Below are 144,179 nucleotides of genomic sequence, written 5' to 3'. Positions count from 1 at the left end.
GGCTACGACCCACTTCAATACAAAAACTTGTTGGGTGATTTTCGCTTCATCCCGGATCCCCCTGTGTCGGGCTCAGACCCACTTCAACATAAAGCTTTCAATTGATCTCCCTCTGCCCGGCTCGGACCAACTTTATTAACTTTGCTACAAATGTTCTTTACTGTATCAACATCGAATACTTTCAATTGTGCGCAGGGTCTTGCTTGACCCGTCACAGGACCACTTCGATTCACAATTCTCTACAACTCTTTCACTTTTCAGCTGGATACCTTACAGAGACCTTCGATTGAGCACCCACGTGGTGCCGGACCACTCTGTCAAAGGTATTGTATCTTTGTTTCAAAGTTCAATCACTCATTAGCAATTCACCTTTACTTGCGTCTTTTATCAAACATATTTCAAACAATGTTTGTTCCAGTGCTCGCCATCCAATGTTCCCGTTTGCAACCTTGGCTTTGACACAGACCAATCTTGTATCGGTCTCCCCAACTCACCGGCTGTGTTGACTTCACTGACGCTGCTTTGTTCTTGGAGCCAAGGACAGTACCACAGCGGGTAATTCTCCCTGCCTTGATTCTTGACACAGGAGGGCCTTGGGTATCTCCGACACACAATGCAGGATTCTTCAGCCTGTTTTCCTGGTCTTATGCTTTCCAATCTTGAGGGCTCATGAAAGCAACGGTTCCTTGTCGACAAGGTCAAGGGAACTCCCCTCCTTGCAATACCCTTCTGTTTTGCCATTGTTCTCCTCTTGTTAAACTGCCATCTTGGAACTGCTGTTTCCTCGTGTGCTTTGCCTCGCTCAGAGTGTGCTCTCATGCTCCGCCTTTTATCCATGTGGGGAAGCTTAATGGAAGTCAGGTGTATGTGATGGTCAGTAATTGCCTGACCTTGCCTGACCATTGTAGTGTGGCACGTCAGGTATTCGGCTCGGGTGTTAGTCAGTCTTCTCTCATAGCGGGCTGTCCGTGAGAAAGTGTTTGTGTTGTAAAGGGGGGTGGGTGGTTGGAGTTTCTAAATATCCTACTTGGTAGGATGGGGTAAATGTGTTGTAAGGAAGGGGATACCAAGTCTCACAATCCGGTGTCCCAATCCCACTCTCCGAAGAGACCTCACCCAGATGATCCTCCCCCACTGGTCCACCCCCAGGAACTGGATCCAAAAGTGATGAGCGTGTCCTAGCCACCTGGATGACAGATCCCCGGGGACTAGTGGGCGAGACACCTTCTGGCTTCTCACAATGAGGAGTCGATAAGGAGAGTGGAGCCCCAGACTTACAAATAGAATGGTCAGCAAATGGGTTAATTTACTCATTTTAGGGCGTTTGTGAAGACCTAAAAATCACCAAAGTCTCAAGCAACACTGTGGACAGCCATTATCTCTGGGTGATGTCACAACAGCCATTCGAATTAGACGATTGTAGTTTAGAATTTAGCATAGGAACATTTTAGAATAAACATCAGCACTAGATATTCGCCAGTGACGACAGCAGTAAAAACATTTAGAACTTTTGTACATCTGAACTTCGGTGACGTACTGCAGTGGACTGTAAAGGACCTACAAAAATTGGTAAAACTAGAGGGCTGTATCTGAGGTGGGGTCTGAGAGCCCTAATGCAACCCAGCACACTGCCATGCATTAGAGTGCTGATGGCCTTGGGCAGGAAGAGATTGGGTACATGTAGTCTCCGATGGTATTGCAAGGCTAAGCAGGGTCCTGTCTGTGGACTGTGGAAAGGTGCAAAACGCTGAGTCGTGCTCCTGTAGAAGAACATACTCTGGGCTCAGGGAAACCCCACTCCACTTGGAATCAAGCACCACATTCAGGAGCATTAAGAAGTTGAAAATATATTCAGGAAAATGCCCTATATGAGACACATGTTTCGGCGACTCAATCGCCTTTTTCAATCAGGGCTAGTAGGTGAAAAATATAGATCAATTCTGTAATTTATTTCTGGTCCTGTCCATGGGGTAAATCCCGCCTCGCAAGAGTTGGTTCTTGTCACAAGCATCGGTGTCTGAAATGCGAACCTGTGGAATCTGCTTGTTTTGTGGTTTTTGTCTGCTTGAACTGAACAAGTGCAACAATATGCGCTTAATATGGGTAATACGCGGACAAAAACCGCAACAGGCAACCTGCAAAAATGATAAGCAACTTTGGGCAAAAAGAATCTCAAAGTTGCTTATAATAAGCAGACCTGGAGTGAAAGAACATAATCAGCCAGTGACAGAGCTGTTGGAGGTAGGGGTCTATCCGCGTGGCCACGCTGTATTTTCATTTTCATGCTGTATTTATGGCTCTAAGCATCTGTAGGTGGGCGGGGCTATCCTGTTTCCCTATAGGCCATTCGGAGTCTGGTCCCTGCCTGCAGCAGAATGTGGTTTATCATTTAACATTGTCCAGAAGGTGAATTGTAGAACCGCTGGATTCCAGTCATGGTGGAATGTGCTCCGAGGCCAGCTGTAGTTTGGGAGGGAAGGGCAGGCGAGCCCAGGGCTTAGGAAGCCATGCACTGCAAGGCACACTTGTTCACAGAGCAGGATTTCTTTTTCCCATGTGAACTTACGTCTGGCTGCTTGCAAGCTACTTTCATTTTCACACTATTATCTAGGACTGTGCATTAAAGGGAGTTTTCTTTGGATCTCAACCACTTTTTGGGAAAGAAGTTTGCAGAGGGCAAGGTTTAACACTTAGGCGAAAAGCCTGTAAATGAAACTGTTAAAAAGGCACACATGACTGACATGATATGATATATGTAGCACTGTGCTTAAACTTGCTGCATGTGGCTAGTAAAGTGCACATGAAATGTATGTGCTCTGTTACATGCGTAGAATGCATTTTAAAATGATGGAAACGCGATTCCCGTGGGGGTGATGACCACAAGTAAGCGGTGTTGTACAGGGGCGCAATGAAACCTACATTTTGGGGTGGGCTGAGTGGTGATGGGAGGGGCCACTTCAGAAAATAGGCAGGGTAAAATTGGAGGCTCTGCCCCCTCTGTTCTACCCCCCACCTCCCATGGTCTGTGATGGCGACTAACTATCAAATAGTATATTTTAAAGGGCAATATGCAGAGAGGCGATGGAAGTCTTTCTTGAAGTATCAGCTTTAAAGTTACTGTGTTTGTTTAAGTACATTTTTCTGAACAAACACAGTAAAATTGAACACCGCCAGTTTCGAGGAAAGGCTTCCCTCACCTCTCTGCCTAACAAAATGCAAGTGCGCACATCCAGGGGTGCACCTAGGCTAAAATGTAGGCTGGGGCTAACCCTTCAAATGTTGGGAGAGGCGCTAACTTCAGAGACGGTGGAGGAGTGACAAACATACTTGTGTAGGGCATCTAAATTCATTGTAATTAGACTATTCTAATTCAGCTTCAATGTTACAATCAGTTAACTCTCTCCTTTAAGTCTGAAAACACCCACTTCTTGCAGATCATGAAGGTCCTAAAAAAGTGTGAAAATAGCAATTGGTGTGCAATGAAAGACTCAATATCATAGCATAACAGGACGTAGCAGAGTGTGGGGCAGTACTCTGGAGACCCAAGCAACTTCAGTGGCTGGGAGCAACAGGGGAGAAAATGTAATGTTGGTTCTACTACAGACAGTGTGCTATACTAAAATCTCTGGTGCACTGACTGGATAGTGAGACTATGTCTGCCTGTCAAATCAAGTTATACGAACTGGCGGGGGGGCCAGTGCAGCTGTAGAGGAGGTCCCAGACGTGGCCTGCACCCATATCCCCTATTCCGAGGTACCAGGAACTACTCGCCAAGGTATGTGACGTATGAGGAACAGATGAACCAGCAGTGAGCTACACTGGGACTCTGCCCAGTGTACATCAGAAAAGCCATACCTGTTTAAGCGCCCATAACCAGACAACCATGGGCAGCACGATACCCGATCAGACAACCGTACCAGCAGCTGGCATGAAATGAGGAATACCTACAGACGGTCCACAAAGAAACCCAGAGAGCCTTGATGGACAGCAAGTGGTAATGACGCGAGGGCCCGTACAGACTTGTGGATGAACGACAACAACAACCGAAGATAACACACCAGTGTAAGCAGCTATGAAAATAGTTGTAATGAACACGGCAGAAGAGGCAATGTTGTAACGTAAGGAAACGCTGCAGTGAAACAAGATGGAAGTTTCCAACAAGCTAAAGCTTGTAAATAGGCTTGGAACGCAAGAAGCTAAGGAAACGATACTGCTTGCAATGCTTAGTAGAAGAATAGAGAGGCAAGCGCCAACCATATATCTACCTCAATAAAGCACAGTGTACACATGCGACTCCATTGTGTAAAAGCAGAAGTATGCCCAGGCGGTCTGAGGCCTAACAGGCCAGGTTTCATATCCCAGCTAAAGCCAGAAGGAAGAGCGGAATCGAAACTCAGCTAAGAAGCAGCTCATGCCTGGGAATTCGAGGTCAACCTAAGGAAGGGAGGAGAGTGGCAGCTCTGAGGAATCAAACTTCAGAGCATACCAGCCGTCCCGTGAAGGCCAAGATAAGGGGGCTCAGGCAGGTGGCGAGGCAGAAGGAGAATTAGATAGATTAAAATCTGGAAATTGAAGCAGATCCACGGTGAACAGACACGTGACCAGCCAGGCGCAAAAAATTACCAACGTCTGATGTCACCCAGAACCAAGGATGTCATAACTTCTCCAGATAAGAGGCTACAGTTTCGAGGCCATCCTCAACCAACTAATTGACACATAGCCCTAAAAGTACTGGTTGATGGAAAGGAGGCAGGGTGAATCCTGGGCCACTAGGCACCTGAGTGTCCAGTCTGCATGCTGCTAATTAAAGTGGAGATTTATGTCTAGGGGTGTAACTTGCCCAATCATAATGGGCCAACTAATCTAGGGTCCTATAGATACTAGAACCAATAGGACGTCGTACTCGCAGTGACGTCCATCACATGTGATATAGAGGGATGGGCATGGACGCCCACCAGATAAGAATTAACCAATCCGCATGCTCTGTTGACATATACAGATATAGCACCTACACTTAAGTTACCTTTTCCAACCAATCATATTGCATGATGAACTTGTAGAGTTAGACGTCAATGATGACGAGAATCCGCTATAAATATTGTTGTCTGAATGAAGATTTTGGGGGAGTTGAAGCGAGACAGGTGATCGCAACACTGCTGATTTCCATTTGTTTCCCCGTTTTCTGTACTTGTCATTAAACAGACTTCCCTTTGCCAAACTATTGAGTCCTCATTATTGAGTTGTGTTGGAGTAAGTGAATCCTGCATCCCCATTCCTCACATGGTGTAGCTATCTTGTTTTACAGGTACTTGAGGGTGAGCTCTGACCTATGGGCCCGTCAGAGGATTATCTGCCCCTCCAGTACACTTGGTAGCGTGAGGATGGTTTCGGCCATCTACTATTGATTATATAATTTCAAGACACCCATAGACCGATGGCACGAAGTAACTCTAGGCCTTCAGCAATATCACGAGTCCTTCCGCCATTCGGCTGAGTAGACTGAGAAGCTTCCCGTGAACAATGATAGTGTAAGTCCATAAAAAATCTGCAGTTGGTCTGAAGGACCCTTCTCATTCCCACGGGCAGCGGATCGGACGAAAAGACACAAGAGGCTGAAAGGAGGGGCGGCGATCCCGAGGTTCCAGAGAGGAAAAGATGCAAGCGGTGAGTAAAACAGTAAACTCAGTACTTTGGAAAATGTCTTGTAGGCATTAGAACAAGTGAGGGAAAGGGAAAGGTAACGGAGGGGTGGCGGAGAAAAAATTAAATATTCAGAAGCAGAGAAGAATATATATATATATATATATATATATATATATATATGTAGGGTTAATGACAAGAGTGTAAGAGAGAAAAAAGTGATTACCGGGATAGACACCCGAGAGAAAAAGTGATTACTGGGAGGGCACCCGAGAGAAAAAGAGGTTACCGGGATAGACAACCGAGAGAAAAAGTGATTACCGGGAGGGCACCCGAGAGAAAAAGAGGTTACTGGGGGGACACCCAAGCAAAAACGAAGGTTACCGGGGGGATAGCCAAGAGAAAACGAAGGATACCAGGAGGGACACTTGAGATTAAAAAGTAAGGATTCGCCTTGTTCCTGCGCTTTAATACAGTGGTCAGAAGAAACGTGAACTCAAAGCCCACATAATGGGGAATAATTAGGCTACGGTGACAATTAAAGACGGCACTAAGGAAGTTTTTTAAGCTCCATGATGGGGTATTAATTAGAAGGCAGGTATATGTATGTCCAGCTGGTGTCCGTCTAGTCTGTCGAATGTCTGTTTTATGTGTCCTGTTATATGTAGAAATGCAAAGAACTGTATGTTTTGATTGCTTAAAATGAAATTTGGGCTTTATGCGATTCTGTAACTAAGAGGGAATCGCCAATGGTTTGTTGGTCTTAAATCAATTGACGATATAGAATTTTGGCAGAAGGAATTGGATTGGAGCTTGCGTATTTGGTGCTCGCTCACATGGAATATTGTTGGTAACGAAATTGAACATGGAGGAGATTACCCCACTTGAACATCTGTATAAACAGCTACCCAAGCATGCACCTAAGCTTAAAAAGTACAGCACTGAGTAGGTTAAGGGTACCACCCACAAGATGTTTATGCCATGGCCACAGAATGGGTCTCTATCCAAAGCAGTTTTACAGCACATGACGACTTATTTACATGCCACATACTCTGGCAAAAAGTTAGAGAAACGCCTTGCTGTTCTGGAACTCTGGAAGATGTTCGAACAGACGAAGGAGGAAGAACCTCCTACAGACTGGATATTAAACGTATGCACGGAGGGGGGTGAGACGCCTACCACGCCTCCAGCCCCGCCTGAGACAGTCATCGAGGGAAGTAAGTTAGAGGGACTCTACCCACTAAGAGAATTTAAGGCAGCCACGGGGTACAGCAACCCCGCATATGAGTCACCCACGTACAGTAGTGACGAAAATAAAGGGAAGGAGCAGGAAAGTAATCTTGCCAAAACGCATGAGTCTTGGACGAAATCTATCCCTGTATTCTACCATATATTGTGCCAAGGGTTGCCTGAACCAGTGCAAAAACAGCTCAAGAAATTGGTATGAATAGAAGCCAAACCATGGGCCGAAATACAATTGACAATTGCACACTACTGTAGATTGTTGCAAGAAAAGAACCGAAAAAAGGAGGCAACTCATAAGGGTGAGGAGGCGAAGCTGGTGCAAAGGAAACTCTCAAAATATGCTCTCGAAGGAGCCATGCTGACAGGCCCAGCTGAACCAAGCGCACAACAAGCGACTAACCCATCGCAGAATAACCAGGGTAGCGCAGAATTTTACCCAAGGGGCAGGGGATTTAGAGAAAGAGGATGGCAGAGTAATCAGGGAGGGGTTCAAAGTAATGACTCTCAAAACGTGCAGATGCGCAGTCCAGCTGCGCCAAATGGACAGATGGGCCGACCACCGCCAGTGTGTTGGCTGTGTGGAATGACAGGACATGTGGCGCGCGTGTGCAGAAGCCAGGGCATGTGGCAAAATGGCCAAGGAATGGGAAATGGCATGACGAATCAGCATGCTATCCCGCAACAAGGCAGTGCACAGAGTCACACAGTGCAGCTGCTGGCGCCAGGGTTGCAGCAAGGCACGCAGCAAGGGGTTCAACCCTCAAACATGGGGAATTTGCCACAGGGGAAATCCCAGTAGGCACCGTCGCAAATGCCTCAGGGCATTATCTCCGGAGGAGGAGTCAACCCTGCAAATGGGGGAAATTCACAAGTATACAGTGGACCAAACCTATATATACACAATAGGACAGCACACGGGAAACTATGATGTGTTCTATCCTATCAGTGACACCAGACCCTAATAGGGAACCAAGGGTAAATGTCGTCATGGGGGGAAAGGATATTCCTTCTTAGTTGACACGGGTGCAACACGATCGTGCATACGAGAAGGAAAGTTTTCCTTGTCCGGTCAGGCCATAGATACTCAGAGTTTCACAGGAGCTCACAGTAGAGTTCCCTTTACGGACAATCTCCGAGTCTCTATAGGGGAGTGTGAGATGAATGTACCCTTATTATATTCATGCCAGACCCCAGTAAACATTTTGGGTCGGGACTTAATGACAAAGTTGAATATGACTTTTGTTTACGGAGGATGGCATAGTATGCTCCACTCCTGGAATACATTATTCAACTGTGTGCGAAGTAATCAGAGCATACTCCGGACGTATAACCACAAGAGCTATACCGTTAGAGCCAGACGTCTTCGCATATGAGGTGCGTGTGCTCATGGTGGGATTGCCAGGCCTCGCAGATAGAACTATGAGAACCCCTGATGAATTCTTATTCAGACCAAGAATACCTATGCATGAAGAAGGACAAATATTTCCCTTAATGATACAGACTGCCACAGTGCGAGGGAAGGTAGCACTAGTCGAAGGGTATGATGACAAAGACAGACAATGGTGCGCGATTATCGCCATCGAAGAAGGGTATCGAGTGACTGACGTCACTGATGATGATCTGTTTGAAGAACACCCTGACCTAGAAGAGACGAGGGTGGAAGTGAGTCTCATATTTTGGGTCAAAATGATCAGACGAGAGGTGCCACAAAGAATGATGTTAGCACTGATACATCCAGAATACTTTGATGATGACATGGCCCAAGTACCTGTCACAGTATGGACTACAGGGCCCTATGATGTAGGACTCCTGAAAGGGGCAGGAGAAGTGAAAATCAAACTGAAACCAGGAGCAATTTTACCAAGAGCGCGACAATATCCCATGTCCAGAGAAGCGGATGACGGGATCGCGAAAACAATTTCCGCCATGATGGAACAGGGCATCCTAGTGACGTCAGAATAACCCTGTAACACAGTGATTTATCCCGTCAAGAAATCAAAGGGAGAGTCTTGGCGTTTAATCCAAGATTTAAGAGCATTGAACGACATTGTTGAAGCCGAGTTCCCTCTAGTCCCTAATCCATCTACAATCTTATGCAAGATACCCACTGAGGCAAAATATTTCACCGTGATTGACTTGAAAAATGCGTTTTTCTCAATCCCATTGCACAGTGATTCGCAAGATCTGACGTTGTTCACTTTCAGACAAATGCGTCTGAAGAGCACGAGATTGCCACAGGGGTATTGTGAGTCTCCATCCATCTTCAGCAGAGTCCTGCAAATGGACCTGAGCAATATTGCGGTAGACAGTGTTGTTTTGCAGTATGTGGATGCCAATCTAATCTGCAGCACCACTGAAGAGCAATGCAGGCGCGACTCTATCCAGCTACTGACTATACTGGCTGAGAAGGGATATAAGGTTGACAAGGAAAAGTTGCAATACTGTCAACAAGAGGAGCTATACATATACCAGCTAATCTCACACAAGGGGAAAAAGGTAACGCCAGAAAGGGCTGAAGCTATCATGAACACGGCTAAGCCACTCACGATAAAGCAAATGCAAAGCTTCCTAGGCCTGTGCAACTATGTCAGGGCATGAGTCTTCGATTACAGCTCGTATACCAAGCCTTTGCTTCAGGCCCTAAAGAAGGCCCAGGCGACAAAAGAAAAGATCGAATGACTGAGGCAATGGAGAAGGGGTCTGCAGAACTCAAGAGGGCGATTTGCAAGGCCCCAGTTCTCAGGATTCCTAATTATGCCGAAGAATTCTACCTGTTTTCACATACGGATGGTAGTGTCATGACGGCAGTACTCGCTCAGCGAACTTCACTGGGGTATAAGCCCCTAGTGTATTACAGTGGGAGTCTGGACCCGGTTATGAGAGGCTACTACCCATGTGAGCAAAATGTAGCTGCCGCTGCGTTCGCCATAGAAAAGGCGGCATCCATTGTAATGGGATGCTCCATGACGTTATATGTCGAGCACTCATTATTCGCCATCTAGAAAAACCAAAGGGCACTCTGACTTCTCAGAGAGCATCCGCCCATGAGGTGATTATCTCTAACCCATCAATCAAGGTAGTTCGATGTAAAACAGTAAACCCTGCCACATTCATAGCAGAGCCAGTAAATGAGGGAGAACCTGTACACGACTGTGCAAACTATGAGGAATTCTATGATGAAATCCCCAGGGTAAAGGAAAATGCCCTCTCGGGTGGTGAGATCGTGTTCTTTGACCGTTTATCAAGAATCGATCAAGAGGATGGACAAAGATACACAGGCGTGGCTGTGGTAAAAAACACATAGCGAATGGAGAGTTTCAAGTACTCGTCAGTGCACGAATACCATCTCACTATTCAGCACAAGCTGCAGAACTATTGGTGTTGATACTCGCCATTGAGAATCATGCAGATCAGGAAGTAACGGTGTACAGTGACTCCGCCTATGTGACATCAACCGTGCACGCAGGATTAGCACGATGGAAAAGGAGGGGCTACCTACGAGCGGACGGTACGCCAGTGCAACATGCAGCCTTATTGGACAGGTTGATAAAGGCATTACAGCTCCCAGTGGGCATAGCGGTCGTGAAATGCGCCGCCCACACCAAAGGGACAGATTTCGTGTCACATGGAAACCATGAAGCGGATACGGAAGCCAAGCGCGTGGCATCTAAGAGTGAAACAATCATGGACGTGGAGGTGGCACGTACCCATGAGCGTATGATGGTAGCACGAGCCACACCGGAAGCCTATTTTATTTTTAGATGTTTTTATTGGCATTTATATTGGCATAGAACGGTTAGACATGGATGCATAACAACATCCAGTTTGTCACAGTGAGTTGCCCGGTGAACATGCAAAACAATAACAGAAAGAAAACGATAAACAAACAGTAACTTGACCGTCCCGCCTCCCGCCACTGCATGGGTACCTGCCGGCCCCTCTTCGGGCCCCGCTCCAGGCACCATCCGGTTGTCTCTTAAAGTCACAGAGTCAGAGTTGTTGTGGGTGTAGCTATTGGTTCTGCTTCGGGTCTGCAGTTCGTGGCCGGGGATGCACTCAAGGTGGCTTAAAGTCCGTCAGAAAGATCATGTCTCTCAGGAGAGCCTTCCAGGACTCCAGTGTTGCATTTGTGTCCTCTCCTCCCCGGTTGCTCCCTTCCTCCCAGGCTTTGGTTTCAGCTCTGGTCCATCGCTCCATTTCCCTGATCCACGGTTCGTATCTGGGGCCACCTGGGGATTTCCAGGCCATTGCTATCGTTCTCTTCGTTAGGATGCACGCCATGTCCATTAGTTTCACTATGTGCTTGATTTTACTCAATCTGGGGTATGTGCCCAATAGGCACTCCTTAGGCGTCCACTCGTACCTTTCCAGCCCAGCTCCCCTGCAAGTCCTTTCAACAGCGGAGCAGAGTTTCTTGGTTTTGGGGCAGTTCCAGAACATGTGGATTAGGTCTGCGTGCTCGCTGGTGCACCATGGACACGTTGGTGGAGTTTTTCTGCTGAATGTGGATACCCTTAGTGGGGTCATGTAGGTCCTATATAGGACGTTCAGCTGGATGAGCCTGAACCTGGCATTGCGGGACACTTCCTTCGGGTACATCAGGGCCCTGCCCCACTCGCTCTCCGTGATGTCAGTCTCCAGGTCCGCCTCCCACCTCTCCTTCAGGGGTGCGCTCCTCGGGTTGCGCCCGTCGTTCAGTTGGGCATACAGTCTCGACGTGGGCTTCCAGCCGTCGCTTAGATTATGCATCTCTTGCACAAGGGGGTGGGTTTCCGGTTCCTCTGGCCATGTGCTCCATGTCTTCTTAGCAACCTGTTTCACCCTCTGGTACCATAAGAATTGTCCAGCAGCCAGCCCTTCTTTCATCTGTAGTGAGTCGAATTCTCTGAAGCTTCCGTCCTCGTACATGTCCCCCCAGGTGTATAGGCCAAAATTCTCCCATTACCTCATTGCTGGCAGATCGGTGGGTGTCTTACAGACATCAGCAAGCATGGGGATTTCAGGCATGTATGGTTGGGCCAGGCCGAGCGATGTGCGTGCCTTATTCCAGACTCGTCTCCCCAGCTTCACCAACATGGGTGGGTCAGGGGGCCCAACCTGTGAGTTCCATACTACTTCTTTAGGGTGCATTGGGGCTACCAATGGGCGGATAAGGCCTGTCTCAGCTGTTGGTTCGTCGGATAACCACTTGACAACATGTGTCAGTTGCGCTGCGAGATAGTATTTTTGGAAGTCAGGCAGCTGGATTCCGCCCTCTTTATACGGGAGAGTGAGGGTGTGCAGCGAAAGCCTATGTCTGGCCGGGCCCCACAGGAAGTCTCTGAGGAGAGATTCCAATTTTCTGAAGAAGGGGGGGGGTATATAGTGCATTATGTTGGTGAAGTAGTACAGGAACCTTGGTAGTATTATCATCTTAGTGATGGCCGCTCTGCCCATCACAGAGAGTGGGAGTCGGGACCAAAATTTGGTGGATTTGCGTACCCCTCGCATTGCTGATTCCGTATTGCTTTCGTGTGTGGAGGCGGGCGTGTGCGTGATGGTGAGCCCAAGATAGCGGAACGCTACCGTCTGCCACTGAATCCCGATGTCTGGTAACTCTTCTGTTTCCTTCCCTTGAAGCCCGGCCAGGGGGAAGGAGCATGATTTCTGCCGGCTAAACTTGATCCCGGAGTATCTCGCGAAGTTGTCTAGGATGTCTAGAGCTGTGGGTGCATTCATTCGGGGGTTGCGCAGATAGAGGAGGACATCATCTGCGTACAGCGAGATGATGTTATCCGTCTCGCCCGTTCTGATCCCTGCGTCAAAAAGCTGTTTCCTGAAGTAGATCGCTACTGGTTCCAGTCCGAGGACATACAGCATTGGTGACAGTGGGCATCCCTGCCTTGTTCCTCTTTGGATGTCCCAGGATTCAGACACCACACCCCCTGTCTTTACCCTCGCCATTGGGGTGTTGTAGAGCACCTTGATCCATCGTATGAAGTGCTCGCCTAGTCCGAACTCCCTCAGAGTCTCAATCAGCCATTCCCAATATATTGAGTCGAACGCCTTTATGGCGTCCAGTGAGAGCACAGCCAGGTCTTCCTTGCTCTCTGCGGATTGTGCTATAACGTGCTGGAGTCTTCTCAGGTTGGCTGTGGTGTTGCGCCCCGGGACAAAGCCGTTCTGGTCCTCATGTATTATAGATCCGATCACCCTGGACAGCCTCTTAGCCAGTATGGTTGTGAGGATTTTGCTGTCGTAGTTCAGCATTGCCAGAGGGCGGTATGAGTCGCACTCATCGATGGGCTTGCCAGGTTTAAGCATTGGTATTATGAGCGTCTCTCTCATACTGCCGGGTAATATGCCAGTCTCATATGCCTCTGCGTATACACCGTGTAGCACCGGGGCTAAGATCTCCTCATAGGCTTTGTAAAATTCTGGTGTGAGGCCATCGGTTCCAGGAGTCTTGCACGTAGAAAGGGACCTAATTGCCTCCGAGATGTCCTCCTGCGTGATGGCTTCTCCCAGCATTTCTCGCTGTTCCGAGCTCAGTTTGGGGAGACCCACTTCGTCCAGGGTGTCACGAATGTCTTGTGTTGGGACCAGTTCACCATGAGAGTAGAGCTTGGCATAGAAGTTTGAGAAGACATTGTTAATTTCCTGTTGTGTCCTCTGGGTTGCTCCGTGTTCGTCCTTGATTTCCTTGAGGGCTTGTCTTGGTTGCTCTTTCCTGCACAGCCAGGCCAATATCCTGCCCGGTTTATCCGCCTCCCTGTGTGCCTTAGCGGTGCGTGTGGAGAAGTCGAATTTGGACAGCCTGTCCCAGGCTAGTCGGCATTCGTCTCTGATTTCTGCTAGCTTGGGTTCCCTCTCGCTGGGTGAGGTGTGGCTATTTTCCAATCGCCTAATCTCCTCTTCCTTATCCTCAAGCTCCCTTTTCAGTTGCTTCCTGATTCCACCTGCTTCTGCTATCACCTCGCCTCTGGTTACTACCTTCATTGCCTCCCAGAGCGTGCTCCATTTCTCGACTGACCCCTTGTTGATTCTTACGTATTCTTCCAGCTTTTCTCGTAGGCTGTCCTTGAAGGAAGGATCCGTCAGGGTCTCCGTGGGCATACGCCACATCGGAATGGGGGGTCTGGTGCCTTTCAGACTTAGTCGCATGAGTAGCGGGGAGTGGTCCGAGATCGACCTGCCTAGGTAATCCGCGGAGTGCACCCGTGGGGTGAGTTCACCGTTGATAAAGAAGTAATCTATCCTGGTATGGAGGCGGTGTGGAGATGAGAAGAATGAGTAGGATCTATCGGCCGGGTGAAGGTCTCTCCAGATGTCGACTAGGTCCAAGTTTTCAACTGCTTTGCGAAGTGTCCGTGAGACGGAGTTATTGGTGGTTTGTGGCGTCCTGGACCTGTCCATCTCTTCATTCATGACGCAGTTGAAGTCGCCCCCCCACAGGAAGGTGTCATCTCTGTGGTGGGCAATTCTAGTGCATAGTTGTTTCAAGTGGGAGGGGATCCCGTGCTGGGGGAAGTATGAGTTTACGATGCATATCTGTGTGTTCTCTATAGTGCCCCACACCACTACATATCTACCGTCCTTGTCTGCTTCGGTTCCCATTTGGTGGAATGGTGTGTCAGGGCTTATCCATGTATATACACCCCGTGCATATTTGGAGTAGGATGAGCCGCTGCCCTGCCCCCCCAGTAGTCTGCTAGTTTGTGTGTGGATTCTGCCAGGAGGTGTGTCTCCTGGAGCAGTGCAATCGATACCTTCTTGCGCCTCAGGTAGGAGTGGACGCGGTTCCTCCTTACATAGGATCCATCCCTCTGACGTTCCATGTGATTATGTTAAGTTGTGGTGCCATCGCTTGGATGCGGTTTCTGTCTTGGGTGGCTCCTTGTCTCTCCAGCGCTTGGTCTCGTGTTGCTGCGCGCCGTTACTTGCTCTAGTTCAGCTGGTCGACCCAATGTTTCTCTCGGTGTCAGGTGCGCATTCGTTACTTGGGTTGGTTCGGGTAGCGGGGCGGTCTTAACAATAACATATAAAGAATAACCATAACTGGTGCACCCAGCTCCTGCCGGTGAAATGCAGTGCTCGGGTGCTCTCGCGCTATCTGGCCCCATCAGGGTTTCCGGCGCGAGCAAGGTCGTGCTGGCAACGGGCCTGCACTGAACTTTCGGGGGCTGTCGTTGCGTGCTCATGTGCGGGAGGCCCAACCGGCCCATAATCATTTTGCGTTCTCGTATCATGCTGGTGTCCAGCGTGCTCGTTGTGTTGTTCTAGGTCGAGGTTCAGTATGCGGGTCAGGAGAGAGGGGCTCTGGCTCCAGGCTATCACGCTTTGCGAGCTGCGACGCTGCCCTCGGGGATGGGCTCTTCAGGGACCTCGGCCAGGTTGTTGTGTTCCATCCACATGGTGGCCGCATCAGGGGTTTCAAGGAATATCGCTCTTCCCTTGTAGATCACCTTTAGTCTGGATGGGTACAGTAACATGTACTTCAGGTTTAGTTGCCGCAGTCTGGCCTTGATTGGAACAAAGGAGTTCCTTGCCCTCTGCACCGATTGTGTATAGTCCGGGTAGATGGTGATTTTGGAGTTGTTTCTGTCAATCGCCCCGCCTTCCCTGGAGAATCGCAGGATCACTTCCCTATCTCGGAAGTTGAGAACTTTCGCTATGATGGGTCGGGGGTAGGAGCCTGGGGGGGGCTTCTTCTGGAGTGATCTGTGGGCTCTCTCTATGGCGAAGCCCTGTGACAGCTTCCCAGCCCCAATCTCTTGCTGGATTAGGGATTCGACATATGCGGTTGGGTCGGAAGTCTCTGTCCCTTCAGGGACGCCAAGGATCCTGATGTTATTTCGCCTGGCGCGTCCCTCCGCTTCCTCCGACCTTGCCTCCAGGATGCCCACCTTCCTCCTGAGATCTGCCACCTCGGCTTTAAGGTCTTTCGTGTCCTCCAAAGTGTCTCTCTGGGTGGATTCTATATTGGTGACCCGCTCTGTCAGGTTGCGAGCGTCTTGGCGGATGAGCTGGATATCGGCTTTCACCTCCCCTATCTTGGTGTCTATGAATTCCTTTAGGGCCGCTATTGCTTCAAGCACTTGGGTGTTTGCAGGGCTCTCCCCCTGAGTATCCTGCGGCGCCGCCTCTTTTGGGGTAGATTGAGCGGCTAGGTGGGCCTTGGTCGTGAGGAAGGGGTCCATTGTGGCCGATTTGGGCTTGCTCCTCAGGGTGGACATTGTGGTGCTGCTTACTAGGTTGTTGCGCCTCTTTGAGCTGGGTCGCTGCGTGGGCCCCGCCAGTTTGTTTCGCCAATGGCCCCACCTGCGGTGTTGTCGTGGTGAGGAGTGTTTGTGGTGTGCTGCTCTGGGTCTGGCGGACGCGCGCTGGCTCAAGGTCCCGGGCGGTCCGAGCTCGGTGGCGCCGGGGGCAGGGCCGTGTCCTGCTCGGTTTTGTGGGGCGTGATGGGGCCCCCAGGAGGGCCTCGCCCTGGGGTCTGTCCGCCTCTAGGATGCAGCGTCCCAGTGTGTCCGGGTGGACAGGGCGCTCAAAGTCTCCCCCACTGGTTGTTAGTGGTGGGGGGCACTTGGCGCCTGCAGCTCCAGTGTGCCAATCGGCCATGAGGCTTCAAGACGGGGGAGGCAGCGACCCAGGGGGGCCCGCGGCTCTGGCAGGTGGCCGCGGTTGTTGGTGCGCACTCTGCGCCGTCCAGGGACTCGTCTCACTGTGCCCGGGGGCCAGCGCGCATCTCGGGCCCCAGGTCTCGTCCGCTCCTCCGGTTGCCCTCCGCTGGAGGCTTCGTGGGGGGAGTCCCGCACTCCACCGCGCGGCCCGGGTGGGCTGGGTTGCTGGGGGCTGGCGGCGTTAGGATGTGGTTCGCGCCGGGGGCTCCAGGAGGTCCGCTTCTGGTCTCGCCTCCCCCAATCCGTCGGACTCCTCCAGGCGGCAGGAGAGGAAGTGGCTGCTGCCGGCGCTCCTCCTCAGCCACTCGGGTCACACCGGAAGCCTATAGCAATATGGGACAGACTCAGCTGATGGAGCTCCAAGGAGAGGCACCCCAGGAAGAGAAAAATCTATGGAAGCGTCGAGGGTGTTCTTTAAACCCCTCTGACAGGTTGTGGAGGCAAGACAGCACTGGTAAACCAGTAATGCCTGTCGCCCTACTGAAGATAGCACTGGAGCAATTACATTACCCTATCCATATGTCAAAAGCAAATCTCGCTGCAACGCTCGCAGAAGACTGGTTTATACCGATTTAGAGGAGCATGTTGCATTCTTTATGGTGTACTGCATAATCTGCCAACAGTTCACCGCTGGGCACACATTAAAAGTAGTAAGAAGAGTCATCCCCCGGCCCAATGAGCCTTTTCAGCACTTGTATATCGATAATGTCGACATGATTCAAGTATGTAACGGGTACAGGTACTTAATTGTAGTGGTGTGTCCATTCTCTAGATGGATAGAAGCAGGTCCCTGTACACACCCAGATTCAACCTGTGCTGCCAGGTTCCTGGTGAGGGAAGTGTTCCTTAGATGGGGGGTGTGCGAGGTAATGAGGTCAGATAACGGGGCTCACTTTGTCAATGCAGTATTTGAGCAGATCAGCTTGATGCTTGGTATAAAGCACAAGTTCTAGTCGGAATATAATCCTGAGGGAAATTGTATATGTGAGTGGCTCAATGGCTTGTTAAAAGAAAGAATAGCCAAGTTGAAACTCACTTTAAAAAAGGGATGGCTGCACTGTCTACCTCTGGCACTATATGCACTTCGGAACCAGCCAGGCTCCGACCATCATCTCACGCTGCACGAGATAGTCACTGGCAGAAGGCTGAGCACCCCCCTTAGCCCCTCGGATAGAGCTAGATGTGATGCCCAGCCAACTAGGGAGGTCCTGGGGTCCGAGATGCAGGATTACTTGAACTGCATGACATCAAGCCTTTCTGTCGTTTCAGACCAACTACAGCAACGGCGAAGAGGGTGCTGCACAGCACAAAACACAACAGGAGGTGCTGAAACAGACAAAGTTCCAGGTCTATGTGCGCCCCTCGTCTTCCCTGGTGATGCAGTACTGATCAAAAATCACACAAGGAAAAGGTGGGACGAGCCAAGATTTAATGGCCCTTTCATCGTGGAAGACTGCACTCCTTCGGCTGTCAAACTCCAGGCCAGGAGGGCATGGCTCTTCCTAAATGACATTAAACCGTATATCGGAGAGAGCCCTCCAGCTGCACCTCACCTCGAAAAAACCACAGACAACGGGGAAGAACCTCAGCACGTGCAGACAAGATCCATGACGAGGAAGAAGGACGCATGAGCAGCAAAATCACGGCAAAAAGAACTCCGTTTTAAAATTGTGGCTTTCACACTGAACATTTCCTCGGCGAAAAAGAGAAAGGTGATAAGGAACAATAATACGGACACTTTGTGCACCACAAGTGCAGGGTAAAGGAGAGAACTGCGCATCCAAAGCCACAACAACGTTGATAAAACGAACTACTGGACCAAGTCACACGCAAGCAGTACAAAGAATCAAGACTCTGATAGGCTACAAAGAAGACTTGTCTGAGAGCTTAACACAGTATCCTGAAGCAACCAATGTCAAGTCCTTGTGTACAGAACTTATGGTATCCCCCAGCAGAAATATCATAAGGGATGTACCATCCTACTTTCGGCTAATATTAGAAACATATCCATTGCTTGTAGGGAGAGACACCAGTATCCCAGACTTCATTCAAGATCCTGCTTATAAGAAAATAATCTGGCAACTACAGACTGTCCTCGCGGAGGCCTTCGACGAGGTGCCAGAGTACGGTGAATAAGGACACAGATGCTTCCATCACAAGTGATCCTCGATGAACTGACATACACGCTGTTCTTTCGCATCATAGGAGTGCCCAGGCCTCGTCGGGAGAACCACGGACACCCTAACATTCAGAGATCCAAGAAACAATGAATATCTAAACCAAATGTGGATCAAGCTAAACTACGTGGTTACAATCCACGCAGCAGGAAAGTGCAGAGACTGTTCACGTCAAAGGAAAGGGCAGTGATCCAGAACCCAGTAAAGCAGGACAAATGTCTCTATCACCCGAGGATAGCCGGCTGGCACATAACGTGCTATTCCGTTTTGTTACTGACTTTCCAGAAATGGTGGGGAGACCTGCCGATGTTGACGTCATCACCTTCATCAGAGATCCAGCCAATGTCGCACATATGGGCACACTCCTCCATGGAATCATGCTCCAGGTGGAGCTATCTAACTTCCAGCGAGAGTATCTAAGGAGATTCCAGTGAGACTTTCCGCCGTGGGACAGATCGAGGAGACAGAGAGACAGTGCTTTATCTTTCCGCCGTGGGACAGATCGAGGAGACAGAGAGACAGTGCTTTATCTTTCTGCCGAGGGACAGATCGAGAGAAGCAGAGACGAGAACCTCGCCACTTTGTTTTGTTCTTATTTTTATTCTTATTTTTATTTTTATGTTCATTTTCATTTTTATTTTCTTCGCATTGAACAGGTTCCAGCATGTCCTCAGGACCAAAGCAGATTTGAGGGGTGCACTGGGATCTTACCTATTGTAGATATGCATAATGAATGTGACTTACCAAAGATGTTAGCTTAACCCTTTTCCATAGTCCAGCAAGGGAGCCGTATTCCATAACCAGAGACTACCGTTGTCACCCGCAAGAGGGGGACACTTGGGAAGCACTCAACACTTTTTGAAAAGAAAGATTTCGAGAAAGACCGAGCGGAGTAAGTGAAAAGAAATAAACATTGACAATAGACTCATGTTCGAAATGGGGGCCCAGAACAGTAACTTGGTCCAACAGAGGGGCGCCCCCACTTCCCTGGAAGAAAATGCTGCAAATTGTTCTATCGAACGATAATGTGCATATGTTTAGTGATTATTATTGTTTTTCTATCATTGACCATCAGAACTGCATTCTTTATTGGTGCACGAAGCTCTCCAATTTCAGTGCACCCATCAGATAATGTACGCATAAATCCCACGAAAGCACCCAGACCCTACATAGTTATTTCATTCCAAAGAAAACCTGATGGTAAAGTAAACAAACTAAAATTAAATATAATTAGCAGTGATCCATACACATTTGAGGTAATAAATGAAGATGAAAGCTGGAGAAAGGGTCAGCCCGGAATGAATGAAAATGTAGCACTGACCACTGCACGCACCCATACATTGAATGCACACGAACAGGGGCAAGTGTCAATGGCTGCAGAACCTCGAACAAAAGCAACGGAAGGGGTAAGGCTGCCTACCGAACAACCAGTCCCAGAAAATAGTGGAAGCAACCAAGAAGAATCAAGTGAAAAACCAAAGAGAGAGAGAATAACAAAAGCCCTCAAAGGAACTGAAGTAGCCACAAGGGAATTCACAGGAAAAACGCAAATGCTGATAGATCATTTACTCCCGGTTATAATTAGGGCAAAGAAACTACACGAGGAACTGAAAAATAAAGCCATAGAGACTGTAAGAGCAGGCACACCAGTTCCAACGCAAGTAACAAGCACCAGGCCCACAACACAGCCACACGTTGGGTAAGAGGTGAGCCAATGGGTGGTTAAAGGAGATCTACGAAAGATTACAAAAGGAGAGGAAGAAAAACGCAAAACCTTCCCCTACCACAGCGATGCAGACACTGAAACCGGCTCCACCTAAGAGCATGTTGGAGTGGAAAAGCAGCACAGACGTATTCAAAGACATAGTCATAGCAAATTACAGAAGAACGCTGAGAATCAAGAGAAGCCCGCATGAAGACAACAATGAACTCAACGATTACCTGGACAGCACAGCACAACTAGGAAACAACATTTGGTACCATTGCATGAAGTAAGAAGGAAGAAGGCAATCGAAAGGAGAATGCTTCGTTTGTGCACTTCTACCATACAGTACGGGAAAATCTAAGATCTTTGTAGAAATAGAAATTGATGTCCCTACAGCACACTGCATGTCACACGTAGCAATGTGCAACACCAGAGGACAAAAATCGGAGAATCATGTTACACATTTATACCGTCGCATGATGAAAAAAATGGAACCTTAACAGAAGCCATAAGTATGTTGACAAACCTGAAGAACCAGATGACCGATGAAACTGAAGTGGACGATGATAGCTGGTTTGGAGCACTATTCTCATTGGTCCTGCAATGGATTGCAGATATATTCAAGGTTCTAGGAGCCCTACTAGTAATGATACTACTAGGATTCTGTGTTATCAAGATAATCATCACACAGTGCCAGAAAACTGCGAAGAGAGCCATTGGGATGAAAATTATGATCGATGCCGAACCAGGATGGAAGCCCAGAGACCTGACTGATGAAGAAATAAGAGACTTTGTGAAGGCTAGCGAATTTGCGCCAGAAGGAACAAAGTTCACATATCCCAAGAAACGAAGAAAGTATGAAGGAAAATGGATCAATTGCAGCCCAAATGGACAATGCCAGCTAATGACCTGGAACAAAGACGAACATGTAAAAACAGCAGGAAGCCTGAAAGGAGTGATAAAAATATGGTCTCCAAAAATACACACCTTCACACCATATTGCACAAACCCTGAAGATGAGGAACAAGATGCAGAAGAACCAAGCAAGACGAAACCAAAAGAGGAAGCAGAAGTGGTTGATGAACCGACCAGAGGGGGGAGTGTAGAGGAGGTCCCAGACATGGCCTGCGCCCCTATCCCCTATTCCGAGGACCCAGGAACGTACTCACCAAGGTATGTGACGTATGAGGAACAGATGAACCAGCAGAGAGCTGCACTGGGACTCTGCCCAGTGTACATCAGAAAAGCCATACCTGTTGAAGCGCCCATATCCTGACAACCATGGGCAGCGCGATACTTGATCAGACAACCGTACCAGCAGCTGGCAGGAAATGAGGAATACAGACGGTCCACGAAGAAACCCAGAGAGCCTTGATGGACAGCAAGTGGTAATGATGCGAGGGCCCGTACAGACTCGTGGATGAACGACAACAACAACCGAAGATAACACGACAGTGTAAGCAGCTATGAAAATAGATGTAATGAACACGGCAGAAGAGACAATGTTGTAACGTAAGGAAGCGCTGCAGTGAAACAAGATGGAAGTTTCCAACCAGCTAACGCTTGTAAATAGGCTTGGAACGCAAGAAGCTAAGGAAACGATACTGCTTGCAATGCTTAGTAGAAGAATAGAGCGGCAAGCGCCAACCACATATCTACCTCAATAAAGCATAGTGTACACGTGCAACTCCATTTTGTAAAAGCAGAAGTATGCCCACGCGGCCTGAGGCCTACCAGGCCAGGTTTCATATCCCAGCTAAAGCCAGAAGGAAGAGCGGAATTGAAACTCAGCTAAGAAGCAGCTCATGCCTGGGAATTCGAGGTCAACCTAAGGAAGGGAGGAGAGCGGCAGCTCTGAGGAATCAAACTTCAGAGCATACCAGCCGCCCCGTGAAGGCCGAGATAAGGGGGCCTAGGCAGGTGGCGAGGCAGAAGGAGAATTAGATGCAGAAGGAGAATTAGATACATTAAAAGCTGGAAATTGAAGCAGATCCACTGTGAACAGACACGTGACAAGCCAGGCGCAAAGAATTACCAACGTCTGATGTCACCCAGAACCAAGGATGCCATAACATCTCCAGATAAGAGGCTACAGTTCTCAACCAACTAATTGACACATAGCCCTAAAAGTACTGATTGGTGGAAAGAAGGCAGGGTGAATCCTGGGCCACTAGGCACCTGAGTGTCCAGTCTGCATGCTGCTAATTAAAGTGGAGATTTCTGTCTAGGGGTGTAACTTGCCCAATCATAATGGACCAACTAATCTAGGGTCCTATAGATACTAGAACCAATAGGACGTCGTACTCGCAGTGACGTCCATCACATGTGATATAGAGGGATGGGCATGGACGCCCACCAGATAAGAATTAACCAATCCGCATGCTCTGTTGCCATATACAGATATAGCACCTACACTTAAGTTACCTTTTCCAACCAATCATATTGCATGACGAACTTGTAGAGTTAGACGTCAATGATGACGAGAATTCGCTACAACTATTGTTGTCTGAATGAAGATTTTGGGGGGGTTGAAGCGAGACAGGTTATTGCAACACTGCTGATTTCCATTTGTTTCCCCGTTTTCTGTACTTGTCATTAAACTGACTTTCCTTTGCCAAACTATTGAGTCCTCATTATTGAGTTGTGTTGGAGTAAGTGAATCCTGCACCCCCATTCTTCACATGGTGCAGCTATCTTGTTTTACAGGTACTTGAGGGTGAGCTCTGACCTATGGGCCCGTCAGAGGATTATCCGCCCCTCCAGTACACAGCAATAATGCAATTCTATGTGAGAGTAATGGAGCCATTAGCAGAGGAGCACTAAGGTACACTAATTTGTCCCTACACTTGTTAAAACTGTCCTATTGTAAGGGTGTACACGTAATCACTTATAAGCACTCCAATTTTTGCAGTTGAAGTCAGTATGAGATTACATTATTTGGCCGGGATCACACACTTACGCTAAACAGTGAAGCAGGGATTTTAACCCATTTTGGGCGTCAAGACTTACAATAATACTGTCCTATAGAGTTTACTTGCAAAATCCACAAATTGCATAGTAAAGCATCATGACAACATGTAAACACTTATAGCAGCAGCATGTTGGGACAAATTAATATCAGTGTACCTTTATTTCCCACATCCTGAATGGAAAACTACAAGATGCAAAAGGCAAAATATCTATGTACCCACTTTATTTTCAGCGCTTTAAGACACACAATAAAAGAGGTGTAAAAAACTCACTTAGGTTTGGAGATTTGTCACAAACCTCCAGTGTGTTATGTGTGGTTTTTAGAAGATTCAACTAAGGACATCAAAGCAAACTACTTTTTAGCATATGAAGCTATTAGACGTTATGGGTATGAACACAAAGGCTATGCTGCTGATGACAAAGGTGTTGTCAAGTTCATCAGCCTGTGTGCCTCAGGGGGGTTGTGAGTCTGGGAAACCGGCAGTGCATGATCATCCAAGTCGAGCAGATAGTAGCTATGCCTCAGAAGAAACAAAATGCGTTCAGAAGCATGTTCCTTTTACCGTTAAGGGGCACTAAAGCCCCAGCCCACAACTAACATTTCGTTTCTCCTGGTGTTGTATGATATTCTGCATCGCCCACAGATGACAGGAATCGGCAGGGGCAGAGCTACAAAGATCATCACTGGCCAATCCCAGGAACAGTGCTGTTGGAAGGCGGGCTATCACGCTGTATTTTCATATTCTCATTTTAAGTTGTTTGTTGCGTGGCTCCGAAGATTGCCGAACACTGCCCCCCTCATGCAGCCATGGGGTTGCAGGATATCATACAACACGGCACTGAGCGTGTGAATAGCTGCGTATTTCAGCTAGAGTTCTAACGGCCTCAGGTACGGAGTACCTTCAGCTCTTGTCTTCTATGTCACGTATGAATCACGTGGTGGTGAAAGACGTAAGTTAACAAGTTAGCGTATAGGACGTACAGGCCTTTATCATAATGTGCAAGTCACATGATAAGGATAACCCGATTGCGTGGGTCCGTTTCTCAAATAAGAAGTATACCCTAACGTGTCGAAACTCGAAAGTGGGGGTGATATACAGGTATAACGTTGAGTGATAACGCAGGACATAATTTTGGATAAGTTACAGCACATAGTTGACGGGCCTGATTACCAGGGGATCTGTAAGGGGTGATCGGCAGGTTGGGTAAGGAGGACGGCCTCAGCCTATATTTCGTGGTGCGTGTTTGGGGCGCAACCGAATGGGTGCCCAAAGAGGGGATACCGAAGACTTGGCTTAAAGACGGTGCTTTGGTAACAAGTGTTTGAAATGATCCTGTGCCTAAAACCGGGTAGTGGAAAGTGTGGTGAAGATCCAGAGCAAAACGCCAATAGCAAAGGGTAGTGGGGTAGAAGAGCCACAAACTTTTAAAAAACTGGGCAGATAATGGTGGAGAAGTACAAGTGGACGGCAGAACGATTAAGGCAGGGTCGGGGAATTGGCTTTCATGGTGGTGCAGGCTGAAGTAAAAAGAAGGCAGAGATGGCAGCGAGATGGACAACTGGATGAAGGGGAGGGAGGGAGTTGACAGGTGTATGCGTCATCTGCTAGAAACATAACCAACCTTCCAGTTTGGGATGATCAAAAGTATTGACCCGCCTTCTGATGAAAGACCTGGCTACCGGCCAGTCTGTTTATCCTCCTGTTTCACCGACCTCTAACCAACCACAAACCGTGGAGGCGGGAGCAAAGTAACTCAGAGGAAGTGGTCTGGAAGTGGGCTGTCTGCTGTGCTATGAAAAGCTGTTTACCGACTTGGATCCTTGACACTGCCTTAACACTGCCTTACCTCTGCATGGACTATGAGCCACGCCCCTTTTCTGAAAAACTCTTAAATTGACCCGCGCTGCGCTCCGAGGAAGTGGTATGGAAGTGGTCTGGAAGTGGTCTGTCTGCTGTGCTGTGAAACGCTGTTTACCGACTTGGATCCTTGACACTGCCTTACCTCTGCATGGACTATGAGTATGGACCTTACAACTCTTGCAATATAATTTATAAACCTAAGAACGCATTATAGGCTCTAAAAATTTACTTCTTACTTGTTTTTTACTTAGGCCACGCCCCTTTTCTGAAAAACTCTTAAATTGACCCGCGCGCGCGCTCCGAGGAAGTGGTCTGAAAGTGGGCTGTCTGCTGTCCGCTGCTCGCAGCACAGCAGCTCACACCGAACGCATCCTATTTCATATCGGGCCACAGCGGGTTTAGAAAGCAAGCCGTTTTTGGAGTTCTGTAATACCAAGAGGTATATTTATATCTAGATGTATATCTAAATCACTTGAGTAAAAGACTCTCATAATATTATCTGGTTCAAGGTGGAGTTCACGTTGACTTTCCTAATGGGAAGAGCGTTTTAGGAAGGCTTTTTGTAAATGTATAGAATTAATTGGTGCTCTTCACTGTCAAACTCTGGGTACTTTTTGTGTGTGCATGTGTAGCACGTGAATGCAGCCAAATATATGAGTTTGTGTGTGCATGTGTAGCACGTGAATGCAGACAAATATATGAATTTACGTTGCCTTTCCTATTGAGAAGAGCGTTTTAGGAAGGCCTACGTAAACACATTGATTTGGTGGTGCTTCTCACTGTTAAATTCGGGGTATTTTTTGTGTGTGCATGAGCATGGTAGGAACCCGAAGTGGCAAGTTACATACCCCATGTGAGGCTGCTAAAAAAAATTGGAAAAAAAATATATATTCTAATTGCGCGTGGAACTTTTGTTTTCCCCAACATTGATAGCGTATTAGGAGTAAACCAGTATTCCTTGAGGATGGATGTACAAGACTCCAAGGATCCTAAGGGGGTAGGGGCCTCAGAAAAATGGGAATTGAGTGGTATTGATTTTCCCCCACTCCCAATTGCCTTGGAATCCTCAGTAAAGGATCCCTGTGAGTCACTAAAGCAGGCCGACCTGCCCGAGGAGCACAAGCAAAAAAGCTTTCTAAGTGTTCAAGACACACTAATAAGACCCTCAACTCTAAATTTGGATGACACCTTGCCCCCCACCCCGCAGTTGGACACGTCTTTATTAGCCTCGGTAGTATCTGCGGAGTTGGATCGAAGGGTAAGATTATCCACAGGGCCGTCAACACCCATAAGGGCATGGGGCGGGGGGCTCGACAATGTGCACTTCCACAAATCCAGTTTGGGCAGAATGGAGGAGCACCCCCTAGCGTCCATATTTCAACCTCTCATAGAGGACATAAGAGAAGTGAGGGATATGTTTGGAAGCGGAACCCGGGGAGATTCTAGGCCTGATCTTCATAAATGCTCCAGTCCAACAATTCCTATCGCGCCTCAAAATCATAACTTTGAGGAAACAGCCCATATCCTTGCAGCTGAAGAGTCTAATACCGAAGATATTGTCCATCCGTTAGAATCCTTTCCGGTCCTAACCAGGATCCTCAATCTCCTGGTTAAGGGGCATGAAAGGGCACATGGAGAGATTCAGGAATTACCAATCATGATGGTAGAATGCTTGGAAAAAGTAAGTAGGGTGGAAGGGTTTGTGCATGCTCTGAATATATACAAAAAAGATATCCTACCACAACCAGATAAGGAAACCAAGGTGGGGCATAATATAGGATGCCAAACGAGGGACGATGTCATACAGAATAAGCATCATAATAAAAATGCACAAGAGAGCTCCACTAAAGAATTAAAGGAACTTAAAAAGTTCATTATGATCAACTCGGAGAAAATAAAAAATGTGGCAAACCATAGAGAAATGGAGCATGAAATTAGAGACAGTAAAGAAACTAATGTATCAGAATTAAGTACTGTAAGTAAACCCGACAACCCATCTATTCTATTGAGGGTCTTAGAAGAGGAGGTCACGGAGAAGCAGACATTGATACAAACAGAAGGCTTAGATCCCAATCAGGGAGAAGATCAACCCTTTGTACATGTTATTTCACGTAGAGAAAAGAAAATGAGGGCAAGAGCTATTAAAAGAAGAGCTAAGAGTGAAAGGATTGCCAACTCAGGATCATCAAAGAAATCACAAAATCAACCCTCCTTAAAAATAAAAAATACGAACATGAACATTAAAGATATTTGCAGTTTATCAGGTGAGGGTGGTACATTAGATTTTACCCAACTTAATGAAGAAAGTAAGTTGGCATTGGATGTAAAGGAAGACTCGGGTAGACACGATCTGGGAAAAGTGGGCACTCCCACACTGACAGTAGAAACTGTATGTAAGGTCCATGATGCTGAATATGGAGAAGCCCAAAACACCCTATCTGAAGCCATGAACAATAAGGGGAAAATTGCTACTACTAAACATAAAAATAAAAAAAACAGAAACTAGAAAAAAAAAAGAAAATCCCAAAAAGTCGAATGATATTGGAGCAGAAGGGTGTAAAGCAGTAAGGAGTATCCAACAGTTTTTCAGCACAAAAACAAGGAAAAAACGTTATAGAAAAAGTGCAGGAGACAGAAATGGATAAGATATCACATACGGATGCCTTTAAGGGTTTGAACCCCCTCACTAATCCAACTGAGCAAGAGGGAACTGGAAGCGTGGGAGGGATTGAAATTAAGGAAGCCAGTGAGAATGATTCAACTGTTATTCCCAGTGAAGATATAAATATACTGGTACAGGAAGCACTTCTCAAAATCCTTCAACAATCATCCAAGTTTGCTCTAACCCTCCCTGCGCCAATAGCCCATTTAGAGCATAAATCCTTGGGGGAAGCACCAAGGAGGTACCCTCCTGAAATTGTCACACAAAGTAATGAAGACTATAGTCTACAGGGACTAAATGATCGACCGCATGAAGATGGGTCTAATAATGACATGTCAAATCTAAAACATGAATATCTTTCCACTGAAGCCGCGGTCAGTAACACTGAGACAAGTATGGAAGGTAGAGGGGAAGGACCACTGATTAATCGAATACAACAGGTGGACAAGGAATTTGACGAAGGTATCAGAGAAAAATTTGAACTATGGAATTTAGAGAAGGCCCATGAAAAAGGAAGGGACATCAATCCGGGGCGGGATGTAAAGTTTGAGACCTGTGGTGGGAGGGAGTGGGAATCAGATAAGCAAACTAAGCTTGATGAGCAAGATCTTAGGTATCAAGATGCTGGGCAAGAGAACTGGAGAGAATGGAGGGAACCGAAATATGTGGATGACCCTAGTGTCATATTGAATTTTGTATTAACAATAGGAGGTCCCCCCTCCCTAAATCGAGTCAGAATCCTCTCATTGTTTAACGAAATCCCTCGCCTCACATTGATCTCCTCTGGGGATATTAAGCTTATAGACTATATCCATCCGATGAAATACGATTGTGTCAGGATTGTGTTCCATTCGACAGCAACTTACGAACTTGTACTCGCAGAAGGAGTGGCTTTGCAAAGATTTCGTTACGATATCGTAAATTTTAGCCTAGGTTCGGGAACACAACAGGGTGGGGACTGGACAGGTTATTCGGGCAAGTCAGAAGGGAATAACCAAACAAATGGAGGTTACAACATAAACATTGAGAAAAAGCTCAAAGACATGAATGAGCTTAGAACACTGGCACAATCCCTGAGAGAATCCATAGCCAAGATTAAAGGTCTGAAAGACTCCAACTAGAGTATCGCGAAGCTAAATTTCCTATGATGGAACTCTAGGGGGTCCCGTCCTTTAACTTACTCCGTAAACACCTGTTCAGAGCTTGTGAAATATTCCTTTCTGTGCATTCAAGAAACCTGGGCAACTACCGCTATATTCCTAGATGGCTTTACAATTTTTCAGGAGCCTGCTACGAAAAAAACTAAGGGGAGACCGGCGGGGGGACTGATCATTGCTATCAAGAAAAATACTAATTTTGAAACAATCAAGAATTTTAGTATAAATAATGGGTGTATAGCCTCACTCATAAATGTGGGTTGGAAGAGTGCACGAATTTAGCTTCTAATCATAAATATATATTGGCAACCAGAGCGTGATTTAAAGCAGTTTATTGAATCTATTGATTCAGTAATTCAGGAATGTCAGGACTTAGATAAGGATTTGTACATTGTTATGTGTGGGGATTTTAACTCTGAAATTTGTGTGGAAGAAGAACAATATGTAGGAAGGGTTGGTCGTACTAGAATGGAGCAGGGGGACTCACGTAAGCACCTTCAGGGGCAGCAATGGGCACAATTTATAGGTGGCTGGGGGCTTCAGTGTGCAAATAATCTGCTGGAAAATTCTACGGATAAATCTACCTGGTCAAATGGCAAATGGAGCTCTACTATTGACTATATTTTTGTGTGTACGAAGATTTTTCAAAACATACAGGAGTTTAAATTAATGGGCGTATCTGAGAGTGACCACAAAATGCTGAGAATGGTATTACTAATTGAGGTGGACAGGGTGGACGTACTTGGCTATGACATTCCACTGTCTTTAAATGCCCAACAGAATCGAATTGTATGGCATAAACCAAACATCAATAGAGTTAATTTGTTTTTTCAAGAAGATTTTGACAATAGCACGTACACTCAAAAAAATTCCATAATTCCTTTGGGGGCTATATAGAATCCACAGTAATTGGCAAAGCGGGACTAAACAAAAAAAAAATATATACAAATAGGAAAGAACCCCACAAGCACGTATTCTCTGAGGAAATGAAAACACTTAAGAACAAACGTAATCGAGAAATACATAGATTCCTTTCTTGTCATAAAAACTCACTAAAAGTGCTGAATAATAGTGAATTCTCCCAGTTAAAAATAGATGGAAGAAGAAAGCGAGGTGTCTACGTGCAAAATTATATCAGGGAGACGCCGAAGACATGTTGGTATCTCTTCGTGATGCTAACACACATCGATTCTGGGCATTAGTAAATAAGGGAGGGACTACGCTAATGAAAGCTCAATCCGTTTGTGTAAATTCTGAAAAATGGGAAGGACATTTTGGCACGCTATATTCTACTCCAGGGGTGGCTTGGAATCCCTCACTTCAAATGGTAAATGTCATTTGGGATATTCCATTTGATGTGAAAGATATTGAATGTATCATCGTTGAAAGCTCCTCTTCGAGGGCCCCTGGTCGAAATTTGCTCTGTAATAGTGTGATGAAGGGAAACGTAAATACATGGGCAAAAATGTTATTCCTCTTATTTAAAGACATTCTGTTTACAAAGACTATCCCCTCAAGTTGGAGAATGTCGTATATTGTACCCATCTATAAAAAAGGGGATAGGTCACTTCCATCAAGCTGCAGACCCATTGCTCTGCTAGATGTTGACTCCAAAATTTTTGCAAGTCTCATACTTGTTCATATTCGGAGTTGGATGGACAAGTGTGGGATTTTGTCCCCCAATCAGTTTGGATTTAGAAAAAATGTAGGCACAGACCTAGGTGGTCTTCTAATTAACATCTTACAAAATGCAGCGTGGACCCCAGGAAATCCACCTAATTATATAGCCTCAATTGATCTCACTGCTGCTTTTGATCTAGTGGATAGAACAATTTTGCGGTCCAAACTTGAAAATGTAGGTATGCCAACACCCCTGCTATCTATATTGTATAATATGCATGAAGATTCTAGACTTAAGGTGAAACTTAATGTGGAGGGAGTCCTATCTCAAGAGATAAGGGTCAAAAATGGCCTAAGGCAAGGATGTATTTACTACACCAACCATTTTTAATTTGTATTTCTCGGATATGGGGCAGAGTTTTAAAAATCTTTTAGTTAACTCACCAAAGACTGAGGGTACCAAGATTGTATGGACTGCCTATGCAGACGATGTGACCCTGTACGACCATACTCCCATTGGACTCCAGCGTCTCCTATCAGCTTTCAAAGATTACATCTTTGCAAACGCGTTAAAAATAAACCACTCAAAATCAGTTATAGTCCGTCTTTCTCATAAGAAAAAACAAACTAGCTTCTCATGGTTTCTAAACCATGAGAAACTTCCTACCAGTACAGCAATCAGATACCTTGGGTATCCCATATTCGGGGACAAAAAAAAGGAGAATTTTCGTAACCTCCTGAATGCGAAGGTCGGCACAATGACTGCACAAGTGAGAAAAATGGACTCGAAATATGGTAAATTTTCGTTAATGCCATGTATTCGCCTGTATAAAAATTGAATTGTGGTCCAATTTAGTTATGGCCTAGAATTAGCTCCATTATGGTGCAGATCAGAGGTGGCACTATATGAAGCCAAAATTGTAAGATCAATGATGAAGTGTCTGCCTAAATGTGTACCCTTGGCGGCAATTCGGTATGAACTTGGCCTGCACTCATTAAGGAGCGTTTTAGAATGGCGAAGATTGTCCCTTTACAGGAAAATGATCACCAGCAACAAATCTACACTGTATGATATTATGGGGAAGGGCATCCAGAGTGGTGCCCCCACTTCTAAATATCTGAGAGATATGATGGAGGAAACTAATGCTGTATTGGACCTATTGGGTGTTCCTAGAGATATGTTAATTCGGAACCCAATGAAAGTAAAAAATTACTGTCACATGCGGACTGGAATCTTACAGTATATGAGGTCAGAAAAACCTGCCTATACAACCACATTGTAAATGACAGCAAAAGCGGGGGAAACTGCATCATATCTAATCAAATTTCCGGATCGAGAATGGAGACAATACTTTATGAGATTTCGATTTAATGTTTTGGGAACGGGAGAAATACATGATATTAGAAATGGTGAAGTTAGGGGTTATTCGCTCTGTAAGTTTTGTAAACATAAGGATTACTGTGAGACACTAATGCACTTGTTGACCCAATGTGACGGATTAAGAAAGGAACGTATCAGCTACTTCAGTTGCCATGTACCCAATACTGAATGCGTGGACTTGGAGCTTTTGTGGCAAGATATGTTGCACGGGAAAAGAGTAAAGTTACAGATTGCAATAATAAGATTTCTAAAACCGTGCTGCAATCTATGATATTCTTTTAATTACCAGATGAAATAATGCTATATAACGTACTTGCAACGCACTGGTACCATATTAATGAATGTGCTGAGTTTAAAAATCCTGTCAAACAATACGAAATAGTTTTATATAAAGTCTGGCAATGCATTTGAATTGTATTAACCCCTAAATGTAACATACTGGGTGTGTTATGGAAATGATAATCGTCACCCGTATGTATTGTTGGTAAGGAAATTGCTGTGTTTGGATGAGTGTTTTTATATGTATTTTATTGGATTGTACTGCAAACCGAAACTTAACATTATTTTTAGCCATACGGCCTCTTAGAATTTTAAGATCCGAGTTTTTAGGGATTTTATGAAATTTTGTACGTAATTGTTATATGAAATTTATATGGAAATCTTGAGACTTCTTTGTTAGTATTGTTGTGCTTGTCTATGTTTCTATGTTTCTTTATATGTTCAAAGGAAAAGTTAAGAGAAAATAAGAATGTTCCTGTTGTTTTGTAAAAGTTACTTTGTAACTATAAATAAAAAAAATAAAAAAAGTAACTGCATCCATAAGTCACCCGCAGCTTCAGTTTGTTACATTGCGAATCGTTGTCTGTATGCCCATGTTATACAATTGTTCAAGTGTGCACGTTTTTATAGAAGATTATATTTTCTTCAAGGTGCAGAAATATTTAGTTGTTTTCATGTATAAACCACTCAAATCCATGGGCGGCATCAAGGCGCTGTTACAACTAGTTACACATACGAACAAGCCAACACATACGAACAAGCCAACATAGGAGAACAAAAGTACAGTAATCCCCAAGTCAAAAAGGAAGATCTTCCTGGAATCATTCTTGAGTCATCAGCTGACTCCATCCTAGAGTCGTCCATGGCTAGTTCAGGGAGATCATCCGAAACCATCCTGAAGTATATGTATAGGCCGAAATATTCAAATGAGATGACTCTAGATTTATCACAGAAACTACTCCAAGAGGAGTTCTGATTACTTTGTGATGATCTTGTATTACTCCAGGGTGACTTCATGACAACTTCAGGAAGGGTTTGAAATTGTGAACGATTATTACACACAATTTCAGGAGGATGTTGCTTTCAAACGATTTAGGAAAAGGGTTTTGATTCCTTGTGTGTAAGATGGGTGGTATTACTATAGGGTTAGACTTATGAATAGTGTACTGGAAAACATGGAATTTGCAGCCGTTACTTGCCTTCTTTGCTAGAGCACTCAAATGTCATTAACTAAGGTTTGCTGATTTAGTATACAAAACTACAAATCCACCCCACAATGTCACAAACCAACCTCTAAACTCCCTCATTTCATATCGCACCTCTAGCTAACATGGCATCACACCCAATAAACTCCCACAAATCACTGCACTAAAATAAACACTTTCAGTGACCTAAACAGAATCCGTTAAAGGTCTACCTGCATGACAAGATTGCTGATCACTTCACCCAATATCACTATGAGCAGCTAGCAACTAGTTCGACCATTCACCACACCCAAGAAAACATTAGCTGACACCCCCCTTCCCTCCCAACAGAAATCCAATAGCACAAAAACATGTACCATTTACAAGTTGGCACCAACCTACAAATTCACCAGATCAACTATAATAGTTCTACACACAGGAGCACTTGCATCTTCAGTTCACAGAGCAGCATGTGCACTACAATTACATTGTAGATTAGTAGCAGGAGCTGACATAGCAACCAAACTCAGTTGTGGGGATGTTACAATTCCATTGTTTTTTTTAAAAAAACGTAATCTGAAAGATTGCGCAGGTGTGTGGTAACATGAAGGTGTCACTTCATTGTCCAAACAGGCATGACTGTCATACTGTAACAAGAACACACTGTTAAGGAGACGGGGTGATAGAGTTCAGCTTGTCAAATTAGATCTGTCCGACAAAACATTTGTAGCAGGAAATTAACTTTATAGTCCAATATTTGGCAGTTGCTGCACAGCTACATCGCCAGTAACTGCAACATTACACAGACATTTGCAGATTTAATGCTGTGTCTATCAATTGTCCAGGTGAAGTAAGAGGCAGGTTCTGAGGAAGGAATGCAGGAGGAATGAAGAACACTAGCCATCCCTGCCAAAAGACTTCGGTTTTCCAGCTTTTGTGAACAGCCATGAATACATTTTGGAATAGTCCGTTTTCAGCCATCAGCTTTTACAATATAATTCTCTTTCACTGCACCTTCTTTTTCCAGATTCCACCAGTAGCTGCTTTTTCTCCTCTACCTTTCTTTTTAAAGCCTCAATTGTAGCTTTTCGTTATTTCATCAAATGTTTCCTGTGTTTTAATACTGTTTCTTGGCTGCAGGTATGAAAAAGGCAAGTTGAAACTTCATAATGCGACTACCAATACAACAAACATTTTGCCTGAGCTGTACACTGGGGTGACTCCCCTTAAGCGCGATCCTATCTGCCCCCTTGGGGTTTTGCTTATTCTTGCTCTCCTTGGCGCTTTCCCTCTCTCCCCATGCAGCTACCCACAACTCAGTATAGCGGCACACATAAAAGTGTGTATGGGTACATACCCTTGAGAGAGTGCTGTGACCACTATAATTTATAAATAGCGGCGAGCTGCGTCATCAATTCCACATGCTATACTTATAAAGACCTTGAATGAATAGGACAAAAAACGGATTGGTATTTGCGAATCGCGCTCTACCTCGGACATCCTAGATTGGTTCCCCAACCTGTGGACTAAACTTTCAGGATTGCATCTAAGGTAAAAAATAAAATCTAAAGAAAGTTTAGGAATTTCGATTTGGGGAACCGATCCAGGATGTCCAAAAACCACTAAAGACTTTTAGCACAACGCGCCAGCCATCGACAGGTCTCTCGGGACTCAACCCTTTATCATCAAGTACCATCAGAAACTTCCAAACCTGGTCACCATACCAAGTGTTCAATTTCAAGGCCTTGAAGACGGCTAAGGTCGAAACACGTGTCGCCTGACTTTATGGGAATACATTCACCTACAGATGACCAGATATTGTTTTACTTTCATTCTAAAAGACTGCATACCTAACATTAAGGAGGTAGAGCGCAATTTGCCAATACCAATCCATTCTCTGTCCTAGCTGCACACATACTCTGACCTGGACTACGGTCCCCAAGGGCATTCAACCCATAGCACTCTATACTTTAGAGAGTTATTCTAGAGGAGGGAGTTGCTGTAAATGAGGTGGGCATTGTGCAGCATTCATCTGTATGTGTGAAAAAAGGGAACGACTCTGCATAGGGACGTCAGATGTACCCTCCTCCCCCAAACATCAAATAGATGAACAAAAAAAAAATTGCTTACCTAACTACAAAAGCATGACTGCCTTGAAATCCTTTTCTTCACGTATTTCTCTTCTACTTTCATCGATACCCTCTATCAGCAATTTACAATGAACTTCACCAGGAATTGCAAAGGCTCAAATTCCCCATCCTTTCAAACGCAGAGAATTGTCGGAATCAAAAAGAGTGCCATGATTTGAGTTGTCTAAAAGAAGAAATAAAAAAAGTAAATTTAGTATGCAGTAAATATTGTGAACCAGGTCTGTACTCAAAACCATTAATTTATAGTGGGCTTGCTATGGATGTTCCTGCCTGATGTGTCAAGATTCATGAGTCATTGGTGCTTGGTTAACTTCCTCCAAGACTTCCACCCATTGTGGCTTTGACTATTTGCATCTGTTTGCAAATTAGAGGTGGGTTTTCCGGAGAGGCAATACGTCCTTAACTGCAGAGCTCTTGTACCTAGAATGCTGCAGTCCTTTTGTGTGTGTCTTTTAAAAGACAAGCACCCGTTTCAGTTTCTTAAATGTACATATCAACCATAGAGAGCCCCAGCTTGCAGACAGCAACATGTACAGGAAATAGGAGGGTATGCAGGGACAGAACCCATTACCAAAGTTATCTTTACTGGGGGAACAAAAAGTCAATATTACACCTTAGCAGGAAGGCCTTTGCTAATATGAGCCAGGCACTATCCTCCAGAAGAGTCAGATTTTTCCTCCCACCTAAACCCCACCCCCCGGCCCCTGGGGGGCAGAAATTATTTTACTCAAAAGGGGGCTGGAAGGGGTCAGCATAGAAAGGCTTGATGACCACTGCCTTAAGGGAATAAAGTGACCTCCCGCTTTCAAATAGCAAAGCAATTAACAGCACTCTTTCATGCCCAGGTCAGAAAACTCCCGCTACCGCACCAGTCCTCTGATACACAAGGCTGCTTAAAAATCCAGACAAGCATGAAAATAGCTCAACATCATCTAATGAGAATGAACTGGTCCCATCATTAGAGAAGAAGAAAAAACATAAAAAGCATTCACCCCAGATCATAATAAACAATGATCAAAAAAGATATTTTCAAAATGAATGACATGGATCACTATCCCTAGCAAGCATTCAATAAGGTTTACAGGCAAACTATCTTCAATTAACTGCTGAGGTCAAGTGATTGGAAAAAAAACAAACGGCATTGAAGGGGCAATAAAATCCCTCCGGGAACCTCATCAACCTATATAGAGAATTTGACACAAGTATAACTAGAACATGCAGTAATACCGAGTCCCTGAAACTTACATTTGTAGATATTAAATCATGTAGCGATTTCCCCAATCCCCAAAGTGTTGAACAAACTAAATGTAGATTGAGTAGAGCAGGAGTCATCAGGGGGGGGCATGGGGGGGGGATTAGAACACAGTCCCCTGCACATAAAGGCTGGCACAACTAGCCCTACTGTGAACCAAAAAGGCAATGGAAAACGGGGGTAAACAAGCCATCGGTGTGTTCTTTAAAATAAAAAAAGCTCTACCTCATGGGTATAGCATCCGTAACTTCCAGCAGTGAAAAAATATTCAAAAGCATTACAATATAAAATGAGTCTTTGAATGCCGGACAGTTTGCTTTTTATGGGGGGTAGCTTTACAGAACCTCTTTAGGGGTGCTTTGACCTTGAACTTCACAGAGTACCTGCCATGTACACTTTACATTATACAAATCTCAACAATATTCCTGAGCTTGAAAGGGGGTGGGGGGGCGTTGAGACTCTCCTTTAATGCAAATTCAGTTGCAGGACATGCCACTTTTTTTTGTTGGCTGGTGGTCAATGGCTTAAGTGAAAGCAATGATCAGGTTGCAAGCATTAAGAGAAATAAATAGATGGGGGGGGTGGAACCTGTCCACTGTTGGTTAGAAGAGTCTTTTCTCTCCCTTCTTCATGAGAGTTTGGATGGCCAATATTTGCAACCATTCTCTGTGCGTAGAATCACAACAACAAATCTAAGCCCAAAGCACCCTGTGCCACCAGAAGGAGGAATCGAAGAACTCATTCATCAGGGCATTACAACCATCCCCAGCCTGAAACTACACCTGGCAGTGTGTGCAGCACACCCCGTACCACACAGTGGCTCAAACAGTCTGCCACACACTTCAAAACATATCCAGCCTTCATGCTAGCCAAACAAAACTTTGCCACTTGGCATACTGCTTCAGAATTAAGCAATATTAAAAATGCTGCGAAAGTCACACACGCTTCCCACAAGCCACACATCAACAGTCCCCACACAAGAGAAATCTATGCCGGCGGGTATCTGTGCACTGGCATGCAGCTGTCTGGGTAACTTATTGAAAATTACAAGCATTGTGCCCTCTATATACAATAGACCAGGGGTCTCCAACCTTTATGTTGGCGTGAGCTACTTTCAGTAGAGGGCCAACAGCAAGAGCTACTTGCAGGCTATATCAGGGGTTGGGGTTGTTCATAAACATTGGAACTTGTACTTTTTTAGCTGTAATTTTCCCTTTATAAATATAAGGAATAACATATCCCTTCACGATTATGTTAAGAAATCTAATTATTGCATTCTTATTTATTAGAAGTTCTCATAAAAAGACTTTCACAATGTAGGAAAATGATTGGGACATTCAGTGTGAAGGTTGACACTGCATGCCATCCAACAGTGCTCTGTAGTCTGGTGTATAACCTGATACAGCAACTCTAATGGAGTCACTAAGATGCTCATCGGTCAGGCGTGTTCGAAATTTCAATTTGATGAAGTTCATATCTGAAAATGCAGATTCAGAGATAGGTGGAACCAAACAGAGAAGTCACTTTTAATGCTGCTGTGCAAATGTTACTGTACTCCTTGTAATCAACAAGGCTCCAGAAATTGATGTGAGATTGTCTGCTTTTCAACTGAATGTCCCCGTGCAGGCTGACAATCTCCAGTTCCATAGCAAAACTGTTCAGCGTAAAACAGCTCACTCATTTGTACTGTAAGTTCAAACATTGACTTCCATGAAGGGGTTTGCGACGAACATCACACATGGTTCAATCCTTTCGAAATCCCTGAACCGGTCACTGAACTCTTCCTTAAACCTGCTCAGGAGACTGCTGTATTTGTCTATGTTCAGGAGTTCAGGACTAGCTGTATGCTCTGTCAGCATTTGCATTACAGAAGGGAAATGATGCATTTTCCTTTTCTCCACTTGTTCACTGAAAAGGTTAAGTTTGGACTTAAACGTCTTTACTGCACTTATGTCAGCAATGGTTTTACCATTTACTTGTAGTTCACAGTTCAGGGTATTTCCTTTCTCAGTGACATCTGCCAGAAATGCCAAATCAAGTAGCCAAGAAATGCCGCATAATTGGCCGATGTCTTCATTTCTTGATCTCATGAAGTCTATGATTTCTGGCAAAAGTGAAAGAAAGCGACGTAGTATTTCCCCCCTGCTAAGCCATCAGATTTCCATGTGTAGCAACAGATCACCATGTGCGGCAGATTTGGCCTTTGCACAAATTTAATTCATAATCGCACAACAGGGGCCATTACGTCATCAAACCCCATCACTTTGGCACAAATTGCCTGCTCGTGGATGATGCAGTGGCAGTGCAATAATGGGGGGAAATCAGGGTCTGCTTTACAGCACGCAACAAAAACAGAATGACGCCCTGGTGCACCATCAGTTGTTATTGCCACCAACTTGTTCAATGGAATTTTTGTTTTGACAAAATAATTCTTGACCTCATTGTAGATATCAACACCTCTGGTTGTGGATTTCAGAGGCAACAAGGTCAAGAGTTCCTCTTTGCTGGTGAAGTCTTCAAACACCATTCGAGCAAACAGTGTCAGCTGATCAGTATCACTTGCATCAACTGATTCATCACACTGAATGGAGAAAAAAAAAATTGCATATGCTCAAATCTTTTTCCAATTGCCCCATCACATTGGCTGATAGTGCAGATACCCTCCTTGCCATTGCGTTTGCACCTAACTGCACATCTGAAATGGCAGACATAATTTCAGGGCAGTTTTTAAACACAAGAGCCATCGCACCTTTCACAGCTGCACCATTTGTAAAAGTGCATTCGTGTTTTGCCAAATAATGTGCAACTTCGAAGGATGCCTCTGTTGCAGCATTTGCTTTCTTTGCTGGTTGGGTAAAAAATGATTGTTGCATCTGCAGGGCAGGTTTTAGTTCAGCTACTTTTTGGGATCGCAGACGGCTTCCTTTATGAAAGTTCTTTTCATAATTTGTATGCATTGACCCAAAAAACCTCTCGACATTACTCTTTCCCACTGCAAATAAAACACACACTTCCCTTTTACGCTTGCGAAAAAGAAATCGGTCTCCCACTCTTGATGAAAATTATACGTCTTCTGCCTTTTGTTGGATGATCCGCCTACTTCTGGATCCATGATTTCAACAAGTGTCGTTTTGTTTGTACGTTTCCTTTGGGACTGCACGTGCAATGTAATCTGAGGGGGATTTCAATGTGTTATTATGGTTTTAAAAATAATTGAGCACACAAAATTGTGCTTAGTCAAAAAATAAAAACCAATGCCATTTTAGCACATTCGCAATTCCGAAAAATATTAACTTTGTGGCAAGCACCTATGCCAAGTCAGTCATTTATAAAGATGTTATATGCTTGACAAACTGCTTAATCACATATAAATGCTTCTGTTGTGCTGACAGCAGTTATTAGGAAATTAAACTGTGGGTTCATGGGTGTCAACCTTTGATATTCACTACAGGGGCAGAAATCCCCCCAACCTCTGCTCTGAATATAAGCCCGTGACCAGCCCAAACCATGCCCTGGCCAAACACATTTTATAGGAATTGCAAAAGTCATACGATTAACAAGCAGTTGTTTAATATTTAACATCTCAGCAACAGTCTCTCAACCTGCTGAGCTACCCTGGTAACCTTCTACTGTAGAGCGCGTCTATGGATCCCTTAATGTACTCAAAATCGCTGTATTACCAACTGTATTTTGGGTGCACGCCAGCCAGGAAAGTGATTTAAAGTGGAACTGATGCAGCGTGGAGTTTGGAAAGAAGCAGCATGAAAGAAGTTGCCCCATTTTAAAACTTCTATTTTGAACATTTCCTTTGAGTGGAGTTCAAATGCTAACTCCACCCCCACACTGGCCCTTGTGGGATTCCCCCTTTCCATTTTTCCCCATTTCCACTGCTGAGTGGAATAGTGTCCTGCACATCTCATTCACGTTCCAGTGGCCTACTGCACACCAAACGCGAGATGCTCTTCAGAGGGTGATCCACCAAAAGAAGATCCTGTGACCAACAAGGCAGCAGCTACTGATAGTAATGGCAGGGCTCTGGCGAGGCAGTCATGAGGGAGCTTGCCCGCCAGAGCCCTGCCTTCTAAAAATAGCTTGCATGACTGAAAATGAGCCCAGCGTCGAAACGGAGGCACGCAGCTATCATGCTCAATGTCTCCGCTTCACCCTGGGTTTACTTCCAGTCATATGAGTTACTATTAGAAACGGCAGGGCTCTGGCAAGGAAGTCCCGAGGGGGCTAGCTCGCCAGAGCCCTGTCACCTAAATGTAGCTCACATGATTGCAAATGGGCCCAGGGTGAAGTGGAGACATTAAGCAGCACAGCTGAATGTCTCCATTTCACCCCAGGCTTGGTTCTGCCGAGTTGCCCGACCCTCTGACAGCAACACGCAACAGCTGTGCGCACAGGGGCTGCAGTGGCTCGGCAGAAAAAGACAAAATAAATGATTAACTTCCACCATACACCCGACCCAATTTACCTCAGCAAGACACGTTTTCCTGGAATGCCACTGTCAGCTCGCTCCTGCAATCCAAGCCCCAGCCACCTCCAAAACAAGATCCAAAAATGATGTAAGGCGCCATGGTGCTTTTTAAAGAAAAAAGCCCGGGCAAACTGAGTAGCACAAAGAAACCACTGTGTCCAATAGGACCACAGCTCTCAGCAAGGAACGTGCTCTGGCCAATCACATGGTGCAATCTATATGCTATAGAGAATTGCAGGCCTGTGATTGGTCAGAGCACTTCCTGGCATCATTCTTTTTTTTCCTGAAACTCAAGCGTGAGCTACTTCAAAGGCTCTGGCGAGCTATTCGTAGCTCGCGATCGACTGTTGGGAGACCACTGCAATAGACATTCTCACAGGGGCTATGGGACACTGCAATGTTCTTAAGCAGACGACAGAGTCAAATCTTGAATATCGCTGGGTCCGTGCAACTCTTTCCTTCACAGTAAAGCACTGCAATGATTTTGATCATACCCACTGAAGGTGCGGTCATGTGTACGAGTTGCATATGCACCTTACCAGACACATAGCAACGTCGCACACAAGGGCACAGCAAGCACGTGGATAATGGACCACTTTAAAGCAACTAGGGATGTTGCAAAGGTTTAATACATTAAGCTTCTGCCATTTAAGCCCACATGTGCACTGTCCCCTAGGGACCAGGGAGGATAAGTGCTCATCCAAACTAGCAATCAAAATGTATGTTAACATATAGCGGTGCCAGCAAGATAGCAATTAGGTTTTTTGGCCTTTAAAAAAAAAACATTCTTGATAACAAGATAGTCACTATTCAGGCTCTACAGGCAGTGGTCTAAACTTTTTTGACCCCCGAGCCATCCATAAGAAAAAGGTACCTGGCTTGAGCCCCTCTATACACATGGACTCCAAAATGTTTATCTGGTGTAGAATGGTTCCAAATGGAGGTGTGGGTGCCAAACATTCTTTCAAATCATTGCTTGCAATAACTAATTAGAGGGCCAATATTTGTAAACGCAGCATTCAGAATGTTTTGCTACAGGGGACTTTGACTAAAAGTAGTTGGATATTTATTGCATACTGTAACGTAGGACATACTCAAGTACAACAACTTCATTACTATCAATGCAATCACGTGCAAGTTGGACAGTGGCATACTGGAGAACTAGTGTGAAGGGTGGGCCTGCCTTTCAGCAGCCAGCCATCACTATTGGGTTACATTTTTGCAACAGACAACCACAGTTTCTTCCAGCTTTGACCGATATTTAGTGCTGCAAGTGTTGAAAATCCAATCTTGCAAAGGTACGAGGTGCTGAAAGGTAACAGTACATTGCCTGTGCATTTGGATAGAGTAGGAAACTGCATTTTGCCAAAATCCACCCAAGGACAATTTTTTGAATTGGCTCTCCAGTAGGCAGCCACTTTGAAGTTCCATTAGTTCCTCCTGGAGGTGTATTGGGAGGTGGGCGGGCCCCTACGCCTGCTAGGAAAGGCTGAACCACACAGTCATTGATGGTACAATAGTCCTCTGGAAAGTACTCTTGAGAGTGGTTATGAGATGGTTTCCCATTAGTTCAGCAACACATGAAAAGATCATACTCCGCCTCCTCAAGAGCATCTGCTAATAATGGAAACTCATTCGGAATGCAGACATTAACCCTCCTCCTCCTCAAAAGCTCCAACTTCTTCTTGAATGCTGACATGTTTGCGTTCATAGCCATTGATGTGGTTTCTTTTCTGTGCCATGCAGGGAGTGGTCTAGAAAATGTAGCTTTTCAAAGAGGTCGTCATAGTAAGCTAACAGTACAAGCCAGTGTGAATCACACAGAGGCTCTTCTGTCTGGTCTAAACCCAGGAGAAAGCGTCTCACTTTGTTCCCCGAGTTCCTAAACACAATTTTAAACCTTTCCCCCTGGAGAGCAACCTGACCTCCGTGTGAAACAAAGCATCTTCTGCTCCCATTTCTGCACATAATGTGGCAAACAGGCAGGCTCTTGTGCAGAATGCACAATCTTTACAACAGAAGTCAGCACCTCTGAGAGTCCATTGCCCATATTGCGCACAGGCAAAGTTTCCCAGGGATCACGCAGTGTGTCCACAATATATGTGGAGCTATTACCAACACTTGCTTTTAACCCACTTTGCTGGATTGGTTTTACCTGGGGAGTGTATGAGCCTTATGCACAATCTTTACAACAGAAGTCAGCACCTCTGAGAGTCCATTGCCCATATTGCGCACAGGCAAAGTTTCCCAGGGATCACGCAGTGTGTCCACAATATATGTGGAGCTATTACCAACACTTGCTTTTAACCCACTTTGCTGGATTGGTTTTACCTGGGGAGTGTATGAGCCTTTCTCACTCATGTATTTTGATGTGCGTTTCATTCTTGTGTTCTTTGATTATGGAGCCTAAACTCCAGAAGCATCTTTTCATTTTTGTGTCACAGCACCCTCAGTGCAGTGACACAGGGAAGGAAGCCTTTCAGGATGTCCCAAGGTCTAAATACCTTTTCTGGGATAAACTACCGTTCCCCAGAGTAAATAAAGTTAAATTGACTTTGCTAGTCTTTAAATTCCTAGACCCAGTACACACTGCCTTCCAATAGAGTACTGGAGGGGTAACCTAGTACTCCTCTGTCTAGAAACTCATGTAGCAGTCAAATGCTACCCTTTCCTATCGAAATGACTGGCGGCAGTGGTTTTACAACAAACTACCATGATTTTTCCTGTCCACGACCGGCAGCTAAAAATCGCGGGAGCCATGTTTTTCAAGATGGCGTTTGAGCCTCCTTTGTTTAAACAGGTCTCGGTCTTCTTTTTTCGCCGTTTCTTTTGGACAGGTCCTTCTAGAATGTGTCTCTGCTCGCCAAACCAGTTTTGGTCCCTTTGTTCCTACGCCTTTGGCAGGCTTCAGGACTGAAGACCGCCTCTGGCGCCTGAGTGTCTGGGGTGGGCAGGAAGTGAGGGAGGTGCCCGAAACTCCCTGTGCTTAGTCTCCTAGGAGACCCAAATGCACTCCGGCGTGATTGGCTGGCTGACTGTCTGGCAAGGACAGCCAACCCGCTGGGCGAGTGACAGGAATGAACAGGAGAGAACTGAATAAAAGGAGAGTCTCTTGGCTTGGAAGGCAGAGTCGACCACTGGAACAAAAGAAGCAAAGACGAGCTGGAAGAGGACGGCTGCTGCAACTCCTGGACCATTTGTTTGCCCGGTGAAGCCCTGCTGCAGGTCCAAAACACCCAGTTCAGCTCGACAGAGAAACAAACCCCTTCAAGGACGACTTCTTCCTTTGAGTTGGTAGGACCAATCAACTCGTAAGCCACCTGGATACTATTCTCGGAGCTGGTTAGGATTAACCAGGGAGAAAGACACCAGCTTGTGTGCTTGAAGGAAAGCTACTGGAACTGAAGATTTGCCAAGTCTGCCAGCTTTGTGACCAGTCGCCGTGCAGTGCAGGAGTCCCCAGACATCCTCCCTCTTGTGCCCACGACTGAGGCTCAGGAACAGCAAGATCTGCAGGAAATGCCAGGGACAGAAGTCTTCAGTTGCATCTTTCTTCATTGGAAGGTACTGTGAAAACTCGAGAGAACTTACCTCTCATTGCAAAAGTGCATATAACGTTGGCAACTTTCAGGCCCGATCATCTTGTGACCCAGCATACTTTCTTCCACAAACTACTTCTGAGAACTTTGGCGAAGACTTTACCGTTTAATAACCAGAACCGTTTTATCCTATACAAGACATTAGCCCATTGACTTTGGCCTAACCTATTGTATTGAATTTACTCCTCTTGTGAACTATGTGCCAGGTTTCAGAATCACTGCGATATTCGTTGGATTAACTTATGCCTTTTTACTCCTACTTTACTGCTATTTTGCCCTTACTTCAGGGGAGCTCAACTGCTTAAGAAATCAGTACTGTAGTATATATGTGTGATATAACTTGCCTCCTTTTAGTGAATGCTTTATAAAGGATTGTGTAATAAATTAATAAGTGTTACCGAGAGTGTCTATTTGAATACTTGTGATTGTAGACCTCGGTGTAACAGCCCTTCCAGCTCACATTCCCTCTTGAGATAAGCCCGACTGCTCAGTCCGGCTACCAAAAACTGTAGTACAGACTTATACCAAAGTTTGGTTTTGCTTACACCTATAGTCCTAATTGTATGTGGTGGTCCCAGAGGGTACTGCATGCAATTCTGCCTAACACTGGACTAAGCCACAGATTGGCGGCGAAAACCATACCTGGCTGCACAGGGCCAATATAAACCTTCAGCACTTCTACTCAACCAATGTTACACAGGGAAAATAAATCCTTACTTGCCTGCATGACTGGGTCAAGTGCTTCACTGGATTTTTCTTGCTGGGACACAGGTGGTTAGGTTGACACACCGACACTTGGAGCAATGTTGCTGCAATAAAAACAGTCAAGGATACATGTCTACCGGCGACTCCAAAATGAGCAGGGGTTAATGTTAGGGAGAATTCTCCAGAATGGCTAATTTCCTTTCTTGATGAGTCCCTCAGCAGCTTTGCTGGATTTCTAGGATTTATTTTTTCACCTGGTAAGAGTGTGAGCCTTTTTTCCCCACTCTTACATGGGTTTTTGCTGTGTGTTGTACATTTTTTGCTCATGGACTATGGAGTCTCACCTACTCCATAGGCATCATCTTTTTACTGCGTGTCACACAGCACCTTTAGTGCAGTGACACAGGGTTGTCTTTTTAGACTTCCCACTTATTTTCTGGGACTGAGTACTGTCTCCCAGAACATGTAAAGTTGCCATTGACTTTACTTGTCTTTTTAAATTTACAGACCCAGTAAAACCTATCTTCCAATAGGGTACTGGAAGGGTTAATAGTTATCCCTTTATGTCTGTTTCTCATGGAACAATATTTCGTTTGCCGTTCTTGGCTGGTGGCAGTGGTAGCCAACATTTTTATCCTACCGCGAGCTATGAAAACAGCCTTGGTACAGTTAGAGGCTATGGTGGTAGCCTCAAACCTAAACCCGCTGGACCCCATTGATTTTTATTTGGTTCCGGTCGGGTTTATTTGCCATTTCTTTTTGTAAAGGTCTTTCTCTGCGCGCCAAACCAGGTTTGGTTCCTTTGTTTGCCGTCCTTCGGCGGGCTTCTGCACAGAAGCCCTCCTTAGGCGCCCGAGTGTCTGGGTGGACAGGATGTGAGGGATGGGTTTGAGGGCTCCCTGCACAGGGTCTCCTTGAAGACCCAAGTCGCACTCTTGCTTGATTGGCTAGGTGACTGTCCTGCCAGGACATCCACCCTGCTGTGTGATTGACAGCCAGGCTGTGTTAATCAGGGAAAACTGCTTAAAAGCAGGTCTATGGGATTGGAAGGCAGAGTCGCCACTGGAACGAGAGAACGAACGAGGAGCTGAAGGAAGATGACTGCTGCAACTACTGGACATCCCGGTGAAGCTCTGCTGCAGGTCAGAATCGGCCAAAACTCTGACAACAGAGAAGATCTGCAAGGAATCCTCTTCCCTGGAACTTGGTGGGACCAACCAGCTTGCCAAACACCAAATGCCGGCCTCCCTCTCCTGTTCGAATTTGCTGTGCATCGCTGCAGTGAACCGGATAGCCAAGAGGAACGGAACCTGTTTGGGTTTTAAGGAGCGCACCTTTTATTCGATGCTTTGCTCTGCTGCTGGCTTCTTCCCTGGGCAGTGCAGGACCCTCCAGTCTTCCTCCTTGTCACCATGACAGTCACTTCAGGAACCATGAGCCTGCAGGAAGTGCCAGGAACAACTGTCTCAGCTACAGCATTCTTCTTCATTTAAGGTACTGTTCAAATCTGGTTGTGGGTTCCGACGTGTTTGAAATCTTTCGCCTCTCCGAAGGCTTGTCCTTCTCTACTCTTTTGAATAACTTTTCCTCCGACCCAACTTCGTTTTGAACTCTTGGCAAAGACTTAACCGCAAACTACTCTGAACTGTGTGATACTCTGCAAAGACTCTGAACCATTAACATTGGCCCAGGCCTATTGACTTGAACCCTAGTTGTAGTAAGCCTTTTCTAGATTGCCATGCCTATCACTTGTTGGTGTTGTTGATTTTGAATAACCTTGTCTTTCCTCCCCTTTTAAATTGCTGGAGTGCCATTTTGCTGACACCATTTTTGAGCTTAACTTGTCCAGAATTGATTGGGTGTTGTAGTGTATTAAGATTGTGATTTTCTGCTGCTTTATAACAGTGAACTGTTTTATAACTGATGGTGTAAATCAATGCATATTATTTTACTCAGAAACCTTGAATCAGTGTTGGTTTGAACCATAGTAATTGCTGTCCTTCGTGTAACTTCTGATACTGCTCACTTTACTCTTGAGATAAGTCTGGCTGCTCAGCCATCGCTACCACTTTTCTGTGTAGTACAGGCTTGTACCAAAGGTGAAATTGTACTTACACGTAGTCTTAATTTTGTGTGGTGTTCCCAAAGGGTACTGCATATGATTCTGCCTAACACTTAAAACCAGCTCTTGGGTGTTAGGCATCAACTAGTAAGCAGGACGTAACACTGGGAAACCAGGAGAGAGTACACAGTGCACTGTAAATGCAACTCCCACATGAAACGTGAACTTTCAGTACCGCCCCCAAACTGAACATAAGGAACAGCCTCAAAAATTGGTTTGAAATCCCTGATTGTGACTCCTACTACACCTTTAAAATTACCCCACCATCACCCACAGCAAAATGCAGTAGTTTTTAAAAAAAGACATTCTTACTGTCGGCAAGTCCTAATACAGATGTCAGGATTTTTCATGGTGCCATTGCTGCTGGGGACTTTGCTGTCCAAGATGGGATGATTGAACCAATTTGTGTTCCCGCAATTGAAAAAGTAAAATAAAAAAAATGATAGATGTACCAGATTGACCATACCAATATTTGCGCACTACATTCTGCCAGTTGGCACACATCCTCCCCCGCACACAAAAGGGACCTAGAGTGCAGGGTCCAACCAGGAAATCTCCAAAGTTCGCAATAGGCCAGTCCACCCCAGCTGGCAGAGAGAGCAGCCAGAACACATACCTGAAAACGTGACTTGTACTCAGTCACAGAGACTGTAGAGCGATAATAATAGAGCGAGCGAGAGAAAGAGCATCAGCTTGTTATATTTTACCCTTAACAGTTGAGAAGTCCAGCCTGCTGGCATTCCAATCATTCATCTACATATCTTACATAGAATACGACATAGCCATGTAGCTTATACTGCAGTTAGGTGACAGCGCTGGCGTAGCAGCAGACTGCCGGAGCTGCCATGCCAGACATGAGGGCCCCTGGCTTCTCCGCAACATATGGTGCCACATGCAGGCGAAGGCCTGGCACCCACAGCCGGATGATATACAGGAATTCCACTTTAAATCACTTCTATGGCAGTGGTGCACCCAAAGCACTGTTGGTAATGCAGTGATTTTAGTACATCAAGGGATGCATAGACTAGCTCTATAGTAGATGGCTCCTGGGGTAGCTCAGCAGACCATTGCGGAGACACTGTTTAAGGTTGAATTTAACCAAAACAATAAAAATATGCAAAACGTGTTAATCAAATGACTTTTTGCAATTACTTATAAAAAAGGAAGTGCTATACAATGTGTTTGGCCAAGGGATGGGTTGGGGTATTTCTGCCTCCGTTTGGCACCCATGAACCCAGTTTAATTTCCTAATAACTGCTGTCAGCACAACGGAAGCATTTATTTGTAAACATAACACCTTTATAAATATAAACTGTGATAAAACATAAAGCAAGGGGCACACAAATTGTATTGAAAAAAAAAAACACATCTCAAAGAAAACTAGTGAACGCAAGTTTCAGCAGCGTTCGAGTTTGGAAATTACTTTTTTCCTTTGAATGTGTAAAACGCACATTTGAACAATAATGTGTCAAACATGTAGAATGCCTGCTTTAAACATTGACCACCCCTCTCCCCACCACAGTGATATTCATGGCCCATCGATTTCCGTGGTGTCTCTTTCAGGACAGAAAAAATCAAACGGGATGAGCAAATAGAGCCAGGAAATGCGCGAGTGACGGCTGGGGAAAGGAGCACTGTTTAGATTAGGTCACTGAGCCCCCAGCTTCCCTCTGCAAAGCTGGGAGCTTGGTAAAGCCTGGTCATGGCTGAGGTAGGCCGGGTCCCGAGATCTGGCCAGACATCTGATGCCGGATCTCGGACCCGGCCAGCGCCGTCCCATGGACCAGAGGGTTGACGAGGCAGAGGGACAGCCAAAGTAGGGGGACCGGTATTGTATGATATCTGGCTCCCCCACAGCAGATTGCTGGAGAGACCAGCAATCTGCTGTGGGGGAGCTGGCTATCATACAACACTGGAAATGCATGCTTCCGTCGCTGCTCGCCTCTTCCCCCATGGCCAAGCAAGGTGGGGGCACAGAGGGAGAGGAGCGCAGGGGGAACCAGCATTGCAGTGATCCGGCCCCCCTGCTCACCTTTCCCCACGCGTTAGTCTTCGTGGGTCCAAACGGAGAGAGGGAAGCCGAGGGACCGACAAAGGCCTGAAATGCTTGCTTCCCGGCGCTCCCTCCAACTGTGGTGCGGAGGTCTGAGCTGAGAAGTGGCATCCCTTACCAGGCAATAAGACGCTGGCGGCACCAGCAGGAAGCAACAACGCAGCATGGACACGCGATCCAAATGCAGGAAAGTGCACGTCCAGGCTGCTTTTATTCCCCCGAGCCCCCATCACATTGCACTGACAGAGCATGTGTTTTCTCTTTTCTTGCTGTCCTGGATCACACGCCCCACAGATAGACAGTATGGCTATTAGGGCTAATTACTCATGGTTATCTTGCTCGCAAGACTACATAGGCGTTTGCATTTTCAGTGTATACTAGCAAAGCAACGGGCAGGCAGCTAGTCAGTGAGACAACGCAGGTAAAAAGTCTGTCCTATACAGAGAGAAAGAAATATTTGGGGGGTGGGGAGGTTGGTCAATGCACTGCCTGGCAGCACTGAGCGGTAAAGTCAGGCACATCTCCCTGCAATATTCAGAACCCCTCACCTCGTAAAGGCAGTAAAGTTACAGAAATCATACCAAGGGAACTGCATGCGGTCGTAGTGTGCCCATTGCTGTTTTAACAGTGAAAGCAGCGTTGCGCAGATAACGGCAGCGCTAGTCATTGGGCCGACTCTCGCCGGATCTGAGATCCCGCACCAGGTGTGTAGCCGGATCTGGCCAGAGTCAGCCACCGCAAACCCCAAACCCATGCTCTGCGCTGGGTTACTTTGAAAAAAAAAGAAATAAAGAAAAGAAAGGAGGCGGCACAGAGTAGGGGGCGGAGCAGCTCATTGCCACCATGAGCACTCTGATGGCTCCGCCCCCCTACGTGCACACAGCAGGACTTTGATACAGGTCACAGCTGCAGGAAAAGCAAACTGTAACTTGCTCTAATGACCCTGTGCAGGGTGCACGGGGTCACCAGAGGAAGTTAAAGTCCTCAGCCATGACACGGTTTATTTATGCAATGTTTGTCGGATACATGAACCCGGATTGTTCATTTATTCATGCAATGTTTGTCGGATACGTGCATCCGACAAACATTGCATGAATAAATACCCCCATTATCATTTAAACTATCCCACATGATGCAGCCACCCAACTGCTTTCAGAGGTGAGCTGCCGGGTGTGGTTCAAGTAAAAGAAAACGTTGCTTATGGCGTAGTGTGGATGTTTAGTGGGACGCAGTCTGTTGCAGTCAGACGTTCCTTTTGGTTTGCAGTCTTTCTACGCTCCATTCATCCAGAGGAAGCGCATTAAACAGTGTTGTGGACACTGAGACGGACGCAGTCTGTTGCAGTCCATGGCTGTCAGCGCCAATGGACGAAAACTGAAGTCTGCACAGCAGGCGCCATAGGATTATGGAGAAAGAATTGTGCCCCAGCAACTTCAAGCAGCAAATGGCAACTCCTATCAGGAAGAGGGGCAGCGAGAAGATTGAAGGTAAGAGCTGCATCTCCCGGGAGAACCTAGTGTGTGACACACTGGAGGCGGGGAGTGATAAACAAAAAACAGACCGCTGAGGCAACGCAGCCAGCGTGCCCACATAAATATAAAGAAAGCAACTCAAAGACTATCTGAAGCTGGAGATATTGTTTCCATTGCTATAAACACCGTCACCCCCGGGGTAAGCCCACGGCTGACGCTCTAAGGTCAGGAAGCAGCTCTCCCCCAGCCCCTCCTACCTGCTGCTCGCTTGCGGTTAAGAAAACAAACATGAAAGTAAATATCGAAGTCCACGATATTGTGGTCAGAGAGGATTTAACAACTCCTCCAGATACGCTGACAAGGAATAATGCATGGGGGTATTGTGCGGATAACATGGAAGAAGGACACTCATTAGCCCAATTAGCATCTGAAGACAAAGGACCACACAATCCCGGGAAGTAGGCTTGGACATCTTGCGAACGCCTAAGGTGGCAAAAAGCCAAAAAATGTGAGATCTACGCAAGCCACTACCTCAACCCTCCCTACCGAAGATGCTTGCTGAGAGAAGACGGGCCCCTGAGGGATAAAGCAAGTGCTGAAAACAAAAATAAACAAAAAAAAACAGCCAGGGTGGGGGCAAATTTTTACAGCAGGCTACAAGGGCTACAAATCAGAAGAAAAGACTCAGAGACCCCGAGTACACACGCGTTTGCGCCCAAAAGCGTTAACGAAACCTCGTCTTCTCTCTCTACAGCAAAAATCAGTGCTATCTAGCACATTGAAACATTTTTTTGCAACAAAAGTCAATTGGGGAGAGGCTTCCTGTTGAACTAACAGACGCCAAAATGCTGGCAGGGTCGGAAGCCTGTCACGTCAGCAGGTGTCAGTGCCCGGGACACATTACAAGTAAGCTCAGCAGACAAGCTTACCCTACAGGCCCGTTGCAACGACAGAAAACAAGCGCTAAGGGCCGGGGAAGACATGCCCAAAACGCCAACATTGATAAAATGGGATTATTTCAGGCAAGAAAAAGGACGGTCCGATGGCCAATTAAGTGAGGACATTCTACAGAATCGTATTCCAGAGATGACAAATGAAACGGCTGAAACAACGGATACCCCATCGTCGAAACGGCCGCCTGCCCAAGGCCTAAATGTCTGGACCAGCGAACCGAGGTTGGCTTAGAGAAAAGTCAACCAGACAATACCTGCATCGTCTAACGAAAGTAGCCTTCCAAGGCAAGAGCTTGGAATTACACCGATAAATGAGGGGACTCAAAACAGGATGGCATCTCCACACGTGGCTGAAAAAGAAGAATCACAGAAAGCTAGATCCCCATAAAAAAATAAATACAAAAATACAAAAAAATAACTTGAATTAACCCTTCAGCATGGGTTGACCTTGGAGAGGACTCCCCTGAGGAGACAGCTCCGCGAAATTGCAACTCCAGTTTCACGAGATACCCCTTCCAAAAAAAGTCGACTTAATGTCCATTATGTCAACGGTAACAATTGCGCTAGCCCCTTTTTGTAAACTATACGAGTCTATGAATGAAGCCCTTAAAAGACAACTCGGCAATAATGTCATCCATGCATTCAAAACTAACCCATCTGGAGCGTTATATTGAAGCCAAAAATCAGGAGAACACCAGACATTCAGAACTAGTTACAACTACAAGTTCAATTCAAACACCAGTATGAGATTCCTCTGAACAGAGCTCCGAAGTGGCCACATCAGCCTGCACCCAAAAGGAAGTACTGGCACTAACCCAAGCCAAGGGTAGATCAGCGTATCTATCGGAAGGCATTATCCCAGATCTGAAGTCACAAGAGATGGAACCTGCACAAAGAAACCAAGGGAGAATGGGACCATTGCAAGAGATATAGGGCCTTTTGAGCCATTCGCCCGGCAAAAGCCTTTGCGAAAACCATTGCGGGATTCAAATGTAGGGCCTAAGGCATCCTACAGGATTTTTGGACAAAATGGGCTAGGAATAGCAAAGGATGTAATGGTATTGAGGGAATAAAGAAAGCACAAAGGGAACAGGTTACGGGGTAGTGGCTCAGGATGTTGTGTTAGACTTGAATGGATCACCAACAGAACAAATAATGTAGTACCCAACTGAAGGAAGGTTATACAACTTTGCGAACAAACTGCAAGCCTGAAAAGACTGCACTCAGGGGACATCCCGATTGTTGAACCAAGGGAGGAAGATAATAAAGAGTTCTCCTATCTCCATATTGAAGTAACTAACGTAAGGAGCCTCTTCAGAAACTCTATAGGGGACTTCAAAAGGATGGGTTATGAAATTAAGGAGATTCACGAACCAAAGAGACAAAAGTTTGATATGAATCAAGAGAGAGAAAGATACATGGGCAGAAAAGCTCACCAAGAAAGCCCAAGTAATACAAAATTGAAGGACATAGACTATAGATGCACAAGAACCTACATAAGGACACCTAACCACAGTCGGAGAGGGTATCTTCGAAATTGTGAATGCCGTCCATCATATGAACGGAACCTTAATGAATCTTCATCCAAAATCTTCATCCAAACAAGGCGAGACAGCAGACTTTCCGAAAAAGCTAAAAAGTGATTCCCACAAGGCCTTACCTTCGGGAGAAACAAAGAAAAGAAAGTGGCAAACAAAGAGCATGAGATTCCGAGAAACCACTAGCACAGGCATAGAGAGGAAAATGAGCAACAACTGCCCCCAAAGCAGAGCATTTGGACATCAAGAGTCCAGAAAAACTATAAATTCTTCTAGCCACCAACATCGAAATGCAGGGAAGTTTCGGGGTTTGACCTGGGGGAAGTCAGAAGAAGAGTTGCACCAAGGAAAAACTCAATGTGCTCATGGAATACCCGAGGTTTCGGACATCTAACTACGATCTTGGATGTTAACCTGGGCAACTGATATGGTCTGTCTCCAAGAGACATGGTTAACTACAAAGCCTTACCTCGATGGATATGACCTGGAACTCTCACCAGCAATTAAGTGTCATGCCCACGCCGCTGGCACACGCATTGGCAACCATCATGGACTACTTGGTACTCATTTATCCTCCTAATACTCCTTGAACAACTCCTTTTCACGGCTTGGTCTTTTATTTCCATTTGCTCAACTTTGGTTCTTTCTTATTTTATTCAATTAACTACATTTACCATAATGCACCTGGCTACAGTCCTCAATTCCTGGCTATTCTCATTCATCGTTATTGGGACCACAATCCCCAGAAGCCCTAGCGGCCAGTGCTGCTTCCACCTGCTCAGGACCAGAGAGGGAGGAGGCAGATTGTCATCAGGTGTGCTGCCCCAGGTGCTGTCAATTAGCCTGCCTCAGAACAGCGCAGGGCTGTATATAAGCAGCTGCCTGCAGGAGCACATGGTCTTGCATCTTGAGATCTCCCCGCTCCTGTTTGCCTTGACCCGCTACTTTGTATGCTGTTCCTGTTGCTGCTTTATCCTGTTTTGATCCAGTGCCCTTTCCGGGCTCCCTGCCTTGCAGCCGATCACGCTCCGCTGCCTTCTACCTACAGCCCTTGTCCTCTGGGCTTCCTGCCTTGCAGCCTGCCTCACTCCGGCTGCCTACAGTCCTTGTCCTCTGGGCTTCCTGCCCTGCAGCCTGCCTCACTCCGGCTGCCTACAGTCCTTGTCCTCTGGGCTCCCTGCCCTACAGCCTGGAACCCTCTGCTGTCTCCAAGCCCTTGTCCTCTGGGCTCCCTACCTTGCAGCCTGCACCTCTTCGCTGCCTACAGCCCTTGTCCTCTGGGCTCCCTACCTTGCAGCCTGCACCTCTTCGCTGCCTACAGCCCTTGTCCTCTGGGCTCCTTCCTTGCAGCCTGCTCCCTCCGCTGCCTACACCCCGTGTCCTCTGGACTCCCTGCCTTGCGGCTTGCTACACTCCTCTGCAGTACAGCCTGTTTACTCTTAGCTGCCTACAGCTCTGCTCCTCTGGGCTCCCTACCTCGCGGCTCCCTGTCTTTCACCTCCTACTAATCTCTCTCTGTCCTGTTTCTTCTGGACTCCCTGCCTTGCAGCCTAGTACAGTCCTCCGCAGTCCACTACAGTTTGCCTGCACCTAGTCCCGCTCTTGACTGCAGACCTGCTTCCTACTTTGCAGCCCTTCTGTTTTCCTGACTGCTGCTCCCTTGTTCTCTTCCTTGAGTCCTCTGTACTCCACCTTTGGTTATCTACTTCAATCTAACTGCCTTTCCTTCATTTCCTTCTGCTAGATTGCTCATTGACTTCCTTTTCGCTGGATATATCTGTTCTTGTCTTCTCATGTGTCTTATGTAATCCCTTTGTACAGAGCTTGCCTGTTGGTTTCCGGCAGGTAACCTCTGCCCCTTCCCTTGTCGCGTTTTCAGTGTTACAGACACCCACTGCTGTTGTTCCCAGCCATGAGCATACAGCGTGGGCCTCTGTTATAGTAATCTGTGCAGAAGGCTGGAGTTTCCTAAGGTTCGTGGAACACTCTTTCCCATTTCAGCATACACCCCAAGAGGGAATCCAATGTGTTTGTACCTTTGTATCTTTTGCCCCTTTTGGCTCACAGCTACAGTTTCCTACTCTTCTTTCTTGTTTAACTCCCTGCTGTGTGTGCTTATTTGCTACCTTACTTCGGCACAGCCACCCAAAATCTACCTGGGTACCCTGTGCCACTCTTGACAGAGTGCCATTCCTGACATTAAGGGGGAGGTTGGTAGGCCCATTTCCAGGCTCCTAACCGCCGTAAGAGCAGGAAGCGGGTTAACGCTAGATTCTACCCTTCAAGCCACAGAACTAATTCAAGCAGTCTTAGTTTTGTGGAATAGACAAGAGCCCCAAGAAAATCCAACTAAATTTGAAAAGATTCTCCTAATCAACACTTACTAGAACCCGGCCAGAACTGATGCCGACAAATACTTACACGCCATAGAAAACACCCTTGAAGAAGCCAACGCCACCCACAAAAATCGATCACACAAAAATTTCGAGTGACTTAAAAGCAGTGTGCGTAACAGAGGGGGCAAAGGAGGCACACCTTCATTCCAGAGTGCATTTATATCTTAGGGGCAGAAAATGGAATCTGCTAATGGATGCATACGATCTGGATAACCTCCACAAAATAAAAAACAACCAAATACCATCAGTACCGACATGGGAAGGAAAAGGAGTGGGTCTCATGATAGATCACACATGTCTCACGAAAATTGCTGGAGCAAATTGAAGACTTTGAAGTCGTGAGAACCTTAAACAGCGACCATAACCCAGCAACCCACTGGAAAGTCACACACCCGAACAGGGAAAGCATGTTTAATAACCTGGAACCTTGTAAGGGGAATACACGCCTTAGACTAAAAGAAAATGTCTCCTTGACATCTGACTATCACCAAGCAAAGGACAGTGGGGATAAAGAGGCATAGATGTTCTTGCCTATCAGCCCTTCCTCAAAGTACACAAAGTTAACAAACTGCAGAGCTCTGACACCTTAAAACCAAAGCTCCACGTGAACAACAAACTTAGTACCTAAAAGGCGAATGGTAAGACAAGGCAAACGCTTGGTGAAAAAAAACAAAAAATCCATTATTTATTTATTTATTTATTTTGCATTTGTTAAGCGCACTTGTAGCCCAAAAGGCATCAAGGCACTGTTACAGAGGATACACAGATTTAAGATTAATACGGGTGCCAGAGGCTCTTAGTTACAGAGGATACACATATTTAACATTACATACGGGTGCCAGAGGCTCTTAGTTACAATTTGGCAGGCATATAGGCAGTGGAGGATACAGATTTAAATCATACAAAGAGTCTGGTTTTGATAGCCTTACGAAAGGCTAGGTGGGACTCAATGAGTCTTAGGTGAGGAGGCAGGGCGTTCCAATGCGTGGCTGCTAGGGTAGGGAAACTGGAGCCACTTTAGTTATTGATAACTAAAGCAAAAGAGGAAAAACAAAACCTACAAAGCCTGGATACGGCAGCAAAGAGTAAATTTATACCAAGCAGACTCGGAAGCAATGCTGCGCATTCCGAGTGGCAAAAACTCCAGGGTCTTCTGGACCCTGATTGAGCCAGGTGCAAATGAATCAACAACACTTGATAACAACGTGGCTGAACAAGCTTGGATTTCACACAAGGAGTTATATAAATCATTGGGAAACAAATGCCCCCTTGACACGCCATCTGTTAAAGTGCGCTGGAACATCGCCAGTGACAAGAAGACAAGATCAGAAAATGAAATACTCTTGAGCACCGGTCCCAGATGGGTTAACTAATTATAACCTGAAACAGCACCCGGAAGCCTGGGCATCCCTGATAAGTGAGATATTTCAGCACTGCGTAGACTGCAGTGCAATTCCCTCAACATGGAAAAATGCCATCGTAGTGCCAATCTTTTAAATAAAAAAAAAGGAGACCAGAATGATCAAAGGAAATATCGCCCAATCGTTCTACTGGATACCATCGGCAAAATGTTTGGTTCCTTAGCTCTGGAGGGCTTCCCAGAGTGGACATTTGCCTCTGATAATTATGATCCACTACAGGCGGGCTTCGTTCGTGGACTGGGAACTTCAGCAAACATTCTTCTAATAAGTGTTCTGAAGGCAAAAGCACTTCAAGCCAAAACACGATTAGGTCTAATCTTCGTGGACTTGGTGCAAGCTTTCGACATTGTGAATAGAGAAATCTTGTGGCAAAAACTGATCCATCGAAGGTGCCCAAGCTCAATTTTACAGCCTATCCGGGCTTGTACTCACAGACCTCAATGAGAGTAACACTAAACAAAGCTGTCCTGTTATCAGATAAGATCGTAACAGCGCCTGGGGTGAAGCATGGATGCCCTCTAGCGTCAGCTTTAAGCAACTCTTACATCGCTGACTATAGGGACTCCCAGGAATTCATTCGAGCCTTCCCAAAAATCCCAAGAATCCTCTATGCGGACGACATAATACTGCTTGACCAATCCCCTGTCGGGTTACAAAGACAGATGGATAACTTGAAGGTCTACCTCAGAGACAACAACTTGGAACTCAACGAAACAAAAAAAGAAGATAATGTTTAGAGAAAAAAAAACAAAAACAAAAAAAACACACCACAGTCTCAAACTGTTCACGGGGGTAACAGGCTGGAAAACGTCACCAGTTTCAAATACTTGGGGATAATACTGAACAGGAGAGCTGAAACACCAATGCAAGACCATCTACGAGCAAAGATGAGAACCTTAATAGTCCAAACAAAAATCATGAGCCGAATGTTTGGACGTTTCTCATTAAAGCCAATCCTGAAATTCTTTAGATCAAAGGTGATCCCAAGTATAGTTTTTGGAGCTCAAGCAATGCCATCACTTCCAGACTCCATATGGATTAAGCTTGAGGGACTCTTTTGGCGCCAAGTGCTGTCATTGCCACAGTCGACTCCTATGGTGTGGATTCGACGTGAACAGAGTTTGTCCTCCCTGAAAGCAACTGTCGAAAGAAGCAGTCTGATGCTATACAGGAAGATCATTCAACTGGCTGCAAAATCAATTCTGGAGATAATCAACAGAGCAATGTTGAACGATGAAAACCAAATGCTCACAAAATGGAGATCAAAGAACAGGAGCTTATTGAAGGACTTTTTTTTAAAAAAATCGGAAGTTCAGACCTCCTCGCCAATCCTGGGAAAGTCAATAAAAAGATCCTAGAGACTCTGAATGCAGCCTGACAAAGGATCTGCCATATAATCCAAAAAAAGTAAAGATTATACCATACCTCGTGAAAATCACAGACAAGCTCTAAGAGCAAGTTTCATGAGAATTCACCTGAACTTAATCAGCACAAACGAGATCTTAGCGATCAGGCAACTGGTGGACTCAAACAAATGCCGCTTCTGCACCCAAGATAATCAAATCGAGACAAGAAGGCATCTCCCATCCTGTACAGGCCTCTCAAAAGAAAGATCCACATGGCTAGTCCACCTGCTTAAATACGTATATGTTTATAATGAAAAGGAATGGTGGGCCCGCTAAATAAGCGGTGAAAAAACGAACTGGGTCATCGCAGTGGTGGGTTTCTTCAAAATGATTGGCTTGGTCGCATAAGTGACAAAAGGATCTGACCGATAAAGAAATATTCACTTGTTCGTTTAAGCTGATGAGAGAGTAAAGACGCGACTACATAGCTAATGAACTTCATAACAAAGCAAATGCACTGGAGAACTTGAATTGCTTATTTTTGTAAAAAAAATTGTTCACACTATTAAATCAAATAATAAAATAAAACATGGTTTCCCCACAGACTATCTGCTTTTTCACCATTAGCTAGAGTAATTGCTCTTAACGATTCTTTCACAGTCTGCTTAAAATACTGCTCTGTATGAGCTAAGATCACAGTGTAGACTAACATTGCTGTTGGTAGTTTAGGTGCACAGATGGCTGATAGGGTATGCTCCCATGTACATGTGACGGTCGGACTGGTCCATAAAATTGTCTCGTGCACCAATGAAAAAGTGGCCCAGAGTTGTAAATGGCAATTCATTCCTTTTCTAACCCTGTTTAAATAGTACCCAAGGGAGGGGGGGTGGGTGTTTATAAAATGGCATGCAAATTGTACATGTTAAAGAATATTTACTCAGCAACACTGGTCAAAACTATTATTAACATAGTGAAGTAACATCACCAGTGCCATGGAAGTGGAATTGATATATAGTTTGCAAAAGCAGCAGCATTAAAGAAATTGCGCCGTTTAAAACTATTATTTTGGACATTTCCTTTGATCGGAGGTCAACTGCCAGCTCTGCCCCGAAACCCCGCCTCTTTGGGCACCGCCCCTTCACCTCCGCTCTCACCCCGGCCCTTGTGGGACCCCTCCCCACCAAATTGTTCTCATTTCCACCACTGGATAAGGTGGTGGATGGCGGTGTTCTGTAATATTTGGTATCCCATACCGATCCGGTATCCCCTGGTCTTCGGCTGTCTTCGGCTCATCGCTGATTGGCTGTATTACGCCTGAGCAGTGGCCCCTCTTCCAGCTCTCACAGACATAAGCAGCAGAGCACCGCGCGAGCACGTTGCTGTAATAGATAAAAACACTGTTCATTCTGAGAGAAAGCTTTGCATTAAAACGCGAGGCTGCCTCTGAGGAAGCCGCTGATGTAAAGCTTTCTCTCAGAATAATAAACAGTCATTAATCTATACCCACAACGGAACGAAGCTCAGCATTCCATAAACTTTAACTTGTCATTAAAATACGAGGCTTCGACTGAAGCCATTAACGACTCGTTACAGTTCATGAAATGTCGAGCTGCGCTTTGTGATAACAAGACAGTTACATCTCACTGATATGATTGTGTCATGAAGATGTCTATTACTGCAAGTACATGGTTTTTTTGTATGATCTTTGTAAAAGTTGATGTATTTACCCCCTACGCACCCCTCTATGCGGTGTCAAGCAAAATAAAATAAAGGTTTTGAAAAAAAAGACAGTTACATCTTATGAAAAGCCTCCCTATATTATCCTGTAAGTGGAGTATTCAGCATTGCAAGATGTGGTGAGGGGGACAGCCACGGTGAAACGCCTGCTACTTTCCCCTCAAATGCAGTGCACGCAATTCCAGGTTGTCTCATTCGCGCCCACAAACCGCCCACCCCTGCCCCAATCTATTTTTTTGGTAACATTACTAGTGGCCTCTCGCATTTTAACACAACAAAAATGAAAAAGGGCAGAATCATTACAGATGCAGGGAACTCATCTATTAGAGCTCTGTCCAGGCGCTCTGGGGGCAAAATACATACACATCAACTAATTTGCATATGGATTGCACCAACAGAAATTACTTCACAGAAAGCAAATCTCAAGGAGCATCATCAGTCTTTGATACTTGGAGGCGCCATGCAACTGACTTTAGAATAAGTTGTCATAAGTAAGCCAAGTGGCAAATAATTTTCTGGTGCAAAATACCTAAATTGCATTGTTATATATGGAGCAAGTCAGGCTTTTAAAAAAAAATAACAGCATGATATATTAAAGCTTTGAAGTGAATCACTTACAGAGCTGCAGATAAGACACAGTCTGATTACATGGTCTGCCCAGGATCACACACTTTGGTTAAATGGTGAAACTGGGATGTGGACAATTTAAGCAACTGAGCACTTCTTCAAAGTTTTAGTTTATATAGATTTTTATTAATGTTTCCCTTTGCATTTAATCTGCTTAAATAATACTTTATCTAAGTAACTGGAGGGTCAGCTCATGAACAAGTGGAAGGACTTAAGAGCTAATGATACTTGAAACTAAAGGGATGGTGTCCTGCCACTTACTTTTAGTCTCTTGATCTAAACATTTTGGTCAAGGCTAAGTTATTCAGCATGCTTAGTATGGCAAAAGCTATTTCATTAAGCTAACTGTCATACATATACAAAAAAGACGAGCTTTGGAGCCCTTCAAAGGTGCACTGTAGCTTTTTATTTAGCCATTGTCAGTGAATGCAGGGGGATTTTTTTTCCCGCATTTAAGTCTAACATGAAACTAATTCGTTTTCTGGTGTACATAAGGATCAAATTACAGTCATCTTATTAGACAAATGCAACAAAGAAAAGATAGCAAATGCTTAAGGGAAATTAACAAACAAGGCAAATGAATGCACAATCGTTGATGATTAGCCTAGATGTGCAATGGATGCAGCGAAACATGGTGTATTATTTAAACACAAGGCAAACACCTATGTGGGATGTGTGGAGTCCAGACCATGTGTCAGAGAAAATTCTTTCTTTCTTTCTGAGACTGGGTAGATTTGTTACTGGCTCCTAAAGGAAAGGGACCTAGTCGTTGGTCAACAACTAGAAACGGATCGAGTTGTGAAGCAGGAATGGGGGGATAAAGCCCTCAAAATGATGTAGTCCTGTGACGTTTTGGCAGAAGGCCTTCTTCATGGGCCTTGACTTGGTCTCCCCTATATGGAAAACAAAGGAAAGAAAAGAAAAAGAGGGAAATGGGCTCAGAAAATATTGTAGAGCTCGTCTAGGAGGTTAAAATCTGATGCTAGTTATACTGGCATGCAATAAAATCTAATTGAGACCATGTGAGTGAACAATATGTCATTGTCCACTGGCTTGCTGGCACTTGGTTACTGACCTGGACAGTAATCAGAAAGTGGTGTTTTCTTCCAGTTGGTGGTACCAGGGGACTGGGAAAAATGAGTGGCGGACCTCTTCAAGCAGTAGGAGGAGATTTCTGCCGCTAGGTAACTGGTGTGCTGGATGCACTTGGGTATTGGGAAAAATATTTTAAAAAACACAGAAAGCATATATGTATGAGTAAATAAATGGTAGTCACTAATGTGTAGTGGAATGCTTGACTAAAACAGTTGACATACAAGTACCTGTTGGCACAGTCTTGCAACCGTTTGGACATTCTTGGCTGTGTTCAGTTGTGCGAGGACCTTATGAATGATGCTTGTAAAAGGCAATCAGGTGGTGGTCCACATATTGGTGGGGCTCCCAGGATTATGGGGTCTGAATTTTGCCACGCCTTAATGTGGCTGCAGAACCCTGGAAATGAGAAACCAGGGTACAGTTTATCAAGAAGACGCTCTAAAGAGATTCAGAAAGATCTGATGCTATGAGACTTCTGAAAGCAAGGGGCGGAAGGCGCCGCCCGTGTTGGGTTGGATCGTGCTGTCGTGAGAAGACAGGAGCTTAGGACACGGGTAGCTTCTGTGGCGGGGGCAGTAAGCCCCCGGCTCCTTCGTGGCAAGCCCTGCAGGGCGCTCTTAACTATGTGTCCGAAAAGTGAGTCGATTGCTTTCTTGGGCTGTGGAGGTCGGCTGCGAGAGCCGGCGTCGGAACAGAGACAGTCAGAGCTGTGTCGCAAGTACGCTCAGCGCAGGCGCAGGTAAGAAGTGTCTGTACCCCTGCGCATGCGCGAACCATGCCGGTTCAAGGGTTGGCATGGTAACCGAACAGTTTATGCGAAGCGTAATATGGCGTTAAAGGAGTGGGGTGGAATCAGAGCTTCGATCATGTGGGCAGTGAATGGGAATATTGAATAGGGAAGATGTTGGTTGTGATTACGGAGGGCACAGATGTACATCCCCCATATACTGGTAGATTCTTATGGATTGAATAATAAGGCAGTTTGTTGCTGCGATGACTGTAGGCTGCGTGTTGTTTACAAAATAGACAGTGACACAAGCATTTCAAAACTCAAAGTAATTATGCTCAGCATCAATTGGTGTGCGTATGATGATACAGCATATATATGTACAAGTGATACCAAATAAGAGTGAACCATGGCATATGCAGGAAAGACAAAGTTGGTACAGGATGAAACCCATTAGCAAATAAACTCTTAAACTCTGTGCATAACATTAATTGAAATGATTGCGTGTACATTTTCACGAATGGTACATAAGGAAGCACATTGCTAGTTAGTGCTCCACTATATAGAAAATGTAAAGCACCTAACTATACGAGGACATGATGTGTACTTGTGCGGTCAGGCGTTGATAGCACACCTGGCATATTGCTCGAGTACAGCCACATAGTGGACTGTCCTATTTGTGTGAAGGAAAAGAAGTGGTGGGTCACCCCACGAGTTTAGTGAAAGGGGTAGGGACTAACCGGTCATCTGAAGATATTTGGCATGGCCTCGTTGAGACCCTTAGTAGTAGCCTTAAGTTTAAAAAACCACCATGATTCCTTATTGTTCAACGTATTGGATGCATTGGTGGTGTTGACTACTGTATCTGCAATCCACCAGTATATATCATCCGCACTATGTTGATACTCCATGAAGTGCGAGACTAGTGGTGCTGTGTGGACCTGACATCGAATCCTAGAGCGATGTTCGCTAATTATTTTGTTGACTTGCCTCTGGGTCTGGCCAACATATCAGAGTCCGCAAGGACATTCAATGATGTAGACCACATTTGTAGTTTTACAATTTGAGAAATGTTTCATCTTCCATTCCTTTCCTTCAATTTGGAATGATGTTGTTTTCCTAGTAAACCTGCACACATTACATAATACTTTATAGCAATGCCTTGGAAGCAAAGCACATTACAAAAGAAACTACCCTTTCATTATTAACTTTAACTATACATCATTATAGAAATATGTTGAGGAATAAGAGGATGGATTTGGTTTTATTCTCCCCATCCTGCATGCAAAGTCACAATAGCATCATGCAGATTAATGTGAGCCTAACAAACCCCCCTTGGGTAAAGCATACTCATTATTTCATAAAGCCTGCAGCACTATGCAACCGTCTCACACCTGATCACTCCCTCCCATGCACATTTCTAAATGGACAAATGTTCCTGCTTATAGTCCCCCCTCCCTTCCATCAGTGCCTAATGGTTTGTGGGATGTTTTTACCCATGCATACAAGCCCTACCATAAAATTGTGCAGTACTGGCATGGGAAACATCATGATGGCCAGAACTCCCCAGAGAGTGCACAGGGAAAACATGAAGAATAGGCTGCCACCCATTTTTGCCTATGTTGTGAGCACAGGAGGGCACTGCCTAAAACCACCATTGGGCTACACACACAGTAGCCTGAAACCATTGGGAATGGCAATGCTGATTGCCAAAAAAACAACTCAGAACTGTGGGGAATTGTCATGATCTCTGCTTCCAAAAGATCAGGACTTGCCCAACTCCCTTGGAAGCAGACCCATAACCCCGGTTCCGAGTGCCAGCCAGTCCCAATTGGGACCTTTTGGACCCTGTCCTGGCGCCTGTGGCACCAGGCTCATAAAGATGCCCAGTCCCAGCGCTGGAAGCGCCGGGCTCATAATGCTTGGGTGGGCTTACCTGCAGCAGACCATGCTGCTTACTTACCTGCCAGTTGAGCCCCTGATCCTCTTCTGTTTGGGACTACTTTTCCTGTTGGGTGGGGCAGGAGCCACTCCCTAGGTTCAGAACACTGGAACTCTTCTGGAAAGCAGGAACTCTTTTCTTACCTAGGCGAGGCTGTGGAAGGAGACACCTAAGCACTACAGGAGGCTATTTAAACCACACCCGATGGATGAATCTTGCTTTGCGTTATTCTGCATTCTCTGCAGCAGAACGCTCATCGTGTCTTCAGCTTCTGATCCTGGGCCTAAGGGAACAAAGGCTTATCATCCTGGAATCCAGTCTTCAGCAGCACCTGTAAAGACAAAGAAAGAACAGGTTAGCACTACGGTCTTCAGTGGCAGCGCATCTCTTACCTGGTCCATCGGCTGTCACCAACGCCTCGCGCTGCATTCCGACATCTGAAAGACAAAGGCTTACCTACTCTTCGCATGCTCCGGAGGTCTTCGCACTGCATCCCGCATCTGAAAGACAAAAGAAGGTGCGTTTAAAGACATTGGGCAACTTTATTACTCAAGTGCCATTACTCCTTCCCATGCCGAATCCAGTGGGTATTCCAGCACCCTTCAGCTTCTCTAAAGCTCCGAACTTGTACCTGCAAGATAAAAGGGACAGTTAGTGCGCATCGTGAAGCAGGCTACAAGCGCTTACTTATGTGCTTCCAGGCGCTTCTATTCCTCACGCGGGTTCGATCCTCAATTCTCTTCAGCCCGCCATCCGCCATCGCCGGAACCCTGCAAAACAAGAGATATCATTACAAAAGACTTTTAAGACATTTGAAGTGCCCAGAACTTACCGTTCGTGCAGTTAACGACGGACAGCAGTCCTCTGAGGTCAAGAGGCCTGCACCCTTATCCAGTGAAGAAACCGGTTACGGCACCCTGCCCTGAGGCAGATGGAGAGCTCGGCGTTCACTTACCTAAGGTGAGGGCGTTAACCTTTGGGGTTCTACAGGAAAAGAGAAAGGGAAGAGGAGAGAGGCACCCAATAACCCCAGTTCATTAATCCCATATTTTCTATCTGCAGACATCTTACTCTTCGAGTCAGACATACAGTGCACAGAGGTACAGCCCAAAGAGCCAACCGTGTGTTACACATCACCTTTGAAGATACGGCATTCACCCAGTCAAGACCGGCGCCTCTGCGGGAATCAGGTGAGCGTTACAGAACGCAAAGCCGACCGCAAAACTCCCACCCAGGCGCTATGGAAACCTCGGATACCGACCAGCTAGCCCAGTTACTTGGGGGACTAAGAGCAGAAGTGCATGCAGCCCGTCAGGAAACGAATGCTCTAAGAAGGGAACTGATTATTTCCAAGGAGCGAACAGACGATCTCGCTAGACAATTGCTACAGTCACAAGCCGGACAAACTCCGTTACCCGCATCAGGGGCAAATCTTCCTTCAACATCCTCTACGAACCCAGTGCAGATCAACCTACCTGGGAATGTACCTCTGGCTCCGCCCGAACGATTTTCTGGTGACCCAAAGAGGTTTGCAGTATTTATTAATCAGTGCCGGTTGCACTTCTTATGCCGGCCAGCAGCCTTTCCAACTGATCAAGCTAAGGTAGCTTTCGTGCTTTCGTACCTTAGTGGCAATGCGGCAGACTGGTCGATCCCTCTAGTTAATCAAGATGATCCTGTTCTCCATGATTTTCAAGCTTTTCAGCTCAGTATGGAAAAACTGTTTGCAAGACATTCACAGGGGCAGGCCTTGACAATGAGCTCCTTTCATTGCGACAGGGTAATCAAGACCTTTTGGCTTATATTGCGTCTTTCAACAGACTGATAGTGGAAACTCGATGGCCTGAGGACAAAAGGATTACGCTGTTTTATAGAGGTTTACGTGGAGAGCTCAAAGATGTGTTAGCCCAAGTAGTGAATCCCCCGCAAGACTGTTCGGACTATATTGACTTAGTCGTTCAAATTGACCACAGACTGCAGAACAGGAAGGCCGATCGTTCCAAGTTTGATGCTCGAGTATTTTCCAAATCACCAACTCCTACCAAAGGAGTAGACTCCGGGGAACCCATGCAAATAGGGGGCCTGAAAGGACCACTAACACAAAAGGAGCGGGAAAGGAGAAAACAGCTGCAATTATGCCTCTATTGCGGAAACTCGGGGCACTTTCTTCGAGACTGTCCGGTGAAACCAGCCAAGAAGGCAGTAGGAGCTGCAGTTACCAGGGTCACAAACTCTGAGCAGGGAAACGACCTCGCCCGACAAGAATAGAGGTCCTCTTGCCGAGCGTTAAAACCAGTTCCGTGACCTCGCATTTCGTGATACCTATGGTCCTCATTAGCCCTGAACATCCGGATCGATTACATGCGATTGAAGCTTACGTCGACAGCGGTGCCATCGGCAATTATGTGGATCATGAAATGGTTTTGAGGATGAATCAGACTCTTTGTCCAAAGGCTGTAAAGGACGTCATTACTACGGTGGATGGTACGGAGATAGCCTCCGGACCAGTAACGCATACCACCCAAGAAGTGACGCTAATAAGTCAAGATGGACACCATGAGAAGATCGTGTTCGATGTGATCAAGGCCCCTCAGTTCCAGATTATTCTAGGAATTCCTTGGTTAGAAAAGCACAATCCTCAGATCGATTGGCGAGCAAGAACGGTTCAGTTTCCAGAATGTGTCTCTACTTGTCACCCTCGACCTGGTGTTGCACTGGCAGCATTTTCCTTGGAGGCTCCCCAGTTACCTCCTGAATACCTAGAATTCCAAGATGTTTTCCGGAAGGATCAGGCTAACTCTCTACCTCCTCATAGGTCTTATGACTGCCAGATAGACCTGATACCTGGATCTACTCCTCCTTGTAGTAGAATTTATGCCCTCACCGAGCCTGAGAATCTTCACCTCCGACAATACCTGGATCAATACCTAGCGAATGGGTTTATTCGTCCTTCCAAGTCCCCTGCTTCCTCAGCTTTGTTCTTCGTTCCAAAAAAAGAAGGGGACCTTAGAACTTGTATAGATTATCGCGCCCTGAACCAGATATCCGTTAAGAATAGATATCCGTTACCTTTGATCCCTGAACTCCTGGACCAAGTCAGAAAAGCATGCATATATACAAAGCCGGATCTTAGAGGAGCCTACCACTTGGTACGAGTAAAAGAGGGCGATGAATGGAAGACGGCCTTCCGCACCAAGTATGGGCTATTTGAATATCAGGTCATGCCCTTCGGACTTTGCAATGCCCCGGCCGCCTTTCAATATTTTATGAACGATGTCCTCAGAGAGCTCATAGATGTGTGTGTTGTTGTTTACATTAACGACATCCTCGTTTATTCTTCATCGGAAACTGAACATCAGAAACACGTGAAAATGGTCCTCGAGAGATTGCGTCAACACAAACTTTTCGCTAAGTTGGAAAAATGTGTTTTCAACGTGACTGAAGTTGAATTCTTGGGATTCATATTATCACCTAGCGGAGTGCGTATGGATTCAAAGAAGGTCGATGCAATTCTCAAATGGCCATCGCCATCCTCCGTAAAAGGTGTTCAAAGCATGTTAGGCTTCACTAACTTTTACCGCAGGTTTATCCCTGAATTCTCTCGAATAGTCCAGCCCATCACTGCCTTGTTAAAGAAAAACAAACGTTTTGAATGGTCTACCGAGGCGGAACAAGCTTTCCAGAATTGGAAGACTAGATTTATCTCTGCACCAATCTTAAAACATCCTCGCCCAGAACTCCCCTATATCGTTGAAACTGATGCTTCGAGCCTTGCCATGGGGGCAGTTCTATCACAAAAGGACCCAGTAACCAATCAGTTGCATCCCGTGGCATTTTGGTCCCGCAAATTCTCGCCTCCTGAAATCAATTACACTATTACTGATAAGGAACTTCTAGCTATCAAGTCCGCCTTTAAGGCTTGGCGGCATTATCTTCTGGGGGCCCGACACACCGTTACTGTGATTACAGATCACCGAAACCTGCAATATTTGAAAACCGCAAAAGCTCAATCCTCTAGGCAACTCCGTTGGGCACTATTCTTTGCCGAGTTTGACTTCATAATTACCTATCGACCTGGTACAAAAAACGGTAAAGCCGATGCCCTTTCTCGGATGGGAGTGGAAGAACATTTGATCAATCCTAAACCTGTACCTATCATTCCCGAACAAAGAATTCTGGGTGTAATCGCCACACAATCCATAGAGGAAGTTAAGGATAAAGCCAGGCTACTGGTAACTCCAGCAGACATACAGAATTGGCATCTGCAGGGAAAGGACTTTACGGTGAAGGACAACCTATTATATTTCCAAGAACGGTTATACATGCCCAGCACAGATTTACAGAAAAAGGTAATCTCTTGTTATCACGATTCTTTAATGGAAGGACATCCCGGTATGGCCAAAACCTCGGAAAAGATCAAGCGCTACTTCTGGTGGCCGTCTTGGAAAAAAGATATCAGAGACTTTATAATGTCCTGTGGAGTATGCGCCCAAAACAAGAGTCAAAAGGAAAAACCAGCTGGCCTCTTACGCCCTATTGACATCCCACCTCGCCCTTGGCATACGCTTTCTATGGACTTCATCACCGATCTACCTCCATGCTCCGGATACAATACGATCCTAGTAATCGTGGACCTATTCTCCAAGATGGCGCATTTCATTCCACTCAAAGGCTTACCAACAGCAGCAACTCTGGCCCGAGAATTTCTCGAAAACATCGTCCGACTGCATGGTTTTCCTTCAGTTCTAATTTCGGATCGAGGGAGTCAATTTATTTCTCATTTTTGGCGAAGTTGCTGTCGGTCGGCTCAAATTGATGTGAGACTTTCGACCAGCCACCACCCTCAAACCAACGGACAAACAGAGAGGACCAATCAAACTCTGGAACAGTATTTGCGCTGCATGCTACAACAAACTGAAAAAACTTGGAAAGATATCCTTTGGATAGCCGAATATGCCTACAATAATTCTGTCCACTCGGGAACTGGGAAGACCCCGTTTTTTCTTTTATACGGTAGTCACCCTCGAACCTCGGAGTTGGATCCACTCCAAGATCTTGGAACACCAGCAGTAGACCACCTGCATTCTACAATCACCCAAGCCTTTAAGGAAGCCGTTTCTCACCTTCAAAGGGCTAAAGAACAATACAAGAAAGGAGCAGACCAACATCGGAAGGAAGCCCCCCAGTATCAAGTAGGAGATCAAGTCTGGTTATCCACCAAATATCTACCTCTAAAAGTACCACGCACATTCAACCCAAGATACCTTGGTCCCTATTCCATCACTACCATAGTAAATCCAGTAGCGGTCAAGTTGGACTTGCCCCCTCACATGAAGATACATCCGGTCTTCCACGTCTCTCTATTAAAACCCGTGCAACCTCAAACCCGACTAACTAAATCTCCGAAACCTATTCTAGTTGACAGAGAACTCGAGTTTGAAGTCAAAAGCATCCTGGATTCCAAGATCTCCAAATCTAAACTATTTTACCTGATTGACTGGAAAGGCTACGGTCCCCAAGAAAGATCCTGGGAACCTGCAGAATATGTCCACGCGCCTCGTCTAATCAAAAGATTTCATCGAACATTTCCTAACAAGCCAAAACCCCCGGAGAAGCCCGGTTTGGGAGGGGCCTTGAGGGGGGGTGCTGTCATGATCTCTGCTTCCAAAAGATCAGGACTTGCCCAACTCCCTTGGAAGCAGACCCATAACCCCGGTTCCGAGTGCCAGCCAGTCCCAATTGGGACCTTTTGGACCCTGTCCTGGCGCCTGTGGCACCAGGCTCATAAAGATGCCCAGTCCCAGCGCTGGAAGCGCCGGGCTCATAATGCTTGGGTGGACTTACCTGCAGCAGACCATGCTGCTTACTTACCTGCCAGTTGAGCCCCTGATCCTCTTCTGTTTGGGACTACTTTTCCTGTTGGGTGGGGCAGGAGCCACTCCCTAGGTTCAGAACACTGGAACTCTTCTGGAAAGCAGGAACTCTTTTCTTACCTAGGCGAGGCTGTGGAAGGAGACACCTAAGCACTACAGGAGGCTATTTAAACCACACCCGATGGATGAATCTTGCTTTGCGTTATTCTGCATTCTCTGCAGCAGAACGCTCATCGTGTCTTCAGCTTCTGATCCTGGGCCTAAGGGAACAAAGGCTTATCATCCTGGAATCCAGTCTTCAGCAGCACCTGTAAAGACAAAGAAAGAACAGGTTAGCACTACGGTCTTCAGTGGCAGCGCATCTCTTACCTGGTCCATCGGCTGTCACCAACGCCTCGCGCTGCATTCCGGCATCTGAAAGACAAAGGCTTACCTACTCTTCGCATGCTCCGGAGGTCTTCGCACTGCATCCCGCATCTGAAAGACAAAAGAAGGTGCGTTTAAAGACATTGGGCAACTTTATTACTCACGTGCCATTACTCCTTCCCACGCCGAATCCAGTGGGTATTCCAGCACCCTTCAGCTTCTCTAAAGCTCCGAACTTGTACCTGCAAGATAAAAGGAACAGCTAGTGCGCATCGTGAAGCAGGCTACAAGCGCTTACTTACGTGCTTCCAGGCGCTTCTATTCCTCACGCGGGTTCGATCCTCAATTCTCTTCAGCCCGCCATCCGCCATCGCCGGAACCCTGCAAAACAAGAGATATCATTACAAAAGACTTTTAAGACATTTGAAGTGCCCAGAACTTACCGTTCGTGCAGTTAACGACGGACAGCAGTCCTCTGAGGTCAAGAGGCCTGCACCCTTATCCAGTGAAGAAACCGGTTACGGCACCCTGCCCCGAGGCAGATGGAGAGCTCAGCGTTCACTTACCTAAGGTGAGGGCGTTAACCTTTGGGGTTCTACAGGAGAAGAGAAAGGGAAGAGGAGAGAGGCACCCAATAACCCCAGTTCATTAATCCCATATTTTCTATCTGCAGACATCTTACTCTTCGAGTCAGACATACAGTGCACAGAGGTCCAGCCCAAAGAGCCAACCGTGTGTTACACATCACCTTTGAAGATTCGGCATTCACCCAGTCAAGACCGGCGCCTCTGCGGGAATCAGGTGAGCGTTACAGGAATTCATTTTCTTAATCCCAAAAATGGTTGCATTTCCAGTACTCACCACTATCAGAAAGCCGGCGTTTTAAAACCACCAGACTTTTGTGTAAAACTGAACAAATGAAACAAAACCAGACCAAGGAAAGACTTGCTAAGAGGTGGATACAATGTAAAACTATATTCTGAAATTACTTGAAGGAAGTAATTATTTAATGTATATGTAAAAATTGTAAGTGATTTAAACTGGGAACAAAAAGTGACATTTAGCTGAAACCTGGCTTAATGAAACTGGATTCTGCCTGACAACTACCCCCGACAGGAGTTGAAACCTGCTCAGCCACTCTTCCCCTTGCCAAAAGGAGTTGTCACCTCTCTGATTAGATTAGGGGTGGAGCAGCTGGGGACTACAGGGAGTTGAACAAAGGCCTGTCCTGGACTCAGGCAAATGTTATATTGGGGGCATCGTAAAATAGCTTCTTCTTAGGAGAAACTGGGGGGAAGCTGTGCCTCTGTGAACAAGCTGGCTTGGGGGAAGTGGGTAAACCAGTTATTCCACCCTGTGATGGGGCAAGCCACACCCCTTTTTGACCAGAGCATAATTTTAAAAAGATAGATAACTCATAGTGCGGACGTGTCAGAATTATATAAGTAATATCATTATTTTTGTGATTTTTCTGTGAACATTTTAAGAGGTGTTAGGACCCTGTGGTGTATTCTGGGGGGTTGCTAGCAGAAAATAGGGTCTCACTCCAAATGTATGCATGTTAAAAATCTGACACTTTATCATCTGTAACCCATATCCCTGGTGCACATTTGTGTAAAATCTGGAAAGGTTTAGAGGTCGTTATCTGGATAAAAAAGGGGAGAATTCTGTCATCAGTGGACACGACATCGTACAAAGACAGGGATTGGATGGTTTGGTGCTACAGAAAATATGTTAACTGGACCTATAATATTAGAAAAATGGTACATAGATAAATATGTATTTGGGTCAGAAATAGATTTGTGTGCAATCTGACAAGGGGAGGTTCCTCTGACCATAAAACCTACAGCATCACTCTGACTCACATTTCCTTCCCCCAATCAAGGGAGAGAGGAGGAATTGGCCAATGATAAGTGAGAGGGGCAGGTTTAGTTATGACCAACGCACACACCCACTTTCCAAAACACATAAAAAGAGACTGCTGGGACAGGTACAGACATTCAATTGCATTTGCTGCGGAGCATGCTGACCGACGACTTCACATCCAGAGATCCAGACTTCAAATCCATCAATCTCCAGAACCTGTAGCAGAAATTAACTCCAGAATTTGTAGCAGAGAGGCCTGAATCGACCAGCTGAATCCTCTTCAGCAGGCCTCAAAACTAACCAAACTATTCAACAGCCGGGCGAGCTGTTTGAAGTTTTGCCAAGAATTTTTGCAAGAACCTGTAGCAGTACAGTACCAGTGTTACATCCAGAATCCAGAGAGGCTAGACCAGCAGAGCAGAGCTGAGCCAGATCGCTGTGAGCAGAACCGGTGCTTGATTGACCCGCCGAGCAGACAGAACCGCAGCCGGACGTGTTGACCAGATCCGTGACGAGGCCTAGTTCAAATTTATATTGTGAGTACCTAGCAGAACTGTGCAGAACCAATCTCTTAGTTAAAATAATCTAATCCAAACTATTTTAACCTAAGTAGAACTGCCTCCTAGAAATCGTGTCATCTGTCATTTTTAAAGCTGCACAACTGTCACCTGTCAATTCTGCAGCTGCAAGCTGTCACCTGTCATTTTGAGTTTACTTTAAATCCGAAAAACTACCTTTATTTAATCGTCCGTATCTCTGGAACCGTTTGGGCTAGGAACGAAATTTAACTTTCATCTGAAAGCTTAGAATCTAGGCTTTCCAACAAGCCTAGAATCGACTCCTTATACTTTTTCCGCAATCACGATTTACGCACTCGCGAAATTTACCGCGATTTGCGATTTTCCCTCAATTTCTCCACTTGTCAAAATAGCAGCTCCATTCTTTCTTTTGTTAAAATCCGTTGCAACTTGGTAATAACTCATAGAGCATTGCTAAAGTGAGCCTGAACTAATACCAACACGCATCTCCCACTCACCCTGAATCTCTAGAGGGAATTAAAATGAGTTGGCACATTTTCCCATCCATTGACATCACATTTAAAAAGCATTTTGGGCCTGTGTTTCAAACTCCTACCTGTTTCCTCCAAGCTTGCTGGGGGGAACTGAATTTCGTATTGTATCTGATTGCATTCCTGAGAACTGTGTGCTCCTCTTTCCATCTCCTTCCATTTCGTACATTGCATAGGGGAGGGGGGTGAATTGCCAGAGAAAAAGTGATTATCTTATCTTTTGCTAAAATCATATCAAGTATTTCTGTACTGCATTTTATTCCTCATTGCTTTTCCCTTGAAATCATAAAAGTATTTTTGCTACTTTAACCATCCTATACTAACTCCTCATTGACTGTAAAGAAGTGTGCTAGTGCCAGATTACCCATTGTTGATCAACATCATATGTCTAAGTGTACTATCAGATATAATTTATTATAAAGTGTGATATATATATATTGTTTAAATTCTCAAATAAACCTTTTAATTTGCAAAACAAACCTACTTCTTGGCTCAGTGGGGTCAGGGGGATTCTAAGAGGGGGGTGTTATACAAGGGTGGTCATCCAGAGTACTGAACTAGACATAAAAATATATTAATAAGGGTTTTCCTCAGCATCCAAGACTAGGCATTGACTTGGCTGTAGTGTTGATTGAATATCGCTTACAAAAGTGGGGGCTCGGAGCCGGGATATTCTGGGTTAGAGTTACCACTTGTGCAGATTAATACAGTGTGCTAACTGACCAGATACACATATCTGGTTAGATCACCACGCATCCCTCAAAGGAACGCTCTAAGGAAACGGTCTGTTTTGCAAAATAAAATACAAACTTCTGTAAGTCAGGAAGGAACTCAAATTCCAGAATGACGACCTTGGTAGATATGAAAATAGCCAGAGAGCACTTCTTACATAAGCTATTTGTCAGAGGTGAGTGGACTCATCAGGACCAAACGGTCTGGTTGCAGGCAATCGCGCAACAGGTCACTGAAACAGGGTCAGGTATATGGGGAGATCAGGGTCCCCTACATGTGGCCCTGAGTGAACTATATATGGCCCCTAAAGCCAAAGATGAACATAATAAGATTGCCAGGATAGCGGCATATTTGTATCTATATATGAGAGCCATGCAGGACAAATGTGCTGAAGGCCAAGATCTGGCAAATAGGCAACAGATGGCGTTAGAGAAGGCCCAATCTGATCTGGACTCTTCTGAGCAGAGGCTGCTCAGGAGCCAGGAGTCAGAAAAGGACAGCAGACAGTACATCACTAAAATAAAGGAGGATATGGATGTGCTGCAACAGGAAAAGGCGGACCAGGATACCAGATTTCTGGCCTTGCAGAAGGAGTACCAAGAAGGTTTGGACTCCCTACTGCAGAGCCAGAAAAAGCTGGAGCAACAATTAGATTTCAATAGGGCATGTGCTGAGCAGGTAGTCACCCTGCAAAGCCACCTAGATAGGGAAAAATAGGAAAGCAATTAATTGATTCTGAAGGACCTGGATACCCAGGCAGAGTTTGATCAGGAGCGCCAGAAAGCTGGTGCCTTCCAAAGGCAAAGGGACGACCTGGCGGCACAGATGCAGGCTCTTAGTCAGGAAAGGGATACCTTAGGCCAGGAAGTCTGCCACTTAAAAAGGAAAATGGAAGAAAATCACCTGGCCCTCCAGGGACTGAGCGACCTCCAAAAAGAACACCAGAACTTGTTAGAGCACACCAGGAGGGTGGAGGAGGCTCTGGCAAGAAAGGAGCAGGCCAGTAGGGATGGGACTGAGGAGGTAACCCTCCTCAGCAGAGACTGGCCCAGTACTCCAGGACCAATCAGGAGGCACAGAGAGAACATGAGGCTCTCTGTCAGCACAATGATAGGCTCCAGCAACAGGTAGCGATGCAGGAGAGACTGATAGAGTCTAGTAAGGCCTTAACTGAGGAACTGAAAGCGCAGGCTCTTGCATTGCAACAGAGAGCAGGGGCTGATAGAGACGAGGTGCGCTGGGAAAGGGAAACGCCTGAGCATAACCTCAGGAGCCCTGGTACCAGAGGCCTTCATTTCTCCCAGTCCCTGGACTCTGCCACCCCCATGTCCCCTCACGCACATGAGCCCAGGGCCACGGAGATGGCAGATTACTATCCAGCTAGAAGTATGGGGCTCATAGGTCAGTACCTCCCAGGAATGGATGGCGGGCATCCGGGTATGGGCACCCAAGCACAGTGCAATTTAGTGGGGAACCCCAGGAGAGTAGGCCCATTAAGGGCATCCTGAAAACCTCTGCCCAGTTAGGTCAGTGGGGGGGTACCCATCAAATCCTGGCAGCAAGGAGGGGTCTGAAGACTCCTCTGAGCATTACAGGACACAGGAGACCAGGTCCCCACATTCTGCCAGCCATTCCCAGGCTCGCAGAATCCGGGAAAACCTGGAAGATCAGACGGGCACCTCTGGGAGCAGCGCTTCTGAGTCGGAGGATGAATGGACCAGGGTTACCCGAACCAAAAAGGCCAATAAGGCAAAAAGGGCCTTGCTTAAGGACCCATTGAAACAAATAAAGGCAATAAGGAGAGTCATCACGCCTTATCATAAGAACGCCAAGTATTCTGTTTGGGAACACTTGGAGCTCTATGAGCAAATGATGGAGACTTTCCATTTGAAGGACAGCCAAAGCTGTATTCAATATGTAAAGTGGACCTTCTCACCAGAATACTCCAGTTTCTTTGCGGGGCTGGGGGATCAAAACCATTCAAGGTGGTCCACATACAGAGCGGCCATCTTGAAACATTTTTCTGTGCACAGAAATCCTCAAGAGGCTCGCAAGGCAGCCTACAATTTGCAATGTGGGGAGGATCAGGCCCCACAAGAGTTTGTGCAAGAATTAAAGCGTGCTTTTGCGCAGACCACCAGAAGGATGCGCACGGATAGCAGAGAATTTATCAATACGTTTTTCCATGCCTTACCCAAATACATAATGACCCAGCTCGTGAGAGATTTTCATGAGAAAAGATCTTTAGACTGGGTCATTGAACAGGCTACCCGGATCTATGAGGTGCAGAAGCCCATCGAAAATAAAAATAATGCGCTGAAAAACCCCAAAACCAACAGCACCCTTGCTGCTGCCAAGGTGGCAGAGGTAAAGGTTGCCCCCGTTTTAGATTTGGAGATGGGGGGCCTAAAAACCTGCCTGCACCAAATAATTCACAGCCCAGAAGGCCCTCGGGCCAGTCACCGACAGGGAGTCGAGGAGGTAGTCCCACAAATGGGGTCCCCCGCCCCCTGACTATGTAAGTCCCCGCTACAAGGGAATCCGACCAATCCTGGGTTATGTGTGGACTCCTCCAGCCCAAGGGGGGGATCCAGCCAAGCACCTGACCCGGGGAACTTCCCTCCTAACCTCCCCCAGGAGGGCATAAATTCACCAAATCCTGGGCAGAACTTTTTCCCCAGGTATCCACCCAATTTCCAGCCCCAAAATCATCCATCCTTCTTTCCCCAATTCCCTGAGCCCAGACAACCTAATCCGGGAGAGGGGAGGTCAAGGGTGGAGGGGTACCAAAATCTTCCCAACCAGGGATACTACCAGAGAAGGGATAGCTACCCTTCCCAGGATCAGCCCAGGGGAGAAAATAGAGCCCCGTATCAGCCTGAGTGGGTTTCACAACTTGAGCGCCAGGTCCAAAATATGGCACGAGATCTTGGTCACATACTGAGGGCTCAACAGAACCCTCAGATGAGCATGCCACCGCAGAATGCCCCAAACTCTGGACCTGGTGCTCCAGAACAATGACGGGGGCAGCACCCCAATAACCCTCCGGTTCCCAGGGAGGAGGAACAAGGGGAAGGGGGGTGTAAATCCTTGGAGGAAGCTTTCTTCCCAACTTGTAAACAGCCCCTGGAAAACCAGGAACCGGAAACAAAATCTCCTGCCCCTGAAAGCCTGCCTCCCAAGGAGCAGAGGGGGGGTAGGCGAAACAAGGGACCCAAACAGACCCACTTTGTGGAGGAGGTACAGGTCTTCCAATTTGAGGGAGAGGGATCCTCAGAAGATCCTGGGAAAAGGATCTTCTCCTTCAGAGATGGGGGAACTCCTCCCAAGGAAAAATGGGTCCCAACGGATTCCAATCCAGACTGGGGAGATGTGGAGACTGAGCTACCGCCGCCCATCATCTCATCCCAGAACCGACAATACCAAAATCCCAAGGGTCAAACCCATCCTGATGACTGCCTCCAAAAAGGGCGGGGCGGCCCAGAACCGGAACCAGGGGAACCCACAGTGGCTCTGATCTCCAGTTGCCAACTTTTTCTTTCAGATTCCCAAGGCTCTCCACAGAATTCTGCCCAAATCTCTTCGCTAGCAATGTCCAAAACCAAAATGTTAGCCCACCAGTTGTCCAAAAATGTGCATTATCTGTGCCCCCTTGAGGAGAAGGAGGGAAGATACTATGCCCCGGTACAAGTACAGGGGCATGGTACAATTTTGGCACTGGTGGACACTGGATCCCAAGCTACCCTTCTGTCCAAAAGGGCCTTTGAGGAACTAAATGCAAGAAGGGGGGAGAATTACCAAATTCCTCTCACCTCTCTTCCTGGACAACTGCAGAACTTTGACAGGAAGGAAATTCCTGTTGAGGGGACTGCAGATTTGGACATCAAAATTGGGCGACACAAGGTGAAACACCCGGTCATAGTAGTGACTCCAGAGGGCACCCCTTGTTTACTAGGGAATGACCTCTTGAGAAGGTTGTCACCCCTAACAGATTGCGTAAACAAGGTCCTCTGGACCCAGACTAGCCGATCAATAAAATTAAAACAGAGTGTCAACTATGTTAGTTTAAACGGCACCTGCCACATGGTTGAACAAAAATCTGACCAAGTAGAATTTCACTTATAGAACAACCAAATTCCAGACGTGACAGTAATAGCAGTAGGACAACAGACTGGTGGTGGGGGTCCTCTCTATTTCTGAAAATCAACCTTCCTTCCAGTTTAAGGTGGTATTCCACACTGGAAGGAAACACCCTGAAATTCTTTACTAATCCACAATCAGAAACTCCCACTCCGATAGTCCAGAAAGATATGAAATCAGCTCAGAGCCTGGCTAATATTCAGCAAATTGGAGAGCAGTTGTTGATCCCTGTTCAGTTAAATGATGGGAAGGACTCTGTTCTCGCTCGAGTGTGTGTGTGAACAATGGTAAGAGCTTCATCAGCGAAGCCATGTTCCGCCAACTCCCAAAAGATCCAGCCATTCCCACATTCAAACTGCTAGACAAATGGGAAATGGACCTGGAAGCACCTAATTCCAAACATCTCCTGCCAAGCAGGTGTATGCTCAAAATCTCCATTGGCAACAAGAGCATAGTCCATAATTGTTGGGTCGTGCGAGACGTCACTGCCGCCTTTTACTTAGGCAGTGACATTCTCACTCGCTTTGCCATTAGTTTGTACCTAATAAACTTCAAAGCTTGGTCCCGATTAGCGGATAATCCCATGGGCTTTGATGATTCAGAAAAAGCATTTAGGTCAGCTCAATTGCTACCTTATGCAGTTGAAATTCAAATTAAAGAGGAAGTCACCATGCCAGAAAGGACCCGACAATTCTCCCTGGGAGTGAAAGCTAAAAGAGGACAAAAATTGAAAAACCCTGATGCTTATATTCATCTAAATGCTTCTCTCCAACAGCAAGGGTTGGGGGTAAACCCAACACCATTAGTCAACATAGAACATGACACCATTCCAATAGAGGTGGATAACAGCGACTTAAAGAGTATTACTCTAGCCGCAGGCACCATTATTGGAATGGCGGTTGATGAACGACATTTCTCCATTGATTTAGGAAATTAACTGTTAGGACCGATCCCGAAGGACTGTTTTGACAGTGACAGTGAGGACAATACAACACCAGACAGCATTTTCACCCGGCATGGGGGGAACTTCCTGGTGTACACTTCTTGCCCTTATGGTAAGGAAGATGTGACTTGTGACTTCAGGAGGGATGAGGTGATTTTTCAGGTCCATGAGGGCTGCCTTTCCCACCTGAAGCCTCCAGTCCAAATCAGCACTCTGACCAGGGACTTCTCCACCCAGCTGGAGGAGGCCGCTGAGATAGCCAAACCAGAAGTCTTTCCAGGCTTCAGGCAGATGGTGGAAGAGAGAGTCGACCTAGCTGATGCCTGTGTGACTCTGGAACAGAAGCAAAAGTTGAAACAAGTTTTCTTGGATTTCCAAGATCTCTTTGCGGTAGACTCATATGACTGTGGTTGCACCGACATCCACACCACAACAATTCCCATGGACCCTGGAATGACTCCAGTGTTTGTGAAGCAATATCGCTTGCCTCTCACATCCATGGAGTCCCTTACTGAAATAATTAAGAACCTTGAGTCCCGGGGAATAATCCGTCCAGTCCACAGCACTTTCAATAATCCGGTGCTGGGAATATTGAAGCCAAACGGCCAGTGGAGACTCTGCGCCGACCTTAGGGAGCTCAACAAACGGGTCCATACTTCCCGATGGCCTCTGCCCTACATTGACCAAGGGCTGGCCCAGATTCAGGGGTCACAGGTATTCACAGCAATAGACCTGACCAATGGATACTGGACCATGGGGCGTGGCCTGATGTCCGAGGAGTGAGGACGCAGGCTCCCTGAGCTCCGGCTAACCCACGGCAGTCAGATCCTCTGCTGGGTGCCTCGGCCCACAGACGCCACAGACACAGGGACCCACCAACGATCGAGGCGAAGAACTCTGCTTTCCGCCTTACTCCGACGAAAATCGGAGCCCGAGAAGCCTCTGCCGCGACTCGGCCCGGCTCCCCCTCCTCCCCGTGCGAGGCGCACAAGATGGCGGCCGCCTCACGCTGACGGACCCGCCGCGCACATCAGGGCCGGGGACCAGCGAACACAGACCCAGGCGGACCCGGGCTGCTCACCAGTGCCCCCCTGCTGATGTCCCTCCCTGGGGGCACGGGGCGAACCCACGGCCCGACAACCAGAGCCCGCTAAAACCCCACCAAGGACCGGTGGTGCCCCTTCCCCCCATGGCCCGAGTGCCGAGGGCCAACACCACGCAGGATCACTGTGCGACGGGGGCGCGCGGAGGCGCCGGAACTGGTGGCGCCTGAGGCCCATTTCAGAGGAGCTGCACGACGGGGAGCAGCGCCGACCCGCGCTGGAGGAGCCGCGCCCCGCCAGCCCGTCTGGTGAGTGTTCACACCGATCATCGAGCCCGGTGTGCCCGCTGGAGGGGGGCGGCACTCCGTTCCGGGGAGGTGCGCTGACGGACCCCGCCGGGGCCGCTCGCCCCACACCCGACAGACACCCCAACATCGGGGGGCTGCTGCCCAGCCCCCCAACCCACAGCAACATAATTCCGGATTCCCGGACGGCCACCTCGACATAGGGGGGCCGGGCACCTGCTCCCCGAAGCGGATCCTGCCTCACCGATGGGGGCCGGGTCATCACCCAACCACCCGGCCCCACGACCCTACAGCACCAGAACATTGTAGCCCATCCGTGGCGCTCACGGAAAATCCCCCCCTGGGACCGGCGACCCAATCTCCCTCACCTACCAAGTGAGACCACGGCCACTTCACAGTGGACGAATTAAGCAACCGAACTCTGTTGATTTGCACTGGGGAAGCCTCCCCCACCGCTCCAGCCGCATACCATACCACTTAAACGGTGCCATCTCATGAGCCCCCTCAGAGGCCCTTTCACACCATAGACCACCCCATGGTCCCTAGAGACACTGCCACTCCCTGAGGTCCAGAACATCAAGGTGAGCGGCGGAACCACACAGTTGTACACTGGGCTGAGACAGCCTCTGAGAGCCCACACAGGATATTTCCCTCAAGGGGAACTACAGATACGCTGCATCACTTGCTGAGACCAAGCTAAAGAGAGATGGCCGCTGCCAGGAACAAAGCCAAGAACGCTACCCTAGACCCCTTCATGACACCCAAGCCTCACCCTACTGCCCAATCCACCCCGAAGAACCCAACAAATCACGATGGCCCAGAAGAGGAGGCCAGGCATAACCAACTGCTCGAGGCGATCGCAGCCCTGAGAACATTCATCGACACGAAAATAGGGGAGGTTAAGGCTGACATCCAACTCATAAGGCAAGACGCCCGCAACTTAACGGAGCGCGTAACCATCATTGAATCTTCCCAGAAAGACATTTCAGACGGGACATCTTCGCTACAGAAAGAGGTTGCAGACTTAAAACGCAAAGTGAGCTTCCTGGAGGCGAGGTCCGAGGTAGCAGAAGGGCGGGCCAGACGAAATAATATCAGGATCCTGGGCATACCGGAGGGGACAGAGAACATGGACCCGACAGCCTACGTAGAATCCCTAATACAGCAGGAAATAGGGGCATCGAACCTCTCACAGGGTTTTGCCATAGAGAGAGCCCACAGATCACTTCAGAAGAGGCCTCCTCCCGGATCCTATCCCCGCCCCATCATCGCTAAGGTTCTCAACTTCCGCGATCGTGAGGTGATTTTGAAATTTTCAAGAGACGGAGGAGAAATAGAGCGGGGCAATTCAAAGATCACCATATATCCTGACTATACCCAATCGGTACAGAGAGCAAGGAATTCCTTTGTTCCGATCAAGGCCAGGCTGAGGAAACTAAACCTGAAATACATGCTCCTATACCCCTCACGACTAAAAGTAATCCATAAAGGGCGTGCGATATTTTTAGAATCACCAGAGGCAGCCACCATGTGGATGGAACACAACAACCTGGCTGAGGTTCCCACAGAATCCACACCTGAGAAACACAAAGAAAGCAACCAGGGTTGATCGCTTACTACCACGGCCGGGGCACCCAAGCCCCTTGCATCGCACCCTAAACCAGAACGAAGCTACACTACCACTGAAGCAAAACTACCAAGTGAGAATGCTGAACGACTGCGGGGCTTGCCTGACCTCTCACCCATGGACACAGACCGCGCACCCACTGATAACCAGTGCAGGCCAGTTGCCTGCACGCACCCACTCGCGCCAGAGACCCGGATTAGGTCAGACAGCGCGAGAGCCCCCGAGCACTGCACTCCGGTGACAGAAGCCGGGCGCGTCAGTTACAGTTACTTTTTTCAAGTTGTTATCGTCTCGACTGTCCTACCTCAGATGAACAATGACTGGCCTGGTCTGGACCCCGAACCAGGGGCTAGTCCTACCCAACCCACACAAGCGAAGCAACATGCATCTCACGATGCAACACATTCGACAAAGGAGGAAGGGGAGGCGCTCTCCACAATGAAGAATCCACTCACGCAATGGCAGCAAAATTCAAGTTAATCACATGGAACGTTAGAGGGATGGGAACATACATACGGAGAAACCGAATATATTCATACCTGAAGAGGAAAAGAATATCACTGGCTCTTCTTCAAGAAACGCACCTAACCAAGGAGGCCACAGACAAGATGGTGAACTACTGGGGGGGCCAGCGCAACGGCTCATCCTTCTCAAAATATGCAAGAGGAGTCTACACGTGGGTGAGTCCGGAAATACCGTTTCAACAAATGGGGGTTGAACTGGACAAAGAAGGAAGGCATGTAATAGTGTGGGGCATGCTCGAGAACTCCCCTCTATGCATAGTAAACTCGTACTTTCCTCATCACAGCATACCCTCTTACATCAAGGAACTATGTGCCAGATTGCTGCACTACAGAGAATACACGTTCATATGGGGGGGGGGACTTCAACTCCGTTATGAATGCTGAACTAGACAGATCAGTGACCCCACGCATACCCAACAGCCCTTCCCCAGGGCCCCTCTCCAAGATGGTGGAAGACCTACACTTAACAGATATTTGGAGGGACCTCCACCCCTACGACAGATCATATTCATTCTATTCGGCTCCCCATAACCTCCACACCAGGCTAGACTATTTCTTCATCGCCAATGAGCTAACCCCACAAGTAGAATTGGTAGAATACATGGGCAGATCAATATCGGACCACTCCCCTCTACTGCTACAGCTCTGCTTCAAGGGCCCTCGCCCACCCATCCCGATGTGGCGCATGCCAGTAGATGCCCTGACCGACCCAGCGTTCAAGGACACCTTAGGAGAAAAGCTAGAAGAATACTTATTGATAAACAAGGGCTCAGTCGAGAAGTGGAGCACACTCTGGGAGGCGATGAAAGTGGTGACAAGGGGAGAGATAATCGCCGAAGCTGGCGGGATCAGGAGACAACTACGCAGGGAACTAGAGGCAGTGGAGGAGAAAATCAAACAACTCGAAAGGGATGGTCCGCTGACTACCGAAAAGGAATCGGAATTGAAACCGATCAGGGAAGACTGCAGGGCGGCATGGGAGAGACTCTCAAAGTTCGACTTTTCTGTCCGCACCCTAAAGGCCCACAGGGAAGCAGATAAGCCGGGCAGAATACTCGCATGGTTATGTAGAAAGGAACACCCGAGACAAGCCCTCAAGGAGATCAAAGACAGCAAGGATGTGACCCGCAGGACACAACAAGAGATCAACGACACCTTCACGGATTTCTATAATGACCTGTACGCTCACAAGAACGAGATCCCTGCGGCAGACATAAGAGACACCCTGGCCGAAGTAGGACTACCCAGACTGAACCAAGAACAACGGGACAAACTGGGAGAAGCCATCACGATTGAGGACATCACGGATGCGATCAGATCCCTACCCACAGGCAAGTCCCCCGGAACAGATGGCCTCATCCCAGAATTCTACAAAGCCTACGAGGAGACCTTGTCCCCTGTACTGCATGCAGTATACATGGAGGCATATGAGTCGGGCACTCTGCCCAATACCATGAGAGAAACTCTTATCGCCCCAATGCTCAAGCCAGGCAAACCAGCCGACAGGTGTGATTCGTATCGCCCACTGGCGCTCCTAAACTACGACGCCAAAATACTAACAACCATATTGGCAAAGAGGCTTTCGAGGGTGATCGGATCTTTGGTGCACGAGGACCAGAATGGCTTTATTCCTGGACGAAACACCACTGCCAACCTCAGGAGGCTCCAACACATAATAGCACACACGACCGAAAGCGAGGAGGACCTAGCAGTACTTTCACTGGATGCCATAAAAGCCTTCGATTCTATTTATTGGGAATGGCTGATAGAGGCCCTGAGGGAATTTGGACTCGGAGAGCACTTCATCCGCTGGATCAGGGTCCTCTACACCGACCCAGTAGCAAGAGTAAAAACAGGCGCTATGGTATCAAGGGCCTGGCCCATCCAGAGGGGCACCAGGCAGGGATGCCCGCTCTCACCAATGCTGTATATCCTAGGACTGGAACCAGTGGCAATATACTTTAGGAAACAGTTCTTCGACGCTGGCATCAGCATTGGTGGGTCGGACAACATTATCTCCCTATACGCGGATGACGTCCTTCTATACCTGCGCGACCCCCTCGAAAACGCCCCGATTGTACTGAATGTTTTGGACAACTTCGCGAAATATTCGGGGATCAGATTCAGCAGACAGAAGTCATGCTCGTTCCCACTTGCAAGGCTAAAGGATAAACCTGTGGAAGAGCTTCCAGAGATCGGGATCCGTTGGCAGGTGGACACCTTTCGATACCTAGGCCTGGACATCACACACACACCAATATCCACCCACAAGTACAACACCGAGGCGGCAATGAGTGGAGTGCGTAGATCCATGCAATTCTGGTCGAAGCTCCCGCTCTCCATGATGGGCAGAGCTGCAATATCCAAAATGATAATTCTCCCCAGGTTCCTCTACTACTTCATCAACGTGATATACTACATCCCCCCACTTTTCTTCAAGAAGCTAGAATCCATGATGAGAGACTTTCTTTGGGGACGAGCCAGGCACAGACTCACTCTAAACGTCCTCACATTCGCCTACGCCGAAGGCGGTATCCAACTCCCCGATTTCCAAAGGTACTTCTTGGCGGCTCAATCGACACACCTAGCAAAATGGCTATCGGATGAACCCACAGCAGAGCTAAATCTGATATCCCAATTCTCCTCACCGCTACACCCCAAAGAGCTAATTTGGAACACTCGAGCAGGGCCATCCAACCCACCCATGATACTGGAGGTGGGGAGACAGGTATGGAGCAGGGTGAGGTCCATAGTCGGACTACAACACTCATACACACCCGACATTCCCATGCTGGCCGACACCTGTAAAACCTCCAGTGACCTAGCAACGATGAGGAGATGGGAGAGTTACGGCCTTTACACATGGGGGGACATGTTCTACGAGGGACTTTTCAGGGACTTCGATTCACTCCAAGAAAGGGATGGACTTCCACCAGGCCAATTCCTCTGGTACCAAAGAGTGAAACATGCAGCCAAAGAGAACTGGGCCGAATGGCCCGAGGAGCCAGAGACACATCCCCTCCTGAGGGAAATATACGAACTCAGCGACGGATGGAGACCGACATCCAGGTTGTACACCCAAATAAACAACAGATCCAACCCAAAGAGCACAAGGCTGAAAGAAAAATGGGAGACAGACCTGGGAACCGAAATCACGGAGACCGAGTGGTCAAGAGCCCTGATATACCCAAAGGAGGTATCTAGGAATGCCAGGTTTAGACTGATCCAGCTGAACACACTCTACAGAACATATATGACCCCGCACAGGATATCCACGTTCAACAACACAGCCGACCCAAAATGTCCCTGGTGCTCCTCAGACCTGGCAGACATGATCCACATGTTCTGGACCTGCCCCAAATCTCAGAAACTATGGCAGGCCGCCGAACAAACCTGCAGGAACGCTGGCCTAGAGACATACGAATGGACACCCAAGGAGTGCCTACTGGGCACTTATCCAAGATTAACTAAAATCAAGCACCTAGCAAAGATTATGGATATGGCCTGCGTGCTAATCAAGAGGACAATTGCCATGGCCTGGAAATCCCCAGCAGGCCCCAGGTATGAGCCCTGGATCAAAGAGATGGAGAGGTGGACCACGGCTGAGACCAGAGCCTGGGAGGAGGGGAACAGACGGGGAGGCGATGACGTGAGCAACACGCTAGAGGCTTGGAGGGCCCTCCTGAGAAACATGATCTTTTCAACAACCTATAAACCTCCCTGAGCCTGTCCCCCCCCGAGCCCCAGAAGACAACAGCCAGCAAAGAACGGCCCATCAAACCTAACCACCCAACTTTGTCCCCGTCCTGACTGGACAAATACAGAGAACTAGCTCCAGACCCATGCCCCTAACCTAGAAACGAGGAATACAAGGCCTTAATACACGGTGGGACAGTCAACATTGTTGTTTTGTTGGTTTGTTTATTTGTTGTTGCATTTTTATAAGACTAATTGGCACACAACGTATGCATCAGACGATATGACCCAAAGAAGTTGCTTAACAGATATTCTTTTCTTATGTATGTACATTTACAAATGCCAATAAAAACATTTAAAAATAAATGGATACTGGACCATGCCTGTCAGTAGGGAGGACCAATACAAACTGGCTTTTACCTTTGGGGCCCAGCAGTACACATGGACCCGGATTCCCTTCGGATACCTCAACTCCGGCAATGAATTCAACATTTTTCTACATAAGGCCATGCCCGACCTGGGTGCGAGGGGTAACCTGGCTTATGTAGATGATGTCCTCATCAAAAGTTCATCTGTGGAGGAACACATAGTGGAGATCCGTTATGTTCTGACACAGTTGAGGGCCGTCGGAGCAAAACTTTCCTTTCAGAAGGCACAGTAGTGTAGAACCCGTGTTAATTTCTTGGGGCATGAGATTACTCCCCAGGGTCTCTGTCCCCAGGAAAAGAAAGTGGAAGCACTTCAGAAACTGAAAGATCCCACAACTCTGCGGGAACTAAGGAGTCTCATTGGACTGACTAATTACAGCAGAAAGTTCATTGAAGGCTACGCAGAGATCACTAGACCCCTGATTCATCTTTTGAAGGGGGGTCAAGTGGGAATGGGGTCCAGAACAATCCGAGACGGTAAGACAACTCAAAAGAAGCCTCTCACAAGCGCCTTGCCTAGCTTACCCTGTCAGAAACAAGGAGTTCTTCCTGGAGACGGGGTTCTCTAATACGTGCTTGACAGCAGTATTATACCAAAAGCATGACAAGGTCAATAAAGTAATCTCCTATGCGAGCAAAACTTTATCCTCTGTGGAGGAAAAATTCAACGATTGTGAGAAGGCACTCCTGGCAACGGTGTGGGCATTGAAGAATTACCGCCCGTTTATCCAGGGGGAACACATCATAGTGGAGAGACACAACCGAACCATTGTGAGCATATTAAAAAAGTTTGTGGCAGATTCTGGGCCAAGTTGGGATATCCGAATACCTCTGGTCCTAATGACCATCAGATCTACCCCTTCATCTGCAACTAAAATGTCACCATTTGAGTTGATGACGGGACGCAAGATGGTGCTTCCCCAGCATTTGCTCTACAGGACTCAAGAGCAGACACTGATAAATGCCTCCACAACTCATGAGTATGTGGAGAATTTAAGGAAACACCTTCAGCATGCTTTTGCCTATGCTCAGCAGAATCTAGAAAGATCAGCTGAGAGTATGAAAACCCACTATGATTTGAAAACTACCCGAAAGGAATATAAGGTGGGTGATCGGGTCTATCTATACAATTTCCAAAGGAACCAGGCCAAACAGCGAAAATTCTTGCCTACATGGAAGGGACCGTTTGAAATTATAGACAAGATCTCCCCTGTTGCCTATAAGATCTGCATCCCCAAAGGCAGTCTGGCGGAAGGGGAAGGCAAGTGGGTACATATAAATCAGCTAAAGTGTTGCCATCCCAGTCATACTCTGCAACAACTGGAGGAATCCACTGGAATCCCAGAGGGGGCCGCTCCAGAGTAATTCAGTTCCAACCCTAAAATATTCCACATATAGCATATAAAATTCTGTGATCCTTGTATATATATATGTTCTTGTCTCCTAATTTAAAAAAGAAAATGTATATGTTCATATCTTCTGATTCATAAAATGTAGATGTTCGCCACACCATTAATAGTGGTGAAGAAATGTCTACGAATAGGTATTGCCGCTTTGCTTTATCATCCTAGGAGAGATGAACCCATGGACACTGACCAAGGAGGACGACCGGGGACCGGGAGCAGAGACCCGAGGGGCCCGGGGTACTGCCCAATCCTCCCATCAGGACCAGCAAGGAGAACTGATTGATTGACTGGAGGGAGGAAAAGATGCTGAACTGTGCCATCCATGGAATTGGAAGAAGAGGAGGCAAACATCCCAGATCTTGCGAGTTCCATCAGCGAAAGGACAGAATGGCCATCGCAAGAGGGGGGGCTTGTGGGATGTTTTTACCCATGCATACAAGCCCTACCATAAAACTGTGTAGTACTGGCATGGAAAACATCATGATGGCCAGAACTCCCCAGAGAGTGCACAGGGAAAACATGAAGAATAGGCTGCCACCCATTTTTGCCTATGTTGTGAGCACAGGAGGGCACTGCCTAAAACCACCATTGGGCTACACACACAGTAGCCTGAAACCATTGGGAATTGCAATGCTGATTGCCAAAAAAGCAACTCAGAGCTGTGGGGAATTCATTTTCTTAATCCCAAAAATGGTTGCATTACCAGTACTCACCACAATCAGAAAGCCGGCGTTTTAAAACCGCCAGACTTTTGTGTAAAACTGAACAAATGAAACAAAACCAGACCAAGGAAAGACTTGCTAAGAGGTGGATACAATGTAAAACTATATTCTGAAATGACTTGAAGGAAGTAATTATTTAATGTATATGTAAAAATTGTAAGTGATTTAAACTGGGAACAAAAAGTGACATTTAGCTGAAACCTGGCTTAATGAAACTGGATTGTGCCTGACAACTACCCCCGACAGGAGTTGAAACCTGCTCAGCCACTCTTCCCCTTGCCAAAAGGATTTGTCACCTCTCTGATTAGATTAGGGGTGGAGCAGCTGGGGACTACAGGGAGTTGAACAAAGGCCTGTCCTGGACTCAGTTAAATGTTATATTGGGGGCGTCGTAAAATAGCTTCCTCTTGGGAGAAACTGGGGGGCAGCTGTGCCTCTGTGAACAAGCTGGCTTGGGGGAAGTGGATAAACCAGTTATTCCACCCTGTGATGGGGGACGCCACACCCCTTTTTGACCAGAGAATAATTTTAAAAAGATAGATAACTCATAGTGCGGACTTGTCAGAATTATATAAGTAATATCATTATTTTTGTGATTTTTCAGTGAACATTTTAAGAGGTGTTAGGACCCTGTGGTGTATTCTGGGGGGTTGCTAGCGGAAAATAGGGTCTCACTCCAAATGTATGCATGTTAAAAATCTGGCACTTTATCATCTGTAACCCATATCCCTGGTGCACATTTGTGTAAAATCTGGAAAGGTTTAGAGGTCGTTATCTGGATGAAAAGGGGAGAATTCTGTCATCAGTGGACACGACATCGTACAAAGACAGGGATCAGATGGTTTGGTGCTACAGAAAATAAGTTAACTGGACCTATAATATTAGAAAAATGGTACATAGATAAATATGTATTTGGGTCAGAAATAGATTTGTGTGCAATCTGACAAGGGGAGGTTCCTCTGACCATAAAACCTACAGCATCACTCTGACTCACATTTCCTTCCCCCAATCAAGGGAGAGAGGAGGAATTGGCCAATGATAAGTGAGAGGGGCTGGTTTAGTTATGACCAACGCACACACCCACTTTCCAAAACACATAAAAAGAGACTGCTGGGACAGGTAGAGACATTCAATTCCATTTGCTGCGGAGCATGCTGACCGACGACTTCACATCCAGAGATCCAGACTTCAAATCCATCAATCTCCAGAACCTGTAGCAGAAATTAATTCCAGAATTTGTAGCAGAGAGGCCTGAATCCACCAGCTGAATCCTCTTCAGCAGGCCTCAAAACTAACAAAACTATTCAACAGCCGGGCGAGCTGTTTGAAGTTTTGCCGAGAATTGTTGCAAGAACCTGTAGCAGTACAGTACCAGTGTTACATCCAGAATCCAGAGAGGCTAGACCAGCAGAGCAGAGCTGACCCAGATCGCTGTAAGCAGAACCGGTGCCTGATTGACCCGCCGAGCAGACAGAACCTCAGCCGGACGTGTTGACCAGATCCGTGACGAGGCCTAGTTCAAATTTATATTGTGAGTACCTAGCAGAACTGTGCAGAACCAATCTCTTAGTTAAAATAATCTAATCCAAACTATTTTAACCTAAGTAGAACTGCCTCCTAGAAATCGTGTCATCTGTCATTTTTAAAGCTGCACAACTGTCACCTGTCAATTCTGCAGCTGCAAGCTGCCACCTGTCATTTTGAGTTTACTTTAAATCCGAAAAACGACCTTTATTTAATCGTCTGTATCTCTGGAACCGTTTGGGCTAGGAACGAAATTTAACTTTCATCTGAAAGCTTAGAATCTAAGCCTAGACCCTTCTCCTTATACTTTTTCCGCAATCGCGATTTACGCACTCGCGAAATTTACCGTGATTTGCGATTTTGGCTCAATTTCTCCACTTGTCAAAATAGCAGCTCCATTCTTTCTTTTGTTAAAATCCGTTGCAACTTGGTAATAACTCATAGAGCATTGCTAAAGTGAGCCTGAACTAATACCAACACGCATCTCCCACTCACCCTGAATCTCTAGAGGGAATTAAAATCAGTTGGCACATTTTCCCATCCATTGACATCACATTTAAAAAGCATTTTGGGCCTGTGTTTCAAACTCCTACCTGTTTCCTCTAAGCTTGCCGGGGGGGGGGGGGACTGAATTTCATATTGTATTTGATTGCATTCCTGAGAACTGTGTGCTCCTCTTTCCATCTCCTTCCATTTCTTACATTGCATAGGGGAGGGGGGTGAATTGCCAGAGAAAAAAGTGATTATCTTATCTTTTGCTAAAATCATATCAAGTATTTCTGTACTGCATTTTATTCCTCATTGCTTTTCCCTTGAAATCATAAAAATATTTTTGCTAGTTTATCCATCCTATACTAACTCCTCATTGATTGTAAAGAAGTGTGCTAGTGCCAGATTACCCATTGTTGATCAACATCATATGTCTAAGTGTACTATCAGATATTAATTTATTATAAAGTGTGATATATATATTGTTTAAATTCTCAAATAAACCTTTTAATTTGCAAAACAAACCTACTTCTTGGCTCAGTGGGGTCAGGGGGATTCTAAGAGGGGGGTTTTATACAAGGGTGGTCATCCAGAGTACTGAACTAGACATAAAAATACATTAATAAGGGTTTTCCTCAGCATCCCAGACTAGGCATTGACTTGGCTGTAGTGTTGATTGCATATCACTTACAGGTTCACATTGAAATGCTCTTGACACAGAGCAACTTGCGAGCCCCTCTGCTGCTGCCTGGAGCTCCTTGGGACATTATCCTGGCAGAGGCTTCGGAAAGGGTAAGGTGTCCTGCTGCCAGGACAATTACTGTGCTGAGCAGGAATTACTCAGCACACATTGTCCTGCCAGGGGGACACCTTTCCCGTTTGGGCACCTTCATTGAGGTGCTGAACAGGAGAGGTGGCCCACTGACGAAAGTCCCGGTCAGGCTCTCAAAAGAGCCTGTGGGGTGGCAGTGTGCCCTCCCCAGCCCTCGCTCGGTACGCCACTGTGTCCAGGTGTTCTCCAGCTGATCAAGATATGAAGCTTTACAGTCCCTGGTGCCACATCTATGAGTTTATGAACCACCCTTGTGCATTTCACCCATCCTATGGATTGAAGGGCTTTAACACACCACATAAGACTTCCTCCATTAGGTTCTACACTTTTTTTGTCAAAATGTTATATTCAAGAAAGAGCGTGAACAGTAATTTCAACAAAGTGATACATCCTCATCATATACCGCCACAGATTCCTTACATAAATCAAGAAATGCAACCTTTCAAATGCAATTTTCCATCAAAGAGGCACTAATAAAAACAACCACAAACAGCAATACATAAGGAAAGTCGGTGGGTACAAGGTGTGTTTGTGACAGACAGCAACAGGAACATCGACAAGACGGAGCACACTGATACAACAAGCATTAGCAAATGCAAACAGTTTGGGCTTTTTTGTAGGCAGGTGCAAAATGTGGCAGTACCTGGGCATCTAAGCAGTGCCCGGCAAGTTCCTAATATTATACACAAGCCAAAACTGTTGGCTTTGCCAATGCTTGTGCTTAACAGCACTTCAATGAAATCAACACAGAGTGCTTATAAATTAAGTGGCTGACTGCAGACCTGGCTTCAGCATTTTTATTACACCAGTAGCGTGTTTACAGCAGCAATTAAGTCTGCAAGCTGTGTGACCCTCCTCATATGCCTGAAGGGTTTCTGTCAAAGAGGCTGATACCTTAAAAGTAGGTACTGGGACAAGGAAGAGGAACATGGAGGTAATATGCCTGAGAGATATGTGTAGAAATGAGCATTTCTACACATAAAGTTGACTTACGACTGTGCCGGCCTGGTAACAGCGGTGCCGGTAAGTCTACCGGCACTGTTGTTACCGGACCGGCACAGTATGACTCTGCGGGCAGGTGCCGTCCCGCCCGCAGAGTTTCACGGAAGCACCAAAACCGTTATTGACGGTGACGTTGCTTCCTTGGTCCCCATTCCCATTGAGTCCTATTGGACTCAATGGGAACGGGGACGAACAGAATTACCGGCGCCTGACTGCCTGGCCACCGGGGTTGGTGTTACTGGGGAATCAGGTGTTGGTAATTTTTGTCGGGTCTGGCGGCAACCCGCTGGTTTTACCGGCAGGGTTACCACCAGACCCGTAATGAGGCCCATAGTCTTTTTATTGTTAACAAGATACAGTATTATTCTTCATAAAGTACCTATGCTGCTATCACACCCGGCTGGTGTGCATAGTGTAGTTCATTCCACAAGCAGGAGAGCCCCATGGGAGCAACCCTCTGCCTGCCGCTCTGTGCTTTTCTGTGCAGCGCCCTGCGAGACCCTCACACGCCTCCTCGACCACGAACGGTGTGCCCTTGTGGCGTCGGGCAGAGCGTTGCGGGCAACACAGTATGCTGTGCCGAAACATCAACACAGTAGGCATACATGGTTGTGCTTCTCACCCCTTACAGCATCTGCAGGTAAGAAGCCCTCAATTCCTAACACAAGTGGGATACTGCTTTGGTGCATGGGTGCAGCAGGCACGCATTATGTTGCCTTCCTTTTACAATGGCCTGGGCTCAAACCCTGAGTCAGGAGATAAGAGAGATGTTGTGCTGCTGCAAAGTGCCACATCTTCTCTCCTGCATGTTCTTTGGTCTCACGTCCTTAATTCAGAAGATGTGCATGAGTGGAGTACTGTACTGATGTATTCCTCTTTTGTGTGCGGATCAATACAGAAGCCCTGCCGGATTATTTGTCAGTGAGTAGGATTGATACAGCCTTCCCTTTCAAACCCCACTGCCACAAGCTTGTTAAAGCATGTTCGCTGCTTGTGGTGCAGTTTTTGGTGTAATCCCCTGGTTTAGCAAAGTCTTCCATACCAGATGATACTCTTAGGAAGTGGAACTGTTCCTATTTCATCAACCTTGCGGCAGTGGAAGCTGCCAATGTTGTCAACGCTGTGAGGCCTTATTAGAATATGTTTCACCATGAAAATATTTTAAATAAATAAAATAAGAATTGTACCTACTCCTGCTCACATGGAGATCACGGTAGCAAGTGTATTAATCCTCTCCAAAGCAATATTACCAGTGTAGCTATTTTATAGGCTGTGTATATCATACATTTGTTAGGAAGGAGATGCATACAGCAGGCGCAGGCAGTATGTAAAAACAGATTAATTGGCATGCTTATTAATGCCGTTCAAGGGTGCCCCAGTGATTGGTGGTGTTCCACAGGTGGGGATTATATTAATAACATGTGTTTATCCCTTCCATGATGATTTTCTGGATGCCATATTGGGTGCTGGAATGGTAAGTGGGGAGCAGGTGGGGAGCAGGTGCAAGTGGATCTCGGTCACCTGGCCTAAGCTCCGCCCACCTGGTGCCTTCCTGCCTGCTGCTCTTTTTCAACACTTAGCAAGCCCCGCCCACCTGGTGCCTTCCTGCTTGCCGCTCTGTTTCCCTACTTAAGGAGCCCACCAGCCTCTTTTCCTTTGCAGATGGGGAGCAGGTGCAAGTGGATCTAGGTCACCTGGCCTAAGCACCACCCACCTTCTTAGCCCTGCCTCTTCTTTCCTGCTCTTAACTATTAGATCAAGGGTGTCTCTCGCCTGGGTGTCCTAAGTGAAGGGCAATTCCTGTTTGGGCCTGCTTAGACCAGGAGGACCCAGGGCCCACCCCCCTGCTCAGACAGCAGGTACGCATGCACCAACATGTGTTACCCCCTCTGTCCCCACAGGCCATCCCCACCCTCTCTGGTCCCCCTGTGATGTTCCCTTGTGCCCCCACCCTTCTCGCACACAGGTGTTGCCTGGTTTGCTTGATTCTTCTACCCTGCTCCCCCTACCCCCTTCCAGGCTACTTCTACAGGAGTCTGTCCTGATAAATTCTGGTTTCACCATCACCGTCTTGTGGCCAATGCTGGATTTGACTTTTATGAACTTCATTCATTCACGGTGAGTCACTCTTTCTCAACTCTCATGCTGGATTTCCTTTGCATCTTGTACTCATGGTGGCCCTGAATCATGCTGTTCCCATCTTCATGTTGTATTCTGGTTTGCAACATTATGCGTTACTACTGACTTCTGCAATTCTATTCGCTCTCCACTCTTGTTTCTCCACTCTTTTTGGCTGCTTAGTCTCTGTTCTCTCCTCTTTTCCCTTCTCCCTTTTCCTATCTCCTCCCCTTACTTTCTTCTATGCAATTACTCTATCAGAATTGTCCCTGGACCTAATATGATAGCAACCTCGTCTTTTTCCTCCACACTTCCATTACTGTTTTTTCCTCCCCACTCCACCTCCAGCACTATCTGAAATGTCGTCAGGCCTAGTATGATAGTCGCTTGTTTTGTTCCTCCCCTCCCTTTCTGCACCCCTCTCCCTCACCTTTTGTTTTTCTCCGGCTCTACCAGAAATGTCGTCAGGCTTAGTATGGTAGTCGCCTGTATTTCCTTCCCATTCTTCCCCTCCCTTCCTTATCTATGTCTTAGCTCTTGCACTATCTGAAATGTCGTCAGGCCGAGTACGATAGTTAATTTCACATCCTTGCTGTTCATGGCCTGTAAGAATGTCAATGTATTTTCCCTTGTTCCCTCCCTTGCCTTTGTGAGGGGGGGCGGGTCCTGAGATTGGGGGGTACACATGTTATTTAAAGCAGCCCCTTTGGTAGCTAGCTTGTTATCCTGGAATATAGCCAGGCCAGGGGATAATTCAAAGGGGAAGTCACTGTGGAGATTTAAAAAACCCACAACTAGAAGACCCAAGAGTGGAACAGGGTACCCCGCGGGCTCCATCGTGGCCCAGAGGCCTTGCGCTGACCCTCGGAGGCGCACGTAGCCCGGTGCCTGGAGGAGAAGTAAACCACGAGAGCGAGACCCGACTACAGAAGAAAGAGAGTTCCCCCTGAACAGAGGCAAAGGTGCCCCCCATGCTTCGTTGGTGAGAGAGGCCTTCCCGGGGGACGCCTCGGTGCCGTGGGGCAGAGAGAGGGCTTGAAACCATCTTGTTGCGGAGTGGGGAGGCAGACGACGGGCGTTGGCTGGGGGGCCTCAAAGCACACGGGGGCCTCGCAGCACACGGCCCAATGCCGCCTCGCCTCGGAAGGATCCAGAAGAAGAGGTGAGGAGGTCGCGGGGGAATGAGGTGGCCCAGAGGAAGCCAAATCACGAGCCAGGCTCCCCCCCACACCTGGCATATATAAACGCTCCGAGACACGCTGGAGGGAGCGGGGGCCCGAGAACTCTCCCAGACCCTCTTTTTCGGTGTGCATGGGCCCCAACGTTGGAGGGGAGGCCAGCTCGTGGACTCGGGGGCATGGAGGGGGATAAAATAGCGCCCCTCTGAGGCTTCCACATCGAACCCCGGGGTGCCAACAAATGGGACCCCGACCCGTTCCAGCGCAGAGCCCGGGAACCCCTCTGGAGACTGAAGCAGGCGCAGAAAATAAGCAGGCAGCAGGTGCCCCGCCATCCCAGTCCTCGGTGGAGCTCCGAGCCACACAATCCAGCCCACCCACGCCAGGGAGAGACAGAGAACACGGAGGGAGCCTAAGGCCAGAAGCAGAAGGCTCAACACGGGAGGCCCCACCAGAAACTGGGCCCCAGACCTCATCTGAGGAATCTCTAAAGAACTCTGGGCTTGCAGTGTGGCCCCTCCAGGGCAAAGCCATATCTGGCTCAAGACATACAAAACAAAGGAGTCTGGAACGAGGTCCCAGGGGTATAGACAGGGAAGCCTGGAAGTCTGCACCAAACTATTGGAACCCAGGGGACTGGAAACCTGGAGGATGTCATGATGCCTACCTCTAAGGAGCCAGGCCGGGCCCAGCAACCCCAGAGGCAGACATCATTTTCCCCAGGGAAGTCTCAGCGGGCCCAAGTCGGGGCCCTTTGGACTCAGTCCTGGCGCCTTAGGCGCCAGGCTCATAGCAGACCCCAGTCCTGGCGCCTTAGGCGCCAGGCTCATAGAAGAGGATATGTGTTTAAGTGCTTGGGTGCACACTTACCTGATGCAGACCTTTCTGCTTCATCCAGGCCCTCTTGAGGCCTGAATGGGACTACTTAACCTGTAGGACTACTTCACCACCCGGGTGTGGTCGGGGAAGGATACATACCTGATTGGTGGAAGGATACATACCAGGAACTTCTTCCAAGGCTATTTAAACCCCACCCGAACAGCCACACATGCTTCGCGTTGTTCTGCACCTAGCAGCTGGACGCTCACCATGTCAGCTCCTGCATCCTGACTTCAGCCACGCCTGCCAGCACCCTGGAACACCTGCAAGGGGAGAAAGGAAGAGAATAGGAGAAGAAAAGCCCTTACCTGCTAAATCTGCATCCCGGAGTCATTTCTCCAACGGCCCTGAAAAGGAAGACATCATTTTAAAGGCATTTCGTTTCGATCGCTGCAGCGCTGCATTTTACTCACCTTTGCAAGGCGCTTCCATCTTCAGCGATCTTCCGGATTCAGCTACGCCCCGGCGCCTAGAGGAAAAAAGACAAGAACAAAGGTGAGAGGGAGAAAAGGAATAAGGAAAGCTCAGTTTCCTTTTAAGTCTTACCTGTTGGATTATTCCCACTGCATTTCGGGTCCTGCCGCTTCCTGGCATCTCCGGACCCTGGCCCCTATGGGGAAAAAAGACAAAGACATTGAATGAGCGAATGCAAAGACATTACCTGAGCGCTCATCCAGAACTGTTTCACTTCGGGTCGGCGCCATATCTCCGGCACTCCGAACCCCGGCCCCTAAGGGGAAAAAGACATAAGCATTAGCGCTTGCTGCAATTAGACAACGAACATTATTATTAAGCTTGAACTTTTGAACAGAACTTTTACAGCGCCTTACCTGAACAGTCAAGCTTACCTGAACTCCCATCAATCCTCAATCCAGTGAAGTAACTGGGTTTCAACGCGCCCCTGCATCAGAAGCAGGATGGAGAGCTCATCCTTCCAAACCCTAAGGAGGGTATCCAACGAGCCAGGGAAGCCTGAATAGAGGGGCCCTTCCTGTCCATCTTCAGAGTTCTGCGCCTTCGACGCCGCGCCTCCGTGGGAACCAGGTGAGCGTTACAGAACGCAAAGCCTTACCACAATTTCCCACCTGGGCGCTATGGAGACTTCCGAGACAGATCAGCTGGCCCATCTTTTAGGGGAATTACGGGCAGAAGTGCACTCAGCCCGCCAGGAGACTAATGCTCTCAGAAGGGAACTAATCCTATCCAAGGAAAGAACTAATGATCTGGCCAAAAGGTTATTGCAGGGCCAGGCAGAGCACACTCCTTTACCTGTTTCCGGAGATATTTCTACAACAATGGGTTCGAATAACCCGATACAAATCAATCTACCTGGACACATGCCTTTGGCCCCGCCGGAACGTTTTGCGGGGGATCCCAAGAAATATGCCGTTTTTATGAACCAATGCCGTTTACACTTTTTATGCAGGCCCGGGGCCTTCCCCAACGACCAGACCAAAGTAGCCTTTGTACTATTTTACCTCAGTGGCTGTGCTGCCGATTGGTCTATTCCATTGGTAAATCAGGATGATCCCATTCTCCGGGATTTCCAGGGCTTCCAGGCCAGCATGGAAAGATTGTTCGCTCGACACTCGCAGGGACAGGCCCTAGACAACGAACTGCTATCCTTACGACAAGGTAATCAGGATCTTTTGTCCTATATCGCCACCTTTAATAGACTAGTTGTGGAAACCGGATGGCCTGAAAATAAAAGGATCACATTGTTTCATCGAGGCCTGCGCGGAGAGCTTAAAGATGTTATAGCTCAGATAGTAGATCCACCCCAGGCCTGCGCAGACTACATAGACTTAGTGGTTCAACTTGATCACAGACTTCAAAATAGAAAAGCAGTTCGGCTCAAGTATGAAACCAGAGTACCTATCAAGACCCACGTTAACTCCAAGAGTACTGACGTTTCCGAACCTATGCAAATTGGCAGTGTTAAAGGACCATTAACGCAGAAGGAACGAGAGAGAAGGCGACAAATGCAACTTTGTCTGTATTGCGGAACTTCCGGTCACTTTCTTCAAAGTTGTCCAGTTAAACCACCCAAGAAGGTGGTTGGAGCCACTGATAAAGAGTTATTGACACCTGGTTCGGGAAACGACCTAGCCCGACAAGCGTAGGGGTCCGCTTGCCGAGCTTGAAAACAAACTCTTTGACCTCGCATTTTGTCATGCCAATGGTGCTTGTGAACCCAAAACAGCCTCAGCAGTTGCATGCTGTTAGGCAGAAACCTGTGCAGTTCCCTTGGGGAACACTGCAAAAGATTTAAGACTACAGGTATAGCAGTAAACCCACTTGGTAGCAGTCTGTACCACCCAGATTTACCTGGTAGCTGTGGCTGAGCAGTCAGACTTCCCTCAAGACGAGTTAGGCAGTATGCAAAGTATACACAATATGTACTCAGGCACAATAGCACAAGCAAACACTGACCAGAGCTTGGTTTCAAAAGTATATAGTTATTTATTTTTTAGAACACACAAATTGAAAACACTCTAGCAAAATATAATAAAACACTCCAAACACAGTTATATGGAAAGCAGTCCCAATCCTTATTCCTATCTAGACAACTCTAGGTTAACACCACATAATTAAAACAGAGGTGAGCGCTTAACGTTAGATGACACTCTAGTAGGTTAAAGAAGGGAGGGAAAAAGAGCAGAATTAGGATAAACACACCACTCTAAGGTCAAGAACACTTTTGGTAAGCTCAAAGAAGCACAAAGTCACAGGTGAGCAAAAGTCACTAAGCAGGGCCCACTCTTAGAGCAGACAGAGCGAAAACGTGCCCAAGATCACACAGTTGGTAGGGATTCAGAGTCTTGCAAAAGAGTTCGGAAAAGAGTTAGAGAGGCTCGGAAAGTTTAGCCAAAGTGTCCCAGGCAATCCCAGGATCGAAAGCCGAGGGCTAAAACTACCTCGTACATTCGGTGGCAAGGGAAGCCAGGCGGAACACGGTACCTTAACGGAAAGGATCCTCCAGCGGGGGCAGTTGTTCCAGGCAGTGGCAGCAAGGCTCGACGTCGGTCAGGGGAGAAGAAGATCTCGCTGAAGAGCAGAAGAAGAAGGTCGTTGCACTGCCCGGGAAGAAACCAGCCGCGGAGTCCTCCGGTTAAAGGGTTGTACCGACTTTCGCGGTTGGGGTAAAAGTGGTGGGGTTCCGGTTGCCGGGGTGCTTGGCACTGGCAAGGCGGCCACGGGATACCTCGAAGAACGGAAAGAAGGTGAAAACTGGTTGTCCCCACCAGTCAAGGGAAGGAGCCACTCCGTTAAGAGTTCTCCTCGGTCGTCGGGAAAAGTGGTGAGATGGTTCAGCAGGGCTCCACCGGCGGTGTCGTCGTAGAAGATCAGCTCAGCTCGTCCCTCGTTGGATTCTTAGGTCCTGTGGCGACTTCTGAAGTTCCAGTCCCCAAAGCCCTGCTTTTATGCCGCAAACCCCCATTCACCCAGCCTAGCTGTCACTCAACCATGCTAAGTGGTGAGCCGGCCGGCTCACCACTTGGGCCAATCAGGACGGAGTGCGACTTGAGTTACCTAGGTAACTCAGTCCAGGGTGCCTAAATCCCCCTCCACCCCTCCTAAGTACCCCAGACAGAGTGGCACCACTTTGGAGGGCTTCTGTGGAGAAGCCAGCCAAAAGTGGGACAAAGGGCTCCACTTTGGGTCAGAGTTACAGAGGCGAACGCCAACGCCATTTTAGTATCAAGTTTTGGCAAAAAATCCCAACCGGAGTTATAATAATAAATATATAAACCGGCGGTATGTTTAAGGCTACCGTAAATAAATAATTAAATGTGTTAGCCTAAAACAATGGGAAATCCCATAGGAAAATATTTGCGGTCGAATATAAAAAGTAGTTTCCACTGCCACCAGCCAAAACTCGATCAGGGGGGACGGAGACGTGCCCCCTCGACTAACAGACCCTGGGGCAATCGAATTGCCCCAGCCAGTATGTCCACAATATGATGGTTTGTACTGGTTCTGTTCAGGATTTAAGACTAGTAAAGTCTTTGGTGACTTTACATGTCCTGGGAGACAGTAGTCAGTCCCAGGGTATGGAGTCTATGTTGGGGAGTCCCTAGGACACCCCTGGGTTACGGCACAGAGGGTGCTGTGTAACCCACATCCAAAAAATACATGAGGCCCTATGGAGTAAAAGACCCCATAGCCCATTCAACACAAGGTTTAACCAAGAAAACACACTTCAACATGCCCAAGAGTGAGGGTAAAAGAGTCTCACTCTTGGCAGGAGAAAAAAATAAACCCCAGAAATCCAGCAAAGCTGCTGGGGGACTCACTAGGTAGGGAAATTCAGCCTAAACAGAGAATTCTCCCTAACACTCGCCCCCCCCAGACTAAGGGACAGGAGGATTTAATCCACTCCTGGATGAACCTCATACCTCTAGTCGATGATATCCATCCTAGAGAGTCCATCAGCATTTTGATGGTGACACCCTGACCTATGTTTAAGGGAGAACTCAAAGGTTTTCTTTTGCAAGCTAAAGGACCTACAAACCCTTTGAGGAACATTAGTCTTTTTGGTATTATAGGGGATCTGGTTGACCAGTCCCTCAGAAGTTGGTACAACTTCTGAACCTATGTTAGGCTTTTTCAAGGGGTCCTTATAAAGGATTCCCTTAGATCTAGAGGGGCCTCCAAGGTTCCTCGCCACCTCTCTTGTGGGAGCAGGTTGGGTCTTAGGCCTCTTGGTTGGAGGGGTTGGGGTTAGGCAATGTACCTGCTTCCCCTTCCTCTTAGATCTACCCTTACCTATTTTAGGAGTTTCCCCCTTAATATTAGGATTTGAGTTGGGGTCTTCAGTAGAAGATCCAACAGTCTGAAGGTTTCTGGCCTTAGACTTTTCTTTTCTGGTTTTCCACCAGCACTGAGAATGACCAGTTCTCTCAGGTTCAGATAGGGGCCTAGTTGGTCTATCCACCTCTTCCTCAGAAGCAGGGGGAGTCAGAGACTCTGAAACTAGGGGAACAAGGGTGGAGCTTGGTTGGGGCTCCCATGTTCCTAGCATACTATCCTGAAATGTGCCTGGGTTAGAGGTCAACTTACTAAAACCAGGGCTTGTAGTGGGGTTCTCAGTAGAGGGTCCCACAGGCTTAGAAGGGTCCTTCAAGGTAGCCTTCCTAGCCAATTTGGTTAAGTTCTGCTTCTCCATACTGGGAGGCCTGGGGGTATGTGACACTACTCCTAGAGTTCTTAGGTCATTCCCCAACAGGACCTTCCCAGGTACCTCAGTTTGAACACTGACAGGGATCCTCACTGTCATGTTGTTACACTGAATGAGGGCTGTTAGAATAGGAACCATTTGGACAGGGCCTCCAGACATCTTAGTGGGACCTTTGGGTGCTTTAGCCACATCCTCAGGTCGAAAGAAGCTTTCATCCACTACGGTTCTGCTGGCCCCAGTGTCTCTCCTGGCAGGAGTATCCTGGCCATTGACAAGAACACTGTCCACATAATACACCTTAGAGTTACCAGGTAGGGAGTTATACACAACCCTATTCTGGGGACTAACCAGACCCCTAGGCTCTAAGTTTACAGTTGCTTGAAGACCCAAGGGTTCTTCGGCAAAGAGTTCAAAGTGGGCACTAGCCATCTGTACTTCATCCCCTGGAGTAAAGGCTAAGGAGACTGTGCTGATCCCTGCAGGTTTACCCTTGCACCTGGGACCCCCTTTGATATGGTCAGTAGCCTTACAGATATAGCATCGTCCAAATGCTCTCTGAAAGGGTGGCTTGTCCTGACCCCCTTCTGGTTTTTGGTCAGAAGGTACACTAGCCTGTTGTGGTTTACCCTGGGGTTTACCCTGGTTATTTGGTTGTTTGTGGCCCTCTTTGGTATGGGAGGTATTAGAATTCTCTGGATTCACTTTGGGTGGCTGCTTTCCCTCATCCTTTTTCTGAGTGACCCCAGAATCCTTGTGAGTGGCCCTGTTGGCAACCCACAAGTCAGCAGCCTTAGCTAGTTTCCGGGAATCTAATTCCCTGGAATCAGCCAAGTGTTGTCTGAGCTCAGGAGAGCAGGCATCATAAATAGTCTCCAACATAAACAAATTCTTCATACCTTCATAAGTGTTCACCTTGTAACCCTTAATCCATCCCTCTAAGTTTTTCAACCCTTCACTCACCCAGGTAGCCCAAGGGGTACCATCATGCTTTTTGAGGCTTCTAAACCTCTTAAGGTACTGGGAAGGGGTCTTCCCAAACCTAGCTATCAAAGCTAGTTTCACACATTCATAATCCTTCCTATCCTCCTCCCCCATCTCCATTACCACATCAGTTGCAACAGGGGGAAGCCTAGAGAACAACCAGGTGAGTAAGTCATTTCCTGTGATGTTCTGGAGCCCATGATTATATTCAAACAGAGACAACCAATCCAACACATCCAACTTAGGCTCATACATACCAACCAATTCTTTAGGCATCCGGGGTCTTTTAGGACTGGAACTTCTAGATGAGCCAGAGAGAGAAGCATTTTCAACAGATAATTTCTTCATTTCTAAGTCATACTTGAGCTCCATTTCCCTAAGCCTTAGTTATTTGTCAGTTTGAGCATTAAGTTTCTTATACTCCAATTCTAGTTTCATTTTCTCCAGTTCAAAGTACTGAGGACTAAATGTGGGACCTGGTAAAGGTCCAGTAGGTACAGCAGGTAGAGCAGGCAGAGGCCTAGGGGGGACAGTCACAACAGCCTCACCCTCCTCTTCTGACTCTTCCTCAGAATCATCAACATTTTGCTCCATGTTAATTTCAATACTGTCATCTACAGTTGCTGGAGTGGTAGGTTCCTCTGAACCATCACCCAGACTTTGGTTAGCTAACAATCTTTCAATCAGCTCCATTTTCTTGCCCTTAGTCAGGAGATCCTTATGTTTACAGAGCACTCTTAAACAATCAGCAGTTTTGGCTGCAAGGGACTCTTGACTATAGCTTTCTATAACTGACATGTTAGAGGATTACTTTTACAGTGCTAAGCTTTGTGGTTAGTTGCACTAAGGTATCTAGAGCACAATAAAATGTATACTCAATACAAATCCCACCGCTGTACACCAGTGTTAGGCAGAAACCTGTGCAGTTCCCTTGGGGAACACTGCAAAAGATTTAAGACTACAGGTATAGCAGTAAACCCACTTGGTAGCAGTCTGTACCACCCAGATTTACCTGGTAGCTGTGGCTGAGCAGTCAGACATCCCTCAAGAAGAGTTAGGCAGTATGCAAAGTATACACAATATGTACTCAGGCACAATAGCACAAGCAAACACTGACCAGAGCTTGGTTTCAAAAGTATATAGTTATTTATTTTTTAGAACACACAAATTGAAAACACTCTAGCAAAATATAATAAAACACTCCAAACACAGTTATATGGAAAGCAGTCCCAATCCTTATTCCTATCTAGACAACTCTAGGTTAACACCACATAATTAAAACAGAGGTGAGCGCTTAACGTTAGATGACACTCTAGTAGGTTAAAGAAGGGAGGGAAAAAGAGCAGAATTAGGATAAACACACCACTCTAAGGTCAAGAACACTTTTGGTAAGCTCAAAGAAGCACAAAGTCACAGGTGAGCAAAAGTCACTAAGCAGGGCCCACTCTTAGAGCAGACAGAGCGAAAACGTGCCCAAGATCACACAGTTGGTAGGGATTCAGAGTCTTGCAAAAGAGTTCGGAAAAGAGTTAGAGAGGCTCGGAAAGTTTAGCCAAAGTGTCCCAGGCAATCCCAGGATCGAAAGCCGAGGGCTAAAACTACCTCGTACAGTCGGTGGCAAGGGAAGCCAGGCGGAACACGGTACCTTAACGGAAAGGATCCTCCAGCGGGGGCAGTTGTTCCAGGCAGTGGCAGCAAGGCTCGACGTCGGTCAGGGGAGAAGAAGATCTCGCTGAAGAGCAGAAGAAGAAGGTCGTTGCACTGCCCGGGAAGAAACCAGCCGCGGAGTCCTCCGGTTAAAGGGTTGTACCGACTTTCGCGGTTGGGGTAAAAGTGGTGGGGTTCCGGTTGCCGGGGTGCTTGGCACTGGCAAGGCGGCCACGGGATACCTCGAAGAACGGAAAGAAGGTGAAAACTGGTTGTCCCCACCAGTCAAGGGAAGGAGCCACTCCGTTAAGAGTTCTCCTCGGTCGTCGGGAAAAGTGGTGAGATGGTTCAGCAGGGCTCCACCGGCGGTGTCGTCGTAGAAGATCAGCTCAGCTCGTCCCTCGTTGGATTCTTAGGTCCTGTGGCGACTTCTGAAGTTCCAGTCCCCAAAGCCCTGCTTTTATGCCGCAAACCCCCATTCACCCAGCCTAGCTGTCACTCAACCATGCTAAGTGGTGAGCCGGCCGGCTCACCACTTGGGCCAATCAGGACGGAGTGCGACTTGAGTTACCTAGGTAACTCAGTCCAGGGTGCCTAAATCCCCCTCCACCCCTCCTAAGTACCCCAGACAGAGTGGCACCACTTTGGAGGGCTTCTGTGGAGAAGCCAGCCAAAAGTGGGACAAAGGGCTCCACTTTGGGTCAGAGTTACAGAGGCGAACGCCAACGCCATTTTAGTATCAAGTTTTGGCAAAAAATCCCAACCGGAGTTATAATAATAAATATATAAACCGGCGGTATGTTTAAGGCTACCGTAAATAAATAATTAAATGTGTTAGCCTAAAACAATGGGAAATCCCATAGGAAAATATTTGCGGTCGAATATAAAAAGTAGTTTCCACTGCCACCAGCCAAAACTCGATCAGGGGGGACGGAGACGTGCCCCCTCGACTAACAGACCCTGGGGCAATCGAATTGCCCCAGCCAGTATGTCCACAATATGATGGTTTGTACTGGTTCTGTTCAGGATTTAAGACTAGTAAAGTCTTTGGTGACTTTACATGTCCTGGGAGACAGTAGTCAGTCCCAGGGTATGGAGTCTATGTTGGGGAGTCCCTAGGACACCCCTGGGTTACGGCACAGAGGGTGCTGTGTAACCCACATCCAAAAAATACATGAGGCCCTATGGAGTAAAAGACCCCATAGCCCATTCAACACAAGGTTTAACCAAGAAAACACACTTCAACATGCCCAAGAGTGAGGGTAAAAGAGTCTCACTCTTGGCAGGAGAAAAAAATAAACCCCAGAAATCCAGCAAAGCTGCTGGGGGACTCACTAGGTAGGGAAATTCAGCCTAAACAGAGAATTCTCCCTAACACATGCTATAAAAGCATACATAGACAGTGGAGCTATTGGAAATTACATAGACCGTGAATTGGCTTCCAGGATTAAGCTTCCTCTCCGCCCGAAAGTAACCCAAGATGTAATTACTACAGTTGATGGAACCGAAATAGCCTCAGGGCCTGTAACGCATTCCACAGTTGAAATCGCTCTGGTGGGTCAGGACGGACATCGGGAAGCAATCGTGTTTGATCTGATCAAGGCCCCACAATTTCAAGTACTTCTTGGAATCCCTTGGTTAGAAACACATAATCCGAGAATAGACTGGCGAGCAAAGAAGATAACTTTTCCTGATTGTGAACCAACCTGTTACCCAAGGAATCCAGCTATGGGTCTAGCCTCTGTAACTTCCACCCCTGTATAGCTACCATCTGAATACCAAGAATTCCAAGACGTTTTTCAGAAAGAGCAGGCTAACACCTTACCTCCCCATCGATCTTACGATTGCCAAATCGACTTGGTACCCAATGCACAACTACCTTGTAGTGGGATTTATGCTCTTACTGAACCTGAGAACCTGCATTTGCGCCAGTATTTGGATCAATACCTGGCCAATGGTTTCATTCGGCCATCAAAGTCACCAGTCTCTTCCGCTTTGTTCTTCGTACCTAAAAAGGAAGGAGACCTTGGGGCCTGTATTGACTACCGCGCCTTAAATCAGATAACGATTAAGAATCGTTACCCTTTGCCCCTGATACCTGAGCTTATCGACCAAGTAAAAGATGCTCGTGTATACACCAAGCTAGATCTCCGAGGAGCTTACCACCTGGTACGTATAAAAGAGGGCGACGAGTGGAAGACTGCACCAAATTTGGGCTCTTCGAATATCAAGTAATGCCCTTCGGTTTGTGCAACGCACCTGCCGCCTTTCAGTACTTCATGAATGATGTTCTTCGGGAACTTATCGATGTTTGTGTCATCGTTTATATTGACGACATCCTGGTGTATTCCTCCTCAAAATCTGATCACAGAAACCATGTTAGGGCAGTTCTTGAGAAATTGCGCCAGCACAAATTATTTGCCAAGCTCGAAAAATGCGTTTTTCATACCACAGAAGTGGAGTTTCTCGGATTCATCCTGACACCTCAAGGAATCCGAATGGACTCGCGGAAAGTGGACGCCATTCTCAAATGGCCATCTCCTAGCTCTGTGAAGGGAGTGCAAAGCATGCTTGGCTTTGCCAATTTCTATCGAAGGTTCATCCCGGAATTTTCTCGAACTGTTCAACCCATCACAGCTCTCCTAAAGAAAAATAAACGCTTTGAATGGACTCTTGAGGCTGAACAAGCCTTTCAGGACCTGAAAACCAAATTCACCTCTGCACCTGTATTGAAGCACCCGCGCCCAGATCTCCCTTACATCGTGGAAACCGATGTATCCAGTTCGGCCATGGGAGCTGTCCTGTCGCAAAGAGACCCAGAAACTAACCAACTACACCCTGTAGCCTTTTGGTCCAGAAAATTCTCTCCACCTGAACTCAATTACGCAATTACCTATCGCCCTGGCTGCAAGAATGGTAAGGCAGATGCCTTATCCCGGATAGGCATGGAAGAACCCAATTCGAGTTTAGAACCTGTGCCAATCATACCGGAACAAAGAATTCTGGGCTTGACATCATTGCAAACCATTGAGGACATCCAAGCTTAAGTAAAACAGCTTTTTGACTCTTCTGCCTTACTGGAATGGAGTCAAAAGGGTCCTCACTACACCGTTAAAGATGATTTACCCTACTTCCAAGAGCGGTTATTTCTGCCAAGTAAAGAATTGCAGGAACTTGTCATTACCCGTCATCATGAATCATTAATGGAAGGACACCCCGGTATCGCGAAAACAGAAGAAAAGATCAAACGCCACTTCTGGTGGCCTTCTTGGAGAAAAGACATAAAGTCATTTGTGTTGCCTTGCGGAATCTGTGCCCAAAATAAGAGTCAAAAGAAAAGGCCAGCCGGCCTACTTCAACCTTTGGACATTCCACCAGCACCTTGGCACACCTTGTCAATGGACTTTATAACTGACCTGCCTCCTTGTGGTGGTTACAACACGATCCTCGTAATAGTGGATCTATTCTCCAAAATGGCCCATTTTATCCCTTTAAAAGGATTGCCGTCAGCTTCCACCTTGGCCAAGGAATTTATGGAAAATATAGTGCGGTTACATGGTTTCCCTTCCATATTAATCTCAGACCGTGGAAGTCAATTTATCTCCCACTTTTGAAAGAAATGTTGCCAACTAGCACAAATAGACGTGCGGTTATCCACCAGCCACCACCCCCAGACCGACGGACAAACCGAGAGAACGAATCAGACTCTCGAGCAATATCTGCGGTGCATGTTACACCAATCCGAGTTGAATTGGAAGGACATCCTTTGGATTGCAGAATATGCATACAACAATTCAGTGCATTCTGGAACTGGACAGACTCCTTTTTATACCCTGTATGGTCACCATCCTCGGACCTCTGACCTAGATCCACCTCTGACCCTGGAGATGCCTGCAGTAAATCACCTACATTCCACAATAACCCAAGCCTTCAAAGAAGCTACAACCCACTTACAGCAAGCCAAGAAAAAGTATAAAGAAAACGCTGATTTGCACCGAAGTAAAACTCCTCCTTACCAAGTAGGAGATCAGGTATGGCTTGCAACTAAACATCTACCCCTCAAGGGTCAGCGAACTTTTAATCCCAGATTCATTGGGCCTTACCCCATCAAAGCTATTATAAACCCAGTGGCCTTTAAACTCGATTTACCATCCAACATGCGGATTCATCCCGTTTTTCACGCATCTCTTCTAAAACCAGTACAACCTGGAACCAGACTGTCTGAGCCCCCAGGCCCTGTCCAAATTGATGGAGAATTAGAATTCGAAGTGAAAGACATTTTAGATTCCAAGATAGTTAAGTCGAAACTCTTCTATCTTGTTGATTGGAAAGGATATGGACCTCAGGAAAGATCTTGGGAACCCAGTAACTATGTTCACGCACCACGATTAATTCAAAGATTCCATCGAAGATTCCCGCACAAACCAAAACCCCCGGAGGAAAAGACCTTGGGAGGGGCCTTGAGGGGGGGTACTGTCATGATGCCTACCTCTAAGGAGCCAGGCCGGGCCCAGCAACCCCAGAGGCAGACATCATTTTCCCCAGGGAAGTCTCAGCGGGCCCAAGTCGGGGCCCTTTGGACTCAGTCCTGGCGCCTTAGGCGCCAGGCTCATAGCGGACCCCAGTCCTGGCGCCTTAGGCGCCAGGCTCATAGAAGAGGATATGTGTTTAAGTGCTTGGGTGCACACTTACCTGATGCAGACCTTGCTGCTTCATCCAGGCCCTCTTGAGGCCTGAATGGGACTACTTAACCTGTAGGACTACTTCACCACCCGGGTGTGGTCGGGGAAGGATACATACCTGATTGGTGGAAGGATACATACCAGGAAATTCTTCCAAGGCTATTTAAACCCCACCCGAACAGCCACACATGCTTCGCGTTGTTCTGCACCTAGCAGCTGGACGCTCACCATGTCAGCTCCTGCATCCTGACTTCAGCCACGCCTGCCAGCACCCTGGAACACCTGCAAGGGGAGAAAGGAAGAGAATAGGAGAAGAAAAGCCCTTACCTGCTAAATCTGCATCCCGGAGTCATTTCTCCAACGGCCCTGAAAAGGAAGACATCATTTTAAAGGCATTTCATTTCGATCGCTGCAGCGCTGCATTTTACTCACCTTTGCAAGGCGCTTCCATCTTCAGCGATCTTCCGGATTCAGCTACGCCCCGGCGCCTAGAGGAAAAAAGACAAGAACAAAGGTGAGAGGGAGAAAAGGAATAAGGAAAGCTCAGTTTCCTTTTAAGTCTTTACCTGTTGGATTATTCCCACTGCATTTCGGGTCCTGCCGCTTCCTGGCATCTCCATACCCCGGCCCCTATGGGGAAAAAAGACAAAGACATTGAATGAGCGAATGCAAAGACATTACCTGAGCGCTCATCCAAAACTGTTTCACTTCGGGTCGGCGCCATATCTCTGGCACTCCGAACCCCGGCCCCTAAGGGGAAAAAGACATAAGCATTAGCGCTTGCTGCAATTAGACAACGAACATTATTATTAAGCTTGAACTTTTGAACAGAACTTTTACAGCGCCTTACCTGAACAGTCAAGCTTACCTGAACTCCCATCAATCCTCAATCCAGTGAAGTAACTGGGTTTCAACGCGCCCCTGCATCAGAAGCAGGATGGAGAGCTCATCCTTCCAAACCCTAAGGAGGGTATCCAACGAGCCAGGGAAGCCAGAATAGAGGGGCCCTTCCTGTCCATCTTCAGAGTTCTGCGCCTTCGACGCTGCGCCTCCGTGGGAACCAGGTGAGCGTTACAGAGGAACCATTGATAGGCACCCCTGAGCAACAAGCAGTTACCCACGCAATCCTATCCCTCCAGCGTTTCTGTAGGCCTCAACCAACACTAGGAGCTGTGCCTGGCGACACACACTACAATGTGGCCACAGGAAGTGCCCCCCCCCCGCACCACTTACCAGGGATGATCTTAAAGACATTCTGCAGGAAATCAAGGCCATAAGGACAGATACACAGACCTCGATAGTGGCTCTTAAAGGGAGAGTTGACACTCTTGAAGACAAAATGGAAGGTATGGAGAATAAACACCTCCAGACTGATCTGCTGGACATGAAATATGAAGCGAGGCTGACAAACCTGGAAATGAGAGAAGAGGACATGCTTTTGAAGATGGATGACCTTGAAAACAGGGAACTCCGATATAACCTGCGTATTCTAGGGGTGACCCAACAAAAGGGGGAAGACAGCGGCAGACGTTGGGAGGATAGTCCTAGGCTTAATAAAGCAACTCTGCACCCTGGAGTTGGGCAAGGAAGTCCAGCTGGAAAGAGCTCATAGGGGTGGTGGAGGCAGAGGGAAAGGCCCAAGATCCATCGTGGTGCGTTTCCTCCGCTACAGAGAAAAGATGGAGGTCCTAGAAAAGGCAAAGAGACTGGGGTGCTTCTCCTTTGAGGGGGACACAATCAGGATTTATCAAGATCTCTCCGCCCTCACACTTACCTGCAGAAGGGAATGCCGTCCCCTCACACAATGGCTAACTAACAGGATATACAATATAGATGGTCCTACCCATTTGCCCTCGAATTTGAATGGGATGGAGTGGATTATCAAGTCACGGGGGAAGGAGGCTTTACGAAGGGACCCTGACGCCCCAGGAGCATAGACGAGAACTACAGGGCCCCTGGGCCAAAAAGAAGAAGATGAAGGGCAAGAGAAAATATTTTTAAAAATAACACCCCGACGCATGATCTAGAGGAGGATTAAAAGATTGGGGCTGCATCAGAGGTGCAGGAGTCGGGAAAAGTTAAAGGACCCCAGCCAGGGGTGGTGAGGAGATAAGGACAGCGAGGGATGGACAGACCTCTTCCCCGAGTGGCTTGCCAATTGGCAAGTGTCGCAGACAAGGATGGGAGGGGGGTCGAGGGGAGGGAAAGGGTTGGGAATGTATGGGGTCAGGCACAACATAGATCGGACTCAAGAAGTGAGCTGAGCGGCTTCCATATGGCCGGAAGAGGTGTGAATCCAAAAATGTCATTCGATGACAGACAATGAGAAAAGGGGCCGGGTCGAAACTTTAAGGATAGGATCGCTTAATGTAAAGGGCCTTAACTCACCAACAAAGCGCTCACTCCTGGGGAGGGAAACGAAGAATGCAGGTCTGGGTGTACTCCTAGTACAAGAAACTAGAACAGTGAAAGGGGAAGAAAGGCGCATTCCAGGTTCACATGTGGGCCAGACATTCTGGGCATCAGGCCCCACCAAAAAGGGAGGTGTTGGGATCCTACTCCGCAGAAACCTTAGGCTAGAGTCGTCAGTTTGGGGCAGAGCAGATGGAAGAGCGGTGGTGGTCTCGGGGAAACCTGGAAAACTCCAGAATTACCATAGCAGCCATTTATGGCCCAAATATGGGTCAGATGCAATTCATCAAGGAGGTACTGCGGGAGGTATTGGATAGGGCTGAGGGGCTCATCCTCTTGGGAGGCGATTTTAACATGTAGGTGGACCGGAAATTGGATCATAGTGGGAAGCCGATCCCCACAGGTAGTAGGGGGGGGGGCAGCCATACAGAGGGTTCTTGGACTTAATGTGGAACCACAGGTTGGTAGATCTTTGGAGGGAGACTCACCCAATTATGAAAGGCTATACATTTTACTCCGCAGTCCATGGCTCCAGAACCAGGATTGATTATATATTTCTGGAACACCAGCATATGAGCAGAACTGATGCTTGTAATCATCACCGGGTTAGCTGGTCAGATCATGACCTGGTTTGGGCAGACATTATTATATCGGGTTTAAAACCGAGGGAATCATTGTGGAGGTGCAACAACCTCCTATTGAGGGATGCGGTTTTTAGAGAGCAGATGATGTTTTCAGCTATTAGAGAGTACTTTGAGTTAAACAACACTGGTGAGTATTGGAGACAGTATGGGAGGTGGCTAAAGCTACATGGCGGGGTAGATTGATTAGTGAAGGGGCGGCCAAGAAGAGAGCTAGAACGCTCTTGGCCCACAAACTAAGATCTGAGATACGCCTATTGGAGAGAGTCGAGGGGAAGGAAGAGGAAGAGAAGGAGAGAGACCTGGGGATCACCAAAACCAAGAGACAGGAATTTAGAGAAATGGAGATGGGTAAAATTGTAGCAGGCCTCCAACACCTGAGACAGAAATATTACAAAAACGGGGATAAGGCGGGTGCCAGGCTGGTGGCGAAGCTCCGTGCCCAGCGGCCAGATAGATGGTTGGCAAAGATCAAGAATGGGAAAGAGGGGGAAAGATCGGACCCAGAGGCGATAGCGGGAGAATTTGCCAGTTTCTATGAGATATTGTACCAGAAGGAAGGAGGGGAAACATTAGAATCATATTTGCAGGGAGTGACCCTCCCGACCTTTAGACCTGGAGAAGTGTTCACCCTAGAGGCCCCAATAAAAGATGAGGAAGTCCTCCAGGCAATATCAGGTTTGAAGCTGGGGAAGGCCCCGGGAGAGGACGGGTTCACGGCAGGCTTCTATAAGGCATTTGCAGGCCAACTGGCGGATTCCTGGCGGATCTGTTCACGAATATTATGTCCACAGGGAGGGCCCCTCCGTCGTTTGGGAAAGCATTAATCACGGTCACCCCCAAAGAAGGAAAAGACCCTGCAGACTGCCAATCTTATAGACCAATCTCCCTCCTGAACGTGGATGCAAAGTTGTTCACCAGAATAATTGCAACAAGACTAGAGGGCCTCCTTCCGAGGCTCATTCATTCTGATCAGGTGGGCTTCATACAGGGGAGGCAGGGAGCAGACACCCTCAAGAAGACTCTCCATCTTATGACGGAGGCAGCACCCAGGGGGGAAACCCAGTCTTGGTGGCCATAGATGCCGAAAAGGCCTTTGACCGAGTCAATTGGGAGTTTCTACATGGGGTACTAGAGAAATTTGATTTCGGTGAAGGTGCCCGACGAGCGATCAAGGCTCTGTATGCAGAAACGTCAGCCAGAGTTACGGTAAATGGGTGGCTATCATGTAGATTTAATCTTCAGCGAGGGACCCAACAGGGCTGCCCCCTCTCGCCCCTATTTTTTGCAATGACCATGGAGATTTTGGTGGAATATCTGAGGGGGTCCCCTGATGAGATGGGTATAGATGTGGGAGACAGAACCTTTAAACTCGGTCTCTATGCAGATGATATAATGCTCCACGTGAGGCAGCCAGCCAAATCTGTCCCAGCCGCCTTGCGGGTGATAGAGGAGTTCGGGCATTTTTCAGGATTGAAGGTGAATGTGGGCACATTTGGTCCCCACCGGTGAGGGACGCGATCCCTGGCCACAAACATTCAGTCCTGGTTTGAAGTGGGGTTTGCAGGGTGGGTCAGTTGGTGAAAGAAAATACATTCATAAGCATCCAGGAACTGGAGGAAGCATTGGGCATTGTCAGGCTGTCCCCACTCCTCTATCTAAGATTGAAGGGGGTATTCATGGCAGGGAAATGGAAGCAACATATACAGTGGCCACTCACCCCAGTAAAGAAGGTCTTGGACACGCATGTAGATATGAAAGGTCTCATCTCCCTCCTGTATACGGCTCTTTTGTCCCGCCGTGAAGGAGCAATCAGGGGTCTAAGAACGAGATGGGAGAGGGACTTGGGCTGTGAAATTGGGGATGGTTTATGGGTGCGACTCTGTAGTAGGTCATTTAAGACCTCAATTTGGTGTCAATATAAGATGCACACCATAAAACTGCTTCACAGGTGGAAATATGACCGGGTAGTACTCTCCAAGATGTTTCCAGCAGTGATTCCCCGTTGCTGGCATGGATGCAGGGAAAAAGCCAATTATTGGCATATGTGGTGGACATGTCACAAAGTGCGCACATATTGGACAGAAGTGTTGAGCTGGATCAAAGAGGCGGACGGAGGATCCCACCCACTAGACCCAATCTTAGTATTATTTGGACTTGAAAGAAGGGATGAGCGGTTGGACAATCTTCCACACCTGTCACATTGTTTACTTTTAGCGGCCAGAGCCTGTCGAGCTAGTACTTGGAAAAGGACCTGCCTCCCCATGAAGAAAGAATGGGTGGCAGTGGCCAGGGATATTTATCTTATGGAAAAGATCACAGACGCTATACAGGGATCCAGCGTTCTGATAGAGACTGAATGGCTCGGGTTCTTTAGTGCTTTTAGTAACATGGAAAGTACTGGTTGAAATTCCCAGAGAACAGTGACTCGGCCCCACCAAATAGTTAACTTGGAAAACACAGACTTTAATTCAGAGGAATCGGCCCATTTCCGACGATCTAGTGCCCGGTCGGGACTGCCGACAATGGATTGAACAGTATAAGTGAAAGCAGCGATCAGAGACTGTGACTTGAAAGGAGGTGGGGAGGAGGAGGGAGGGGAGGGTGTATACACCAGGGAATTATCTAATTCTTTTTTGTATAAGTTTTATAGGGACACAAGTCCCTTTCATGTTTGCTCCGAAGGTTCTCTGTTATTTCATAAAACCAATAAAAATAAATAAAATTAAAAAAAAACACAATGTCATTCTCCTGCAAGAGACCTGGGCCTTGGAGACCACACTGTTAGATGGCTACACATAGGGGATCTCAGCGAAAAAAATGCTAGAGTAAGATGTTATGGGGGTCTGGCGATTTTGATTGAAGCCTCCCTAACCTGTAGGTTTAGGGTAGTGGAGACTAACATGGACTACCTAAATGTGCTCCGTATTTTACCGTCTCGGGGTTCACGTTAATCATTTTGAACCTCTATAACAACCCCCATAAGGCTGAGGCAGACAGGTTAGCCAAAGTCAAGGCGTTTATTGATGAGTTATTTCTAAACAGGAGGAATCGTAATGAGCAATGCATATGGGGAGGAGATTTTAACCTCAAAATGGGTGTAGATCTGCCAAAGGATCTGTCAGATCCGCTGGAGGACTGGTCACTGAACATCCCCTTGCCCACAATGAAATATGGACGGGTGTGTGCAAAGGGTCTCCAAATGTGTTTATGGCTCATCGGATAGGGGCTGCGCACGGTAAACGGATGCAAAGCACCCGATATACCGGGTAACCTTACCTTCAATAATCACCAAGGTTGGAGAGGGGTGTGGCCAGCAAGCGGGCAATGAGGACGTGATTCCTCACTGCTCCCAGTCCACCAGCTAGATCCTGCCTTTATCCTGACAGTTCATGTTGTTAAACTCACAAAAATAGCTTCCAAAAGCGACGGAACCCTTCTGTAACGGGTCGCTGCACTATGGACCTGAACCGACGTGTGGTTCCGGAGATACGCGCTGGGAATCCAGAAGCGGCTGACTGCGTATGCCAGACAAGATGGCCGCCGGGACTGCGAGCTAAGAGGAAGATGCGCATTACGTTAAAGGCTCCACTGAACCAAGCGCCCCGCGACAGCAACTACCATCACATCGCTGAGGCCGAAATCATGAAGACTAAACAGTGATCCAGACCCCAAACAAAACTTCGAGTAGGTGGCGACCGCGCCCATGAAAGCAGGCGGGCACTGGCATCCCCTGCTCCGATACGAGGTGGAGCAACCCTGCTTGAGGACGACAGAGAGGACCAGCCGACGTTACGATCCTGATCACTGCAGCAACAAGGTGAGCCGCGCTATGGGTCCTCCCCCTGATGCGATCTCCAAGTGCCAGCGAGGCTCGGCTCCTACCTGCCGCCCCGGCGGTCGATGGGGCGGTCCCATCTGAGGCTGCGAGAAGCTGCTGTGGGCCCTTGGGAACGACGCGACCTGAGCTAGCAGGCAAACCGAGGAAGGCTGCCTGAAGGCGCTCCGGTTGCAGGAGAGCCAGGCTGACAGCAAAGCGAGCAGCGCCTGCGACAAGGAGTGAGCGGGGGCAACCAAATCAAACATGTCTCCTACCCAGAGACGGTGCGAAAAAGCTAAACTGCCTACCAACAACGATACGCAGCAGAATTATCCCTGCACCCCAACCGCTCACAGTGGGACCCTGAAAGTGGAACGCGACTCGTGGAATTCAACACACGTTCCACAAAGCAACCGAGAATGGAAGGTAAGCTGCCTACGCTGAGGGCATGGCTGTTATAAGGTGAATGAGAACTGCGCACTGAATCTACAACACTCCGAGCTCCCAATAAAGTAGTGATGTGGCTGAGCGCTGAGTGTCCAAGGTCAACCCAATAACACTAATATCCTGTGAATACATCACCTAGCCGCCATAACACGCAGCAATAAACGTGGTTTACACACTTAAAATCGCTTGTGAGCCCAGACCGTTATCAAAAGCGACCACCTGCTGTGAGGCGAGCTTGTACACAACCGGTGCACCGACCTGAGTGGCAGCACGCACTTCAGAAGCTGAAGGGATTTGAGAGAGCAAAACAACATTCTGATATCACGGGCCCCGATCAAAGACTACTACTAATGACAACTGAAACAAGCACGTCTCCCAGGAAAAGAGGCAACTGGAGTACTGGCCTGCTTGTCCGTGGCGTGAAACGGCAACAGGGCCCCTAATCCTGCACTGTACGAGTCTAAGACACACGTTTGAACTGAGACTAATAGAAACACCTCTTTCCCGAAAGATAGGGTGCCGACCAAGCCAATCCTCAGGCCAACAATACAAAGAAGGGAGAGGGCATAGGTGATTACGCAGCAGACTTCTGGGAAGAAAACCACGAAGTGAACAGTGCATATAAACCGTAAGAGAAACCAAAAGGCGGGAAGAGGTGTTAATGATTACAACGGCACGTCCCTAGCGAGATAGAAGCCAAGGCTTGTGGCTCTGCCGTCTTTGGAGTACCGCAGCCGGGTGGTCACGGACAGCACCATTTGGTAATAAACGCTGGACAGTGCACCTGCGAAGGCAGAACAAGTGTCTCTGGTGAACCACTTGACCAGCATCCACAAGATCCCGAACCAACAGCAACAACTGGATGGTGCCTTGCTGAATCGTTGCGCCCGAAGCGAGCACCCCACTGACCTAAACAGCTGCACAAACATCGGCTGAGAGGGAAGGGAGCAACTGCAAATCAACACTGGCTTGACCACCATGGGGAAAGACAGGGCAAAAACGCGACAACGCAGAGCAAAATGGAGCAGTACACAATCACTACCCAAGTGCCCCCGCAGGAGCAGGGCACCATGGCGATGCATTGGGACCGAAGGATGACATTATATCCCTTAAAGACATCATGAATGCTATCACCAACTCAAGGACCTCCATGGAAAAAAGATGGATGGCATAAGTACTGAGGTGTCGCTATTGCGCCATGAGCTGCAAAAATTCACGGCTCGTACCGGGGAAGCAGAGGGCCGCATGTCGGAAACAGAGGACAGCCTGAGGACTGTAAATCACCAAATGACCGGAGCATTGGCACGCCTCAAGGCACTGGAAGAATGAGTGGAAGAGAGTAAGCGCAGAGCAAGACGGAACAACATCTGGATCATTGGATTGCCTGAAAACTCTGAAGGCCCGAGCATGGAGCTATTCCTAGAGCAATGGCTTGCGGATCTATTCACTCCCAAGACCCTATCAAAATTCTTCTCAGTTGAACGTGCTCACCAACGGGCAGACAAATACCCAGAGCTCTCCCGCGCACGGTAATAGCAAATCTCCTGAACTATAGGGATCGTGACGCCATACTGCAGATGGCCAGAACTAAGGGATCCATAACATTTAATGGCTCCAGAATCGCCTTTTTCCCAGACTTCACCAGGGAGGTTCAGAAAGCGAGGCAGTCCTTCGACCCACTCAAGAAACGCCTTCAAGCTCTTCACATAAAATACAGACTTCTGTTCCCAGCACAACTGAAAATATACCACAACCGTACGACAGTGAATTTCACGGATCCCAGAGAAGCGTGGAGCTGGGTGGAAAGAAACCTAGAGGGTGACTGGAGGCCGAATCGGAGGCAAGACATCGACAGGAGTCGCCCACAACCAGAGAGAGCACCACCTGAGCTCCCACAACAGGAGATGGAAGCACTGCCAAATGAAGGCAATGACTTCTGGAAGCAATCTCATCCTTTTTTTGAAGGGGATACCATATATTACAGATAATATAGTGTTGTAATATTTGGTATCCCCTTGATTTTGAGGGGGTAACATTTAACAAAGCACTGCTTGAACTATCCCTTGCATTGGGGAGGGATGCACATCATAAGCCTTCACTGTGACAGCTTCTGGAAGCCATCCCATCCTTTTTATGAAGGGGATACCAAATATAATGGCTAATATAGGGTTGTAATATTTGGTATCCCCTTGATTTTGAGGGGTAACATTCAACAAAGCACTGCTTGCACTATCACTTGCATTGGGGAGGGGAACACATCATAAGCCTTCAATGTGACAGCTTCTGGAAGCCATCCCATCCTTTTTTTGAAGGGGATACCAAATATAATGGCTAATATAGGGTTGTAATATTTGGTATCCCCTTGATGTTGAGGGGCAACATTTAACAAAGCACTGCTTGAACTATCCCTTGCATTGGGGAGGGCAGTACACCATAAGCCTACACTTGGACAGCTTCTGGAAGCCATCTCATCCTTTTTTTGAAGGGGATACCAAATATTACAGCTAATATAGTGTTGTAATATTTGGTATCCCCTTGATTTTGAGGGGTAACATTTAACAAAGCACTGCTTGAACTATCCCTTGCATTGGGGAGGCGAGTACATCATAAGCCTACACTGTGACAGCTTCTGGAAGCCATCTCATCCTTTTTTTGAAGGGGATACCAAATATTACAGCTAATATAGTGTTGTAATATTTGGTATCCCCTTGATTTTGAGGGGTAACATTTAACAAAGCACTGCTTGAACTATCCCTTGCATTGGGGAGGCGAGTACATCATAAGCCTACACTGTGACAGCTTCTGGAAGCCATCTCATCCTTTTTTTGAAGGGGATACCAAATATTACAGCTAATATAGGGTTGTAATATTTGTTATCCCCTTGATTTTGAGGGACAACATTTAACAACACACTGTTTGAACTATCCCTTGCATTGGGGAGGGGAGTACATCATAAACCTTCACTGTGACAGCTTCTGGAAGCCATCCCATTCTTTTTTTGAAGGGGATACCAAATATAATGGCTAATATAGGGTTGTAATATTTGGTATCCCCTTGATGTTGAGGGGCAACATTTAACAAAGCACTGCTTAAACTATCCCTTGCATTGGGGAGGGCAGTACATCATAAGCCTACACTGCAACAGCTTCTGGAAGCCATCTCATCCTTTTTTGAAGGGGATACCAAATATTACAGCTAATATAGTGCTGTAATATTTGGTATGCCCTTGATTTTGAGGGGTAACATTTAACAACGCACTGCTTGAACTATCCCTTGCATTGGGGAGGGGAGCACATCATAAGCCTTTACTGTGACAGCTTCTGGAAGCCATCCCATCCTTTTTTTGAAGAGGATACCAAATATTACAGCTAATATAGTGTTGTAATATTTGGTATCCCCTTGATTTTGAGGAGTAACATTTAACAACGCACTGCTTGACCTATCCTTTGCATTGGGGAGGGGATTACATCATAAACCTGCACTTGGACAGCTTCTGGAAGCCATCTCATCCTTTTTTTGAAGGCGATGCCAAATATTACAGCTAATATAGTGTTGTAATATTTGGTATCCCCTTGATTTTGAGGGGTAACATTTAACAAAGCACTGCTTGAACTATCCCTTGCATTGGGGAGGGGAGTACATCATAAACCTACACTGTGACAGCTTCTGGAAGCCATCTCATCCTTTTTTTGAAGGGGATACCAAATATTACAGCTAATATAGTGCTGTAATATTTGGTATCCCGTTGATGTTGAGGGGTAAAATTTAACAACGCACTGCTTGAACTTTCTCTTGCATTGGGGAGAGGAGTACATCAGAAGCCTACACTGTGACAGCTTCTGGAAGCCATCTCATCCTTTTTTTGAAGGGGATACCAAATATTACAGCTAATATAGTGTTGTAATATTTGGTATCCCCTTGATGTTGAGGGGCAACATTTAACAAAGCACTGCTTAAACTATCCCTTGCATTGGGGAGGGGAGTACATCATAAGCCTACACTGTGACAGCTTCTTGAAGCCATCCCATCCTTTTTATGAAGGGGATACCAAATATAATGGCTAATATAGGATTGTAATATTTGGTATCCCCTTGATTTTGAGGGTTAACATTTAACAACGCACTGCTTGAACTATCCCTTGCATTGGGGAGGGGAGCACATCATAAGCCTTCACTGTGACAGCTTCTGGAAGCCATCCCATCCTTTTTTTGAAGAGGATACCAAATATTACAGCTAATATAGTGTTGTAATATTTGGTATCCCCTTGATTTTGAGGAGTAATATTTAACAACGCACTGCTTGACCTATCCTTTGCATTGGGGAGGGGATTACATCATAAGCCTACACTTGGACAGCTTCTGGAAGCCATCTCATCCTTTTCTTGAAGGGGATGCCAAATATTACAAATATTACAGCTAATATAGTGTTGTAATATTTGGTATCCCCATGATTTTGAGGGGTAACATTTAACAAAGCAATGCTTGAACTATCCCTTGCATTGGGGAGGGGAGTACATCATAAGCCTACACTGTGACAGCTCCCGGAAGCCATCTCATCCTTTTTTTGAAGGGGATACCAAATATTACAGCTAATATAGTGTTGTAATATTTGTTATCCCCTTGATTTTGAGGGGTAACATATAACAACGCACTGTTTGAACTATCCCTTGCATTGGGGAGGGGAGCACATCATAAGCCTTCAATGTGACAGCTTCTGGAAGCCATCCTATCCTTTTTTTTGTTCGATTTCACTAGAGTCTTCAGCCAACTAGTGGCCCTTTAAATTTGCCGTTTTATGCTGAATTGGTTTCTAGTTTACTCAAAGCATACTGAAGTATTTTGGTAGTCGCGGTTAGCCAGGTTAATCTATCTCCACTAATCATCCTTGACCACCAGCATAGTTCAGATTCAAGCAATAGACCAGACGCAAAATGTTGCATGTAGCTAGACCTAACTTTCCCAATTTCTGTGCAGTTAAGGAGAAGATGCCTTACTGTTTCCTTTTCGCTTGGCTTTTTACAAAGTCTACAGTCGCTGGTAACTGATAAGCCTCTGATAAATTTTATCTCGTTTGTTGGAAGCAGATTTAGCCTGGCTCTTAGAAGGCAGTTTCTTGCTTGCCTGTTCGGGAATTGTTTTACGTAACCCTGGAGTTCATTCCATTTTTTTATATTTGGTGGCAGATGAAGCGTTAATTTGTTTTCTGAGGCTTTGTCCAACGTCTGGATCCAGTCGAGATCTTTCAGTTTTCTTAGAATCCTCGATGGGTTTGACAGCAATTCCTCTTCGTCACTCTCGATTGATTTAAGTAGTGTCAGCATCCTTTCTTTCCAAAACTGTAGCGATTTATTGGTGCCCATGTCCAGTTCCATCTTTATTAGTTTAAACAAGGTAGGACTCGTTGGTAACAGACATTTTCTGTACAGTTTTAGAGAGCTACAGTTTACTGACCCTACCAGAGACAGCAAACTCAGCTCCCTACGGATTGAGGCAATAGGCGTAGAGGAGGGCAATCCCAGGACGGTTCTCCAGTAATAGGCTTCAAGTTTATGCCAGATAGTGGTAGGAAGTTGTAACATAGCATCCACTCCGTATGTTACAGAAGGCACTAGGGTTTTTTGACTTTGGCGATGAATAGATCTTAGTACAGGGCTTCTTGTATCATGTAAGTAAAGGTCCATAGTCGGTCTTATTGGACTGGTTTTCGAGTTCGAGAATTTTGTAGTTATCCGTCAGCTCCTTGATGTTTTCTGCTGAGAGACCGAGTCTGTTTCCTTGCCTATTCGCTTCCAATTGAAAATCCAAGATCTGCCAACAAGTTATGATCGCTGGATTTTGTTTTAATTACCTCGAAGGTTGAAATCAGGTCCAAAAAGGCTCTCGAGGTAAATATATGATCAATAGTTGATTCCGTCATTCCATTTGACCATGTAGCGATGCGATCCGAATTAGGGAAGACCAGCTTGAGATTGTGTAATTCTCTAGAGTTCATTAAATTCTGCCATAACCTTCCTCTCTGATCAGCTGGCGTACAGGTTCTTTTAAGTTTTTGCGAGGGAGTAGTTGAATTTAAATCTCAGCAGATTAACAGGTAGGATATTTGATAAGTAGCCAGAATTTCATCAATGGCCGCTTCCATTTCCTTCATGTATGTTCCAGCTTCTGTTTGGCCGGATTCCAGTAGGTGTTTATGATTGCCACCGGCGATGTTTGCATTTCATCGTCAGTGGCTTGCTTATGTATCCATGTTAGGAGCACAGTTAGTAAAGACTGGTTTGCCGTTAGTATTTTTTTCAGCTTTAATCCATGGCCTGTACGAATTACTGTCAATAGACCAGATGATGGACGGCCTTTGATGCTCTTTTTCGCCGGGGCTAGAGTTATTTCATAACCGTCTAATCTCAGTGGTTTGGTAAGCCAAGTTTTCTATAGACACAGGATGTCAAAATTGCCCAAATTTACGTCTCCTGAAACAGTTAGGTGGTAGAAGCCTCTGGTGTTCCATGAGCCAAGTCTTAAGTTAATTGCAGTAGGTGATCGCGGCTCCTCGCTGACCTCTAGGGGAGGCCTGTGTTGCTATGAGGATTTTTTTGCTATAAGGGCTTTTGGCAGCCAGGCCCAAAGACTCGAAACAGACGTAGGTTTTGGATTTAGCTTTTCGTCCCGGGAAACATGTTGCACTTCTTGTCTAATAGTTTTCCCCAAACCAGAAGGAAATGGCACATTTTCGGCCAATCGTTGCGTAGTTGCCTTATTTGTTTTTAAACAAGACTTTTCATTTTTTGTCATGGGACTCTTTGAGGTTGTTGGTGGTTCTCGCTGTCTGTGCCGTGGTTGTGGGAACTCTGAGGTTTGCCGTTCCACGTTCTCTGATTTGGACAATTTTCTGCTTTCTTTCGGGATGGTAAGATCGTATCCTAGTTGGAGCAACTCGTCGGCTTCTTTAATCAAAAGATTTTTTATCGTTTCCGATGAAATATAGAGGTAAGTTTGTCCTCTGCCATTTTTATGGCTAGGGTCCACAATCTTCAGGTCGTCAGTTGTTATTACTCTCAAGCTGCGAACATAGTGGAGTAGAGTTAGCACTGATCTCCTATTCAGAATTATTTCATCAAAGTTTCCTTTAATTTGTTCCAGCTTTAATTGCCATCGCCATTCCGTTTTTAGTTTTTGGTCTTTATGATATTTTCCCGTCTGCGAGTGGTATCGATGGTCTGGAGCATGGGACTTTTGCGTATGTGATTTAGATGGCGGATTTCTTATCTTTTTTCGTTGCTTCGATGAATGTCTAGGCGATTCAGTACTGTGATTTGACCATCAAGCTTTCTTCGTTGGACTTTCCAGCATAGGCGATCGTTGTCTTTTTTCTGGGAACTGTTGGACATTGCAAAGCTTTTTCTTTGTTCTTACTCCTTCTTTTTCAGCCGCCTCTATTCTTATAGTTTTTTTATGGCGTTCTTCAAGCATCAAGAAAACTCCAGGGCTTTGGACCCTGTTGCTGTTGAGAGAAGTCGTTGTTCGAACTGGTGAAAAATTAGGCTTGCCTAGAGGGGCTAGCCGTCCAGGATCTTCTAAGTGTTGAGATAAGTTCATTAGGCTTTCGTTTCCCGTAAATTCATCCCCTGACTTCGGTGAGTGTGTAGCTGGATCTTGGGCTTTACCTGAGAGCTGCTTGGGAGAATTGCTTTCCTGCGGTCCCAATCTTAGTGGGTGAAGATCAGACAGTTTCTTCTTTGAGCCCATTGTAGCAACTTGAGGCTTTTTTGTTCCAGGAGGTTTCCTCTCTGATAGTGGTACTTTTGCTAGGTCAGGAGTCTTTTTTGTAAAGATCTTAAATGGCTGATCTGTAGTGTCAGATTGTGGAATGTTGTTTTCGTCTATAATTAGAAGAACTTCCGTGCTTCTACAGTTTTCTGCTGCTATTACAATTTTTTTCGCTGTTAGTGGTGTCTTTGTCTTACAAGATAAAGTTCGATGACTTGAGGTAGTTAGATCAATTTGTGGCATTAGTTCATGGGTCTTGTCGTTTGCTAGTTTGTCTGCCGGACAACCATCATTCAATAGAAGTGGTAGCACAGCTGGAGACCGAGTTGGTAATTTGCAGTGAAGATTTTCTTCAAGCTGTTTTTGCCGGTCAGTCTGGGCCATTACATAGCCTTCCAAATACGTCAATTTTGTGAGTATCGTGGTCTGAAGTGACGTGTGGTCCTTTAAGGTATCATTCATGGACTCGTAGAGTTTTGTGAAAGGAGCTAATGCAATTGTGATGGCTGACATGATGGTAAGAATGTCGGGCTTTTTCGTCGGGGTCTCCTTCGCTGAGGGTTTGCCCTGGGCGGGTGTCTTCCTTGGTGTAAGAAAGAGAGGGTTTGTCGTACTCGATGGTTTTTGTTGCAGAGTGTTCAAAGAATTATCTAGTGAGAGGCCTCTATGTAGGGGTCGCTGATGCATGCCAACCGGTCCTTCTTCCAGGCCTTCACATCTTATGTGCCCTGGGCGACATATGATTTGGACCATTATGGGTGTAGAGTCAAGTATGGGAGAGTACCCGGTAGTCTCTCTTGCAATCGCTCCAGCCGTCCCCTTTTCCAGCGGGTTTAATGGAGCCGATTTCCTACTGGGTGGTCTGGTAGGTAAGAAGTTGTTGGATGCTTGCCCAGCTATTAAACTGGGATCAATGATTTTAAGAGCAGGCTCTGGAGGCTGTTTCGTTATCGCTGAGGAGGGGACATCCTCGTCAGTTTGTCTCCGGTCTCTATCGCATTTAGAGCTAGTTGCTAATGTTTTGAGCTCTTTTTGGGATTCACAAAATTGTTCCATGTTTTGCGTTTTCTGTGCCACTAAGGGCGATGTTTCACTTTCCTGCTCTTGTATGGGCGGGACTATATTCCTTCTGCCCTGCAATTTCTTCGTGCTCGAGGAGATCTGTTGCGCCTTTGCCCCCAAGTTGATTGACTCTTTTAGCAAAGATTCCGGGGCTAGCGAGCTTCGGGAAGTTGGTGGCGGGTCAAATGCCGCTTGTCGTTCCAACCTCCTATGTTTTGATAAGGGCGGATAGTCTTTGATGGCTTCCAATATTTCCAAATCAGTTATTTCAACGTTAGGGGAGAAGCGGCCGACACTAATGCCTTTGAAGAAGCTCATTAAAGACGGCTGAGAAGGGGGTTTTTCGTTCTCTTTCCCCTTTTTTATGTTCAAGGCTTCAATCTCTCTGCCAGTACTTTCTTTGGGGATCTGATTTGTCAATGGTCGTCCCTTCCTTATGAGGTGTTTCTTTCCTCGAAAAATGTTTATTCTGGTCTGTGGTGCAGGGACGGGCGCCCTTGGTCTTTTCTTTGCGTTACATGGGGCCGCCGAGTCAGTTTCAGATTGAGTTACTGATCTCGGAAGCCCAGCATCCACGCCGACTCCTTGGCCCGCCTCTCTCGACTGGCCCGACTCCTCCCCGCCCCCGGGCAGGACCGGGCACACCCCCGGCGGCTCTGTCTGCTCGGCTCCCATGCAGCTATGAGTCTGTGACTGTACGGCAACCAGGGGGACGGGTCCACCATTACCCGCCCCTCCCCCGTTTCCACCGCATCGCTCTCCGGTGGCTGTCCCCCGCCGTCCCCCGCGACGGCGGCCGGCGTCGTGTGCACAGCGCTTCCTGAGATCTTCAATAACCAGGATTTCCACCAGTCGAACCAGTCGAACCGGGAACTACACCACCAGACGACACCAACCCGGTCTCCCCTCCGGGAGTATCAGGTAAGCGGGTCAAAGGGTGGGAGTTTCCCAAGTTCGTCATGGTTGTTGTTGGCGTTTCCATGTTTGAAATGCATGAGTTCATCGTTGTTCTTAGAGGAGATTCGAAACTCTTCCTTAACTCGTTTTCGGCCACGGCCGAGGTCAAGACAGTTGCCGGTGGAGAATTGAGGTGAATTTCCGTTAAAATGTCATTTGGGGATTTAAGCATATCATGCTTAGTAGGTCTTCCTCGTTTCCCTTTTGGGCTTTTCACGCCTACATTTCTTTTGGTGTTTGGCAAATCCAAAGGCAGCGGTTCGTCAAAGTCCCAGTTGGGACGTGTCTGCGCAGCCTGCGCTTTTCCTCAATTGGGGGGGAGTTGGCGGCGAACGCAACTCCCGCAGCCACGACAGCCATGACTGCAGGACTGCCACTCGCCGCCACTCCGCGTCCCGCGGAGGTTCTTGTAGGTAGATTGGTGAAAAGCTCCTCCTCCAACAATGAGAGGCAGGGAGGACAGACTCTGCTTTCTGAGTAACCTGCAGGACTGCCACTCGCCGCCACTCATCCCATCCTTTTTTTGAAGGGGATACCAAATATAATGGCTAATATAGGGTTGTAATATTTGGTATCCCCTTATTTTTGAGGGGTAACATTTAACAATGCTCTGCTTGAACTATCCCTTGAATTGGGGAGGGGAGTACATAATTTCTGTGCACTGTGACTCTGTGCCAGCCCAACAAGTGCTCGGGGCACCAACACAAAATTAATGTGGCAGGGATCACCCTGATCGTCGTGGTCACACAACAAGACCGCAGCTGCAGTGGGCTCACGGGCAAGTAGCTGCTCTGTGATCACACAGAGGGCCAGTGGCCTGGAGGCACCCCGTTACACATGCTGGTCTGTGGCACCCAGACCGCACCCAGACTAGCAGGGCCACATGCCTGTGATCACAAGGGGTAAGCCTGCAGGCCCTACACAGTGAGACAGAGAGACAGAGTGCCATTACATTTAGTCTACCACCGTGGTATTGCACGTGCATGCGGAGGCTGATTCTTCCAGTCAGGTATGAGGCTGTCATGACACATCCTTAGAGGGTGTGAGAAAAATGGTGCAAGACCCTCTTTTTTGTGAGGGGGCCTGACTCTAGAGGGTGTAGAGAGGAATGTCAAGAGAGGATTAGAGTCAAAGGCCTAGAACAAGGGTAGGTTTTGACTCTAATCCTCTCTTGACATCCTTAGAGGGGCAATACATGTTCTTAAAAGGGAAACACCACAGATACTCCCACTATGCTATGAGATGTGTAATATATATATATTGTCAGTCTCGTTTATTGTGTGATTTATCTGCGTTTCATGTCAACCCTGTAAAATGAAATATTATTTGTATGTGTTTTACGTGCCTGCCATGATGACTGCACCGCTACACAACACCCTCTACAGTGAACCCACCTATCGGGTCAATTTCCCTAAGAACGTAGTATTCCGGAGTATTTTTTCAATTTCCAAGCGTAGTTTGTGTACCCATTTCCATCACTGTTGGTAGCTGTGATTTATTCAGCTACTAATAACCAAATAACCCACCAAGTGTTGGCAGCTGTAATTTTTTTAAGCTACAAATAACCATATAACCAACTAAGTTTCATTTAACTCAATGCAGTTCAGCTGACTGATCAAGTAACAGTGGCGTACCGAGCCAGGTGTTAAGGGGGGCACACGGCCACCCCTCAGGCTCTTTTTAGAGCTTGACCGGGACTTTCGTTAGTGGGCCACCCTTCCCGTTCGGCACCTCAATGAGGGTGCCCAGCGAGAAAGGTGTCCCACTGGCAGGACAATGTGTGCTCAGTAATTCCTGCTCAGCACAGTAATTGTCCTGGCAGCAGGACACCTTACCCTTTCCAAAACCTTTGGCAGGACAATGTTCCAAGGAGATCAGGTTAGCAGCACAGGGGCTTGCAAGTTGCCCTGTGTCAACAGAGCATTTCAATGTGAGCCATTAGGCACTATTGAGAGGGAGGGGGTACTATTAGCAGGGACCTTTGTCCTTTTAGAAATGTGCATGGCAGAGAGTGATCAGGTGTTAGAAGGTTGCATAATGCTGCAGGCTTTATGAAATGATGACTATGGCTTTACCCAAGGGGGATTTGTTAGGCTCACATTAATCTGCATGATGCTATTGTGACTTTGCATGCAGGATGGGGAGAATAAAACCAAATCCATCCTCTTATTGCTCAACATATTTCTATAATGATGTATAGTTAAAGTTAATAATGAAAGGGAAGTTTGTTATGTACTGTGCTTTGCTTCCAAGGCATTGATATAAATAAAGTATTATTTAAGCACATGAAATGCAATGGGAAACCTTAATAAATATCTAAATAAACTAAAACTGTGAAGACGTGCTCAGTTGCTTAAATTGTCTCCATCCCGGTTTCACTATTAACCAAAGTGTGTGATCCTGGGCAGATCATGAAATCAGACTGTGTCTTATCTGCAGCTCTGTAAGTGATTCACTTCAAAGCTTATGTGTTAATATATGATGCTGTTATTTCTAAAAAAATAAAGCCTGACTTGCTCCATATATAACAGTGCAATTAAGGTATTTTGCACCACAAAATTATTTGCCACTTGGCTTACTTATGACAACTTATTCTAAAGTCACTTGCATTCTGCCTCCAAGTATCAAAGACTGATGATGCTCCTTGCAATGTGCTTTCTGTGAATTAATGTACGTTGATGTAATCCATATGCAAATTAGTTGATGTGCATGTATTTTGCCCCAGAGCGCCTGGCCAGATCTCTAATAGATGAGTTCCCTGCATTTGTAATGATTCTGCCGTTTTTTTGTTGTGTTAAAATGCGAGATGCCACTCGTAATGTTACTAAAGAAATAGATTGGTGCAGGGGTGGGCGCGAATGAGACAACCTGGAATTGCGTGCTCTGCATTTGAGGGGAAAGTAGCAGGAGTTTCACCGTGGTTGTCCCCCAGCCTCTGTGGCAATGCTGAATACTCCCCTGACTGGACAATGTGGAACTCGGGCGTTTTGACGGTGTTGTAAAACATTTGGTACCCCATACCAAGGCTCGGAACTCTCCTACTTTGGTCTGCGATCTACGAAGAGAGCCGAAGACAGGGGATACCAGATCGGTATGGGATACCAAATATTACAGAACACCGGCAGTCAATCTGCCATGAAATTGCCTCGGCGTGTGCGGCGGCACAGCAATAAACCACTTCTGTTTGGGGGTGGGTGGAGCCGGGGATGAGGATACCAGCCAAGAAGACACACAAAGATCTGCTGTTGTTGCAACTAAAATCAAAATAGGAAAAAACAAACCCATCAGTGTTTTGTTCTCCCCCGTTCCCCTCCCTTGCCGTGCTGTGAAACACCTGTGTATGAGCTCGATGTAAATAAAAATATCAAATATACCAGGCACTTTGCCGAGATGAATAAGCGCGTTATAAATGCTCAATAAAAAATAAATACCTGCCCGTGCACGGCGTGGACCACTCCTTCCTCCGTAATCCTCTTCCTAAGCACGTAGACGACGTCCCACGTGAAAACGTCACAACGACGTAACAAGTCAGAAACTATCGCCAAACTTTAAAACAAACACAATGCTAGCGGGTCTCATAGGGACTTTAAATGTGCGATTGATAATGAAAGCAATACAAGACCTCTGTTTAGCCTTCTCTTGCACACATTGCAAAGGGGTAAATGAACAATCATTCCCCGCCGTCCCCGGGGAATGCCAAATCGCCCCCCATGCAGGAGAAATAAAGAACTGTTATGCTGGTAATTCGTACCCATATGCGTGTAATAAAGTCTCTTATTAGTCACATGGGACACACAGACCAGCTGTGGAGACTGATGTTGATCCAGGTATGCTTTATTGGTACAGTATATACAATTCCAGTTACTCTTAGGTATATACAGTAGTATGGATGACAGGACATGGACAGGGATGGGTAGATACAGTATACATTAAGGAGAGGACCCACCAGCCATCCACTCACTCCAGCTCAGGCCCCCAACTGACTTACTCAGAACATTCATACAGTGATGCACTCAACATTCTCCTGGCTGCATCATACATTACATTCTATTTGCAATCACTCCAGGCCAGTGACAATGTACAGGACTATATATAACATCTCCCTTTCATACCAGATTCAACCACAACATAGCATCTCCCTTTCATACCGGAAGTACCCACGCGTGACATCTCCCTTTCATATCAGGTTCATACACACATCATACACACAAACATCACCCTTACATACAGGATGCAGAGGAAGCCAGCCAAACACATATCACTCGCCCACTCATAAATCTAACCACAACCAGAATCTCACACAGATAAACTACATGTAACAGATGGGGTGCTCCTTGCAGCACCGGAAGTCTTAAACTTAAAACTATTACTATAAGAAACAGAGGTTAAAATGCTTAACATTAACTATTGCTAAAGTGCGCACTATATACAGGTTATGTACATCCGCCGGCAATTTCAAACTTTTTTTTTTTGGCACAACCCTTATTCAGTCAGTTGCCCAATCTTCTTTTTTGGCGCAACCCTTATTCAGTCAGTTGCCCAATCTCCTTTTTTGGCGCAACCCTTATTCAGTCAGTTGCCCACACAGTACACAGTACCTCACATCAGAGCGTACACATATGTACCCCAAACAAGAGTATACATACCCCCACATTTTTCCTTTATGGCTCTAGTCTCCAAGACTAGTTAATCAATGCACATTAACAGGAATACCCTGCACCGCGACCATGGACTGCAACACGTGCGTCATGGTCGGGATGAGACACATAACAGTGGGCCACAACATTACACTAACTGAGCAAGACAATGGCCCAACGTCAATTGCAGGGTATCTAATGTGTAGTTCAACATCTCTTCAAAGGGTAAACATGACCCTAAACCCCATAACCATAGCATAGGTTTTTCAATCACGTAAACATTTCTTAGTGATGGTGATAAATTGTCATTGAAAAAAAATAATTTTTTAACATTCATTATTGACTTTGTACTTAATTAATGTGCACTTTAGGAATCTAAATTGTTATTTCCATTTAAAATACTCATGTTTTGCATTATGCCCACCATTGTGAGCTCAAGATGCGGTGGTGGCTTTTCCAGATACATTTGCAAGATTGTGAAAAATAATTTGAAACTTTAAACTAAGAGAAAACATGCTGGCTGGCCAAGCCACACGTTTCTACATTTCCCTTAAAGTGTGTAGCTTAAGTATGTATTCAAAACCCTTGAGCAGCATTAAAATGTAATATCACACAATTAATATTCATCAGTCAATAGTTGTGCATTTTTGAAACCATGTCTTTTTAAAAAAAAATGTTTTGTTATTGTCAGCATAATAGTATTGCAAAAAAAATAAAATGATATTCCACTGTGTATAGTTATTTTCCGATGCTCCCGCTGGAATGCTCAAAAATTGTCACAACCTTGATCAACGTTGCATCATATGACCGTATGTATATTATCTGCAAGATGCATAGTTCCGTTTAGTTTAGTATAAAGGTCACCATGTTGTCCAGTAATCCATTGCTGTGTTATCTTTCCTTACGCTCCATACACTGCTGTGGCATATTGCTGCCAATTCAAACGCTGCACACTGACACAAAAATGCAGCTTCCTTTAACGGACGAAAATAGCTTTAGTCACAGTGCTGAACAAATCCTTAAAATTCCACAGTGGTAGCCAAGTTAATGAAATAAGCACATTTCCATGAGGAGGTACAGCCTAGCATCTAGAAATGAAACGATCTAAAACTTTTCTTCAAATGTTCGGTCTCCACATCAGGAGAAAGATCCTTCCTGCTTGGGACACATAGAGGTCACTGAATTCCAATACAAACAATGCGAGATGTACGTTCCACAACGTCATCATTTGCTCTTCACAATTGAAGGATCAAGACCTCGCTGGGCCTCCTCACTGCAACCGTCACTCCCACACAGCATTGTGCAAAAAGGCTCAAACACACGGCACTTTTCTGTCACGGCAATATTCGCTTGGCTTCTCATATTCCTAGGTAGTTGAATGGAGCGCAGGCGCCGTCTGCTGGACTTTTGTGGGAACTAAGTTCAAAGTCATTAAAAGTTTATTTGTATTTCCAGCAGAGCAGGTGGATTTCTGCTGTCATGTGATGATGTCACACTACAAGCAGGTCCTTTACAACCTTGCGGGGATCTCTGGGGCATTATAATTTTTGGGGACCTCCCTCCCAGAGTCCAGTCCAATGTCATTTCTAATTCTGTTTTTCTGAGCAGGATGGTTATACTAAAGCCTTGGGGGAACGGTGGGTCACTCATTTCAACTGCTGCTTCCCCCCCACAGCACTCCTTACTGTACAGTCTTATGTTGCTGCAGCTCCTCAGTGCACGCTGACCAGTCCCTTTCTCCATGTCCTTTTATATTTCTAGTTTTCCTCGTCGCCAATGTAATAAAGTCTCTTATTAGTCACACGGGACACACAGACCAGCTGTGGAGACTGATGTTGATCCAGGTATGCTTTATTGGTACAGTATATACAGTTCCAGTTACTCTTAGGTATATACAGTAGTATGGATGACAGGACATGGACAGGGATGGGTAGATACAGTATACATGAAGGAGAGGACCCACCAGCCATCCACTCACTCCAGCTCAGGCCCCCAACTGACTCACTCAGAACATTCATACAGTGATGCACTCAACATTCTCCTGGCTGCATCATACATCACATTCTATTTGCAATCACTCCAGGCCAGTGACAATGTACAGGACTATATAACACAATGCTAGCGGGTCTCATAGGGACTTTAAATGTGCGATTGATAATGAAAGCAATACAAGACCTCTGTTTAGCCTTCTCTTGCACACATTGCAAAGGGGTAAATGAACAATCATTCCCCGCTGTCCCCGGGGAATGCCAAATCGCCCCCCATGCAGGAGAAATAAAGAACTGTTATGCTGGTAATTCGTACCCATATGTGTCTGTCTGCATAAGACACATATACACATATCCCCATCTGCTGCACATAGCAAATCCTCCAGCCCCCTCCCTGCCGCCCCCTCCAGCGGGGAGGATAACTAACCGTTCGCTGTACTGTTCACTGGTACAGTGGAAGTCCCATTGGGATGGGAGGAACGCACTGTGCCCAGCGCCACGCCATAAAACACATCTCCCACAGGCAAATCGCACATCTGCATGAGAAAAGCCCAAAACGATCTGAATCCACCTGTACTTTGAGTAAATCTCAACCGATGCACATTACAACCCCCAAAATATACAGAAATACCCCCTCCCCAATATTGCCTCACCCCTTTGATGCACATTACATATCCTCAACAAAACACTGAAATTAACAACAAAAAAAAACTGAATCCGCCTGTACTTTAAGTAACGATGCACATTACAAACCACCAAAATACACAGAAATACCCCCTTCCCAATATTGCCGCTCTGCATTAAAGTAACAATCAACAAGAGATAACTTTAAGACTTACCAGAACCAGATAACCAACTATACGAAGTGTTCTTTGCAACGGAGGAATCGCTCCGCAACGCCTTGCCTTCCCTCTCGTTAGCGACTAGTTCGCATCCGAGAAAAGGACCATAGCAACGGCCCGCCCACTCTTCATCACGTGGTTTGTGATGTCATCCCTGTGATTTCCTTCGGAGCAATGAAGCGGTTCCGGGGCACTTTCTTGCTCGGGATGCAGCGGGATTCGGGAAGCGGGAAGGCTGCGGCTGCCGGTGCATTCAGGCCACGGCTGCCGGTGCTGAATGCCTTTGGCTTGTAGTGTGTTAAGAATTATCGAAGTATACTCACACACGGAAATCATGTTGTAGTTCAAACACGTTTATTAGTACAGAGAGTTCCCTTCGTAGCATCCACTCTGCACCCGTCTTCTTCCAGTGTGATTCCGTGCATTCCAGAATCACACGGGGAGAAGACTTCACAAGGAATTGGAACAACGAATGTTCCAATACCACTTTACATTATAACATCTCCTTCCCCAATATTTACAAAATGCAGTGAGTAACTATGTACAAGATTACAAAAGACACAACAAAACATTATAACATTAACTCAGTAGAAGCATACACTTTGAAAACTTCTTTTGTAGACTGAAGGTAAACGTAGGTGATTGTAACTCACAACATTAACACTTTCAATAATAAATAAAATCCTTTTTCATATTAGGCACAACCCTTCTGGATCTTATACCAGTTGCACCATTTTTTACTGTTTCTGCATTACTCATGGGTCTTTTGTTGAAACAGCATCCTCCATAAACATATATTCCTGATCCACACCACTTGGAAGACTGGAACTCTGTCCACCTTTCTCTCTTGCCACAATAACATCATCGCATGACCATCTGTTACCATCTTCTAAAATTACAGATTTCCTTGAACATTCCACCACTCTTTGTGGAGAGCGATATTTGGACTCTCCCTTAGTAACTCATCTGGGTTCTTTCACTTTTATCCAATCCTCTTCCATGATTTTGCTCTCCTTAACATGCCTCTGACTGTCATAATGCTTTTTATATTCCTCCTTTTTCTTCTTCACTCTTTTTACAACCTCTTCCATCTACGTTTTTGTTCTTCAATGTTAACCAAAGAAGGTCTAAGTCTGTTGGTGGCGATTCTTCCCCTCATAAGAGTAAAAGGTTCTACTTCCGTTGCGGAATGTGGAGTGACTTTATACGTATTCAATGCCTCTCTAAGTGTCTCTCTCCATGGTAAACTGTTAGCCACAGCCAGTTGGATAAAATCTTTTATAAAGCGGTTCATACGCTCAACTAAACCATTACTCATGGGATGATACAGAGCCGTTGTTTTGTGTTTAATGGCCCACTCTTTGAGGAACAACTGAACCTCTTGTGACATGAATTGTGCACCATTATCCGATATTAATTCTTGAGGCTCACCTTCTCTGTTAAAAATTTCTTCCAAAAATGTCTTTACTTTCATCGCAGACACTGACTCTTCAGCAATTCCACACTCCACCCACTTCGATGTGTAATCAACCAAGACAATGAAATAAATCTTATGTGGCTCCAATATTTCATACGGACCAGTAATGTCAATAGCTAACTTTGTCCATACTGAATCTCGTATTGTTATAGGTTGCAACGGTGTGGCTCTGGTGACCTTCCCTTTGTCACCTACTGCACACGTAGAGCATTCCTTCACTATTGTTTCTAAATCATCCCACATGTTGGGCCACCAAAATGTCTCCCTTACTCTCCTTTTCGTTAAACTTCTCCCTATGTGTCCCTCATGCGCAATTTCCATAATCCTCTCCCTTAAGTTTACAGGTGGAACAATGCGGTCCCCACGGTATATACAAACCTCATCACATGACAATTCATCCTTCATCCTTTCCCAAGATGCAACATTTTCAGCCACCTCTTTCCATCCACTCTCCACCGCTCTTCTTAGTTGTTCTTGTTCCACATCCGTTTTAGTGGCTTCAACCCATTCCTCCTTACAAAAACTGGGATGTATTTGAACTTTGAGTTCAATGGGGACTCCCCATATAAGCCCCTTAAAATGTTCTAGCATTCACATAACATCAAGGGCTTCTTTCTCTATCGTGGAATAGTTATTTTCTGCGCCCTTTAATGTCCTAGAGGCGAAAGCAATTGGCACCCCATTTCCACCCTGTACCTGTTCTAACACACCTCCCAATCCTATGTTGCTTGCATCCACAGACACAATAGTCTTTGCACTGCAATCAAACATCTTCAAAGCGGGTGCTCTGTTTATTAACATTTTAATTGACTTTAACTCATTCCTGCATTCCTCTGAGCATTCAAACTTAACACCTTTATTCATTAGGCTTCTCATCTGAGTTGTTTTGTCTGCATAATGATCTATGAATTTCGAATAATATTCAGTAAGACCCAATAAACTCCTCAGTTGATCTTTATTGGAAGGATCAGGAAGCTTAAGTATTGTGCTTACCAAAGTCTCTTTAGGTTTGATCCCCTCAGCATTAATGCAGTGACCCAGATAAGTCACCTCTCTTCTCTTTATTTTGCATTTCTCAATTTTTAAAGTGAGACCCTTTTGTTGTATGATCTGCAAAACTCCCAGGAGTTTGGCATCATGATCTTCTTCTGACATCGCCGAAATCAGGATATCGTCCTGGAAATAATATACTCCACGTAATCCCTCAAATAGATGCTGCATCAGCCTTTGAAAAACGGCAGCAGCCGATGCTAGGCCAAACGGCATCCTCTTAAACATGAATGCGCCCAGTGGCGTTATAAATTATGTAAGGTGTCTGGATTCCTCATCTAAAACTACCTGATGGTACGCAGAGGATAAATCTAGTGTAGTAAAATACCTAGCAGGTTCCATGGTGGTGAGCATCTCTCCAATATTGGGCAGGGGATGTCGATCTACCCATATGTTGTTATTGAGATCTCTGAGATCAACAAACATCCGAATTGACCCTTCCGGTTTCCTTACAATCACAATGGGAGAAAGCCACTCGGAGCTTTCTATAGGCTCAATGATGTCTTGGGAGCATAACTTTTCTAATTCCTTTTTTAATGGTTCACGTGTGCCAACTGGTATGTGTCTCAGTTTGTGTACTACTGAAGAAATATCCCTCTCTTCAGTATTATGCGATGTTTTAATCCTTGGAGCACACAATACTGTTATTGAAAAATTTGGGAAAACTCTGAACCAAGGCTGCAGCAGAATCACAACAATTATCCAAAACACTCAAAATAGGCGTGCCTTCTCTGGGGTGGATTTTAATTCTCAATGCAGCTTGCTCCCACCAGCCCACCATTGGAAATCCATCGCGGGCCACATACAGCTTACAATATGTTTGTCTTCCTTCGAGAGCTAGATGTACCCAAACATAACCTATAATGTCAATAGGAGATTTACCATAGCCGGTTGCTCTGACTTTAGTTATATGTAGATCCTCTGTTTTCCTCTGTAAAACTCCCTGAAATGTCTCTTTTTACACAATGGTATAAGGGGATCCTGTGTCAACCATAACTCTTAGAACAACTCCATCAATGGTCATAGACACCCAGGGACCCACTGCTCCTTGGATCGAAGTGAGAGCTAAAATTTGCACCTCCTCCTCAAATTCAGTTGTTATTGCTACTACTTCATTTGAATACGGAACTTCTTCAACAGCCCTCACTCCAGAGGTGGCACCCCTAGACACCCGGGAATAATTCCTGTTAACATTGCCACGTGCATTAAATCTGCCTCTCCCTCTGGTACTGCGGCACACTTTGCCAAAATGGCCTACTTGACCGCATCTGAAACATTTAGCCATCATTGCTGGGCAGTCCTTGTCTGGATTAACATGTTTATACCCTCCACACTTGTAGCATTTGTTTTGAGGTCTGAGAGACATTTCTCTGTTTTGTCTGGGATTTATTCCCAAGTCAGACTTCACAATCTACTTCACCAAAGCAACCAGCGCTTCTTCCTCCTTGTTTGCTTCTCCATCATGTATAGTTTGAACAGACTTTACATCAAAATGTTCTTGCTTATTTTGCACCTCCCTCATGCACTTTTCTCCTAATTCAATAGACCTTGCAATCTCCAATGTTTGTTCTAACGTTGGGTTTTTTGCCTGCCAAAGTCTTCGTTGAATTCTGGAATCAGCAACATGCAGAACAAGTTGGTCTCTCAAGTACTCGTCTGCCACTCCCGTAGATTCACATGTAACTATGAGACCCCTTAATGTTGCAAGATACGCATCAACAGATTCATTCTTGAGTTGCTTTCTGGAAAAGAATCTATACCTTTCCAGGACTATGTTCGTCTTGTTTCCAAAATGTTTGCCCAGTTTCAATAATGCAGTTTCATATTTCCTGGAACAGCTTGCGGAATCCCCGGATCCCTCTGCAATATCACTAACCTCTGGCAAAGTTCGAAATATCCTCAATGCTTCTGTCCCCACACAGCTAAGTAGGGTGGCCTCCTTCAAATCATTGTTGTATTTCGCACCACCGACGGCCCTAAGATAAACTTGAAAATTGTCCAACCACTGTTCCCATGGGCAGATAGGACTGCCTGGTTGGGCCAAAAATTTTCCAGGAGCCATAATGTTTTGCATGATGGAAGCGTGGTCAGCTGAACACTTCCACTAACAGTGTGTAACCAGTTTTGTTGTCTTGCAACCCAACAATTATCCACACAGCAATATTTCACTAAACGTTGCTCATTAATGTGCAGCGTAGGTATTGATTTACCTTATATTTGGTGCTGAAACTACTGTCTAATTGTGTAGGCTCTTTCCCTTAAAGAGCCAACTTTATATTGCAGTTCACCTATTTCATTGAATGTTCGACTGTAGTCAGTGCTATGCAACTTGATAGCCAGTTCTTTTAATTTTATTATTTCCTTTTTTATTTTGACAGTATTACGTGGCCAGGAACAGACGCTGTGATTGTTTGTTTACTTGCACGCCATCAACTTCACTGTACTAAACGACGTGTACCGTGCTTGCCTTGATTTACTGTGTAGCGGTAGCCACCCTTTGTACGATGTTGCTGTGGTAACAGACAACAAAATTGCCGCACGTAGAGCACGTATCCAGGTGCTTTACTCAAATTATTCTTTCACGTCTTCCGCCCGACGTCTCTGGCGTGTCATTCACTCAACGTTCATTACCAAGTCTTGAATAGCTGTGGCTCGCGCAGCATTCAAATCACGCAGCATCCACACTCAGGTCACGGTGATGCCATAATTTCTTCATTTTCCTCTGTATATATTAATTGAAACTGCCGCTCCCATACTTTGTAAGTATATGGTTGTGGGTCCCGGCCGACTGTGCTTTCCTCCGTAGCTCTTGGCAGTTATCGCCGACCTGCCGTGGGGAACTCTCCTTCCTTAGTAAAACAGACGGCCTCCTCGTCGCCACTTGTTAAGAATTATCGAAGTATACTCGCACACGGAAATCGTGTTGTAGTTCAAACACGTTTATTAGTACGGAGAGTTCCCTTCGTAGCATCCACTCTGCACCCGTCTTTTTCCCGTGTGATTCCGTGCGTTCCAGAATCACACGGGGAGAAGACTCCACAAGGAATTGCAACAACGAATGTTCCAATACCACTTTACATTATAACATAGTGGTCATTTTATTTTGAATACCAGGAACGTTTCTATGAGATCCTGGAGCGTCGGCCTTCGTCTTGTCTGGGCAAGGCTCAGGCTGCAGGAGCAGCTGCAATCCGTGTGCTCTTGGCTGGCTGCGAATACAATTAGCATTTTCTTCCAAGATACCGTGAACGTTCCTGCAAACCACCAGATTTCCATAGGGAAGCGGGAAATTACATTTATTTTAAAAATCACGTTCAGCTATTCATCATGAAAGGTATGGAGGGCTAAGAAAAGGAACAGGGAGACAGTGGATGATGGTGTTTAACTGATCAAAGGGGACTAATAGAGTCATTTAATCTTTCATGAGGGTGTGTTTAGGATCTGTTGCAAGGGGAAGGGGCATCTTGCTATGGAGGGAGGATGGGGCATTATGGTATTGGTCTAGACTAGCGGGAGGGATGGGGCATCTTGGTGGGGCCTGAATGGTTGGATAGGGCACGCTGGTGTAGGTCTGGTGGGATGGGGCACATTGGTGTGGTTCTGGAGGAAGGGGGCACATTGGTGTGTGTCTGGAGTGAGGGATAGGAACATAGTGGTGTGGATCGGGGGAGGGATAGGGACAGTGGTATGGGTTTGCAAGGAGGGTTGGGGTACATTGGTGTGGGTCTGGGGAGGGATGGGGGGACATGGGTGTAGGTCTGGAGGGTGGTATGGACAATCTAGGTGTGGGTTGGGAGGGTAGGATGGGGCATCTTGGTGTGGCTCTGGAGGGAGGTGGTGGGGGCACATTCATGTGGGTTTGATGGGAGAGATGTGGCACATTGGTGTCGGTTTAGGGGGAGGGATGTGGTACATAGGTGTGTTTCCGGAGGGAGAGATGGGGCTCGGTGGGTCTGGAGGATGGCATGGGTCATCTAGGTGTGGGTTGGGAGGGTGGCATGGGGCATCTTGGTGTGGCTCTGGAGGCAGAGGGTGGGGGCACATTGGTATGGGTTTGATGGGAGGGATGGAGCACATTGGTGTGGGTCTGGGGGTAGGGATGGGGCACATGGGTGTGTTTCCAGAGGGAGAAATGGGGCACAGTGGGTCTGGAGGGTGGCATGGGTCATCTAGGTGTTTGATGGGGCATCTTGGTGTGGCTCTGGAGGGAGGGGGTGTGGGTACATTGGTGTGGGTTTGATGGGAGGGATGGGGCACATTAGTGTGGGTCTGGGGGTATGGATGGGGCACATGGGTGTGTTTCCTGAGGGAGAGATGGGGCACAGTGGGTCTGAAGGGTGGCCATGGGACATCTAGGTGTGGGTTGGGATTGTGGGATAGGGCATCTTGGTGTGACTCTGGAGGGAAGTGGTGGGGGCACATCAGTGTGTTTTTGGGAGGAACGGGGCACATGGGTGCATTTCTGGAAGGAGAGATGGGGCACAGTGGGTCTGGAGGGTGGCATGGGTCATCTAGGTGTGGGTTGGGAGGGTGGGTTGGGGCATCTTGGTGTGGCTCTGGAGGGAGGGGGCAGGACCACATTGGTGTGGGTTTGATGGGAGGGACGGGGACATTGGTCTTATTGGTGTGGGTCTGGAAGGAGGGGATGTGGCACATCGGTGTGTGTCTGGGGGATGGGGCATACTAGGATGGTGATTTTAGAGGGGGTTGGCTGCGGCTATCTGCGTGTGATTCAGGATCGCACATGGGCACCTGTTGCAAGGGGATGGGGCATCTTGCTATGTGGAGGGAGGATGGAGCATTGTGGTATTGGTCTAGAGGGAGGGATGGGGCATCTTGGTGGTCTGAATGGATGGAGAGGGGGACATTGGTGTGGGCCTGGAGGGATGGGGCACATTGGTGTGGGTCTGGAGGGAGGGATAGTAACAGTGGTGTGGGTCTGGGCAGAGGGATAGGGACAGTGGTGTGGGCTTGGGGGGAGGTTTGGGGTACATTGGTGTGGGTCTGGGAGAGGGGTGGGCACAGTGGGTCTGGGGGGTGGCATGGGTCATCTAGGTGTGGGTTGGGAGGGTAGGATGGCATATTGGTGTGGCTCTGGAGGGAGGGGATGGGGGCACATTTGTGTGGGTTTGATGGGAGGGATGGGGCATAGTGGGACTGGACGGTGGCATGGGTTATCTAGGTGTGGGTTGGGATGGCATATTGGTGTGGCTCTGGAGGGAGATGGTGGGGGCACATAGGTTTGGGCTTGATGGGAGGGATGGGGCACAGTGGGTCTGGAGGGAGAGATAGGGACACAGTGGTGCAGGTCTGGAGACACAGTGGTGTGGGTCTGGAGGGAGGCATGGGGACACAGTGGTGTGGGTCTGGAGAGAGGCATGGGGACACAGTGGTGTGGGTCTGGAGAGAGGCATAGGGACACAGTGGTGTGGGTCTGGAGAGAGGCATAGGGACACAGTGGTTCGTGTCTGGAGGGAGGGATAGGTACACAGTGATGCGGGTCTGGAGGGAGGGGTAGGGACACAGTGGTGTGGGTCTGGGGACAGGGAGGGTTGGGGCACAGTGGTGCAGGTCTGGAGAGTGGGAGGGTTGGGGCACAGTGGTGTGGATCTGGGGACAGGGAGGCTTGGGGCATAGTGGTGTGGGTCTGGAGAGAGGCATAGGGACACAGTGGTGTGGGTCTGGAGAGAGGCATAGGGACACAGTGGTGTGGGTCTGGAGAGAGGCATAGGGACACAGTGATGTGGGTCTGGAGAGAGGCATGGGGACACAGTGGTGTGGGTCTGGAGCGAGGGATAGGGACACAGTGGTTTGTGTCTGGCGGAGGGATAGGTACACAGTGAGGCGGGTCTGGAGGGAGGGGTAGGGTCACAGTGGTGTGGGTCTGGGGACAAGGAGGGTCGGGGCGCAGTGGTGCGGGTCTGGAGAGTGGGAGGGTTGGGGCACAGTGGTGTGGATCTGGGGACAGGGAGGCTTGGGGCACAGTGGTGTGGGTCTGGGGACAGGGATAGTTGGAGCGGAGTAGTGCAGGTCTAGGGACAGGTTTGGGGCACATAGGGTGGGTCTGGAGGGAGGGATAGGGACATGGTGTGGGTCTGGAGGGAGGGTTGGAGACACTGGTGTGGGTCTGGAGGGAGAGATAAGGACACAGTTGTGTGGGTCTGGAGTGAGGGTTGGGGTACAATGGTGTGAGTCTGGAGGGAGGGTTGGGGCACAGTGGTGCGGGTCTGGGTACTAGGAAGGCTTGGGGCACAGTGGTGCAGGTCTGGGGTCAGGGATGGTTGGGGCACAGTGGTGCGGGTCTGGGAACAGGGACGGTATGCTCCGCAGTAGTGCGGGTCTAGGGGTGGGTATGAAGGGAGGGATAGGGACATAGTGGTGTGGGTCTGGAGGGAGGGTAGGGGACACAGTGGTGTGGGTCTGGAGGGAGAGATAGGGACACAGTGGTGTGGGTCTGGGGGGAGGAATAGGGAAACAGTGGTGTGGCTCTGGAGGGAGGGATAGGGACACAGTGGTGTAAGGAGGGATAGGGACACAGAGGTGTGGGTCTGGAGGGTGGGATAGGAACACTGGTGTGGGTCTGGAGGGTGGGATAGGGGCACAGTGGTGTGGGTCTGGATGGAGGGTGGCGTACAGTGGTGTGGGTCAAGAGGGTGGGTTGGCATACAGTGGT

At 46.8% G+C, this 144,179-nt stretch overlaps 1 long non-coding RNA gene across 4 annotated transcripts; it reads right to left on the bottom strand.

The window, feature by feature from the left end:
* Positions 1-34,071: 34,071 nt before the first annotated feature.
* Positions 34,072-131,032, bottom strand: LOC138570001 (uncharacterized). Of its 4 annotated transcripts, none has more exons than XR_011303370.1 (3): positions 130,944-131,032; positions 35,672-35,854; positions 34,072-34,675 (listed from the first exon to the last, which is right to left on the bottom strand). It is a non-coding gene; the product is annotated as an uncharacterized lncRNA (long non-coding RNA). The 4 variants fall into 4 exon arrangements; XR_011303378.1 differs by lacking the exon at positions 130,944-131,032 and adding an exon at positions 130,794-130,895; XR_011303375.1 differs by lacking the exon at positions 130,944-131,032 and adding an exon at positions 60,282-60,333.
* Between the last annotated feature and the right edge of the window lie 13,147 nt (positions 131,033-144,179).

Source organism: Ambystoma mexicanum, chromosome 1p (genome assembly GCF_040938575.1).
Source record: "Ambystoma mexicanum isolate Mex_15411 chromosome 1p, UKY_AmexF1_1, whole genome shotgun sequence".
Classification (NCBI taxonomy): Eukaryota; Metazoa; Chordata; class Amphibia; order Caudata; family Ambystomatidae; genus Ambystoma; species Ambystoma mexicanum.
Note: the sequence above shows the minus strand (reverse complement) of the source record. Positions and strands in the feature narration are given on the sequence as shown.